Source organism: Dipodomys merriami, unplaced genomic scaffold (assembly GCF_024711535.1).
Source record: "Dipodomys merriami isolate MVZ:Mamm:240054 unplaced genomic scaffold, mDipMer1.0.p SCAF_328, whole genome shotgun sequence".
NCBI lineage: Eukaryota > Metazoa > Chordata > Mammalia > Rodentia > Heteromyidae > Dipodomys > Dipodomys merriami.
Genome location: NW_027204804.1, coordinates 1,063,120 through 1,185,476, shown reverse-complemented (window position 1 = coordinate 1,185,476; position 122,357 = coordinate 1,063,120). Strand labels below are relative to the sequence as shown.

General features: G+C 48.0%; 5 protein-coding genes and 1 non-coding gene across 21 annotated transcripts; 2 read left to right on the top strand and 4 right to left on the bottom strand.

Annotated features, from left to right (window-relative positions):
- Nucleotides 1-19,326: 19,326 nt before the first annotated feature.
- On the top strand, nt 19,327-30,931 carry LOC138841767 (zinc finger protein 629-like). 6 transcript variants are annotated; one of them, XR_011376492.1, is made up of 6 exons: nt 21,011-21,108; nt 22,076-22,182; nt 22,347-26,680; nt 28,534-28,632; nt 29,010-29,171; nt 30,032-30,931. XR_011376492.1 is itself a non-coding variant. In XM_070042652.1 (3 exons), the coding sequence occupies exons 1-3, from the start codon at nt 21,056-21,058 to the stop codon at nt 24,809-24,811; spliced, it is 2,625 nt and encodes an 874-aa protein (XP_069898753.1). In that variant the 5' UTR covers nt 21,011-21,055; the 3' UTR covers nt 24,812-28,065. The 6 variants fall into 6 exon arrangements, 1 of the variants encoding a protein (XP_069898753.1); XR_011376495.1 differs by lacking the exon at nt 21,011-21,108 and adding an exon at nt 19,327-19,488 and having other exon boundaries at nt 29,010-30,931; XR_011376494.1 differs by lacking the exon at nt 29,010-29,171 and having other exon boundaries at nt 30,080-30,931.
- On the bottom strand, nt 30,914-45,763 carry LOC138841766 (E3 ubiquitin-protein ligase BRE1B). 2 transcript variants are annotated; one of them, XM_070042650.1, is made up of 20 exons: nt 45,681-45,763; nt 45,403-45,606; nt 44,903-45,070; nt 44,651-44,792; nt 43,372-43,578; nt 42,433-42,554; nt 42,165-42,311; nt 41,987-42,061; nt 41,228-41,347; nt 40,946-41,125; nt 40,394-40,529; nt 38,966-39,087; nt 38,450-38,877; nt 38,247-38,364; nt 37,992-38,141; nt 37,605-37,817; nt 37,402-37,527; nt 35,223-35,363; nt 35,018-35,119; nt 30,914-32,078 (listed from the first exon to the last, which is right to left on the bottom strand). In XM_070042650.1, the coding sequence occupies exons 2-20, from the start codon at nt 45,532-45,534 to the stop codon at nt 31,902-31,904; spliced, it is 3,006 nt and encodes a 1,001-aa protein (XP_069898751.1). In that variant the 5' UTR covers nt 45,535-45,606; nt 45,681-45,763; the 3' UTR covers nt 30,914-31,901. The 2 variants fall into 2 exon arrangements, with proteins under 2 accessions (XP_069898751.1, XP_069898752.1); XM_070042651.1 differs by having other exon boundaries at nt 45,718-45,757.
- Nucleotides 45,764-45,897: 134 nt separating this feature from the next.
- LOC138841765 (cilia- and flagella-associated protein 119-like) lies at nt 45,898-50,715 on the top strand. 2 transcript variants are annotated; one of them, XM_070042648.1, is made up of 10 exons: nt 45,898-46,016; nt 46,191-46,503; nt 47,157-47,188; nt 48,134-48,199; nt 48,300-48,469; nt 48,991-49,061; nt 49,232-49,348; nt 49,674-49,734; nt 49,814-49,909; nt 50,487-50,715. In XM_070042648.1, exons 2-10 carry the CDS (start codon nt 46,297-46,299, stop codon nt 50,663-50,665), a joined length of 999 nt encoding a protein of 332 aa, XP_069898749.1. In that variant the 5' UTR covers nt 45,898-46,016; nt 46,191-46,296; the 3' UTR covers nt 50,666-50,715. The 2 variants fall into 2 exon arrangements, with proteins under 2 accessions (XP_069898749.1, XP_069898748.1); XM_070042647.1 differs by having other exon boundaries at nt 46,118-46,503.
- Nucleotides 50,716-50,786: 71 nt separating this feature from the next.
- Nucleotides 50,787-62,491, bottom strand: LOC138841764 (phosphorylase b kinase gamma catalytic chain, liver/testis isoform). 3 transcript variants are annotated; one of them, XM_070042644.1, is made up of 10 exons: nt 62,411-62,491; nt 61,963-62,075; nt 57,146-57,321; nt 56,832-56,886; nt 55,112-55,177; nt 54,863-55,026; nt 51,868-51,958; nt 51,625-51,778; nt 51,427-51,552; nt 50,787-51,332 (listed from the first exon to the last, which is right to left on the bottom strand). In XM_070042644.1, the coding sequence occupies exons 2-10, from the start codon at nt 62,055-62,057 to the stop codon at nt 51,039-51,041; spliced, it is 1,221 nt and encodes a 406-aa protein (XP_069898745.1). In that variant the 5' UTR covers nt 62,058-62,075; nt 62,411-62,491; the 3' UTR covers nt 50,787-51,038. The 3 variants fall into 3 exon arrangements, with proteins under 3 accessions (XP_069898745.1, XP_069898746.1, XP_069898747.1); XM_070042645.1 differs by lacking the exon at nt 62,411-62,491 and having other exon boundaries at nt 61,963-62,299; XM_070042646.1 differs by lacking the exons at nt 61,963-62,075; nt 62,411-62,491 and adding an exon at nt 61,872-61,954.
- Nucleotides 62,492-64,914: 2,423 nt separating this feature from the next.
- LOC138841763 (transmembrane protein 265) lies at nt 64,915-119,950 on the bottom strand. 7 transcript variants are annotated; one of them, XM_070042642.1, is made up of 35 exons: nt 119,613-119,950; nt 117,859-117,932; nt 115,313-115,575; nt 114,829-115,080; nt 111,629-111,814; nt 110,807-110,947; nt 105,674-105,896; nt 105,281-105,558; nt 101,436-101,526; nt 101,242-101,331; nt 100,261-100,467; nt 99,854-100,182; nt 99,567-99,744; nt 98,933-99,069; nt 98,593-98,762; nt 98,281-98,473; nt 95,537-95,673; nt 95,263-95,449; nt 92,732-92,901; nt 92,135-92,400; nt 91,139-91,426; nt 90,270-90,434; nt 89,786-89,971; nt 89,307-89,573; nt 87,483-88,951; nt 80,099-80,364; nt 79,755-79,957; nt 74,945-75,114; nt 74,603-74,799; nt 74,407-74,521; nt 74,100-74,219; nt 73,320-73,514; nt 73,081-73,164; nt 68,262-68,432; nt 65,012-65,829 (listed from the first exon to the last, which is right to left on the bottom strand). In XM_070042642.1, the coding sequence occupies exons 3-35, from the start codon at nt 115,364-115,366 to the stop codon at nt 65,668-65,670; spliced, it is 7,347 nt and encodes a 2,448-aa protein (XP_069898743.1). In that variant the 5' UTR covers nt 115,367-115,575; nt 117,859-117,932; nt 119,613-119,950; the 3' UTR covers nt 65,012-65,667. The 7 variants fall into 7 exon arrangements, with proteins under 7 accessions (XP_069898744.1, XP_069898743.1, XP_069898737.1 ...); XM_070042636.1 differs by lacking the exons at nt 65,012-65,829; nt 68,262-68,432 and adding an exon at nt 69,939-72,975; XM_070042637.1 differs by lacking the exons at nt 65,012-65,829; nt 68,262-68,432 and adding an exon at nt 69,939-72,975 and having other exon boundaries at nt 105,290-105,558.
- Nucleotides 101,596-101,727, bottom strand: LOC138841773 (small nucleolar RNA SNORA30/SNORA37 family). Its single transcript, XR_011376497.1, has one exon. It is a non-coding gene; the product is annotated as a small nucleolar RNA SNORA30/SNORA37 family (small nucleolar RNA).
- Nucleotides 119,951-122,357: the final 2,407 nt, after the last annotated feature.

The window sequence follows — 122,357 nt, the reverse complement described above, 5'->3', positions numbered from 1 at the left end:
GAATGAAAAAAATGGAATTGTTGAAAATTCCTGAAATTATGTTATCCTGTATTTTTCATAAGTTTCTGAGCTTAACACACACATATACCCCAGGTGCCCTTGGGTCACGCCTGTAATCCTAGCTACTCAAGAGGCTGCGCTGCGATCTAAGGATCCGGGTTCAAAGGGAGCCCAAGCAGGAAAATGGGTTAAGACTCATCTCCAATTAACCAAGAGAAAATTGGAAATGGAGCTGTGGCTCAAAGTGCTAGCCTTGAGCAGAAAAACTCAGGGACACCATCTAGTCCCTCTGAGTTCAAGCCCCATGACCAATAGGAAAAAAACAAAACACAAACACACAACTAGTCTGTAGCAAATATTTTTAAACTAGGGCTATAATAAGTAGCTTACACTTGTAATCATAGCTACTTGGGAGTCTGAGATCTGAAGATTGAGGTTTGAAGCCAATGTGGGCAGAAAAATCTCAAGACTCTTATCTCCAGTTAACCAGAAAAATGCTGGTTAGAGCACCAGTTATGAGTGAAAAAGCTGAATGAGAGCTTGAGGTCTTCCTTAAGTACTGAAACACACACACCACCACCACCACCAACAACAACAACAATAACTGGAAAATGGCAGCAAATATTACTGGGTAGTATTTAGATAACAAAATGTTTAAATATCCAGTTAGATTAATGGCACTACACATAAGTTGAAATTGCCAATATAGTGACTTACCAATGTGGGATTTTTTTTTTGTTTCTCTCGTTTTGGGTGTTTTTGATGGTCCTAGAGTTTGAACTCAGGGCTTTGTCCTTTCTAGGCAGACAGTCTACCACTTGAGCCATTCCACCAGCCCAAACTTGACTTGTTTTCAAAACATGTTATTTCCCAGAAAATCAATCGAATTATATAGAAGTTAACAGTGTAACCATATTTATATTTATCTCTTTTGTGAATGTGACTGTTCACAGCAGAGGGCCACAGATACAATTTTAACATGTCAAGAACAATTTTAACATGTCAGGAGCTACAGAAGGACTGATTAGGTAACAACATCTCTCCTGGGCTCCTGTCCCAAGTTCCAGAAATGTCTACCTTAACTTCACATTCTGTGTCAGCCTTTTCTTGTCTTTCTTGTGACTTGACAGTGGATGTCTTCAAACTGAGAATTCCTATATACTAGTGAGCCAGTGCCAGTCCAGGGGCTTGAATTCAGGGCCTCATATTCCTACTCAGCTTCTCTTGCTCAAGGCTGGTACTGTACCACTTAAGTTACACCTCTACTTCCAGCTTTTTGCTGACTAATTGGAGATAAGAGTCTTGTAGACTTTTCTACTCAGGCTGTCTTTGAACTGTAATCTTCAGCTCTTGGCCTCTTGAGTAAGTAGGATTACAGGTGTGAACCACCAGTACTTGACCTTCACTGATTGTTTTTTGACATTCAAGAAAAACACCTATTTCCCAACAAAGGAAGAAAAAGCTACATTAGGAATATTACCGTGGGCTCAGGGGATTGGAGAGGCATGTGCTGCCCCAACAACACCCTCTAGTGTGTGCTCAGTCACGAAAGCTGCACAGTGTCACAGGCCTCGAAGCCAGACAGTTCAAGGATGGAACCCAGGCTTTGCCAGTTTCTGGTGGAGAGACCTTGGGACCCTCCATTTACCTCTCTGAGCTTTGATTAAATGGGTAGAATAATATCAGAAAATAATACGCTTGCTTTGCGAAGTGATACTGTGTGGCTTTGGAGTCAGTCCAAGGCTCAACTCCTAGCTTCATTACGTACTACCTCTAACTTGGAACCAGTTCCAACCAGTCCATTTTCCTCTTCAGTAAAATGAGTCGTCATTTTGGTTGTGGTGAGTTTAAATGGGACCAAAATGAAAATGCTGGACACAGACAGAGCATGGTATGTTGTAAATGCTTGATGAATGTGGGCCAGTATGCTCACGACCTGCTGTATCTACCTCACAGGGCAGGTGTGAGGATGACAAGGGGGGAGGGATGCTGGGAAAGTGCTTTCTAAATGCTATCTCTTCAGAGATGGAGTGGTCAGAAATTGTGGGCAGACATTAATAGTATCCTCCAATAGGGTGCCTGAGAATACTTCCATTCATAGAGGTCACTGAGGAGATGACACTGAGGTGGCATCCGGGAAAAGGCATACAAAGTGCTCTTAGCTGATGATCAATTCCAACCAAGTGGGTAAACTCCAATGTGGTATGACTCACTCTCTTTAGAAACAGAGACAGCTGATTTTCAAAAGGAAGTTTTGGAAAAATGGTGTTAAGTGGAAACCTGCCCACTATGTCTGTGGGGGGGTTTATTTTTGTTCATTTTTGGTGCTGGTTCTGGGGCTTGAGCTCAGGGCCTGGGTGCTGTCCCTGAGCTTTTGTGCTCAAAGCTAGCCCTCTACCGCTTGAGCCACAGCTCTCCTTCCAGCTTTTTTGGTATTTAAATGGAGATAAGAGTCTCATCATCTTTCCTGCCTGGGCTGGCTTTGACCCACGATCCTCAGATCTCAGCCTCCTCTTGAGTAGCTAGGATTACAGGTAGAGCCACCAGTGCCCAGCTGTATAAGTGTTATAAGTACCGCACACTAACCGATTGCGCTACTGGAGCTCCTGTATATGTTATCTTTAATAGGAATCAAATCATAGAAAGGGGACATGACAAAAGGTGGTGAGGGACTCTGATTCTTATCCGAAATGGTTGCTACTGTGCAAGCTGAGCTGAGGAATGTTCCATGCGCTGGGAACATGTTCTGTTGTGATGTGGCTGTACTTCGTGCACAAGATGTGCACCAGGCCTGGCTCAACAAGCCTCCCAGAGATGACTTCACATGTCCCTGACGACAGCCTGCTGAAGTCAATCCTGGCACTGCTCCCAGTGTGCGGAAGAGGGCTTGACGTCTGGGAAAGTTAAAGCCAGTGTCCAAAGTCACAAGTCTTCTATAATGTCAACTTCAAATTAGACAGTCTAAGCCCTCCAGCTACACAGCCGCCTCAACCCACCACCATCAGACTACTGATCTCATCCAAGGACAAAGAAAATCCAAAAGTATAGGTTTGAATACCCAAGTGTCTGCCTCCTTTTTGCCTTCAACAAATTCTCTCTCCTGACATTACCCATTTCTCTGCCTGCCACCTTTTTGCTGTTTTTTTTTTTTTTTTTTTTTTCTGGTTAGTCCTTGAGTCAGGGTCTTCAGGACCCATCCCTGCATATCTCTGTCTCTGTCTCTCTCTGTCTCTCTTGGGGGACAGGGCCTGGGCGCTGTTTTACTTGAGCTCTCTTGCTTAAGGTTGGAGCTCCACTTCCAATTTCACTTCCAGCCCTTTTGCTGGTTACTTGAAGATCAGAAGCTCACAGCTTTCCAGGCAGCTTTGAACTGCAATCCTCAGATTTCAGCCTCCTGAGTAGCTAGGTATGAGCTATAAACTATTGGTTCACAGCTTTTGTCTCTGTCTCTCTGTCCCTGTCTCTCCTCAGGACTCACTGAATAAACTACCAGCCTCCTTGACTTCTCCTCTCAAAGCTTCTAGGTTTGCAATTCAGCATCTCTCCTTCAATTTACTTCTCCTGAGTCTCCCTTTCTCCTTATCATGACCTCTCAGTTTCAAATACTTCTGTGGTATTGGGCAGTCCAAAAAACATTCCATGATGAAGCCTCTAGAATTCATTCTTGGGGCTACAGATGGACTGCACGGTATGTTCTCTGAGAATTGGAGGTGAACTTAAAAGAATGGAATTCATCCTTTATTCAGACAGCTGTCTACTGAGTGCCCACAGATGAGTCTGCCCGAGCAGCAGGTGTGGAAGAAGCATTCATAAGCAAGCCCTGGCTTTGGGGAGCCCCCAAGGCTATAGGAAAGAAAAATTCAGTGATCCTTCCTCAAATGCACACTTTACAAAACTGTGGTCTGTGTTGTGAAGAAAAAGTTCAAAGGCTCCAGAAAGTCTAAATTGGAGAGGTGGGCGGGGAGGGCCATTTTGAGAAAGTGGGAGTCTTATTCCTGAGACCTGCTTAGAGACAAGAGAATTCTGTAGAAAGGCAGCAATAGGGACAGAAAGGCCCACAAGTGGAAAGAGCTTGGTTCATTGGGAAAATGACAGTGGTAGTCTGTGCCACAGACGCTGAGCATTCTGGGAGCTACTTGATAACAGTGGCCTTGTGAGCCATGGTAAGGAATTTAGGGTGGTTTTTTTTTTTTTCTGTTTTAACTTTTTATTTAGAAATTTCAAAATTACAGAAAGGTTGAGAGAATGGTACAAAAGGGCATCCATTTTTCTTTTGCTCCATATTCTCTATTGTTAGTGTGCAACCCCTCCCCCTCCCTCCCTCTCTTTCTCTCTCCCCCTTTAACATATATACCTTTTATTCTAAACTATTTGAGAATATGTTGCATACATCATGTTCCTGTATCCCTAACTACAGTGTATATTTCCTCCCATAATACCTTGTCCATTACATTAAGGTTAACCTTGATACAAAATGGCAGCTAATTGTTGATTGTCTCTGTAATGTCTTTCCTGTAGCATTTTCTGCTTTAGTACAGGGTCAAGCCTAGGAATGATGTATTGCATCATGTTATTTCTCTTCCGTGCTTTTTTTCTCTGGAGTAGTTAGCTTTTCTCTGTCTTTTATGATGCTGACATTATTGAAGAGTGCAGTCTTCCCCTTTATTTTAATAGAATGATTCTCCTACCCTGCTGGTCTGTTGTTGTTTTCTTTTGTCCATTAATGTATTATATAGGGATTATGAATTCAGGACTGGATGATTATGTAAGTGACATTGTGTCTTTCTCTGTGTAGCAACTACAGGCAGCAATGTCTGACCCTCTGGTGATTGAAAGTTAAGTAAAGAGATTTCTATCTACTAATGGTTTGTACCTAAGTAAGTGATGTATCATAATGTGTATAAAATACAAATTCATGCCAGGCACCGGTGGCTCATGCCTGTAATCCTAGGTACTCAAGAGGTTGAGATCTGAGATCTGGTTAAAGCTAGCCCCCTGGGGAGGAAAGCCCATGAAATTCTTATCTCCAATTAACCACCAGAAAACCAGAAGTGGGGCTGTGGTTCATGTGGTAGAGCACTTGCCTTGAGCTGAAGAGATCAAAGATAGTGCCCCAGCCCAGAGTTTAAACCCCATGACTGGAAAAAAAAAAAAAAAAAAAAAAAGGCAAATTCAGCCTGTACCTGTAAACCTAGCTACCCAAGAGGCTGAGATGTGAGGATCCTGGTTCAAAGCCAGCCCAGACAAACACATCTGAGAAACTCTTTTCTCCAATTAATCAGCAAAAAGCCAGAAGTAGAAGTGTGACTCAAGTGGTAGAGCACCAGTCTTGAATGAAAAAGCCAAGCAATAGCTGAAGGCTTTGAGTTCAAGACCTATACCAGCACACACACACACATTTTCACTCTAGCACTCCCTCCACAATTGCTGATCAACATTTTGACACTCTCCTGTTCATATATTTATATATCTATTGTCAATAGAACCTTTGGATTTATATATGTTCTGGTAATGTTATTATGAATTATTAACTTCACTTATTTCTGTGTTCAAATTGTCCCAAATTTAGTCAATGGAAACCCCTTAAGACTAGAAACTGGCTGGGTGCCAGTGACTCATGCCTATAATCCTGGCTACTCAGGAGGCTGAGATCTGAGGATCACGGTTCAAAGCCAGCCCAGGCAGGAAAGTCTGTGAGACTCTTATCTCCAGTAAACCACTAGAAAACCGGAAATGGCACTGTGGCTCAAGAGGTAGAGCGCTTGCCTTGAGCTTAAGAACAGTGCCCAGGACCAGAGTTCAAGCCCCATAACTAACAAAACAAAAACTAGAAACTGGAAACCATGGTTCAAGTGGTGGAATAGCTATCTGTTTAGTGCAATGCCTTGAGTTCAAACCCCAGCAATGAAAGAAAAAAAGAAAGCAAAAATTAGAAGGCTGGATTTCATCCCAATTTCAATGGAGCAGCATAATTCAATTTGCATGGAAGACTCCACCCCCACTGTTGTGTGAGGATGCACTGTATTTGAGTGAGGAGCAGAAGGTCAGACTGGGACTCCCTGGATATGCACTGTGAGGATGTATGTCAGGAGACAGCAAGAGATCTGTGCTGACCAGATCACCTGGAGCCTGGAATGTCAGGCCAAGTTCTGAGCACCATGAGGAAACCACTGATGAGCTCCAATCTCAGTGAATAGCTGGATGCAGTAGAACACATACCATTCTAGTAAATAGGTGGATTGCAATCCAGGCTGAAGAATACACTTAAGACACTACTTGAGGGCTGGAAAGGTGGCTTAGTGGTAGGGTGCCACATACACAGAAAACGCCAGAAGTGTCACTGTGACACAAGTGGTAGCCTGGACTGGAAAGAAAGAAAGAAAGGGGAGGGAGGAGAAGGAAGGAAGGAAGGAAGAAAGAAAGGAAGGAGCGAGAGAGACACCACTCGAAAAACTCCATTAGTTAAAAAAAAAAAAAATCTTGTCTCTTCTTGTGAGAAAATAGATTCCAAGAAGGCAGGAATTTGTTTTGTTCACTGAATTCCATTCCTTAGCACTCCTCAGTCTGGCATAGTAGGCATTTCATAAATATTACCATAGGAATCCTCCTCCTCCAGCTTTGTGCTCGGCAACTTGAAACTGTATCTTCCACTTCCAGCCTGGCAGATCCCCATCAACCCCTCTCCCCTTTTTCTTGGTGGTAGTACTGGGGCTTGAAATCAGGGCTTGGGCACCCATCCCTGAGCTTTTTTTTTTGGCTCAAGGCTGGCTAGTACTCTACCACTTGCACCACAGCTCCACTTCCTGCTTTTTAGTGGTTAATGGGACATAAAATAGCTTCTGGGCCAGGAAGGTGGCTCAGTGGTAGAGCGCTCGCCTTGCATGCCTGAGGCCCTGGGTTCGATTCCTCAGCACCACATAAGCAAAAAGTCAGAAGTGGCGCTGTGGCTCAAATGGTAGAGCACTAGCCTTGAGCTGAAGAGCTGAGGGACAGCGCCCAGGCCCAGAGTTCAGGCCCCACGACCGACAATTTAAAAAAGTCTAATTTCCTGCCCCAGGCTGGCTTCGAACCACCACCACCCTCAGGCCTCAGCTTCCTGTGGAAGGTTACGGGCATGAGCTACGGGCGCTTCTCTCTCACATTTTTTTTCCCCTGAGAATCTCAATATGTCGCCCGACCCGGTGTCCAACTCATAGTCCTCCTGCCTGCCTCCGTCCCCCAAGTGCTGAGATTACCCGCACGCGTCCCATGCTTCATGCACCCCCAAGGAAACATGGCTTCCCGCACGCTGCGTCCATGGTTGCCCAGGTCACCGCACCGCTGCCCGCCGCAGAGATAAAGACAAGGGGTGGCAACTCTTTTGTCCCGCCTCCAGCAGAGGATGGCCTGTGGTTGCTCAATGCCGTGAGGCCACGCCCCTAGGCCGTTAATGATTGGTTGCGAGGTTCCCGGGAGCCAGGCCTGGAGATGGACGTGAGGCGTGGGCATCCTAGCGACCATTCCGGACGGAGAGGGGAGCGCCGTGCCCCCAGCTATCAGGGCGGCCTCGCGCAGGGAGAGGCTCCTTTGCCTCCGTGGGCCCAAGAGACCATTCAGGCAGCACTAGGAGCCCAGAGGGCTGGATCTGGATCCAGCAAATTCCTAGAAACCACGACCTCTCATTTAAGGATGTTAAGCAGCATTCAACTCTCCAGATGATTTATGTCCTAGGAGCTTGCTCGAGGTGACAGGGGATTCTTCCTGCAAGTGCCTGGGCTTGGCTTCAAGTGTGAATGAATAGGTTTGGGGAAGCCCAGATCTACCTCTGGCTCTGGCCCTCACTGGCCGGATGGCTTTGGGCCATCCTGTATTCTGAGCTTGTTTTTTTTTTTTTTTTTTTAATCTTACTGAGAATGGATTGCACTAGATGTTCTCTTTCCTTCTAGCTATGAAACAGTTTTGATAAGGTGTGTAGTTTCTTTGTGAACATTTGTCATTATATAAATTGTCAGTAATTCACACTGATATCTTTCTCAGCCACCGTACTTTCAGTACCCGAAGTTCTTAGGGAAGGAAGATAAAGCTTAAGCTGGCAACTAAATTCAAGAGCGTCAACAGATACCTGAAAGATTGTGCCTGCTGCAACTCAGAGATGTTGCTGAGAAGATAATGAGTGGCCTCTGTTCTTGACACTTATTTCCAGTTAACTACCAAAAAGTTGGAAATGGAATTGTGGCTCAACTGGTAGAGTGCCAGTCTTGAGCTGAGAAAGCTAAAGGGCAGTGCCCAGGTTCTTAGTTCAAGCAAAATAATAAATTAATAAATGAAAAAGAAATAGTCTATGGGAATGCAAGCAAATATTCTAACTTTCCACTTTCATATACTTAGATTTTTTTATATTTAAAAAAAATTTTTTTTTGTCCATTGTGGGCACTCAACACTAGTACCCTACCACTTTGAGCCATAGCACCACTTCTGGTTTTCTGGTAGCTAATTGGAGATCAGAGCCTCATGTACTTTCTTGCCTGGGCTAATTTCAGTCTCCTAGGATTGTAGTCATGAGCCATCAGCTCCCAGCTTACTTATTATACTGTTTATGTTCAGGGTGACTTACAAAATAAAATAGAGCAATTAAAAAAAAAAAAAAAAAGGGCTGGGAAGGTGGCTCAGTGGTAGAGTGCTTGCCTTGCATGCATGAGGCCCTTGGTTTGATTCCCCAGCACCATAATAGCAGAAAAAAGCTGGAAGTGGTGTTGTGGCTCAAGTGGTAGCCTTGAGCTGAAGAGCTGAGGGACAGTGCCCAGGCCCACAATTTAGTCTCCACAACCGAAAAAAAAAAAAAAAAAACAGGGCTGGGGATGTGGCTTAGTGGTAGAGTGCTTGCCAAGCATGCATGAAGCTCTGGGTTCAAGTCCTCAATGCCACATAAGCAGAAAAAGCTGGAAGTGGCGCTGTGGCTCAACTGGTAGAGCACTAGCTAGCCTTGAGCACAGAAAGGCTCAGAGGCAGTGCTCGGGCCCTGCGTCCAAGCCCCAGGACTAGCAAAAAATGAAAACAAAAAATAACAAACTATCTCCTTCATTTGCTTTTCCTTTCTGTCACTCTTGTCCCTTTAAGAAGGGGCATCCCCCCCCCCCCTTGGGTATATTGGGGCTTGAATTCAGTGTCTCATACTTGGTTAGTTTGCTTGCTTCACTAGTCCTCTACTACTTAAGCCACAACTCCAGCTTTTTGCTGGTTAGTTTGGAGATGGTATCAGTGAATATTTTTGGCCTTGAACCTCTAGCCTCTGGAACCCAGTCTACTGAGAAGCTAGGATTTCAGGTGTGAGCCACCAATGTTTGGCAAGAACATCTGAATTTCTGTGTGTGTGTGTGTGTGTGTGTGTGTGTGTGTGTGTGTGTGTGTGTGTGTGTGTGTGTGTGTGTGTGTGTGTGTGTGTGTGTGTGTGTGTGTGTGTGTGTGTGTGTGTGTGTGTGTGTTGGTTGTCTGGGCTTGGACACTGTCCCCTCAGCTCTTCAGCTCAAGGCGAGTGCTCTACCACTTGAGCCACAGCACCTCTTCTGGTTTTCAGGTGTTTTATTGGAGATAAGAGTTTCATGGTCTTTTCTGCCCAGGCTGGCTTTGAACTGAGATCCTCAGATCTCAGCCTCCTAAATATCTAGGATTACATGTGTGAGCCACCGGTGCCCAGCTTGAGGGGGGGGGCATTGTTTAAGTCATGCCTGCCTAGAATGCTTGAAGCCTTAAGTTCAATATCAAACCCCAATATCAAACCTCCCCCACAAAAAAAGGAAAAAAAACAACTATAGCCCCAAACAACACATCATATATTCCAATTTCCAAACCAGGGAAACATACATTGAAAGTATATTAGTGGCTGCCTAGGGCTGGGGTAGGAACAAAAAGGAAACAACTAATAAAACTTTTATTTTGGGGTTGAAGAAAATGTTCTAAGCTAGATTGGGTGATGATGAATTTATTAAAAATTGAGAATTCAGTGAATGCTTTAAGCAGATGATACGTATAGTATATGGGTTAAATCTCAAGTGTTATATTGAATGTGTTGTCGCAGCTGGATGCTGGAATTACACGTAGAAGCCTTTGGCACCTGGTCAGATCTTGGTGTCAGATTCACGTTTGCAAAATTACACCACATTTTTAGGATCCACTTCCCTCTTCTGTACATAGGATCATGAAACCTTGATATCTGAAAGGATTTTGTGAGAGAAAATATGAAAGTAAGGGCTAAGGGTATGGCTCAGGTGATAGACCTCTTCCCTAGCTAGCTCAAGGTCTGAGAGCATTCAGTCTCCAGCACTGCCAAAGGGGAAAAAAGTACTGATCAAAGCCCAGGTGCCAGTGGCTCATGCCTGTAATCTTAGCTACTCAGGAGGCTGAGATCTGAGGATCGTGGTTCAAAACCAGCCTAAGCAGGGAAGTCCATTCAAAAACTGGAAGTGATGCTATGGCTCAAAATGGTAGAGCGTTACAGTTGAGCGAAAGAGCACCAGGATAGAACCAGAGGAGAGGAGAGAAGACAAGAGGAGAGGAGAAAAAACTGGTCAATAGGAGCTCAATAAAGACATTTTCAGATCTTAGTTTCCTGATTACAAAGATCCTGTTAGCCTCCAATGTTTTAAAAGGAGCAGAGTGCTAAACACAGGGGCCCTGGGCCCAGCCTGTGTGGATTTGAACCTGCCACTGCCTGTTTCTCTGTGGCCTGGGATGGGCTGCCGAGGCCCATGGCAGTAGTGAAGAAGAGGAGGGAGGCGGCAGGTGGGAGGCCCCCTCTGGCACGAGCTTGATCAGGCCTCAGAGCCTCTTAACCATTGCTGTTCCAGAGTCCAGAATTCAGAATCAGGATCAGGTTTTTTACACAAATTGTCACACAAATTCAGTTGAGTCCTAGATGAACCTTCAACTGAATCCTCAACAGAACCTCTCCGTTGAGAGATCTGTGAAGTGCTCCCAGCTTTCAGGACTCAGTAAGGCCTCTGCTCTGCGTTCTGATACTAGTTAGGCTTTGAGGGGAGAGCTGCTACCAATGATGGGACCTGGAGCTGGGTACTAGTGACTTGTCTGAGAAACTGCATAATAGCAGGTGTCTTCTGATGTTACCTAATATCTGCTATGTACCAGGCACTATGTCCTACCACTGATGGGGCAGATAGATACAAAGACTTTACTTACAACCTAAGTGGGGTATAAGACACACTATGGTTTACCCAGATGATAGTTACGTACTGATCACTTGCCATCTCCAAGGCATTTTATGTATTATATTGTATTAACTATCTGCAAGACTGATTTAGGCACAGGCATAGATATCCAGAGGTGGAGTGAGGCACGGTGGTTCATGCCTCTGATCCCAGCACTGGCAAGGATCAAGAGTTCCACGCTGGCTGGGCATTGGTGGCCCTGGGTTTGATTTCTCAGTACCACATACACAGAAAAAGCCGAAAGCGGCGCTGTGGCTCAAGAGCTAGAATGCTACCTTTGAGCAAAAGAAGCTCAGGGACAGTGCCCAGGCCCTGAATTCAAACCTTAGGACTTGGGGGGGGGGGGTGGGGGGAGGTTGGGAGGCTGAGATGAGAGGATTGCAGTTGGAAGCTAGTCTGGGCTGGAAAGTCCATGAGATTGTTATCTCCAATTAACCACCTGAAGACTCTTCAAGCCTCCAAAACATAGAAAGTAGAGCTATGGCTCAATTGGTAGCACACCAACTTTGAGCTGAAAAAGCTAAGGGACAGCACCCAGCCCTGAGCTCAAGCTCATATGCCAGCACAATAAAAAGAAAAAGAGAAGGAGAGGGCTGGGAAGGTGGCTTAGTGGTAGAGCGCTTGCCTTGCATGCTTGAGGCCCTGGGTTCGATTCCTCAGCACCACATAAGCAGAAAAAAAAAGCCGGAAGTGGTGCTGTGGTTCAAGTGGTAGAGCGCTAGCCTTGAGCTGAAGAGCTGAGGGACAGCGCCCAGGCCCAGAGTTCAGGCCCCACAACAGGACCCAAAAAAAAAAAAAAAAAAAAGAAAAAAAAAGAAAGAAAGAAGAGAAGGAGAGAAAGAAAAGAAAAGGAAGGATGGAATGAAAGAGATAAAAAAGAAATAATGAGAAAGGAAGAAAGAAAGAAAAAGAAAGAAAGAAAGAAAGAAAGAAAGAAAGAAAAGAAAAGAAAAGAAAGACAGACAGACTTCTGTAGTGGAGTTTGAAGCAGAACATGAAGCAGAGGGATGGCAAGCTAGTACAATGACAGAGATGTGTGTGGTGAAGTTGCTATGGTGGCAGTAGGACCGGAAAGACAGGTTGGATTAAAAATAGGAAGATTAAAAGGAGGACTAGGGGCAGGCGTGGCTCCAGTGCCAGAGGGCCCAGTTCAAACTCCAGTACCCCCCCCCCACACACACACACTACTACTCAGTAGGGCTTGAGATAGAAGGAGCCCAGGTGTGAAGCTAGCCTGGGCAGATAAGTCTGAGAGACTCATTTCCAACTAACAAGCATAACACACACACACACACACACACACACACACACGTATATGACAGAAGCTCCAGTCTGACCGACGTTCCATCCCTCGGTCGGCCATGGAGTCTCGGGCTGTGATCCCAGCAGAAGCTGGGGTCCCAGTTGCCCAGCGTGGGTCACTGGTCTCAAAACCTAAATACAAACCCCCTGACTTCCTGGTTTCGGGCTGGCTGCGGATCTGTTCACTTGCACGCGCTGGAGGGAAGGGGATGGGACCTGGAGTCAAAATACCTGGGCACAGGTGCGCGACCTCGGCCACGCCCACTTCTCAGGCCGAACTCCGGAACGCGGGCGTGCGGATCGGGCGGGCGATCGCGGCCTGGGATCCGACCCCAGCGGCCTGTCGGTCGCCCGGAGTGGGAGGGGTGGGCAGGGGGACCTCACCCCTCTGCCCGGGCCCCCAGCCCGCACTTTGCCACCGGCCCCGGCCCCGCCCCGCAGGGAGCGCGCGCTCCGCCCGCCCGCCCGGACGCTCTAGGAAGCCGGGCGTCTCAGTGGGAGTAACCCCTTCTGCTCCGCGGGCCGTCGTCCTCTTCGGTGCCCGCTCCCAGGCGTCCCCCATGATCTCTCCTGCGTGTAGCTACAGACAGGCCCGGCTTCCTGCTTTCACGGCTCAGATCGACCTCGGTGCAGCGCTCCTTGAACTAGTTATTTAACCTCTCTGAGCCCCTCTGCTTTGCCATCTGTAAAGTAAAAGTCAGGTACCGCGGGAATGCAAGGAATGGCTACAGAGGAAGCATTTGCAGGAGTATCTGGATGTAAGAGGTGTTCAAAAATACCAGAGCAGGCATGGTGGTGGATGCCTGTAATCCCAGCATTCCGGAGGTTGAGGCAGTAAAACATCCCAGGCCAGCCTGGGCCTATTTGGCCATTTCTGTCTCCACTACTCAGGAGTCCTGTTGGCGGCTTCCATTCAGCTACAGCGTCGAAGAATAATAAGGTCGTCAGAATAGACGGACTGGAGCTGGGAAGGTGGCTCAGTGGTAGAGCGCTTGCCTCCCATGTATGAGGCCCTGGGTTCAATTCCTCAGCACCACATACACAGAAAAAGCCAGAAGTGGTGTTGTGGCTCAAATGGTAGAGCGCTAGCCTTGAGCTGAAGAACTGAGGGACAGTGCCCAGGGCCCAGAGTTCAAGATCCACAGCCGACAAAAAAAAAAAAACAACAACTCATAGACCTTCTTACTCAGGCTGGCTGAGAACTACCATCCTCAGATCTCAACCTCCTGAGTATCTAGGATTATAGGCGAGAGCCACCAGCAAGCAGTTAGCTAGGCTTTTGTTGTTTTGTTTTTGTCAGATACATCAGTTGGGTAGATCTATCCGGTATCTCTGTCTAGGAGCACCTTGTCCTTGTTTTATTCTTAGTGGATGTCACCTCTGGAGCAGCCAGAGAAGCATCTATGTCCTCAGAACCCCTGAGGACATAGATGCATGCTGTATCTAGTTTTTTCTTAGAGTTCCTTTTCTTGGGGTGGAGGGGTCCTGTCATTGGGCTTGAACTTAGGGCCTGGGCGCTGTCCTTCAGCTTTTTCACTCCAGGCTAGTGCTCTACCACTTTCAGCCATGGTGCCACTTCCAGTTTTCTGGAAGTGATTAATTGAAAATAAGAGTCTCACAAACTTTCCTGCCTAGCTTGGCTTTTCACTGTGAAACTCAGAGCTCAGTCTCCTGAGTAGCTAGGAGGACAGGAGGACAGGTGTGAGCCACCGGCACCCAGCAGTACACCACTTCTTAAAATGTGCCATTCTGCACTAGGGATATAGCACTTGCCTAACACAAGCACGGTCCAATCTCCAGGACCCCCCCCCCCATACACAAACACACACATACGCATAAAAAGTGGCACTCTGTGATGTGTGATTTGTAAGAGGAGCTTTAAAAGTATGACTGCAAGCCAGGTGCTTGAGGCTCACAACTATAATCAATCCTAACTACTCAGGAAACTGAAATGTGAGGATCATGGTTTGAAACCAGTGCAGGCAGAAACATCCTTGAGACTTAAATTCTCTACTTAACCAGCAACAAGCCAGAAGTGGAGGTGTGGCTCAAGTAGCAGAGTGCCAGCCTTGAGCTGTCACAGGACAGCCGGAGCCCTTGAGTTCAATCCCCAGTACCAGCACAAAAGAAATGAATGAAGGGGCTGGGAAGGCGGCTCAGTGGTAGAGCGCTTGCCTTGCATGCCTGAGGCCCTGGGTTCGATTCCTCAGCACCACATAAGCAAAAAGAAAAAAGCCGGAAGTGGCGCTGTGGCTCAAGTGGTAGAGTGCTAGCCTTGAGCTAAAGAGCTGAGGGACAGCGCCCAGGCCCAGAGTTCAGGCCCCACGACCGGACCCCCCCCAAAAAAAGGAATGAATGAAGAAAATAAACGATGACTGTAACCTCATGGCAACCATACTTGGTCGCCTACATGTCTAGGGCTTTACTTACTGGCTGTCTCAGATGCTTTGGGTCCAGAACTAAGGGACAGGGTGGAAGGTGTACTTTGCATCACAAAATACCATTGAGGTAAGGACTCAAAGAAGAACCTACCCTGAAGTCTCCTATGGTTATGTACCACTATTTCCCTAGGCCTCTAGAGACTCTACTAAACTGCAAGCTATTTTTAGCAGTTTTAGACAGAACTTTGTTTTGTGGACAAGCTCTAGCAAGCTTCATGCTATCACTCATTATTCACCCCAAACCCAATTTTCCTTTGCTGTTTTCTCTTTTATGATACTGATCCCTGCTACAGACCCCTGCTCTGCAATATTTGGCCCAGCTGCTGTCCCTTAGATATTTTCCTGAAGACTGGCCCTCCAGCCAGGAGTGGTGGCTCACACCTGTAATCCTAGCTACTCAGGAGGCCGAGGTCTGAGGATTATGGTTCAAAGCCAGCCCGGGCAGGAAAGACCATGAGACTCTTTTTTTGTTGTTGTTGTTGGTTGTGGGTTGTGGGACTTGAACTCTGGGCCTAGGCTCTGTCCCTGGGTTCTTCAGTTCAAGCCTGGTGCTCTACCACTTGAGCCACCTTCCCAGCCTGCCATGAGACTCTTATCTCCAATACACCACTGAGAAAACTAGAAGTATCTTTGTAGCTCAAGTGGTAGAGTGCTAGCCTTGAGCTGAAGAGGTGGGGGACAGCAGCCAGGCCCAGAGTTCAAGCCCCACGACCCACCAAAAAAAAAAAAAAAAAAGACTCCCTCCACCACTTGTCACACCTCGACTTTTTTTTTTTGGCAATGGTGTGTGTGTGTGTGTGTGTTGGTTGGAGATAAGAGTCTCAAGGACTTCCTGCCTAGGCTGGTTTTGACCCTCAATCTTCACATCTCAGTGTCCTGAGTAGCTAGGATTACAGTTACAAGTTGTGGGCACCTGTTTTAGACTGTCACTATTAACCACCCTCGTAGGTTTGAGGTGATTGTGGTTTTGATTTGCATCTCCCTAATGATTAATTATGATGAGTTCTTTTCATGTGCTCATTGGCCATTTGTGCTGGTGTGTGCACGTGTGTGTGTGTGTGTGTGTGTGTGTGTGTGTGTGTGTGTGTGTGTGTGTGTGTGTGTGTGAACTCAGGGCCAGGGCTCTGACCCTTGGCTTTTGTGTTCAAGGCTGGTGCCCTACTATTTTAGCCACACCTCCACTTCTGACTTTTTGGTGGCTCATTGGACACATAAGAGTCTCATGCACTTTCCTGCCTGGCTGGCTTCACATCAGGATCCTCAGATCTCAGCCTCCGGAGAAGCTAGGATACGTTTTTCTTTTGATGCTTGTGCTTTTGTATCAGTACCTAAGAAACCATTGCCAAATCCAAGCTTAGGAAGATTTCCATATTTTTTCCTAACAGTTATATAGTTTAAAAATCTTAAACTTCTTGTCTTTGGTCCATTTTGGGTTATTCTGCATTATTTTTAAAATTTGTAAATAAGCCATTTTTCTATTTAGCATATTGATGATTTCTCTTTTTCTTTTTTTTGTCAGTCATGGGGCTTGAACTCTGGGCCTGGGCTGTCCCAGAGCTCTTCAGCTCAAGACAAGTGCTCTACCACTTGAGCCACAGTGTCACTTCCGGCTTTTTCTGTTTATGTGGTGCTGAGGAATCGAACCCAGGGCCTCATGCATGCAAGGCAAGCGCTCTTCCCAGCCCAGATACATTTCTTTTACTTGAGAAAAGTAAAGCCATTCACAGGTGGCTCCCACCTGTAATCCTAGCTACTCAGGAGGCTGAGATCTGACAATCAGGGTTCTAAGCCAGCCCAGGGAGGAAAGTCCATGAGACTCTTTTTTTGTTGTTGTTGGTCGTGGGGCTTGAACTCTGGTCCTGAGCACTGTCCCTCAGCTTTTCAGCTCAAGGCTAGCACTCTACCACTTGAGCTACAGCCCCACTTCCAGTTTTCTGGTGGTTTATTGGAGATAAGAATCTTACAGAGTTTCCAGCCCAAGCTGGCTTTGAACCGTGATCCTCAGATCTGAGCCTCCTGAGTAGCCAGGATTACAGGCGTGAGCCACTGGCACTCAGCTAGGAGACTTTTTTTTTTTTTGGGTCCAGTCATGGGGCCTGAACTCTGGGCCTGGGCGCTGTCCCTCAGCTCTTCAGCTCAAGGCTAGCGCTCTACCACTTGAGCCACAGCACCACTTCCGGCTTTTTTCTTTTTTCTTATGCAGTGCTGAGGAATTGAACCCAGGGCCTCAGGCATGCAAGGCAAGCGCTCTACCACTGAGCCACCTTCCCAGCCCCTCAGCTAGGAGACTCTTATCTCCAATAAACCACTTAGAAAACTGGAAGTTGCATCATGGCTCAAGTGGTAGAACGCTAGTGTCAAGCTGAAGAGCAGAGGGACAGCGCCCAGGCCGAGTTCAAGCTCCCCCCCCCCCCAAAAAAAGCAAAAAAGCCCCAGATTTGCAGTCAGAATATCCAAGACCTCCAGATCTCATGATCTGAAACCAGAACTGGTAGCTCATGCCTTTAAGGAGACTGAGATTTAAGGATTATGATTCACAGCCAGCCCAGGCAAGAAAGTCCTTGGGATTCTTATCTTCGATTAACCACAAAGAGCTGGAAGTGGAACTGTGGCTGAAATGGTAGAGCACCAGCCTTGAGTGAAAAAGCTAAGGGACAGTGTCCAGACCCTGAGTTCAAGCCCCAGGACTGCTGCTGCACGTGCATACATGCATGCACAAATGCACACATACACACTCTCACACACACACACACACACTGAATAACTATTTGGGTTATGTAGTCATGTCATCATAGCTTTGGAGTTTCTCAAGAAGCAGGACAATCCTTATTTTTATGTGAAGAAACTTTTCTTGGAGATAGGATCTTACTCTGCTTCCCAGAGTAGCCTTGAATTCCTGGGCTCAGGTGATCTTTTGCCTCAAGCTGGGGCAAGGTGCAGGTGCACCATTGTGCCTGGCTTTTATGTACTGATGTGTAAGTGCCGCAATTAATTCAGTTTAAACAGCAAGCAAACAAACAAAAACTGTGTAGGCCTAATTACCCTCTTCTATGAGCCTCCAGGGTGCGGCTTTCCGCCTTCTCCCAGCTCTAGGTTTCTCTGGTTTGTTCTACCCCTTCTCCCTTTCCTGGTTGGGGAAACTTTTTCCACATTTTGTAATTCCTTTGTGTCTGCCACACATACAACATACACACAATCACACTTCTTATCTTCAGACGGGGTCTTTTGATGCCCAAGCTGGCTTGTCTCCATCCTCTTGCCTCTGCCTCCTACAGGCTTGTACCCCAACTTCTGACTTCCTATCAAACTTGTGTCAACTGGGGCTTGAACTCAGGGCCTGGGCATATAGTCCTTTAGTTTTCTTTTGCTAAAGACAGGTACTCTGTCACTTGAGCTACAACTCCACTGGTGGCTAATGACTTGGAGATAAGAGTTTCAAGGACTTTCCTGTCTGTGCTTAGCTTTGAACCTTGATCCCTAGAGCTCAGCCTCCTGTGAAGCTAGGGTTACCTGTGTGAGCCGCCGGTGCCCAGCTCCTTATCAGACTTCTTGAGGTTGGAAAGCTCAATTTTGTTGTTGTTGTTCATTTCTGAGGGCTCCTCATCCCTTAAGCGTGGTCTTAAGCCTGTGTCTTCATTTCTCATGCCTTGATTTCCTCATCTATAAATAGGCATGATGGACAATCCTGCCTCCTGGGATTGTGGGAAGGAGGAAATGGGGTTCAGGACTGCATAACCCTGGCCTTGTTCCTGAGTTTCTGGAGGTTCCTCCATGTGGCGAGCTGCCCTCCCCCGCCAGCTGCGGGCCCCACGCACACCCTCCTTTATCAGAGAATCCCTCCCCACTGGTTTCTTGGCTGCCACCCTGGGCCTCAGTTTCCTCTTCTAAGGGCATCTGATGAGGAAGAGGGGCAAATCCTTGCTGGCCCGGCCCCCGGCTCGCAATCGTTTTGCCATGACTTATTTCAGTCCTTTCTAGACTGTAGCGAGTTACCCCGGGGTCCGCGGCGCCCGCCCGGGCGGGACCCCAGCACTCGGGCGTCCCCGCCCCACGGCAGGGTGAGTGGGGACAAAGGCCCGCCCCGGGGGGACCACCGGCAGCCAGCGGATCTGCGACCCACCGGGGCGTCGGGGCCGGCGGGGAACCCCTGCAGGATGGCCAGCGGCCCCCACCCCGGAGACCCTCGCTGGCCTGTGGGTGCCGGGAGCCCTTCCCGCGGGGTCGGGTCGGGGGCGCCGTCGCCGCCCCCCGCGCTCCTCCGGCCCACTCTTTTTTTTTCCCAGGCTGCGGGCAGCAAAGGGTTAAATCCCATAGAGCTGATGCTCTGACTCCAGGCTAGAGGGGCCCGGGAAGCTGGGGTCACTTCCTGCTCCGTCCCAGTCACCCTGAACTGGTCCCCGGGTCCTCAGCCTGGAATCACCCCGCGCGCCGGACCCCAGCGCTCGGGGCGTCCGGTCGCCCTCCCCCCCCCGGGACAGGGCGCTCGGGGGTTACGTCCCCCGGGGCCCGATCCGCCCTCGGGCTGCTTCCCAGACCCCAGAGCCGTGAGTTGGGGACGCCTGGGTCGGGGGGGGGGGGAAGGCGGGGGGGGGGGCTGGCCCCGAGGGCCCGGGGCGGCCGCGGGGAACAATGGGCGGGAGGGGGCGCCCCCCGCTCCCCCGCCGCCGGGCAGGGTGGGGGCCCCCGGGCCGGCGGAGGATTGTGGGAGCGGGGGTCCGTGGGGGAGGGGCGCGGGCGTTCCGGGCAGAGCCGCGGGGCGGCGGGCGGCCGGCCGGGAACCGGGGCTCCGGGCGCCGAGCCCGGCAGGAGGCCCGGGGTCCGCACCCGCGGGCCGGGAGCGCGCTCCTCACCCGGCGGACTCGCGCGTCGGGGTCCAGCCGGCTGCGGGAAGGGGGCCCGCCGCCGCCCGCCCGGGTCACCCTGGGCCGCTCCCGCTCCTCTCCCCGCCGCGGGGCCGCCGCGACGTCCCCCGGCCCGCCCGCACCCCCCTTCCCACCTGCCTGGTCCATGTGGCCTGCCATTAACCCTTCGCCTTCCCACTCGGGACCAACGGGTTGTGGATCTGGCAGTGGAGCCCGCGGGAGCCCTCGCCCGTCCCGTCCACCCTTCCCGGCCTCCTCAGAGCGTCCTGCCTCCACCTCCCCAAAGTCCCTGGCAGGTCGGGGAGGGGAGGTGTCTCCGAGGTCAAGCTGCTACCCCTATGAAGAAATGGATTGACTTCCTCAGAGCTAACTGCTGTCTCGCCTGCTGCTCCTCGGCAGGGGCCCGCCGGCCCCTCCACCTGCCTCCTTGGGTCCCCCTGTGCACCATTGTCTGTCTGCCCGCGCTGCCCATCCGTCCACCTAGGTGCCCCCTGCCCTGCCCTTCCCTGCCTACGTGGTGGATGTAGGTCACTCCTGAGGCATCCCTCGAGGGTCTAAGTGTTGGGAGAAGTCTTCCTCCAGGCATTCTGCTATTGGGCCTCGGTCTCTCATCCTGGAATCTTCTCACGGCTTTCAGGCAGTGACAGCTGGCTGTGTTTTCCCCAGGGAGCGGGCTGGTCACTGCGAACTTGGGTTTCTTTGCTGACAATCCTTTGGCAATTATTCCTTAAAGGAATTGAACCTAACAGCGGGTTTTCCAGGAGTAAGGGTGCATGGAGCTCATTCATTTCATCTCGTGCAAATGTTTACTGAGCATTTATGATGGGTTCGGTGCTGTCCTAGGCATTAAAATGGAAAGAGAGAAAGAGAGAGAGAGAGAGAGAGAGGAAGGAAGGTTCCCAGGGTGTTGGTAATGGTGGCTTCAATGGCTTCAGTCTGATCTCCATTATCACAGACACAGATTATCAGGCCTTTGTCACTGAGTCCAGCTCCTCCTTTTCTAGCCAAGGGAACTCTCCTCCCAGGAATTTCTCCAACCCATTCTCAGGGCCAGAGTTTTGCTCGTCCCCATTCTCTGGCTCCTGCCAGCAGCCCTATGAGTCTGAGTCTCACATGACTCCCAAGGTCACCTCGTGTTCTCAGAGATGGGGGCAGACGACGCCATACAGAGCCCTGCATTTGTGGTCCTAGCACTGTGGCCTCCCAGCCTGGAACCTTGGAGAAGTCCTTCCGTTTACTAATCTGTACAATGGACAGCCTGGGTCCTGAGTCTCCTCACGGGGTTGCTCCTGGGAAGCCTGGGTGAGAGAAATGGGGGCTTTTCAGCAGGCGCCCTGTGCCCTGCAAGTGCCCTCCACAATTGTCCACCTCTCCTTCCTTTCTGCTTCCCTCCCCAGAGGCTCCTGAAGAGGCCCCTCACTTTCAACCTCCCTGCCCCAACCTCTAGCCTGACTCTTTCTGCACTTAGATAATGGGTGAATGCCCAGGCCCAGTCATTTTGATGCGCTCCTGTCCCCTCTGGGAAATTGGGGGTGGGGAGGTGGGAGAGGATAGTTTCTTTAACCCTTTAGTTTCAGCCTCAGTTCTCTCTGGGGCTTGTAAGGGGAAAGTTTATTGGTCTCAATTAGCAGCCCTATTAAGGAGGAAAATTGGTGCCTTAATGAGCTTCCTCTAATTCGCAAAATAACAGGTTTCTTAGCCTCTGGGCATTAGAGGTATAGGGTGAGAACCTCTCTTCATTGTAAGTGCTAGATTTTCTCTAAGCCCCCAGTCCGGGTTCAAAGGGTTATGACTGATGAGTTTTTAATTGCACTCTTAAATTCACTGACTTGCTTAGTTGTGATCTTAAGATCTGGAGAAGCAATCAGGCCTACAGGGTGAAAGAGGTCACAGTGAAAAACCAGTGCTCCTCTTCCCCCCCCCCCCACCTCCTCTCCCCTCTCCTCTTGGGCTTGAGCAGAGGATTTTGGGCTCTCAGTTTTCCACTCAAAGCTAGTACGCTTACCACTTGAGCCACGACACTACTTCTGGTTTTTTTACTGGTTACCTGGAGATAAGAGATTCACAGACTTTTCTGCCCTGGCTGGCTTGGTACCTCCATCCTCAGATCTCAGCCTCTTGAGTAGCCAGGATTACAGGTGTGAGCCACCGACCTCTGGCTTCGCTCATTTTTTTCTGTTCTGTCGAAGAAGGCATAACGGATACAGTGAGGCTCCGAGGAATAAATAGAATCATCTCCCACCCTGTGCCCACCTCTCTCTTCCCCTAGGGTCCCTGAAGCCTTCGCAGTCCTGAGCTGTGGGATGGAGCCCGAGACAGTGCTGTGGGGCCCGGATCTGGAGGCTCCTGAAGAGAGTCCAGATGAGGCTCACAGAGGTGAGGGCCAAGAGCAGGGACTGCTAGTCCTGAGAGACACCGCCGGATCCCCGTTCAGGGAGGGGCCCAGACTCGGGGGGAAAAAAGTGGCCGGGGAGGGAAGAGAGGCCAGAGCCCGGGTTCTGAAAGAAGCCGGGGGCTGGAGACTCCCTTTCTGTCTGTAGGTGCCGAGAGTGGGAATGAAGAGGACAGCCCTCGGCGGGGAAGTGCTGGGGAGGAGATCATCCTGGGAGATCCAGCTCAGAGTCCAGAACCCAAGGACGCACCAGCCCCCCGGGACTCCCCCACCCCCTTAGACCACCAGACCCCGGGCGACCCCCCAGCCCCGGAAGCAGTGCCTTCCCCATCCGAGTGGACCAAGGCCTGCGAGGCCAGTTGGCAGTGGGGGACGCTCACCACGTGGAACAGCCCCGCCGTGGTCCCCGCCAGCGAGCCCAGTCTGCGGGAGCTGGTGCAGGGCCGGCCGGCCGGGGCGGAGAAGCCGTACATCTGTAACGAGTGCGGGAAGAGCTTCAGCCAGTGGTCCAAGCTGCTGCGGCACCAGCGCATCCACACGGGCGAGAGGCCCAACACGTGCTCCGAGTGCGGCAAGAGCTTCACGCAGAGCTCGCACCTGGTGCAGCACCAGCGCACGCACACGGGCGAGAAGCCCTACAAGTGCCCCGACTGCGGCAAGTGCTTCAGCTGGAGCTCGAACCTGGTGCAGCACCAGCGCACGCACACGGGCGAGAAGCCCTACAAGTGCACCGAGTGCGAGAAGGCGTTCACGCAGAGCACCAACCTCATCAAGCACCAGCGCTCGCACACGGGCGAGAAGCCCTACAAGTGCGGCGAGTGCCGGCGCGCCTTCTACCGCAGCTCCGACCTCATCCAGCACCAGGCCACGCACACGGGCGAGAAGCCCTACAAGTGCCCCGAGTGCGGCAAACGCTTCGGCCAGAACCACAACCTGCTCAAGCACCAGAAGATCCACGCCGGCGAGAAGCCGTACCGCTGCACCGAGTGCGGCAAGAGCTTCATCCAGAGCTCGGAGCTCACGCAGCACCAGCGCACGCACACCGGCGAGAAGCCCTACGAGTGCCTCGAGTGCGGCAAGAGCTTCGGCCACAGCTCCACGCTCATCAAGCACCAGCGCACGCACCTGCGCGAGGACCCCTTCAAGTGCCCCGTGTGCGGCAAGACCTTCACGCTGAGCGCCACGCTGCTGCGCCACCAGCGCACGCACACGGGCGAGCGGCCCTACAAGTGCCCCGAGTGCGGCAAGAGCTTCAGCGTCAGCTCCAACCTCATCAACCACCAGCGCATCCACCGCGGCGAGCGGCCCTACATCTGCGCCGACTGCGGCAAGAGCTTCATCATGAGCTCCACGCTCATCCGCCACCAGCGCATCCACACCGGCGAGAAGCCCTACAAGTGCTCCGACTGCGGCAAGAGCTTCATCCGCAGCTCGCACCTCATCCAGCACCGGCGCACGCACACCGGCGAGAAGCCCTACAAGTGCCCCGAGTGCGGCAAGAGCTTCAGCCAGAGCTCCAACCTCATCACGCACGTGCGCACGCACATGGACGAGAACCTCTTCGTGTGCTCCGACTGCGGCAAGGCCTTCCTGGAGGCCCACGAGCTCGAGCAGCACCGGGTGATCCACGAGCGGGGCAAGGCCCCCGCGCGGAGAGCCCAGGGCGACGCCCTGCTGGGCCTCGGGGACCCCGCCCTGCTCACCCCGCCGCCCGGAGCCAAACCGCACAAGTGTCTGGTGTGTGGCAAGGGCTTCAACGACGAGGGCATCTTCATGCAGCACCAGCGGATCCACATCGGCGAGAACCCCTACAAGAACGCCGACGGCCTCCCCGCGCCCCCCGCCCCCAAGCCCCCCCAGCTCCGCCCCCCGAGGCTCCCTTTCGGAGGCAACTCCCACCCCGGGGCGGCAGAGGGCAGAGCGGACCCCCCGGGACCGCCCTTGAAAGCGTCCGAGGCTCAGGAAGGCCTGGGCCACAGGCTGGGGGGGCTGCTGGCCTCCAAATCCTACATCTGTTCCCACTGTGGCGAAAGCTTCCCGGATCGCGCGGCCTTCCTCCAGCACCAGCTCACGCACGGCGGCGGCGTGGGGAGGACCGGCCCCGGGGAAGGGTCCGCGCCCAGCCCCTTCCTCGGCAGAAAGCCCTTTAAATGCCCTGAGTGCAAAAAGAGCTTTGGCCTCAGCTCAGAGCTGCTCCAGCACCAGAAAGTCCACGCGGGCCGGAAGTCCCAGAAGAACCCCGAGGTGGGGAAGAGCTCCTCCGTCCTCCTGGAGCACCTCAGGAGCCCTCTCGGGGCCCGACCCTACAGCTGCTCCGACTGCGGGGCCTCCTTCCTCGATCGCCTGGCCCTCCTCCGCCACCAGGAAACCCACACCCAGGAAAAGCCCCCCAGGCCCGAGGACCCCCTGCCCGAGCCAGCCAGCCTATCCACAAGCCAGGCAGCGGAGGGAGGGGCCCCCGCCCCCGCCCCGAGCAGCAGCCACGGGGAAGGGGAGAGCCCCAAAGCCCCCTTGGAAGAGAAGCCCTATTTGTGCCCGGAGTGTGGAGACGGCTTCACAGAAGTGGCCGCCCTCCTCCTCCACGGGAGCTGTCACCCGGGTGTCTCCCTGTGAGATGGATTTGGAGACCAGGGGCCTCTCTCTAGAGAGAGGAGCACTGGATTTCCCCCACTCTCCCCACCCCACACACCACCCCCCACACAGACATAACAAGTGGGGGGAAGGAGGACAACCCAATCTTCCTGTAGAGAAGCGGGAGGGAAAGAACCCTGGGGAAAATAGTGCTTTTACACCAGTGATGAGAAATCCTTATAAAATTGTCCGTGGGAATCACTTGTAAGGCAGTAGAGAAAAACTGTTGGGTTAGAAACCCTATACCTATGTAGGAAAATAAAGTCCTTTAAGTCTGTAGCAGAAAAACCCTATAAACCATAGTGGACAAAAGCCCTATTAATTGTAGGAAGAGGTCCTAATATGTCTCTAGACGAACCCCATAAAACCGTATCCAGATCCTATAGGGCCAGGGTGGTACAGCGTGGCATTGACTTGAGAGGGTAACTCCCAGAATGCATAGGATTACGCCCTCCCTACACCTGCTCCACTTCTCCCAGCCACCTTGGACACTTACACTGAAGACAAAGCTCAGCTGGGGGGATAGTGGAGGAATGGGTGGAACTGGAAGATGACAAATGAGGAGCTTTCAAGCCCACAGAGGAGCTAAACCACAGCAACCAGAAAAGGGCTAATTCATCCCGTTACACTGAGGGTTCTTTGGGATACAAGAGGTTAATCTTAGGTGAACTGTGTGTGGGGAAGAGACCCATGGAATCTGGGAATCCACAAGAGCCCAAAAATGGGGAAGGCAGGCAATGATCTCAAGCCTTTTTAAGGGCTGAAGTTTGGAATGCAGTAAAAAGAAACAGTGTAGGAATAGTGGAAAACCACCACCACCAAAAATAAATAAAATAAAAATAGGAGGAATTTCCGTTAGTGTTTGGAGGGACACAGAGCAAGGTGGAGAAACAGTTCAGTTGGAACCCAGCGAACTCCAGGCCAGTTTCTTCCCTTCCTTGGGAGCTTGTTAAACTTCAAGTGCAAGCAGATCCCGCCCCAGACTCTCACGAGCTGGGTGGAATCACCTTTTCCCCAGCACAGCTGGAAATGTCTACTCTGAGAGGCCTCCACCCTGGAGGGGGCCTCCCTCACAATCTCAGGTCTCACGATCAGGTTTTTGGTTTTGGGGTTTTTTTTTGTTTTATTTTTCCTCCCTGCGATCTAACTGCCACCATACTTGCTTCAGTGGCAGCAAATTTCCTCCAATTGCTGTCCTCAATAGAGAGGGAGAATCGCTGCTAGTCGACCTCCAAAGAATAAATTCCTTCAGAGACTCAAGGCTTGTTGCAGGCTTGTCCTCCCTGACTTCTCTGTGGCCAACAAGGGACAAGATGGCAGAACAGAAAGTTTTGATTGACCAGCAACCTGATTTCCCACCTCAGCCTTTCATATGGCAAGGATGAGCCAACTCTCCGACTGGACCAGAGTCCCTCAAGAGTCCAGCGGAAGCCTAGCCACCTTCCCCATCCAGTACTTGAGCCTGTCGGAGACAGGAATGACCCAGCTCCATCTTGGCCTTGGGAAGGGACAAATTCCATCCCCTTAGCTCCTCTCTTAGCCTGAAACCTTCAGAGGGAAATGGATGAGGAGAAACGCGGTCCTGCCGGCCTCATCTCTCTTCACACCACTCAGTGTGACACACTTCAGAAATTCAGCCAAGCCTGCTCACGTGACTGCAGCTTATGACCAAGGAGAGATGATCACCAGGTGGAATGGATGAAATTTTTGGCAAGAAACATCTGCAGCAAGAAGCCCATCCCACCCCCAGCCCTGGAGTCCCTTCAAGATGGGGCAGAGGGGAAGTGCTGCTCCCCGACTCCGTGTTGACACCAGTGACACTGTCCTGGAATAATAGGATCAAGATGCCAGGTGAGGGGCCCTTCAGGAGATGGGTACCCAGAAAAGGGATGCCCTAACATTCCTGCAAAGTTGTGGAGGAGAAACCTCTAATTCCATTACGTAAAGGTTCTAAAGGTGAAAAACCCGGCATCCTTTCATCTATCCTGCCCCCCAAAGGACTGAATCTAGAACATTGTGGGAGAACCACCCCCTCCCCACCCAGCCTGCTGGGGAGGTGAGGCAGGCCTTCTATGGCTGTGGGGAGAGGGGAGCCTTGATCGCAGTCACAAAAAGCCCCCACTTACCCAAGTGCCAGGTAAAAGCCCACCACCGCGGGAGGGAGCCCTGCCTGCGCGTCTCCAGATTGACAAAGGTCAACAAATGGGGGACAGTCCCTAAGACAAAGAGGAGAAAGTCCTCTGAGTCTAAGCCTATAACCCCTCTAAGATGGTAACAGAAGTCAAGTTGTAGAGACAAATTTAAAGCTAGAAGCAGATTCCCTCAGATAGAAGTCTGAGAATCTGTTCCCAAAAGCGTGCTGGGGAACAGCTTTTGGGGTTCAGAGGCCAGTCTGGGGGAAGGTGATCAGTGTAGTCGAGGAGACTGTAGCCTGTTGAGAACTAGAGTGTAGCGTACTTAGTAGGATGCTCGCATGTTGTGGGGACAGGTGACAGCTGGTCGACCCCGGTGCCAAATGAACCATGTAGACAAGGCTGGTGGGATCTGGGGCTTCCTACTAGGAAACAGAATGGGGGACCCTGAGTGAAGCCTGCCCTCTTGGCCACCTCCTTCCCAGATCCAGCTCTTATCTTAGGAGGCTCCTCACTGAGGAGGTTGTGGCGCCCAGCATCTGTCCGTCCGACCAATTCAGGCACAGAACCAAGAGAACTGAGTCTGCAAGGTGTAATGAATGTAGTCAAACCCTCTTCCCCACCTCTGGGCTGGGCCCCAAGTGCTGGGGGGTAGGGGTACAGGCGGGAGGATCCCCACAGCCAGCAGCAGAGCCATTGGTGAAAGCAGAGGGAAGGAGGGACAAAGTGATCTCAGTTTAGGGTGCAACTTGAAGCTGCTGTGGATGAGGTCAGATGGGAACTGGGTGTGAATCCTGAATGGGGGAAACTTGAAACCATCATAACCGTGAGATGGGGGTTCCCATGGCACTCCCCCTGAAGTGAGCAGTTCCCAGACTCCTTGGCTCTTATAACAAGGGAACCCCTGCTCACCTGACTTGTCCCCCAGGGAAGTGGAGAGGCCCCACTTTTGAGTGTTATGTGTCGATAAGTGTCGTGTCACCGGTGGTCATGTTGATTAGTTGAAGAGAATAAAGGGAATAAGATTTCCCAGGTGTTCTTTGTCTTCTCCGTCCAGCCTCTAACAAGCCCAGCTTGTCCTCCCAGAGCCAGTTCATGAGTGACCGCTAAGCTAGATGCAGTTCCAGGCCCATCCTTTAACCTGTGGCCTCTAGGGTCCCTGTCCAGTGCTTGTGCAAGTTCAGTAGCTTTATAGAGTTTACTAAAATCCACATTTTTGGGGTTGGAGGAGTGACTCAGTTGGTAGAGCACTTGCCAATGAGCAAAAGTGACAGGTACTGAGTTCTAGTTCCAGTCTCAGACCTACACACGCGCACACACACACCCTTGCAGGACAGGGAGAAATCTCATGACCTGGTGACAGAACGGAACCACTCTCACTGGTACCTAGTTCCAACACTAGTGTATGGGGACAAATTTCTGGCAACTCAGGCTCAGCTGTTTGGCCCAGGGTGGCCTCACTGGCTCGTCACCCCACCCCCACCCCCTTGGTGCCACCTCTTCTGGTGTCCTGGGTCCAGACTCAGCTCCTTCTCTGGACTGAGACTTGTCTTGTCCTTTCCCTGTCCATAGATCCTGTGGAGAGGCTGAGTTTGGGGAAGGGCTGCCACTTGCCCAAGATACAAGCAAGCCAGTGAGGAAAGCCAGACCAGCTAGGCATTCTGCAAACAGGTATTGCACCAGACAAACCTTTCTTCCTCAGGGCTGGGCCTGCCTGGGCCTAGCCTGGGCTCCACATTGTCTGGGCTCTTTGGGGCTGCTCCAAGCAGTCTTCAATGCCAAGCCTGCTTCAGAGCTGTCTCCAGAGCCTGACTGTGGCCCCCGAGTGGCTGCCTGGCTCTAGCCTATCACTTGACTCCACCTCTCTCTTGGGGACTCTTTCTCTAAGCAGGAAAGTGTGTTCTGAGCCTCTCTGCCCTTGATCCCATTGCAAGCTGTCTCCTTTTTCTTTCCCCACCTAGAAAGGGAGGTGGGAAGGTGCAGCAGGCGAGAGGCGGGACCTGCTTCTTATGGAAAGATGAGTAATGAAGGCTTCTCCACACCCCTAGGACTCCACCTTTGAGGACACTGAGCTACATCAGAGCTGGAGTCTTCCTCAGGAAAGAGGGGGAACTCCAGGGAGACTGCAGGCACCAGGGCACAGGGGTTGGTTCAGTCTTAGCGGAAGAGGTTGTGGACCCAGTGATGATGTTGCCACAGCAGAGGGCCAGGTATAACTCAGGAGGAAGTGACTCAAGTGTGTATTTGTGGGGTTGTCTCAGGAGACACAGTCCTGTGGAAAGGTCAGAAGTGAGGCCGGGATAAATGGGGCACACAGTCAGGTGTGAGCTTAGAGGAGATTAAAGAAATCAGGGAGGGAGCAGAGGGCAGAGAATGGGCGTCTTGTTTTGAGGAGCTTAGGGAAAAGATGTTACTGAAGGATTGAGAATGCCATGTTCCTTTCCACCTGTAAACAGTGGTAGACTGGGCTGGAGGAATAGGGGTATAGGGATAGAGGAAGGTAGAAAGGAGAGATCTAGTTAAGTGGTGGGGGAATAGGACCAGCAGAAGGCAAGGAACACAAGAAAAACCAGATTAGTGTAGCACCACGGGACCCAGTGGAAGTTTTGGAAGTGATCCCAGTCAAATGTTCCACTGGTCAATTTCTGGCCGAGACAGGCACTAGGCACATCCAAATCAGGGATGCCATCTGTTCCCTCAAGAAGAGTTCTGGCCTCCTTATCCTTGTGACCCCGGGACACCACTGAGATCACTAGGGCTACTAAGAGCTCAAACCTCCTGACAACCATCAAAGGTGAGTCCCTCCAGCGCCTGGAGGCTCACCTTAACGGAAACTTATTGTTTCTGCTGTTGTGGCATCAGACACTGAGATTCTGGGAATTTCCCCCCATTCCCTTGGGCTTGACCTTGAGAAGGGTTGATACCTATCTTAGTATTAGATGTGGAGGCGCACAGATTTTGGGGGCACCCGATGTGCAGCTACTACTTGCATTAGTTCAGGGCTACAGGAAAGGGGGCTGGTTGCGCCCGGCCCGTTCCCGCGCCAGTCCCGGACACCGATCCTCTGCAGGGTGCCGGTGCCCACGTCTCTGTGATGCAACGCCCTGCGTTTTCCCAGCCCTGGCCGGCGCGGCGCTCCGGACGCTCGGACGCTCCAGCCTCCAGCCGCGGACATTGGCTCAGGGGCCCCATGTCATCCCCCACCGCGGCCCGGGCTTCCACGAGCGTCCCCGCCACCGCCACCTCCTCGTCCGAAGCCACCGCAGCCCGCATCTCCGTCTCCAGTCCCATCTGGACCAGCAGCTGCGGCCCCGCCAAAACTCCGGGAGCCTGGCGGACTTCCACAGCGGACAAAGCGGCAAGTCCGCACGAAAGCGTCACGGCCAAACCTACGTTGCCCTGCGAAGGTGCGATGGCCGCCACCAAGGCCGTGAGCACGGGCCCGGCCCCCACACCAGCCCCGCCCGCGGCGGATCCCGGTGCCAGTCCCAGGGCCGCAGGGGCTCGGCCTGCTGAGCCCACGACGCGCTGATCCGCGGGCGCGCTGCAGGCCGCGCAGGCTCAATGAAGCAAGTCTCCTGACGAAGGCGTCCTGCCCCGTGCGTCTCTAGGTTAGGGCGAGCGAAGCCGCTGGGGAACGCCGAGGGGTTCTGACCACCCGAACCCCAACCCCCGCCTCCGGAGACGTCGTCCACAGAACACACAGGGCGGGGGGCGGGGTAGGGGAAGAGGACCACACTTCCCAGGATGCTGTGCGAGACGGTAGCATCCTGACAGCCAATAACCGCCGGGGGCGTGGCCAGCTGCAGCTTTTTGGCTGCACCTCAGGCTCATTTGGGAACTTGAGTGCTGCTTGGTCCTAGTATTCTGGTGGGGAGGGAGGGAACGCTGATGCATGCGTAGACCCTCACCCCCTAGGTCAGACATAGCAATGAAAACCTGGGATATCTGGTTATTCTGCAGGTTGAAGGCTGGATGTTTATTTGTAACAATTAACTGCCTGTGTAAGACATCTCGAGCACAAGCAGTGTCCAAATGGGTCCCTGCATCTGTCAGCTTCTGTCAGCAGCCTCTCCCAGGCACCCCCTGGTGCTGCTTTCATAGACCACGGAGCCAGCCTGGGAAGGTGCACAGGATCCCTAGTACAGGTTCAGTCACACGGTGTTGTAAAGCTCTTCTACTTGGAATGATCAGAAGTTGGCCCAGTGGCTGCGGCTAGTCTTCCCCTCCCCCTCCTGGGAAGTTTCACCTACACTGCAGTTAAGGCCACCAGGATGAAAGCAAGGTGAGGGTCCAGTGGGATGCATGGGGTAGAGCTAGGTGGGCCTGGGAGAGCAGCAGAGATTGGGAGTTGGTTAGGAGAAACGTGATCACAGTTCAGCACTCCAAGAGGATGGTGACCACAGCAACTGCAGAGCTTCCCAGAAATAAGGATAGTGCTCTCAGGGGATAGCTCCTTTAGCTCTTGGCACAAGAGCCACACCAGTGTCCAAAGCCCTGTCCAGGATTGGTGGGTAAGTGGGTTTAGAAAGTCCCAGGAACCCAGGGCCTGTCTTAGGCAAGAAGCTGAGCCCTTGGCCCATTCCTGCTCCTTACTGTGTGTAGGCAAGTAGAGAGCCTCCTCCTGGGTGGGGAATCCCTCCTTAGGGGTTGGATGGGTCTGTGGAAAACAGGAGCAAGATTAGGGCCCGATTCTAGCTCAGCTGAGTGTTCTGGGTCCCAGGGAGAGCCCCATGAGCTGCGGCTCTGCCCTTCAGCAAAGGATGGAACTGAGCCTGGCTCATCCCGCTCCCGTTAGCATGCACCAGTGCCACCAAACCAACTAGACAGCCAGGGGTTTGGGGCTAAAGGGTATGGAATGGAGGGGCCACTGAACCTGGGGTGGGGAGGAGCAGCCCCTTAGGTCCATGAGTCTTCCAAAAGTTCCCCAAGTTTCAGGTTCAGCTGATGTAGACACGGTGGAAATCATGGGCGCCAAAGGCTGCATTGCACTTGGGGCACTTCCTCTGGCGGGCCTCATATCGGCCCCGCACACACTCGAAGCAGAACACGTGGAAACACTTGGTAAGGACCGCATCCTTCTTGCGGGTATTACAGCAAGGGCAGGTCAACCGCGCCTGGATAGGTAAAGGCATGAACCTTGGAATAATTGTGCGTGGGCTTGCGTGAGTCAGCTCTGGGGTTTGAACTCTGGACATTGTGCTCTCAGCTTTCTTGCTCACAGTTGGTGCTCTACTTGTATGGCTCTATGTGAGCCATACATCCAGTTCAGCATTTTTGCAGGTTAACTGGAGATAAGAATGTCATGGCGGGACTGGGAAGGTGGCTCAGTGGTAGAGCGCTTGCCTTGCATGCCTGAGGCCCTGGGTTCGACTCCTCAGCACCACATAAGCAAAAAAGAAAAAAGCCGGAAGTGGCGCTGTGGCTCAAGTGGTAGAGCGCTAGCCTTGAGCTGAAGAGCTGAGGGATAGTGCCCAGGCCCAGAGTTCAGGCCCCACGACCGGACTCAAAAAACAAACAAAAAGAATGTCATGGACTTTTCTGCCTGGGCTAACTCTGAGATCCTCAAGGTCTTAGCCTCCTGAGTAGTTAGGATGACAGGTGTGAGCCACCAGCACCCAGCATGGAATAACTTCCCAGTGCCCAGACTGTAAACTGACAGTTGGAGGCAGTTCAGGCAAAACCCACCAAATAGTAGATGTAGCAGTCTTCACTATAGCCTCATAGGTGGGAATCAACATTCTACAGAGTAGGGCACTGACACTTAAACACCAAGGTCTCAAAACCAGAAAGAAGTAGGTATCCTTTGAGACTATGAAACTGGAGTTTCATTTCCTGCCCCACTGGCTTTCTGTGGCAAAATTCCAATCCTGTCTACCTGTGAGGTCACAGCTGGGTATCACAGTGCCACCAGAAATGTGCTTTCTACCCTCAACCAGGCTGACCTTTGCTGGGACTGGAAACTGCTGTGGCTATACACTTAGCCCAACACCTCCCACCTGCCATGAGGTCAGACCAAGAAGGGCTTGTCTTTTAACTCCAAACAGATATTACCTAGCAACAAGCATAGCTCAACACTCCTTTGGCCTGCTTGGAATGCCAGCTGTGTCCAGCCTTCCCAGCATTTTTCTTCCTGATTCCTCAAGACTTTGCCACCAGCATCTCTGTCCCTCCAAGGCCCAACTGCCATAAGAGTCAACTGACCTCCTTCCTCACTCCAGTGGCTTAGAGCACAGCTCTGACCTCTTCCCTCTCCCAGCCCAGGGGCCATTTCCACCAAGACTACCAAGTCACAAGGGCTTCGGGCTTCTCTCATGGCATAGTTCATTTGCTGCCTTGTATATCACTATCCTTCCAATCTCTAGGCTTTTCTTCCTCTGCCTGTCACTTAAGCTTTGAGGTTCCTAAAGGGAGAGAAGGATCTCTTTTTATGCCACAAACTCTCCCTGGGTGACCAGTCATGTGTGCCTTTTACCTCTGCCTCTAATTCTCCCTTTCTTTTTTTTTTTTTTTTTTTTTTTTGTTGGTTGTGGGTCTTGAACTCCGGGCCTGGGCGCTGTCCCTCAGCTCTTCAGCTCAAGGCTAGCGCTCTACCACTTGAGCTACAGCGCCACTTCCAGTTTTCTGGTGTTTTTTTGGAGATCAGAGTTTCATGGAGTTTCCTGCCAGGGCTGGCTTTGAACCGTGATCCTCAGATCTCAGCCTCCTGAGTAGCTAGAATTACAGGTGTGAGCCACCAGCGCCTGGCTCCTCCATTCTCTTAAGGCCTCCAGGTACCTCAATCTCAGCATCCTTATACACTGCCTGCCATGGGCTGCTCTTGCAGTCTTCCTAACTCACAAGGGGGTACTTACCATTCACTTCATTTCTTTTTCTTTTTTACTTCATTTAACTGAATCTAAGAGCCAAGAGTCTCCCCAGCACTGCCCTTCCCTCATTAAGTTGCCAATCTATGCCTAAGTCCAAGCAATTTTGTCTCCTATGTACCTCCTAAGCCCATCTATTATCTCCAATACCTTCAACTAGTTAAATACTAGTTTTCACTACAGTGACTTATGTAATAGCCTAAAAATTTCCATCCCTTTCTGGGCGCCAGTGGCTCATACCTTAAATCCTAGGCTACTCAGAAGGTTGAGATCTGAGGACTGTAATTCAAAGTCCATGAGACTCTAACCTCAACCACCAAAAAGCTGGAAATGGAGCTGTGGCTCGAGTGACAGATTGCAAGGCTTCAGGCAAGAGCTCAGGGACAGTGCCCTGATCCCAAGTTCAAGCCCCAGGACCAGCACACACACACACACACACAAATTTTCCTTGCCTCTAGCCTCCAGACCAAACCCAGCAACACATATGTCATTCCTGTTTAAGTCTTTGATGAGCCTGGAGTCTGGTTAGGGTAGAGCCTGTGCTTATTAGCATGTATATGGCCCTTGGTTCTACCCCCAACCCCAAAAGAAAACCAAGACAGAAATATGCTTCAAAATCTCCAAACTCCCCACAGGGAAAGACAAGCTGGTCAACCTAGCTGCTGACACTCTCCTGGGATCTGCCATTGTCCAATCCCTCCATTCCCTCCTCCAACCCAGTGGCCAGCTCTGACCAGCACTCTCATTATTTTATACGTATTTTCTCTTTCCTTTTTCCTAAATGCATTCATCCCCATTTTCCCTGGACAGCCCTTTCTTCAGATCGATCTAGAGTGACATTTCTGGCAGGAATCCTTCCACCTCCAGGTATTTAAGGGATTCCCTAGTGTTCCCATGACCCATGTGGTCTCTGATATCATATCACTCATCATTGGAATGGGAGAATTAGTTGACTACCTTTCCCACCTCTCCTTGCTTGGTCTCAGGGTCTCAGTCTTCCCACTTCATAGCTGGGTACACACAGTACCTGGTACATGGCATGTAACCAACAAGCCTTTGGCCAACTGACTCCAGTGTTTTCTGCTGTCCTACCTTACCTCCAGAGTCTCCAAAATACCCATGACAACTCCTCCCAACTTCCTCACTATAATCCCTGGGTTGAAGTGACACTACTCAACCAGAAGCCCCACCTTATACTCCTTGATCTCCTCCTGCAGGATTTCATCAGCATCTGCATAAACTTCTACCTTCCTCTGCTTCTCCAGTTTGCGTCGCAGCCTAGAGATGTCCTCCTGGAGCAGAGAGAGGAAAGGCTCAGTGCAAGGGACTTCATCTTGGAGCTCTGTGCCTGCCAGGTACCAACACTAGCTCACTTGCTCTCTCTGGGGCACACACCTGAGCCCTCTTGAGGTTGAAGCTCTCTTTCTCTCGGGCAGCCCGGCTCTCTGCCAGGCAGGGCTGGATCTCCCTTAGCCGGGTCTGCACGTGCTCCAGCTGCACCTTTAGATCCTCAGCCAGCTGGGCCGCCTCCACAGCCTGAGGAGGGTGGAAGGAAGGAGAAGTGCATTTGTCTGAGTTAGCAGAGGCATGAAACACTAATGCATCAAAACATTCAGGTGACATCTGCACTCTGTGACCCTGTTGTACCTCCTCCTGCTCCATCCTCCCAACTGTTATTCACTTCATGGTGTGCTCCTATTCTGTGCACTTTTTGCTCAAAGCTGCTGTTCTACCACTTGAGCTATGCCTCCATTTCTGGCTTTCTGCTGCTTAGTTGGAGAGATTGTCTAATGGACGTTGTTGCTTAGGCTGACTTTGAACTGACTTTCAGATCTCAGCCTTATAAGGAGTTAGTATTACAGGCATGAGCAACTGGCCTTTGCTTTGCCTAGTCTCTGAGCTCCCAGTGGGCCATTATCTGTTTTCCCTTTAATTCCTCAGGCACCACCTCAGTTTCCTTACATGACGGTCTGTGATCTGTAACACCATTATTTGTGGAGTTACTAGCTTGCTATCTACCCCTCAAGACAAGATGTCCCAGCCTTTAAAGAGAGGAACTCCTTCGTGAAATCTAGTATATATCAGGGACATAGAAAATGCTAAATGAATGAATTAGATAAAATAGTCACACAGTAAGATGAAAATCAAAGTTAATCTGAATACTATACCATAAACTAGATTGTTTTCTATGGTTTTCTTTTCTTTTTTCAAATGCCCATCCTGAACTTAGGACCTGGGTGCTATCCCTGAGCTTTTGTGCTGAAGGCTAGCACTTTATCATTTGAGCCACAACTCCATTTCTGGCCTTCTGATTGTTAGTTGGAGATAACAGGTTCATAAGACTTTCCTTTACTGGATAACTTCAAACAGTTATCATCAGCCTACTAGGTAGCTATGATTATAGGCGTGGGCCACTGGTACCTGGATAGAGGTTTCTGTTTGTATGGCTTTTTTGTTGTTACTGTTGCTGGTAGCAGGATTTCAACCTTAGAGCCTCTATTGTGCTTGGTATGCTTGCTCACAGCTGGTACTCTGCCATGCATATAGCCCAGCTTTTTGCTTATTTTGGGATAAGAGTCTTATGGACTTTCCTACTAAGGTTAGCTTCAAACTAAAATTCTTTGAATTTCAGCCTCTTTAGTAGCTAGGATTACAGGAGTGAGTCACCAACATGCAACTTCTGAATACTTAATACAATTATGCGGCAGGTACCACCACTGCCAATTAAGTCATTCGTCACTTGGTGGATGAATGGATATGACATGCATCTAGGAGTGAGAATGGCATGGACTCAACTCCTACCTCTGCTCTTTCTTCAGCAAGTCCCTGAGCCACAGTTTCTCCCATTAAAAGTGGAAGTGCGGGCTGGGAAGGTGGCTCAGTGGTAGAGCGCTTGCCTTGCATCATGAGGCCCTGGGTTCGATTCCTCAGCACCACATAAGCAAAAAGAAAAAGCCGGAAGTGGCGCTGTGGCTCAAGTGGTAGAGCGCTAGCCTTGAGCTGAAGAGCTGAGGGACAGCGCCCAGGCCCAGAGTTCAGGCCCCATGACTGGACCCCTCCCCTCCCCCCCCCAAAAAAAAAGTGGAAGTGAGAGCCAGGTGCTGTGTCTCATGCCTATAATTCTAGCTAATGAGGAGGCTTAAGACCTGAGGATCAAGGTTCGAAGCCAACTCAGGCAGGAAAGTCTGTGAGATTTGTCTCCAATTAATCGCCAAAGAGAGAGGAGGGATGGGGGGAGCCAGAAATAGAGCTGTGGCTCAAGTGTAAAGCACAAGCCCTGAGCAAAAAAAAAAAAAAGGTCAGGGATAATGCACAGGCCTTGAGTTTAAGCCCCAGTCCTAGCACAACACACACACAGTCACAATTAAAAAATAAAATAAATAAAACGAGAGTGATAACAAACACCATCATGGTAGAATTACTTTGAACCTAAAATATAACTGAGCATGTCAAGTACTAGGCACAGGATCTAGCACATTCCTATGTGATTGAAGATGCATTGCAGGCTTCCAGCCCATATCAGATTTGGCTGGGAGCTACGAGCCAGACCACTTTCCCCACAGGCCAACCTCACCTTCCTTTTGTTGAGCTCCAGGGCCTGGCTACGCAGCGTCAGTTCCTTCTCCACACCACCAAGACTGCCCTGCAAGGCCCGCTCCTTTTCCTCCAGCTTCTGTACGGTCAACAGCTGAGCATCCACCTGAGGACAAGGGCCTCAGTGCTGGGAGCCCTACCTCTCCAGCTCCACCCTCAAGCTCTTCCCTGAGATGGCTATACCTGGGACTTGAGGCCAAGAACTTGCTCGCCCAACTCATCCTTCTCCTCTCGAAGCAACTTGTGAATCTGGTTGGCCTTGATCCGCTCTGACATCAGCTTAAAGTTGGCATCGTCCTTTTCACGCAACTGCTGTAGCAGCCGCCCATTTTGTTCCTGCATGTCCTCAAAGGCCTGACCTGTCACATCCATCTCTGACAGCAGAGCTTCCTCCTCCTGCAAGCAGACAAGAGCAAAGTGCTGGTGGACAAGATGCTGGTGGAGAACCACAGGGAAATGTGACAAAGATAGAGAGTGGATGAAGCTACTTAAGTGTCACCACAGCTGGAAGCACCTATTAGAAGCTAGGAAAGCCAATATTAGAAGCAAGGAGACTACAGGGGAATGCACCTGCTTGGTGGCACCCAACTTGCGCTGCAGGTGTTCGATCTGCTCCTCAGCCTGACGGATGCGCCTCAGGGCATCCTCGTCGGCAATCTTCTTGCTCTCCCTTCGATCCCTCTCTTCCAGTTCTCGGATACGGCTCCTTAGCTCATCAACCTGTAACGGAAGGACCTCTGTTACTGCTTCCTGACCTAGGCCTGCTCTGGTGAGAAGGCTGCAGCATGCCCCTCAGCATATCACATCAACCCTGGTTGCCCTCACCTCGGCCTTGGCCTTGCGTTCAGCCGCCATGAGCTGCACCTTGTCCCGCTGCTCCTTGGGGGCTGATTTATACATATCGAGCAGCAGCTTCATTTCCTTTTGGCTCTCCTGGGCCTTCCTAGGAAGGGTATAGGAGGCAGGTTCAGTATGCTGGGTGACAGGTCCCTTGTCAGAGTTAGGAAGGGACAGCAATAGGGCCTCACTTGAGCTCTGCTCGGAGACCTTTGAGTAGTTCTGATTCTTTTCTCTTGGCTTCTTCTAATTTGGCCTTCTCTCGATCCACCCTTGAGAGAGCTGAGGCTACAGGTGGGGTTCCCACACCTGGCCCCTCTCGTTCCCGAAGTTCTCTTTTGGGCCTGGCCTCAGGTTCTCGACCCCTGGAAGAGGGGCCTTGGGCTCCAGGAGTTAAGGCCTGGGCATCCTCTTCTGAGGGGACCTGCTCCTCTTTCTTCACTGAGGAAGTAGTGGTGGTGGCACCAGGCACTAAAGCCATCTCCTTTCTGCTGTCAGGGGTACCCACAGGGCCTGGACCACACTCTTCTTTCCCTGGAGCTGGGGCACTAAGGCCAGGATCGTCTGGGTGACCCAGGTTGGGGATGGGGTGGGTAGAGCCACTGGCTTGGGCCCGGAGCTGCAGAGAGAAAGGAACAGGGATGAAATAAGCCAGTGTTCCCCGGAGTCTAGCCAGGGCCTTTCATGGGCATTCCCCCCCTCCTCACTTTGCCAATCTCAGCCTGAACTTCTCGAAGCTTCCGTTTATATCGCTGGGCATCCCCTTTTAGCTGGTGGTTATGGTTCTGGAGACTACTAATCAGGTGGCGCATCTCCCGGTTGATGGGCCCTGGGGAAGGGAGGGAAATAAGGTTATCACACTGGTCTCCCATTAGGGCCCCAACATTTCATCAGGGGAAGAGGCTGAACCAATCATTATCATTACTGTGCAGGAGGGTGGAGACCTGAGGCTTTAAAGGTTTCACCTTTGCTTAATAATGTAGACTTGAAGAAAACTCATCCAAAAGTGAAAGTGACACTGCCTGTTTGTTATTTTTGCTAAGGTAGATTTTTCAATATTTCCCAATCTCCTCCAATGGAATAGTTAACTAACATTCACAGATGCTCATGAATTTCTTTCAGAAGCTTAGACAAATGTCACCATCTCCTTTACATATGCCTGTATTCAATCCCAAACTGCAACACCCTCTCTCTGGATACTGTATTTACCTTTCCTGATTCATATTTTTGGATACCTTTATCACTAATATACACATTTCATTTCTCTTCTATTAGCTGTCTTCCTTCTACTAGAACTGCCCCACAATGGCAGGGATTCTCCTTGTTCTATCCACTGGCACAACCTGAAAGCCTAGATGACTGATGGTACTCAATCAATCTTGTGGCTGGGTGCCGGTAGCTCATGCCTGTAACCCTAGCTACTCAAGAGGCTGAGATATGAGAAATATATCATGGTCCAAAGCCAGACCAGGCAGGAAAGGTGGGGAGACTCATCTCCAATTAAACACCAGCAAACTGGAAGTGGCACTGTGGCTCAAAGTGGTGCAGCATTAGAGCAAAAGAGCTCAGAGACAGCCCAGGCTCCAAATTCAACAAGCCCCATGTCCAACAATAACAAAAAAGAAATCTTGTGAAACAAGTATCTCAGAGAGACACCAGAAGCCAGAGAAGCCCAGAAACAACAACTCAGGAGCTCCTGAGTTGTAAGGAGTTATGCTGGGTCTACTTCCTTTTAGCCTGTAATCCTAAATCTGGGTGCCCTCTAGGGTATTCATTTGCCCCAGGTTGCTAAGGCTCTGTGAAAGGAAGGGGCTTCTTTTTTTTTTTGGGGGGGGAGTCCTCTCATGAGGCGGCTCTGGGCCTGGGCGCTGCCCCTCAGCTCTTCAGCTCAAGACTAGCGCTCTACCACTTGAGCCACAGCACCACTTCCAACTTTTTTTCTTTTTGCTTATGTGGTGCTGAGGAATCGAATCCAGGGCTTCATGCATGCAAGGCAAGCGCTCTACCACTGAGCCACCTTCCTAGCCCAAGGGGCTTAACTTCTTGCGTGTGCACAAGCAACACCTGTCCCCCACCCCTAGCATGGTCCAATACCCCCAAATAAGTGCCCAGCTCTATTAAGTCTCACCACATACCTGCCTGCTCGTTGGCAGCTAGGTTCTGTTCAAACTCAATGCGCAGCATCTCATACTCCTTGCGCACCTGGGCCAGCGTGTCTTCCAATTGTATGACCTCCGTGCGCAGCTTCTTCTGCAGCCCCAGCTCATCACTCTATAGGGCGTGGTGTTAAGAGATCCTCGTAACTCTCAGCCCCACCCCAGGCCTTAGGAAGAAATCTATGCCCATGGGACTCTGGGCAAGCATGCAGGGCCTACAAATACAAGAATAAAAGCCAGGTGCCGGTGGCTCACGCCTGTAATCCTAGCTACTCAGGAGGCTGAGATCTGAGGATCACGGTTCAAAGCCAGCCCTGGCAGGAAAACTCCGTAAGACTCTTTATCTCCAATAAACCACTAGAAAACTGGAAGTGGCGCTGTGGCTCAAGCGGTAGAGTGCTGGCCTTGAGCTGAACAGCTTAGGGACAGCGCCCAGGCCTAGAATTCAAGCCCTACGACAAAAAACAACAACAAAAAACCAGGAATGACCCACCTTAAGGGTCTGGCTCTCAACGAATTCCAGGGCCATACCTCCATGTGTTCAATGTGTCTCAAGTGGGAGTTCTTGGTGGCCAGCAGCAGTCCCCGAGCCTCATCCAGCTGGGTCTTCACTTGTAGAGACTCGTTGTAGAGCAGGGAGAACTGGGCCTGCAGCATTCGGTACTCCCCTGTCTCACGAACCACCTCCTCAGGAAGGCTCCGCAAGGCCACCTAGAAGTGAAGATGCCACAAATGATTCAATGAGGCCAGAGGATTCAAGACTAAGTCCCTACCTTGTATCCCCATATCCTCTCACCCACAACCACAGCCTACCTTGAGGCGTTCATTCGTCCGCACAGCCCCCTGAAGCTCTGTCTGCAACTTCTCCAACTCTGCCATACGACTGTTGGCCAATTCCTGGTTTTCCTCCAACTCTGCATTCAACATCTCAAACTAAGGAGGGGGAGGGGAGGGAGGCTGTGATAGTAGAGCCACGAGGGTGACATGTTCTTCTCATCTCCCACAACCCAAGTGTAGAACATTGGTAAATTCTGAAGCCCCAAGCAAACGGCTTTCTTAAGGGGCCCCAGACAAGTGGGAGAAAAATTCTGTATGTGAGTGCTAAATACTAAGGACTAAGGTTCTTTTTTAATTGTAAAGATGCTGTACAGAGGGGTTACAGTTACATGAGTAAGGACTAAGGTTCTTAAGACTGAAGAAAACTCAGGGGCACAATACAAGTGGCAAAGCCTGGCAAGACTTGAGTTCAAACTTTAGTAACCACCTTCCCCCAAAAAACAAACCCAGATGTAATAGCTGAAGTAAAGGGGAAACAGTGTGGGGGCCACAGAATGCCAATAGACTTCTACTATGCTCCTCATTTCTTCTCTGTGTTTTCTCTTTGTGCTGTTATGGAAGTTTTAACCTATCATGTCCTCTCCAATATGCCTAGAGCCTAGCACTTACGTGTTTAGGAATTATTTAATAAGGGAATTAAAGAGCTGCAGGAGTGACGGGGACAGGGCTCAGAGATAGATGTCAGTTGAGAAAAAGATGATGCTATGACATGGCAAAAAGCATGCTGCTGCTCACCTTTTGCATGTTGAGTGTGATCTGACCCCCCTGGAAGCCTGAGGAGCTCCCAGAGACATAGTACCCAGAGTTGAGCTGTGGAAGGAAGAGACATGGATATGAAGATGGATATGAAAAGCAGAAGCTAGGGCCCAAAGCCACCAGGCCTGGCATCATCTGCCTAGCCCTGCAGCCTTACCTGCTCCAAGGCTTCTGCTAGGTGCTTATTGAGCTTTTGTTCTCGCTTGCGCAGCTTCTCAATGTCCCACTTCAGGTCCTCCACTGTTGTCTCCATCTCAAGCACCTTAGTCTCTGATGATGTTACTTTATCCTGGAGTTCAGAATACTAGATACAATGGAGAAACAGATACTTAGATAAAGGACTTAGTTTCTTGAGATCCACAAGTACCCATTTAACCCAAACCCTGCCCCAGTTCTAATTCCATCCCCTCAAAACCAAGTCCCACCTCCAATGAGATGCGATGATGCTTCTCCTGGAGCTGAGTGGCCAAGTCCTGCAGCCGCCGGTTCTCACGGCCCAGCTCCCGGGTGTGTGCCCGTGCCACTTCACTGGGGGGTTCATTATCCCCTGAGAAGGCAAGGCCCAGGTAAGAGCCAAGCCCTTGGCAATGGGGCAAGAACTAACTCATCCTGGAATCTGCTATGTATAGTGTGATCCACCAGCTATCTTGCCAATTTTTCATGACAAAGCCAGGAGTCTTTATCCCCACTGCACAGAGAAGGAAAGCAGCTCAGAAAATGGAACTATTTTCCCAGAAAGCACAGGCTAGGAAGGCAGTACTAAGGCTGGGAAAAGACTGTCACCTAGGCATTCGCTGCTCTGCTTATGGATCACTACTTGCCACTGAAGTTTACACTATGTTCTGCAGAGGCCTGTAGCTGGAAGCAGGGCACTTGTGGCTCATGCATATAATCTTAGCTACTGAGCAGACTGAGATTGGAGGATCATAGTTCAAAGCCAAACTGGGGAGGGAAGTCCATGAGACTCTTATTTCCACTTAACCAGGAAAAAGCTGGAAGTGGAGCTATGTCTTAGGCAAGCACTCTAGCACTCAAGTAATGAGCCACCTTCCCAGCCACAGAGCTATGTGTTAAATAGTAAAGTGCTAGCTAGCCTTGAGCACAAAAGCTCAAGGACAAAGCTGAGGCCTTGTTTCAGGAGCAGTGCATGTGTGCACACACACACACCCCTCCTCCACCCATTTCTCTGGAGTTCAATTCCATAAATGAAAGCTGGAATTCCCATCTCATAGACTAATTCTTTCCACCATGAAGATGGCTTACTGCCTGAACATGAGAAATTAGCGGAATCTAGAGGGGGAGGGATGGGCACAAAGATGCAAGTGGAGACAGACAACTCTAGCAGAGGGGTACTAAAAACTAACCTCGGCTGTATACTCGCTGACAGAGCTCCTCCACCCGGCGCTGCAGGCGGTCTGAGGCCTCTACTACTCGGGACACCGCTGCCTTGGAAAACTCCATCCGTCCCTGAAGTTGCAGTTCCACTTCTTCATTGCTGCTGGCACCCAGTGCTACCACAAAGGCCAAGGCTGGCTCACTAAGAGGAGGTCTCAGTTGCATTGGCAAGGCCTCTAGGAGAGAGAAACAGACACTGATGAAAATAACAGTAGCAATGACCACCAGACAGTACCAAGCTCCAGAACAAGCCCTTCAATACTCCATGGCTCATTTAACAAAATCTGTAGTGCAATTATCTGCACCTTGAAAGTGGCACCACTGTTTAGGGAAGTAATTTCCTCAAGGGTACAGAAATGATAAATCACTTCCTCTGTCTAAACTACAACCATACACTCATACCATATTGATTCCCATTGAGGGGCCCCAATGCCTTTATGATTTATAAAAATTTCCTCCAGGCCAGATGTTGGTGGTTCACACCTATAATCCTAGCTGCTCAGGAGGCTGAGATCTCAGGATCACAGGGGCAAGAAAGTCCATGAGACTCTTTATCTCCAATTAACCACCAGAAAACTGCAAGTGGTGCTGTGGTGGAAAGTGGGAGAATGCTAGCCTTGAGTGAAAAAGCTCAAGGATAACATCTAGGCCCTGAGTTCAAGCCCCACAACAGGAGAAAAAATCTTAACTAGCAATAAAATTATTTTTTAAAAAATTTCCTCCCGGGGCTGGGAAGGTGGCTCAGTGGTAGAGCGCTTGCCTTGCATGCCTGAGGCCCTGGGCTCGATTCCCCAGCACCACATAAGCAAAAAGAAAAAAAGCCGGAAGTGGCACTTTGGCTCAAGCGGTAGAGCGCTAGCTTTGAGCTCAAGAGCTGAGGGACAGCGCCCAGGCCCAGAGTTCAGGCCCCACGACCGGACCCCCCCCAAAAAAAATAAATAAAAATTTCCTCCCTGGTGACATGAACAGTATTTCTGCTTGACTCTCATCTGGCTAGGTTTAGAACAGTATCAAATACATTTATTCTTTTAGCACTATTCAAGTATTAATATGAATAACATTCTGAATCAAGTTAGACTCAAGTCCTTTTATTCTTACCTACTGTGCTTTGCTGATTCCCAAACATGAAATCAGTTTTTCAGAGATTGCAGGTAGAGTGGGGGATTTAGGAATTTGTCCTCAAAGGCCACCTCCTCCCCAAGACCTTTCCCAGAAAATAAACTCTCCAGTTCCTAAGATCTGCCCTACCCCTTAGATCCGAAGTCCCTGGCTCTGTGAGAGGGATCACATCGCGAGTAGGTCCCTCCTGAGCCCCAGGTGGCTCTGTCCCTGCAGACATGTCCCCCTGATTCTCGTGGCATCGGAGAAGGGCTTCCACAGTTTCATCCAGCTGAAGGGAGAAAGCATCAGAAAGGTTATGAATCTCTCATTCATTTCCAACGTGACATTCTTTGATCAGAAGGGCTGAGAATTTGCAGCTGATGGTGGAAAACAAGCCACCTGGGCCCAGTAGCGATTGACAATTAGGAGAGTGGCATCATCTGTGGCCTGCCGCTTTTCCAATTTTTCAATTCGTTCTCGGAGTTCGTCTTCACAGGCTTGACGCTGTTCCAACCGCTCCGCCAGTTTCTTGTTCTTGAACTGCAGAACCTTCAAGTCCATCTCCTCCTACGACAGAAAACAAGAAGGGCCCAGGGCATTTTCAAGCAAGATTCAGAAACCTAGAGACAGAGAAGAGCAACTGGAAGGGTTAGAAGAGAGGATTAAAAGAGGCTCAGACACGAGAAGGCTAGTCTTCTGTTTCCGCCTCTCTGCCTTTGCAACTCTGAAGTTTTTTTGTTTTGTTTTTACAAAAGTCACACGCTCTCTGGGGTCCTGTTTGTCAACCTCTTGTTATGTGCTGTAAAGCGGACCTTGCTAAGCTTGGAAAACTGGCAGCAAGATTCTGGACAATTTGGGTGGAGACCAGAAATATGGCATTTTAGCAAGAGCCCACGAACCGTGGAAGAGATGCCCCCAAGCCGAATGGGCTCAATTAGAGTGGTTGTAGTCTTCTCCTCGCGACTCAGCTTCTTCTCAGGGGGCCCTGAGCCCCCGTCGCCGGCGGCGCGTTTGTTGCCGGGCCCAGACATAATTGCGATGGCGAGGAGCGGCGCAAGGTCCCTCGCGGGGCGTCAGGAGGACGGGGGCGACACTTCTGTCACCTGGAAGAGACAGAGAACAGAGACGTGGAAGTGGCCGGTGTTCTGAACCCCCGAACCGCCTCCGCTGCGCACACCTGCGGAGTTCAGCCTCCGTGGGCCCCGGGGCCTCACCGACAGCACACTCAACCGAGCGCCGCCATCTTGGATTTCACCGGACGTCGCCGGCCTCCCAGGACTACGGCGCAGGCGCCAGAGGCGGTACCGGATGTGGCGAGACGCCTCCATTTCCTGTTTTTATTGGTCGCGCTGGGTTCCTCTTGTCGAGTCGTGTGATTTCATCCTGAACGCTTCTACTTTCTCTCAGTGATTGGCCAGAGGGTGGTTTCCATAGTAACTGTCACCACACTCCGCTTTCCCTCCCTGAGCACTGAACCAGCCCTGCTAACAGCACCTTTCAAGGGGGCATCTAGGTGGGCACTTGCATCTTATTACGAATACGCGTATCTTCTCCGTGGTTGGAGGGTGTCTGAAATTGTTACCTTCCTTCTTCCTGTCCTTTTTCCTTCCAAAGCCCCCCTAGCAACGGTCACCACGGAGGAGGGCGAAAGACGCCCTCACCGCGGATTGGCTGCGTCCACCCCCAGGGCCGCATTGATTGGCTGAGAATCGCGGGCGCGCCAGGACTTAGCAGTCGTTGCGGGAGATCTGTACTCCAAACCTGGCCCTGGGAGTCTCTGCACCGAGGACAAGATGATTAGCTCTAAGTCCAACCACGTCCTAGGAATGAGGGTGCCGTCGGAGTCTGAACACCTCTCTGAACTGCAGCGGGAATTAGAGAAGGGTCGCAGCTCAGTGAGTGGATTAACCATGAGGAGCAGAACGGGGACACGGAGCGATTCGGTCACCGCGGCCTCCGCCTCTGTGGGGATGGACGACCCTACAGCCAACTTATTCCCGGTGAGAGCAGGACGCAGCGATCCGTTCGTGAATGGTTATAATAGCCTCACCCTTGGCCGGGTGCCCAGGGGCTCACGTCTGTTATCCAAGCTACTCAGTAGGCTAAGATCTGAGGACCGCTGTTCGAAGCCAGCCCGGGGCAAGAAAGTCCGATTGACCGGGAAAATGATAGAAATGAAGCTGTGGCCAAAATGGTAGATCGCTAGCCTTGAGCAAAAACGCCCAGGGACAGCGTGCAGGGCCCTTGGTTTTGTTTTTGATTTTTTTTTTTTTTGGTCGGTCGTGGGGCTTGAACTCTGGGCTTGGGCCCTGTCCTTGCACTCTTCAGCTCAAGGCGAACGCTCTGCCGCTTGAGCCACAGCGCCACTTCCAACGGCCCTTGGTTTTTATGCCCAAACAAAAACCCGCCAGGTTTCATTACATTTAGTAACTTAATTCGGGAGCTTTCTCCAATCACTCTGGTAAAATGAGGTAAGGGTGTGTGTGATCAGATTGTTAAAATGCTATAAATAATACTTAGGGCTTGTGAAACCCAGCGCTGCCCTCTTTGTCCTGTAGTTCCAGAAATGAGAAAGCACGCAGTGCTTAGCTCCACTGGAACTTCACAACCCATAGGGGCCAAGTACCTCAATCAACTCGCCTTCTTTCCACAGCCACCGTTGCCCCAGCCTGCAATCTGCATGTGGTGAGTGTGAAGAACTTTGGGGAAAAGTTACACTTCATACATGCATTATTCCTTTAGTGACCCTCCCCCCCCCCAACCAGTCCTGTCCAGGGGCAGTCCCAGTTTACAGATGAGACTGAGGCTATAGTTGCAATTCTACATTTTCCCAGACTCCTCAGTCTCAAGTAGTAATGAGAGCAAACAGACAAGGACTGAGGGTGTAAATGAGTCAACAGTAGAGATTTCACCAGGATCATACAGCAAAATAGTTGTACAGGGCTGGGAAGGTGGCTCAGTGGTAGAGCACTTGCCTCGCATGCATGAGGCCCTGAGTTCAATTCCTCAACGCCACATAAGCAGAAAAAGCTGGAAGTGGCACTGTGGCTCAAGTGGTAGAGTGCTAGCCTTGAGCTGAAGAGCTCAGGGACAGCACCCAGGCCCGGAGTTCAGGCCCCACAACCGGCAAAAAAAAAAAAAAAAGTTGTACAGACAGTAACTCACTTCCTAGCTATACACTTTTTTTTTTTTTTGGGGGGGGGGGTGTCAGGCCGTGGGGCCTGAACTCTGGGCCTGGGCGCTGTCCCTCAGCTCTTCAGCTCAAGGCTAGCGCTCTACCACTTGAGCCACAGTACCACTTCCGGCTTTTTTCTTTTTGCTTATGTGGTGCTGAGGAATCAAACCCAGGACCTCATGTGCTCTACCACTGAGCCACCTTCCCAGCCTGTAGCTATACACTTTATAAATGGAGAAAATTCTTAGGTATCATCTAGGCCACATCCCTCATTTACTCTAATGAAGCCCACAGAGCTAAGTGACTTGCCAAAAGTTAAACAGTGTTACCAAAAAGCTCAACCTTAAAACTTAGATCCTCCTGATTTCCAGTCTGATGGTGTAGTAACCAGATAGTCCTGTTATGAAACATTTGTATACTAGCCATCGATTCTGTTTCTCCTTTTCATCTGACAGGAAATATCTGGATATTCACTCCATGCAAAGGCTGGAGAAGACAACCACCCTAGAGGAGATGAGGGAGTATGGGACTATACAGGGAGGGGGCGGGGAAAGCTTTCAGGGAGGGAAGATGTGATGAATGTAGGGTAATGACTTGTCACTCCTTCCTTTCCCTCCCAAGGGTACTGGCTGAGCTCTTGGAGCTTGGCAGTCCTCAACAGAGCCTGCGGGATGCCATCACCCTGGACCTCTTCTCCTACGCACTCATCTTCTGCCGCCAGCAGGGCTTCTCACTAGAGCAGATGTCAGCGGCTTGTGCCATGCTCCAAGATCTTCACAAGGCCTGTGTTGGTGAGAGGGAGGTGGCTACCAGAAAGTTTTGAGTTCAAAGTTGGGCTGTCACAAATGACCATGGGCAGAAGTAGGGAGATTACCACCTTGAATCTTTGTTCTGCCATAACTAGTACTGTTATTGCATGCCAGTTATTGCCTTTGAAATCCTGTTTTCTTATCAATAAGTTACACAGCACTAACTTTGTGGGACTGTGCTGAGGAATATGTAAATGTCTACCATTCTGCTCAATAAAATAGTTTTTATATTTTCCCTCTTGAGGATGTTTGATAATAGCTGAAATATTATTCCCTGGTTTACTTATCATTCCATTAGAGTATAAGCTTCCTAAAGGTAGGACTTTGTCTTATTGAGACCTCAAACAGTATGTAGCAAGGGTCAGTTAAGTCAGTTGGAGGGAACAAGCCAGACTTTAAGCTTAGCTCTGTCCACCATTGAAGCTCACATTGAAGTTTAAGAAATGAAGGGATTAAAAAAAGAGGGAGAAGAACTCATGGCTGCACCTTGCTTTCCCTACCAGCAACCCCTTTGGGCAACGTGGAGGAATGCTACCGCTACTTTACCAGTGTTCTTTTTTGCCATGGAGTCAGGGTCAGTACCCTGGAGTACCCATCACCCTTTCCCAGACAGGGTCTAACCTAATTTCCTGCTCATCATGCTTCTTTGAAGGCCATCACCCTGCTCCTAGATAGCTGGGCTCTTAGAAAAGGGCCAGGCTTCAGGAAGCTATTGACACTCTAACTCCTAGTCCTTAACCACAGCGTCCCCCCTTCAGCATTGACCTCTTTAAGGAGGAACAGCTGCTGGCACTAGCCGACTATGTGGTCAACACCTACTTCCGCCACTTCAAGCTCTACAAATACGTCTTCACACCCCAGGTACTGGCAATGGGCTTGCAAGAGGCTGTCTCTATCTTTCCTTTTTTTTTTTTTTTTTTTTGAGTCCAGTCATGGGGCCTGAACTCTGGGCCTGGGCACTGTCCCTCAGCTCTTCAGCTCAAGGCTAGCGCTTTACCACTTGAGCCACAGCACCACTTCCAGCTTTTTTCTTTTTGCTTATGTGGTGCTGAGGAATCGAACCCAGGGCCTCATGCATGCAAGGCAAGTGCTCTACCACTGAGCCACCTTCCCAGCCCCTCTATCTTTCCTTTTCCCTCAGGGCAGGTGCCTTTCTCTTAGCCTCCTCTTTCCTGTCTCTTCCCAGGTGCGGCTGGATCTCTCTTTGGCTTACGTAGGGCTAGAGCCGGTTAAGCCTTGGCTAGAGGGTAAGATATGTACCAGAGTAGAAGGGCAGAGGCTAGGCCATGGCTGGGGCCAATGCCTCTTCCCGCTTCTGGTTTATAGCGAAAGAAGGCAGTGGTGAAGAGGAGGTGGAGGAAGAGCCAGTTATCCCAGAGGCAGAAGAACCAGAGGAAGAAGTGGAGCTAGAGCAAAAGACAAGTGAGTACTAGGGGTGTCAGGGAACCCTGTAACTCAGAGCCATTGTGAAAGAACGGATTTGCACCATTTCAGTGTTCTCTCTGATTCCTAATGCAGAAGTCCACAGTGACAAATAAGAGCACCTGCTTCTGGGAGGGGGTAGGGCAAAAGAGGTGGCTCCAGGAAGAGGATGATTAGAAAACCATCAACAACAATACCAACAGAGATCTGGCAACACTGTGTACCAAGTCCTACATGCTAGATCTCAAGACTATTCACCACATTTTACCTGGAGTGGAGAAGATCACTAACCTGCCTAAGGCCAAACAGCTAGTCAGGTAGCTATTAAGCTACCAGGACCAGCAGCTGGTCATCCCAGAAGAGGTTGATGCTGCAGGGAGTGGTGCTGTGATAATGCCTTCTAGAATCTGATTCCAAAAGTCCAACATAGCCATTGTGCCCAACTGTGGCTCACAGAAGGGCCTGGCTGACATTTCCTAAGTCACAGCAATATTTCTTCCTATGTAGCCTGTGGGATTGTTTTTCCATAGCTAGGGACAAGTATCCCCTACTTGTTACTTCTCCTTCACCCCTGCAGACAAGGTCTGTACCCTCCAAACCTACATCAAGACTCAGCTGAATAAGGAGTTGGGACAGCTCCAGCAGGTGATGGAGGAACAACTTAAGGCCAGTGAGGACAGGCTTAACAGCAAATTGAATGCACTGGAGCGACCCAACCAGCCACCACCCAGCAAAGGCAAGAACAAGACCAAGTGATCTTCAGAATTCTCACCAATAAAAACCTGGGCCAGAGCGCCCCACACTCAGCCTTTCTCCTAAGCAACCTTCTAGGCTTCACTGTGGAAGACAGGAAAGATAGCAGACCTGGGACACTTGCTTTCCCTGGCGTGTAGCAGATTTTATTTCAGACGCAGTACTGACAAGGCTGAGCATGGTATTCTGAGTGGCTTCTTTCCACTCCAGCTCTGATCTGCAAGTATTGGCCTGAGGGGGTAGGTATACTGGGGGGTTCTCTACAGTAGCCTGATCAGTGAGGGGCCTAGCTAGACAAGGGGGGTCCTGAGGCCAGACCTTGACAGACCCTCCTTTTGGAGAGTTGTGCTTCCTGAGACTTCTCATGGCTGAGGTTCTAGCCCAATGCCAGTGCAGCCTCATCTTCTGCAACAGCAGTGGAGTCCGCTTCCTCTTCAGTCCCCACGAGGGGAAAGGGCCCAGGGGGCCGGTGCTGGAAGAGGGCTGCCCGATTCTGCTGCTCACCCTTCTTCACCCAGTGCCCATAGAGCCGGAAGGCACAGTTGTCAATGAGGCGCCGCACTGGCCGCAGCGCATAGGGGTCCCTCAGCAGTGCATTCTTGGTCAGCGGTCGTATACGGTGGGTACTTAAGGCTACTCGTCCAGCAGCTAGCACTGTCCACACTGCCACCTGAGAAGGAAGGCAGTGTGAGCTCCAGTGGAACATCCAGCCCAGAGATGTTTACAGCATAGGCTGATGTAGACCCTGCCACTCTATGTCTTACCCGGAAACGCTGGCGAGGTGTGAGGTTCCAGATTTGACTGCCTTCACAGCGCTCAAAGAAAGGGTGCTGTAGGGCCTGCTCAGCTGTCAGGCGCTCCTCAGGATCCACCTGTAGTAGCCTTGAGATCTAGGGGAAACCCCAGAGCATGAGGGGCAGATCTTGGGCCTTCCCCATGGACCTCTTATGGTCCCAGCTCACCAGGTCTTTGACGGTGTTTGAGCGATCATCCCATTCAGGTGAACTAAACTGGTATTGGCCCTCCATGATCATGCGTAACATCAGGATCTGGCGCCGGTGCCAGAATGGTGGTGAGCCAGCCAAGAGAGTGAACAAGATCACCCCACAGGCCCAGCTGAGAAAGAGACCATGATTAGGATTAGGTAACAGGCAAATATAAAGGACAGTACACACAGAGGAGGGAGAGGGATGCCAGAAACTCACAGGTCAACTTCCTTGCCATAGCCTGGGTGGGTTTCATCCATGGAGCATTTAAGGATCTCTGGAGCTAGATACCCTGGGGTTCCACACAATTCTGGGGAGAGAGAGCAGAGACTGAAGGGGTTCAACAAACCTTCTCCAGGACTCTTAGCACCAGATCTCTGCTGGAGCCTCCTCAACACTGCTGTCCTGTGTTATGATTCTGTTCCTGCTTGTGTCCTGCAAGCCTCTGAACTAGCCACTACTCCTGTTAAAACAACCCAAATACTGCCTAGGGCCCCTCGTGGACTTCCTAGCAATGCCTGGTCCTACCCAACCATATCATTTGCCTCCTTTAACTTCCCAGTCAAGCCAGCTCTACCACTCATAAGGAGAGTCTACCAAAAGAGTCTCTCAAGGTCTGCCCTTATTACCCCCTTGCCTAGCTAGGCCCCTCACTGATCAGACTACTGTAGAGAACCTCTCAGTACACCTACCCTCTCATTGTGGGACTTTTTAAAGAACATACTGGGTAAGGCCTTGTTTAAAATCCTCCCTTAGCTGGGTACTGATGGCTCACACCTGAAATCCTAGCTACTCAGGAGGCTGAGATTGGAGGATCATGGTTCAAAGCCACCTGGGCAGGAAAGTTAATCTCCAATTAACAGAAAACTGGAAGTGATGCTGTGGCTGAAAGCATTAGAGCACTATCCTTGAGCAAAAGGACCTCAGGGCAGTATAGACCCTGAGTTCAAGCCCCATGACTGACAAAAATAAACCAAAATCAAACCCTCCCCTGATTCAGATTCAGATTTCCCATCTTGGTGTCAGTATGAAGTGTAGGCTCATAAAGCCCTGAGCTTTCTATGACTTGATCAAATACTGTATGTTTTAGTTTCTTCTACCACTTCAAAGCACCAATTCTGCTGGGCGCTGGTGGCCACGCCTATAATCCTAGCTACTCAGGAGGCTGAGATCTGAGGATCACGGTTCAAAGCCAGCTCGGGCAGAAAAACTCCGTGAGACTCTAATCTCCAATAAACCACTCGAAAACCAGAAGTGGCAGTGTGGCTGAAGTGGTAGAGCACTCGCCTTGAGCTGAAGAGCGCAGGGACAGCACCCAAGCCCAGAGTTCAAGCCCCATGACCACCACTACCAACAACAAAAAAAGCACCAATTCTTCCATTCTAGTAATTTCCAAACTGTCCCATGACACACTCCCGGGAAATGTTAACAGGCCTAAATTAAGAATGCCTTTCTTGCCGGGCGCCAGTTGCTCACGCCTGTAATCCTAGGTACTTAGGAGGCTGAGATCTTAGGATCGAGGTTCAAAGCCAGCATGGGCAGGAAAGTCTGTGAGACTCATCTCCAATAAACCACCAGAAAACTAGAAGGGGGTCAAGCAGTAGAATGCTTGTCTTGAGCTGAAGAGTTGAGGGACAGCACCCAGGCCCAGAGTTCAAGCACCACAACAACAAAAAAAGGCTTTCTTGGGAAAGCCATTACATTCTTGGGAATTTTATTCCTACACCAAGTATTTATTGAATGTAGCATGAACTCTATTAAAGACTCAGTAGTGAATATGCTCTTACTGAGCTCACTGTCTTCCAAAAAGCTAACAATAATAGAGTAAGATGTAGGTCATAAAGGAAGACTATATATAAGAACATAAAGCAGAGGAGGACTATATCACTTACGCCAAGGAAGGCAGTGGAGGAGGCAAAGTAGAGATGATTCTACAAGGAGGAAAATGTATGTGGAGCCCAGAGAGAAATAAAAAAAACATAGCATTCATGAGTCCATAGATGAATAGTATGAGCTTCGTTCAGACTGCCTAAGTTCAAATTCTGACAGAATGACCTTGGACAAGTCATCTGATAGCTTTAAAACAAGATACGTCTAGAAAGATACAAATTTTATCTCCAAGTGTTATTGAGAAGACTTACAGAAGCAGAATGTAAAAGGCTTGGTGTGGTTGTCTACATCAGTGTCTTGTATAGCTAAACTACTAATAGATCCAATAAAGCCACTGAGGGACAGATAGAATACCAAAAGCTCTGAGAAGCTGGGTGATGGTGATGCATGCCTGCAATCCTAGCTACTGTACTGAGGAAGCTAAACCTGAGATCCTCAGGGAATCTCAGTTCAAAGCCAGCCAAGGCAGAATAGTTCAAAAGGCTATCTATCTACAGCTGGGTGCCAGTGGCTCACACCTGTAATCCTAGGTACTCAGAAGGCTGAGATCTGAGGATCACAGTTCAAAGCCAGCCCGGGCAGGAAAGTCCATGAGACTCTTATCTCCAATAAACTACTAGAAAACCAGAAGTGGTGCTGTGGTTCAAGTGGTAGAGCACTTGCCTTGAGCTGAGGGACAGCACCCAGGCCCAGAGTTCAAGCCCCACAACTGACAAAAAAATAAAATAAAATAAAAGGCTATCTCCAATTAACTAGCAAAACAAATCTGAACTGGTGGTATAATTCAAGCCATGAATAAAAAAAGGAGAACACATTGCCCTGAGTTCAAGCCCTGTTAGCAGCACAAATAAAAGCTCAAAAGATTCTCACAGTTGAGTTTTGCTCAAGATTTCCCATTTGCATTGGAACTACTTCTTGCCATAACCTTGGGTGAGGCTGTCTTCAGCTCCCTGGTAAGAGGTGACATCAGGTTATCTAGACTTGATCCGGGTCTTCACAATACTGAAAAGGCACACTGTGGTCTTATATAGACCCCAAACATGCTGCTGAGCCCTCCCTCTTGGGACAAGCCCAGCCACAGAGGTCCCTCCTCTGTATATCTCTCAGGTTCAATCAGTGAGCTTTTTCCTTCTAGCTTCCCTTTGCCAGCTGAGTACCCATCTGACTCCATCCTCCCAGATCAGGCAGCGCACTGAGTTGCACAAAAGGCTTTGAATCCAGAAGATACTTTGCGGTGTTTGGGACTCAGTGCTCAGATCCAGCCAAACAACTTCAGGCTGAGTCTTGATCCCTCCCCAGCTTCTTAGGGACCTGGATCCCTCACCTCGAAGCTTCTCGCCAGGTTCCAAGTGGCAGGAGAACCCAAAGTCTGAAACCCGGATCTGCATATTGTCATCTAGGAGAATATTCTCAGGCTTCAAGTCTCGGTGCACAATGTTGTTGTCATGGAGAAAGTTCACTGCTTCCAGCAGAGACCTCATGATGGACCTGGGGGAGGTGCAATCTCTTCTGCTTCTCCTCACCCCAACTGTTACCCCCAACTCATCCCAGGGGCTGCAGGCTCTGCCCTTACCTTGTTTCCTTTTCTGAGAGAGCCACCTTCTCCGTGAGATAGTCAAACAGCTCTCCCTTCCGCATCCTAAGGAATAGGAGGGGCACAGGAGGAGAATATACACCCCCACAGAGGTGCTGAGAAAGTAAGCCAGTGCTCACATAAAATATCACAGAAAGGCCAGTGCCAAGAGATTCCCCTGAGGAACACTCACAGACAGAGCACTCTGGCTGGGCACTACTGGCTCATGCCTTTAATTCTAGCTTCTCTGGAGTCTGAGATCTGAGGACTGAAGTTAAAAGCCAGCCACGGTAGAAAAGTCTATGAGGCTATCTCCAATTAACCACCAGAAAGCCAGAAGTGGAGCTATGGCTCAAGTGGTAGAGCACCAGCACCAAACTTGAGTGAAAAAAAGCTAAAGGAGGGCTGGGAAGGTGGCTCAGTGGTAGAGCGCTTCCCTTGCATGCATGAGGCCCTGGGTTCGATTCCTCAGCACCACATAAGCAAAAAGCAAAAAAAAAAAAAAAAAAAAAAAAGCTAAAGGATAGTGCTGAAACCCTGAATTCAAGCCCCAGGACCAGCATCAAAAACAAAACAAAAAAGCACTCTAGTAAAATGGATGACAGGGGCAATTTGGCTATTGAGTTGGCCAGAGTATGGATGATGTGGTGGAGGCTACTCTAGCAAGAAATGATTCGTGACAGTAATTCACAGCAGGTTTTTTTTTTTTTTCATTTTTCTCCTGATTTTATTTGGATTAATTCATTTAAAGTCAATTAGGAAAGAGTGGGAAATTAGGGAAGTAAAAACATTGTTTCTTTTAGGTCACAGCAGGTTCTTATTATCTGAGAATAGCTGTACCTAAAAAGTATCTTAAAGTGGCTCTTTTGGTGATACAGGCCAAGATTTCAGTTGCTACCAAAACAAAATACAGCTTTATTTTGAAACTGTGCTTAGTTTTTGTATCTTTAAAATTGAAGTTATAGTTGGGCACTGGTAGCTACTTGGGAGGCTGAGATCTGAGGATCACAGTTTGAAGCCAGCCTGGGCAGGAAAGTCTTTGAGACTCTTATCTCCAATTAACAGAAAAAGCCCAAAGTGGTGCTGTGGCTCAAGGGGTAGAGTACTAGCCTTAAGCGAAAGGAGCTCAGGGAAAGTGCCCTGGCCCAAAATTCAAGCCTTAAAACCAGAAAAAAAAATGAAGTCATTATTACAACTTGGAGCTGAGCACTAGTGGCTAACACCTGTAATCCTAGCCACTCAGGAAGCTGAGATCTGAGGATCACATTTTGAAGCCAGCCCAGGGAGGAAAGCCCATGAGATTCTAATCTCCAATTAACTACCAGAAAAACCAGAAGTGGTGCTGTGGCTCAAAGTGGTAAAGTTCTAGCCTTGAGTGTAAAAGTTCAGGTATAGTGCCCAAGCCCCCTGAGTTCAAGACCCAGGACAGACAAAAAATAAAAATAATAACACCTGCAACTCTGATTCAATCCTCAAAAGGGTCATTGTCTTGCAAAATTCTTAAGGTGGTATAATGGGACTACTTCTGAGAGTTGGCAGAAAATCATTTCTATAAACTAACTGAAGGCACCTTCAGAAAGGGCCACGCACTGGCAGGGAGGCAGGTCTCTGCCTAGAACAGATACGGGGGTTTGAGCACAGTGGTCCATTAAGCTATAAGGCTGGAGCCATATATAGAGGTGGGGAAGAGGCTTCTCAGACAGGGCAGGGTGATACTCACAAGTCAAACACCAGGAACATGAAGCTAGAAGACTCGTAGGAATCGATGAGAGTGACTGGGGAAAAAGGCAGAAAGGCAGAGACAGATGGAAGGAGAGATACATATTCCAGGAGGATTTCCACCCTGAAGCAACAGTGGGCTATTACTGGGAAGGAAGGTGGCAGTAGGGACCCAAAGTCTGGCCACACTCCTGGGAGGTGGCAGAAAGCCAGGAGGAAGAGAAGGAAAGGCCTAGAGGCAACATTGGGGTGTGGGCTGGGGGCAGGGCCAGTAAACAGTGGGGCTGTCAGCAAGAACAGGGGATGCAGCCTCACTGATGTGGGGGTGGCCAGCGACCTGGCGAAGAATGTGTGTCTCTCGCCGTGTGGCTTCCCGCACCTCCTCCAGTTGCTCAGGACTCAGCCGCTCAGCGGTCACCTCCATGATCTTCACTGCAAACTCATTACCAGTAGCTCGATGAACACAACGACGGACCACAGAGCTCACTCCTCTGCCAGAATCAGACCACAGCACAAGTCAGGGTCTCATACAGATTAAAGCTTCAGCAGCCTCATACTCTCTGCACCAGATTCTTAAGACTCTGGACAAGGAACCACCAGAAAAACTCACCCTCACCTATAATAGCTTCATAGTCAGGCACTTTGCTAACCAAACAGAAGATCTGGGTTTAATCTAGGTTCCTCCACTCCCTTCATGGGTAAACCTAGGCAAGGCCTTTCTACACTGAGCCTCAGAACCTTTCCATTACAGGAAGGGGAAAGAAATCACCTGCTACTCATATTTCTCTGATCACCCCATCCAAATCCCAGAGTTCCCCTACAATAACTTCAAATATAGAAGGAATCACAGAGACATGGAGTCTTTGGTAGCTGGAAGACCAAAGTTGAGAATTAGATCTTAGTTCAGCCCCAATTTACCACCAATTGACACAATGACATACAGTCTCTAGGCTTCAGTTCTGTAACTCTGAAATGTGAACGTGATCATCTTGAAAAGCATCTATAAGAAAGCCCATTGGAGGTTCGAATTTATAATCCTAGCTAGTCAGGAGGCTGAGATCTAAGGCTCAAGGTACAAAGCTACCTAGCTTGGAAAGCCCAAGAGACTATAATCTCCAATTAACTAATAAAAAGCCAGAAGTGGTAGAGCAGCAGCCTTGAGTGAAAAAGCTAAGGGACAGTGCCAGGCCCTAAAATCAAGCCCCATATCAATACCAACACACAAACATACATACACACTCACAGTCCATGGCTTTCTTTCTAAAGAGGAACAAAAATTTCCTTGCTCAGACCACATCATCAACTCCATATGGCCCTACAAGTACCTCAGGTTCAGGTGTAAATTGCTACACATTTCTTTTTTTTAATCCGTCTGTCCTGGGGCTTGAACTCTGGGCTTGGACGATGTCCCTCAGCTCTTAGCTCAAGGCAAGCACTCTACCGCTTGAGCCATAGTGCCACTTCCGGTTTTCTAATGGTTTATTGGAGATAAGAGCCTCACTGAGTTTTCTGTCCGGGCTGACTTTGAACTGTGATCCTCAGATCTCAGCCTCCTGAGTAACTAGGATTACAGGCATGAACCACCAGCGTCCGGATTGCTCCACATTTCTTAGGTTGGTTCCTCGGCTGCCTTTTACATGGCCTTACTGCTGTGTGTTTTCTTGGACTCCCATGGATTTGCTCACCTACTAATTTGTTTAGAATGCTGTCATCCATATCTAATTAAATCAGGGAATGAGAACTATTGCTTTTCAGACCAAACGCAGCAGCTCATAGGTATGTTCAGTTTTGGCTCTATCAAGTAGGACAGAACCTTTTAGCTTCTAGAATAGCCCCCCTTCCTCCCTCTCTTCTTCCCTTCATCTTTCCCTCTTTTCCCCCTCTACTTTCTTTTCTTTTTTTCCAGCCAGTCCTGGGACTGGAACTCAGGGCCTGGGCACTGTCTCTAAGCTTTGTTTGCTCAACACTAGTGCTCTACCACTTGAGCCACAGCATCACTTCTGGCTTTTTTTTCTTCTGTTTATGTGGTACTGAGGAATTGAACCCAAGGCTTCACGCATGCTAGGCAAGCAATCTACCACTAAGCCACATTCCCTGTCTCCCTCTACTTTCTTGATTCCCACTTCAGTAATAGATTTAGTAATAGATTACTCAACTTTTCCTTTTTTTTTTTTTTTTTTTTTTGTCGGTTGTGGGGCTTGAACTCTGGGCTTGAACACTGTTCCTCAGCTCTTCAGCTCAAGGCAAGCATTCTACCACTTGAGCCACAGCGCCACTTCTGGTTTTCTGGAGGTTTATTGGAGATAAGAGTCTACAGTCTTTCCTGCCCAGGCTGGCTTTGAACCATGATCCTCAGATCTCAGCCTCCTGTGAAGCTAGGATTATAGGTGTGAGTCATAGGAGTCCAGCTTAGATTACTCATCTTTAAGGAGGTTTAAAGACACCTGAAATCATCCAATTAAGAATCCCTGCTTTAAGGCCTGAACTAAATGCTACCTCTACAGATTCTATGTTTATTTTTCAATAGGAAGAGACTACTTCCTCCTCTGGTATAATAAACTTTTTACCTTAAGAGCATTTGTTCTTGTAACCCCCCTGTACAGTATTTTCACAATAAAAAACTCATTTTTTTTTGAAAAGAGCATTTGCTCTTTAGTAATTATACCTTCCTACTATGTTTCATGATTATCCAGATCTTTGTTTTCAAAGCCCAAATTGTTTCTCAGTGCCTTGCTCATGTCCTTAACTGTCAGACCTGGGATGTGGGTACAGTTCAATGATAGTATGCTTGCATAGCATGTACCAACATTGTATAATATAAACAAATAGCTGCACTAATCCTAGCTTACTCAAGAGCTGAGATCTGAGGATAGCAGTTTGCAGCCAGCCTAGGCTGAAAAGCCCTTGAGAAGTGGGGCTGTGGCTCAAGTAGTTAGAGTGCTAGCTTTGAGCAAAAAAGCTCAGAATTAGTGCCTGCACCCTAATTTCAAGCCCAGGACCAGCACAATAAAATGAAATAAAATAAAATAAACAAAGCTAGTATTGTGAAGCACAACTGTAATTCCAATACTAAGGAGGGTGAGGCAGGAGAATTTTGAGTTCCATCCAGGCTGAGCTACACAGTGGGTCTCTTGACTCACTCACTCACTCACTCAATCAATCAAATCAATACTTCCAGACTAATTTCTTTATCATAGTATGTGTATTCTTACTTCTTAGCAAGATGTTTAAGGTTACTATCCTTTTGGTGTGTGTATGTATGAACCTAGAGATGGAATTTAGAGCCTCAGGCTAAGCAATTATCCTACACTGATCTCTTTCCTTGGAGTATATATACTGCGAACTGAACTAAAAGCCTGGGTACTGTCCCTGAGTTTGCTGAGGGCTAGGACTCTACAAATTGCATCACAGTTCCACTTCTACCTTTTTGGTGGTTAATTGGAGATAAGTCTCTCAGACTTTTGTGCCCAGGTGGGACTTCAAACTTTGGTCCTTAGATCTCAGCCTCCTGGGTGTCCAGGATTACAGTCATGAGCCATGGTTCCCTGACCCTTCTACTCTTACCATATTCTAGCCATTGGTGTAAGCCTTCATATTTACTGTTCCCTCTGCTAGGAATATCTCCTGTCTCAGTTTATGGTCAACCTGTTCTCATCCTTCAGTCTCACAACTCATTTCTCTGGCCATGTGGCTGTGTGTCAATGGTAAAGTGCTTGCCTACCATGTGCAAGAACCTGGGTTTGAGCCCAGAAACACACAACATATACACACAACATATACATATATTCCCATTTCATTTCCTTAAGGAAAATTTCCCAGATCTTCTTATCCATAGTAGACTTCAGTAATCATTCTACTTCCCTAATAATTTTCTCTCTAGCACTTACACTGTCCACTTTTTCTTTCTATTTATTCTGTCTCTCCTGTTAAAAAGTGCAAACTCTAGAAAGACAGAAACCCTATTTCTTGCCAGCTGCCACTACAGGTGAGGCCTTCTACATATATGATTCCTATTTCTACATATTGGACTTCTATTCTTACTTCAAAACCCAGAGCATGGGGCTGGGAAGGTGGCTCAGTGATAGAGTATCTGCCTTGCATGCAAGCATAAGGTCCTGGGTTCAATTCCTCAGCACCACATACGCAGAAAATGCTCAAGTGGTGCTGTGGCTCAAGTGGTAGAACACTAGCCTTGAGCTGAAGAGCTGAGGGACAGTGCCCAGGCCCAGAGTTCAGGCCCCACAACCGACGAAAAATAGAAAACAAAACAACAACAAAAAAAAACAGAGCAAAGATCACAACTCCTGGCAGGTATGGTTTTTTGGAACTTCACAGCATTTGGCACGGACCCCTACCTATCTTGATACCGTGTGTATGTGTGTGTGTGTGTGTGTGTGTGTGTGTGTGCGCGCGCACGCGTGCCCACGGACCCCTGCCTATCTTGATACCGTGTGTGTGTGTGCGCGCGCATGCCCACGGACCCCTACCTATCTTGATACCGTGTGTGTGTGTGTGTGTGTGTGTGTGTGTGTGTGTGTGTGTGCACGCGTGCCCGCGGACCCCTACCTATCTTGATACCGTGTGTGTGTGTGTGTGTGTGTGTGTGTGTGCCCGCGGCTGTACTCAAGGGTCTGGGTGCTATCGCTGAGCTTTTTTGTTAAAGGTAGCACTCTACCACTTGATCCACAACTCCACTTCCAGCATTTTTTTGGTGGTCAATTAGAGATGAGTCTCACATGACATTTTTGCCTGGACTGCCTATGAATCCTGATCCTCAGATCTCAGCCTTCTGAGTAGCTAGGATTACAGGCGTGAGTCATCCAGGTGCCCAGGCATCTTGATACCCTCTTTCAGCTACTTCTCTTAGAGAATTGAACATGTATTCTACTCCAATTCCAGTGCTTAGCTTCAGTATGGTCCACAGTGGGGTGCTTTAATCACATTTGCTGAATACATAAATAAGTGAATTCGTGGAGTGGAGGGGAGAGGGTTAACTTAGAATACCAGTCTAGTTACTAAAGGTTCTCCACCGACCACTGACCTTTCCCATCTATCCAGCCCTCGGATGGAACTGTGTGCATCCTGGCTTGGACCCGACCTCTGAGGACCTTCGTTTTCCTGCTGCGGCTCACCTGCCAATGACGTCCTTCGGATCGTACTTTTGGTAAAACTCCTTGGCCGCAGCCCAGTCAGGCAGCTCATCCTCCGGACCCACGTCCAGCGTCATTCTGAAGGAGGAGGGGGTCTGCGTGGAGGAAACCGAGGGCAGTGAGGGGAGGGAGGCCCACAGGTTCTGAGAGGACGCACATCGCGGCTCCCTGAGGCGCAGTCCCTGCGGCTGGGGCGCCAGGGTCCTGGGGGAATAGGGGCGGGGCAGGGGGAGGATGGGGCTGGGGAGACTCCACTGGAGGGTCTGAGGGCCGGGAGAGGTGACAGGAGAGGGAGGGGGCGGGGGAGGGAGGGGAGAAGGCGGCCAGGAAGAAGGGGGAAAAGGCTCAAGGGCGAGTGGCTGTTGCCGCGCAGGCGCACTTAAAGATCGCTGAGGGGGGGCGGGGGGCACAGGGTCTCGCGCAGACTCACCCGCAGGGGCGGCGACAAGATCGGGGTCTAGTTGAAGCCCCTCGGCTTCCGGGCCGCGTTTTAATCCTTGGCTTTCCCCGCAGTAGTACCCGGGACGACCTAAGGTTCCGCCCTCACCGTAACAGCCAATGGCCAGCGCTGCCGGAAGACTAAGGTTCAGCGATCCTTTGGATTGGAAACTAGCAGTCCAATTGGGAGCTGGAAGTCCTCGGGCTGGAGTGAGCATTGGAGTTCAAAGTTCCCTAAGGCCGCCACCACAGGGAAAAATCTCTGATCTAGCCAACCATCTACCGCAGAGGGCGGGGCTTGCCATCAAATGTCGTCAGCGGCCAGGAATGGGACCCGGAAGTTAGGTTTACCCGGAAGTGCCCACGTCTGGGTCGTCTGGAGGCTGCACTCCGCCTGGCCGCCAGTTCCCGAATTTGAGCAGGCCCCTGACCCATCTCTACCCAGCTTTCTTATCTGAATCTGAAGTAACAGGTTAGTTCCAAGTGCTCTCTTGGTGGGGACGCTAGCTGTTGAAACGCCCATTTGCAGCTCAGACCCCTTTGTTCGTTTGGCGCGGAATTAAGATGGGCGAGCGAGCTGCCTGGTTCCGTGGCGGCAGCGGACGGGGATTACGCTTGCACCCTTCCCTAAAGCGCTCGGACTGTGTGAAACTGTTCTACGCACACGAGATTCTTCCCGGAATGACTTCCGAAGCCAGCTCACTCCTGATATTCACTAAATACTCAACAAATAGTTGTGACTATCACCTAGGCACAGGCTAACAGCAATGAAAAAGGACTACTTGTGGGGGAACAGAATAAATTTCGTCTTTCAACGTTTCCAACACTTTGGAATCAACCACATAAAGGGACAAGAAGTTTAAGTTTCCTCATTGGTGATTTCACATGCTGGCTTTGTGTTAACTGTATATTGTGTTGTTTTGTGTTTGGTTTCCATCTGGGGCTTGAACTCAGGGCCTGAATACTGTTCCTTAGATTTTTTGCTCAAGGTTGGTGTTCTACCATTGAGCCATAGCCCTGGCTTTTTGGTGGTTAACTGGAGCTAAGAATCTTACTGGCTTTCCTATCTAGGCTGGCTTGCAACCTTGATCCTCAGATTTCATCTTCTTGAGAAGCTAGGATTACAGGCATAAACCACCACCACTGTTTTATGTTCTTGAAGTGCTAGGAATCAACTTGAGCATGTTAGACAGATGCTCTACCAAAGCTACATCCCCAGCACTATTAAACTTTAAAAAAACTCTACAAAAAAGCACATAAATAAATATACAGGTCAAGGGCTGAGGTGGCAGCTCATCTTAATCAAATCCCTACCACCATTAAAAGAAAACAAAAACAAGCCAGGGGCAGGGCGCCGGTGGCTCACGCCTGTAATCCTAGCTACTCAGGAGGTTGAGATCTGAGGATCTTGGTTCAAAGCCAGCCCAGGCAGAAAAGATCGTGAGACTCCTATCTCCAATAAACCACTAGAAAACCGGAAGTGGTGCTGTAGCTCAAGTGTTAGAGCGCTTGCCTGTAGCTGAAGAGCTGAGGGACAGCACCCAAGCCCAGAGTTCAAGCCCCATGACCGACAAAAAAAAAAAACAAAAAACAAAAACCAGGTGCTAGTGGTTCACACCTGTAATCCTAGCTCCTCAGGAGGCTGAGATCTGAAGATCTCGGTTCAAAGCCAGCCCAGGCAGGAAAGTCTGTGAGACTCTGATCTCCAATTAACTACCAGAGAACTGGAAGTGGTGGTGCAGTCACTCAAGTGGTAGAGTGCTAACCTTGAGCTGAAGAGTTCAGGGAAAGCACCCAAGCCCAGAGTTCAAGCACCATGACCAACAACAACAAAAAGAATGAACACACTATAAAAGCCAGTTTGGCTAGGCTTCTAACATGTCAGCTCTCTGGCCAAATGATACCTATACTGTCTTTGGATACCATATGGAGCCCCTCAACTGTGTCCAGAACCATGATCTGAATCAGAGGCTCAAGAGAAAGTGTGCTTGTTAACTGTTTTCCAGATCTGGAACCCTCTCAGATCTGGAACCAAACTGTCTTGGTTCAATCTTGTTCTGCCTTTTTTTTTTTTTGTCCTGGGGCTTGAGCTTAGGGCCTGGCCTCAGTCCAGTTTTTTTTTTGGGGGGTGGGGGTCTGGTCGTGGGCCTGAACTCTGGGCCTGGGCGCTGTCCCTCAGCTCTTCAGCTCAAGGCTAGCGCTCTACCACTTGAGCCACAGTGCCACTTCTGGCTTTTTTTTTCTGCTTATATGGTGCTGAGGAATCGAACCCAGGGCCTCATGCATGCAAGGCAAGCACTGTACCACTGAGCCACTTTCCCAGCCCAGTCCAGCTATTTTTACTCAAGGCTAGCACCCCACCACTTTGAACCACAGTGTCACTTCCAGTTTTGGGGGACTAATTGGAAATAAAGAGTCTCAGGGATTTTCCTGCCTGGACTGGCTTTGAACCATAATCCTCAGGATCCTCAGATCTCAGTCTCCAGAGTAGCTAGGATTACAGGAGTGAGCCACTGACACCAGTTTGTATCAGCCTTTTATTAGCTGAATGATCTCGATGAATCTGCGCCTATAGTCTCAACTATAAAGAATAATAGAAACTACTACTGAATCGTTACTAGGAGGGAAGAAACAAAGTACTTTATTAGAACACAGCCTGACAGTACTCTGAATAGTAGTTACTGCTACTGTTTTTCCTTTCTGGCCTCAAAGTCTGTTTATGTATAAAGAAGCTAGGGTTTTCACAATAAGGGAAATTTGCCAAAGAAACAAAACCCTTCCTTTCTTTCTCTTGGAGCTCCTAGGCAGGTGAGGCTTAGAGGCCAGGTGCAGGCTTAAGCTATCAGTCAGATGTTCAGTCTGACTCTCACCAAAAACCCAGGGAAAAGAAAAAAGCAATTAGACTGGAACATTTTACCAACAAAAAAGGTTTTTTTTTTTTTTTATTATAAAACATCTAATAAAATCAGGCCTGGTCTTCAATCATTTCTGGGTGGAGGCCCCTAGGATGTAGTGGGGCAAGGGAGACAGAAGGTAAGGGCACTGGAAGAACAGAGTAAGTGGACCTCTCCTCAGTCTCAGCTGCTGCCCTTCTTTTATAAAGGGCTAGATGAGCTCTTTCAAGGGCCTTTGAGACAGGTACCATCCTTCCAGCCAGAAAGGACCACAGCTGTCACCAGAACTGAGCAGTGCTGCACTATCCAACTGGATTCAGGAGGTCTCAGCTGACACAACAGAGGCCACCCCGGGTCACTCAGCCTGAGCGATGGTGTAGGAGAGCAGCCACAGCAGCAGGGGACCCAGAACAAGGACAGCAAGCCAGACAGCAAAGCTAGCCAGGATGAGCCTCCGGGACTTGGCCCCCCAGTGCACTGCTTCCTCGGACCGGCCTGTCTTATGCCGCTCTTCTGCCTGTGGGGGCAGGTTCTTGGTTAGGTTCTTCCCCTGCTTCTGCCCCAAAGTACCCACAGTCCCGCTCCACTCCACCATCCACCACAGCTTATAACCTCACACTCTAACATATTATCTTCCTTTCTAGTATGTCTCTCATACCTCATCTGTAAAGGTATATATCTCTACCCTGCCTACTTTCCAAGGTGGCCCTGGTTAGGTTACAAGGTCTCATATTGTGTGTGTGCCTGTGTGCATTGCTAGGGATTAAACCTAGGACCTCCTATATTCCCAGCAAGCATTCTACTACTTAACTACATCTCCAGCCTGAAAAGTACCTCCCTTTCCTTGGTACTGGGGACTGAACTTAGGGCCTTGCATCTACCATTTGAGCTATCCTCTAGCCCTTTTTGTGTTGTTTTTGAGACAGAATCTCAGTATCTTAATCCAGATTAGTTTATTTTTGTGCCAGTTCTAGGGCTTGAACTCAGGATCTGGGCACTGTTCCTTAAGCTTTTTTTGCTCAAAGATAGCACTTTACCACTTGAGTTACAGCTCTACTTCTAGTCTTTTTTTCGTTGGTCATGGGGCTTCAACTTTGGGCTTAGGCACTGTCCCTGTGCTCTTCAGCTCAAGGTGAGCACTACCACTTGAGCTACAGCGCCACTTCCAGCTTTCTAGTGGTTTATTGGAGATAAGAGTCTCATGGAGTTTCCTCCCTGAGTTGGCTTTGAACTGAGATCCTCAGATCTCAGCCTCCTGAGTAGCTAGGATTACAGGCGTGAGCCACCGGCGCCCAACTTACTTCAACGTTTGGGTGGTTAATTAGAGCTAAGAGTCTCAGAATTTCTTGCCTGGACTGGCTTTGAACTGGGATCCTTTAAAAATCTCAGCCTCGCTGGGCGCTGGTGGCTCACACCTGTAATCCTAGCTACTCAGGAGGCTGAGATCTGAGGATCGAGGTTCAAAGCCAGCCCGGGCAGGAGAGAACGTGAGACTCCTATCTCCAATAACCGGAAGTGGCGCTGTAGCTCAAGTGGTAGAGTGCTCGCCTTGAGCTGAAGAGCTGAGGGACAGCGCCCAGGCCCAGAGTTCAAGCCCCACGACTGACAAAAAAATAAAAAATAACAAAATCTCAGCCTCCCTAGAATTAGATATGAGCCATGGCTCCCAGACCACACTGGCTTTAAACTTGAAATCTTCCTGCCCCTGCTTCCCAAGTAGTGAAGATTACCTTGGAAAAACTTTTAATTTTTTTAATTCCCCATTCAAGTCCCAGGACTGGCATTTAAAAAAAAAATTATGTGCAGGTGGAATATGCTAGTGTTAATTTCCTAGAACATGTGAGGATGAGAGTTTAAACACACACACATACACACACACACACATACACACACACACACACACACACACTGGCATTTAAAAAAAATTATGTGCAGGTGGAATATGCTAGTGTTAATTTCCTAGAACATGTGAGGATGAGTTTAAACACACACACACACACACACACACACACACACACTCTAACTAAAAACAAAAGCTACCTATCCAGATGATGCCTTCTCATCAATGCTTCATTACTCCTTGAAATTGCTGCCAATGTGACATATTGCCTCCAGTCTTGACCCCTAGCAATTCTCCAGTGTTGTCCCCTACCAGTTCACCCTGAGGGAGGCCTTGAGAACAGACCTTTCCTTTTTGATATCAGCAAGGGGGCTTGAACTCAGGGACTTGGCTTTTCCACTTGAGGCTGACATTCTAGCCTCAGATCTACTTCTAAGCTTTTTGCTGGTTGACTGGTTAAGTCTCAAAAATGTATCTGCCCATGCTGGCCTTGAACTTTGATCCTCAGCCTCCTGAATAGCTAGAATTGCAAGTGTAAACCACCAACACTTAACTCAAGAGTAGACCCTTCTGAAACAAATTTGACCATGCCCCTCTCCCCTTGCAAAACTCCTAACATGACTCTTAAGTACTGAAGGTAAAGGTTCCTAAGCATAAAATTGGCTCTCAGAAATCTGGATCCTGATTTCATCTTTTACTCTCACTGGACCAGCCATACTGAACTAATGGTCAAGGTCTTACCACTTACTTTACTGGGAATGACCTTTCACTTCATTCATTCATCTTTTAAGGTTATTTTTTGTTACCTCCCCTAAAATGCCTCGTTAGCTAGCAGCTCTACTACGTATGCATACACACACAAACCCTCCTGGCTCCCAAGATACTCTATGCTTCCTGCTACTGATGAACTATTAATATTACCCATTTTCATAGCTACCTATTTTATTAGGCTATGCATGGTCCTTTGATGACAGTAATCACACCTTATTCTGGCTTGAGGCCCAGAGCCAAGCACTGATAGCTATTTACCTACTGTCTGACCAACAGACAGGTCAGATAAAACCACTGCCTTATTCCCACCCCTGCTCCCACAGAACTGTATTCCTCACCTTGATGGCAAACACAAGAGCCATGACTCCCAGGCAAGAGCAGCCACAGATAATGCTAGTGGCTGCCAAACAGCGAAGGCGGAGCCAGCAGCAACGGATGGGGGATGGAGAATGAGCAGCTTCTGTGTTGCTCACCAAGCTCTCCACTGCCTTCTCCTCGTCCTCCATCACCTGTGGGCGATAGTCAAGGCACTTGTAAGCCCAACAATAAGCCCTTGAACTGGCTTGCTGTAACTCCACCCCTCTTAAAGCATGCTGTCTTGAAAGCTTGGCCCAAGTCTTCGGAATGCTGCCTCACTGGGAAATTCCTCTAGTGAGTGACTCAGACCAGAAAAGAAGCTCAAAGCTGAAGACATTTAAGGCAGCATCTTACATAGTCCAGGCTGGCCCTTAAAATTCCGATCTTCCTAGCTTAGCTTGGGATTGCTGGAATTACAGCATACATGGCTCATGAACAAGTGATTTTAAACTGTATTTCAAAGGCCCCTTAAGTTCCCCAGAGACCACTCCCAAGTACTGAGGACCTAGCAAGATCCTAGGTCTTGCAACCTTCTTCAAAGCAGCCATTTCACATATAAGCAATCCCAAGGATAGAAGTGTGTGTGTGGGGAAGACATGTAACCCAGGGGAGAGGCCTACGATATAAGCCCCTCCTCCTTTTTAAACAGTTAAAGAACCTGAACATCAAAAAGACCTTAGTTCCCCCAAGCTGGTACCTTATTTTCTAGACTGCCTCCTTGCCACCTCTTCTCCCCCATTTTAACCTACATAATCAGATTAACAAGAGTCCAAATGACCTCATCTCCACATAGAAACTTGCATAATGATGCCCTACTCATTTCACATCTTCTCAGGCCTTCCTCATAAAACCCTCTTCAATCTTATGTCCAACCATTCCCTTAAAGCCTAAACAAAACGGAACCATCTATGATTCCTCAAATACAACAGACAGACTCGGGGAAAGAGGCCAGACAAGCAGAAAGTGAAGGTGTATGCCACAAAACTGCAGGGGAATAGGTATAAGTAACTCAGCTGAAGTAAACATAAAGCACCCATAGAGGGGTAACGGGGTTGAGGTTAGAAAATGTAAACAGGGGCTCTTACCTGGCTATAGGCCTGGAGGGATTGAGAGTTTCAGCTCCAGCCTCAGGTTTGATTTGACTTGGGTGGAGGAGCAGACTCGGGGCTCCAAGCCCCACCCAGGGCTAGGGTTGGGTGGCCAGCCACCTTCTGAAGAGCCCCAGGAGCTGGGAAAGGGGTGTGGCTGACTCAAACCAGTTTGGCTAGATGGAACGCTGTGTAGGGCCCTGGGATGAAGCAAGAAGAGGTAGGCTGCTTGCCTTCTGGAGAAAGGAGTGAAAGGAAGCATCTGAGCCAAAGGGTTAAAAGAAGGGCAGACTGAGGCATCAAAGAGCTTCACATAACGAAGGGATTAGGAGAGAGGATAAATACGTTCTCCTAATTTAGAACTAAAACTTTTTGGGAAACACTCTACCAGGAGGTCAGCTTTGCCAATCTTCCCTCTTCTTGAGGTGAAATTTCAGCCTCAGTGGTATACAATCCTGGATTGCAGATCAGTATTATGGCCTTTGCAAGAGGGAAAGGAGGGAAAAATGATGCCGAAGTTCCCACCCAGCCCTCCACCAGACCAGAAAATCAGAAGCCTCCTTACGCGGATGCTTGTACAGAAACTAAGTTTATTATTTTTTTTCTTCTTAAAAAAAAAAGAAAAGAAAAAAAAAACTCATTGTAGAGAAGCCCCTCCCCGTCCCCCTAAGGGCATGGGGCTGTGAAAGATAGCTGGGGAATCAAGTACAAGGGGGTGGGGACAGAGACTATCTTGCCACCCTTAACACTGCCCAGCCATAAGGGGTGGGAGGGAGGGGGATTGTGATCAGCCCATTCCATGACAACCAGTTGCCTACTCCCTACTTTGGTGAAAGGGAGAAGGCCTCTTTGTCTCCCTGGAGGCTTTCCCCCTCAAAAGACTTCAAGTAGTGGTTAAGAGTCAGGCCTGGTCATGGAGGGAGAACGGCTGTGGTGGAAAGCCTGGGAGAAGGCAGTCCACTCACGTCTTGGCCTTTCGGCCTCTGTGACTAATGGTAGGGCCAGACAGGTGGGGAGGAGCATTGCTGCGTAGGATGCGCTGGTCCCCTTGGTTGGTGGTCCCAGCAAGCCTGCGGGGGCCGGGCCTGCGGCGTGAGGTCTCATCCCCGTCTTCTTCCTCACCTGAGGCTTCAGCCTCAGACTCCTCTACTGAACCCTCAGGCCCCAGGGGACTTGGGGGCTGCAGACGACCCCGCTTTGTTAGCCCAGGACTCCCACCAAGGGGAGCTCCTGACCGTTTGCGAGGCACCTTTTCAGTCTCTAGTGGGGGGACTAGAGACCCTGGACGCAGCCGGGTCGAACGCAATTTGGGGGTTAATGAGACCACAGGAGGTGCCAGTTCTAACCCGCCTGGCCCGCTATCTGCTAGATCCAGGTCATCCTGAATTACAGCCACCACCATGGACCCTTCACTCTTTCGTCCTCGCACCCCTTCTGCTTCAAGCCGCAGGCGGGCCAGGCGAGTGAGGGGACGGCTTCCATCCTCATCAGAGGAACTACCCTCACTCTCTCCCTGGCCCAGGGGTTGCTGCCGCCTTCCCAATCCACAACTCTCAAGGACAGAAGAGCTGTCACGGTCCAAGACAGGGAGCTGGCTGGGCCGAGGTGATGATGGATTCTTAGGAGGCCGGCCTCGCTTCCGTTTGGGTGGGGATGTTGAAATGGTAACAGTGGTGACAGTGTTGGTGACAGTAGCAGTGGGATAGGCTAGCAGTGGTGGGAGTGGTGGCAGGGATGATGGTAGTGGGAGTGGCTGTGTCCGGCTCTCTAAATTGACATCTCCTGGAGAGGAAATGGTCCCAGGGATGGGCAATTCCCTTGCTTTAGGGGGACGCCCCCGCCTTCTTTTCTCCACAGGTGACAGAATGATGGGCTCTGGTTTGTGAAAGGGATCGGGCCCTAGGACAGGCTCGGCTACAATGAGCGTTTCAGCTCCAGGGCCTGGATCAGCCCCGTTGGTTTTTCCCTTTGATGTAGATGAAGATGAAGGAGCCTCATCCACCCCTCTGCCAGCATCTGCTGGCGACCTGTTCTTCTTTGGGGGCCTCCCCCTCCGACGTTTCACAGCAGGGGGAGTGATGGTGAGCAGTGCCCTTTCTCCATTCTCTGGGCTGCCCCCACCAGTCACCCCCAGCTCAATTCGACGACGAGCTATGAAGGGTGGTTGGGTTGGGGTGGGCAGTGAGGATGTGGGAGCAGTTTCACAGAGCCCGCCAGCGGGAGGTGAGGATTCTGGCCCTGACATGCTGCGGGTTGATGGGCTTCCTGGGCTGGTGCTTGTCTCAGAGACCCCAGGTACTAGAGTGCTGACAGCTGCCCGGTGTCGCCGTCGCCTCACAAGTTCTTTCTCCTCTACTACTGTTACAAGCCGTCCTGGCAGCTTGCGAAGCACTTTGGGGCCTGGAGGTTGCCCTGGCTGGCCAGTCCCCTGACCCCTAATTTCCACATCAGCACTGGTGCGACGCCGAGGGGGCCGGGCAGGTGAAGGATCCTCGGGAGAGGAGGTGACTGAAGAAGAGGTGGATGGAGCTGTGACTTCAGCTGTAACAAGTTCCTGTGGCTTCTCTGGGCTGGAGGTTAGGGTCCGAACTTCTACCAGCTCTTCCAAGTTCCTGTCAGGTTCCAGTGGCTCCTGAAGTGGCTCATCAGATGCTGCTGAAGGTGGGAGCTCCAGCCCATTGCTCTCACTCCGACTGGTGGGCAATTCCTCCCTGCCAGGCAGTACTGTGAGGATGGGTCCCTCAGCAGGATCTGAGACTTCCTGCTCTTGACCATTGGGGATGCTGCCAGCCTCCAGGGTTGGACTCGGTGCAGAAGGAATGACAGGAAGGTTCTTCTCTGACACAGGTAGGATCTCAACAGCAACTGGCAGCAGATCCTTCGGGGGTACAAGAGTAAGCGGGGAACTCCCAGAATTGGTCACACCAGCCATCTCCAAGGTCTCCACAGATGCCAAAGCTTGTGTACCCAGTTCTGGCTCAGGCCTCAAGCTCAAAGGGGGATTCGTGACTGGGGGAGAGTCAGGAAGAGAAGGCAAATCGAGCTGGACAAGAGAGGAAGGACTTAGGAGAGAGGTTTGGACTGGTGGTGGGGTATGAGGTGGTGGAGGGGTACAGGTAGGAGGAGGGGTACAGGCAGGAGAAGAACAAGAGGGAGGAATCTTTGGAGGAGGTGGGGAAGAAGGTGAGCTATGGATAGGAACAGTGACTGGATTTGGGGCTGAAATGGGAATTGGGGCAGGGACTGGGGCAGGAATTGTAGCAGGAACTAAAGTTGGAGTAGGTCGTGATTTAGGCACTGGCCTGGGAGCTCGCTCCCTGGCAGGGCTGCAACGAGAGGGTGTGGAGGTACTACGGGTATGATGGGTAGACGTGACAGGAGTGTGGTTTGCCCCTTGATTCTCAGCCCGGGCTCCACGAAGACGCTCACTGACACGAGTCCCCGGCCTCTCAGGAGCCTTGACTTTCTTACTGCGCCGGTGGCTGCCTCCACCAATCCCACAGGACATCTCATCCCCAGCCCCTGGCCCTTCCTCCTGTTCTTGAGGTAGGCGGAACACCTCTTCCTTGGCTTGATCAAGGTCTTTGCGGGCAGCTTCCACTTGTTCCTACCAACAGCAGAACCCAAGGAGGTCAGCAGGAGGCAAGAAAAGTGAAAAGGTGTAGCAATTAACAGCTTCCCACTCAAAGTCTCATTCCCCAGAAATACTCACTTCCGCTTGCTTGAGCTCCTCTCGGCTCACTTCCTCCAATGAGGCTTCCAGGAATTTCATGGCATAGCGCTCAATGGGAGTCAGCTACAGGAAAATACAGAGGTGATCAACAAAGGGGTTTGGTGCCCAAGGCCCAATCACCTTGTTTATTATCACTCACATATGACAGAAAAAGGCACCATAAGTGTAGGGGAAAAAAAAGAAGGATGAAGGCAAGTACTAGTAGATCCAACACTGACCTGTTCTACAAGGGCAGCAATCTCCTGCTCAGCACGGGACATCTCCTCATCCTCCACTCCAGGGCGACTGGCCTCTTCTCCCTCACCAGCAGGAAACCCATCATTCTCATTGAATTCTGCAAGTTCAGCCACTTGTTCAGCCTTGGCCTGGGTAGCCGCACGAATATCCTCTTCATCCTCTGCCCGGCACAAGGCCTTCCAGAATATACAGAAGACAAAGAAAACACTTAAAAAACATTTTATCTAGCCGGGCGCTGGTGGCTCACGCCTATAATCCTAGCTACTCAGGAGGCTGAGATCTGAGGATCGCGGTTCAAAGCCAGCCCGGGCAGGAGAGACCGTGAGACTCCTATCTCCAATAAACCACCAGAAAACCGGAAGTGGCGCTGTAGCTCAAGTGGTAGAGCGCTCGCCTTGAGCTGAAGAGCTGAGGGACAGCGCCCAGGCCCAGAGTTCAAGCCCCACGACCGACAAAAAAAAAAAAAAAAAAAAAAAAAAAAAAAAAAAAAAAAAAAAAAAAAAAAAAACATTTTATCTATGATTTCATTATGGCAAAAATCCAAGGCCAAGTTTAGATAAAACCAGATATGCAACACAAAAGGATGAGGCACAGAGTTCAAGTTCCAGTAAACACACACACACACACACACACACACACACACACACTAGCGAAGGCTGACTATAATCTGGAAAAGAGCAGAAACTGTTCTTTCCTCCATGGATGAACAAAAAGAGAAGAAACATAGAAACATGTTAAGCAGCAACTCTATGCGTACCCACCTGCTCTAGAATATGGGTCTGTTTGCTAGCCATAGTCTCCTCCTCTTCCTCAAGGGCCGAGGGTACAGATGAGCCGGATGATTCCTCCAGAGGCATATCAAACAGCTCTCGGATGGTCTGCTATTGGATACAACAGAAGAGATCTTTAAGACGTTAACCAACAGAGTGCTACTCTTACGTCTATACCTATGAGGCTTAGAAGTATGAAAAGTTCCTCTTGTTGAAAGATCTGTGGGGGCCAAAGCAGCAGCTCTTTAGCAAGCAGGAAGCATTTCTATAAACACAGCAATTCTCTTCTGCCATGTACCTGTTTAAAATAGGCTGTGGTGAAGTTGCCTCCCTCAATGGCCATGTCTCCTAACATTCTCTTCTGATTTGCCTTTTTTAGGATGTTCTCCTCCACTGTCCGCTCACTAATAAGCCTAGGAGGAGATGGAGGAAAGGTGTAAACAGACAAATATCAATGCCTTCCTAACAAAAAGTAAGGAAGACCAATCAATTACCTATAGATGTGTACATCTCTAGTCTGACCAATTCGGTGACAACGATCTTGGGCCTGAGCATCCATTGTGGGATTCCAGTCACTGTCATAAAAAACAACAGTGTCTGCTCCTGTCAGGTTCACGCCTACACCCCCACTTCGAGTTGAAAGGATGAAGCAGAATATTCGTTTGTCTGCATTGAACCGTTCCATCAAGGCCTAGAAGGGGGAAGAAAAAAAAATGCTATTTAGAGATCTACTTCAAAAATGGTCCAAGTAACCTTGGAGGGCCCTTTCCGAAAATCCAAGGATTAAGAAAAAGAGCCAAAGCTAAGCTGTAAAGAGTTGAAAATGTCCTGGTTACCTGTCTCTGTTCAACCCTAGTAGACCCATCCAGACGTAAGTAGAGGTGACCATGGTAAGTGAGAAACTGCTCTAATACATCCAGCATTCGGGTCATCTGTGTGAAGATGAGCACCCGGTGGCCCTCTGCCTTGAGCTGTCTCAACAGCACTGCCAATGTCTGCAACTTTCCTGAAGAGATACGAAGAGGTAGAAGGAACTAATTCTCCATTTTGGAAAGGGGGAGAATACGTAGTACTGGAAAGCTATACGTGAAAAGTAATTAAGGCTTTAACCAAGGCTTTAATCAGCCTACTGAACAAAAATACTTACTTTACACATATTTTCCCCTTATAGATTCCCCTTTTTAGAGAGTACTCTTATCAGGGATCTAAGTTCTGAGTTTCACTAGGGATACAGGTATCAACAGATCACCACCAAAAGAAACCCTGATCTCTTAGTTTATTAGCAAGACATTTTTTGGAGGGATATAGGGGGAGGTCAGTCATGGGGCCTGAACTCTGGGTCTGGCCTGAGTGTTGTCCTTGAGCTCTTCAACTCAAGGATATTCTACTGCTTGAGCCACAGCGCCACTTCCAGTTTTCTGGTAGTTAATTGGAGATAACTTTCCTGCTCTGGCTGGCTTTGAACCGTGATCCTCAGATCTTAGGCTCCTGAGTAGCTAGAATTACAGGTGTGAGCCACCAGAGACTGGGCAGCAAGATACCTTTAAGTACTACAAAAGTCATACTAGCTGAAGCCGGACACCAGTAGCTCACGCCTGTAATCCTAGCTACTCAGGAGGCTGAGATCTGAGGATCATGGTTCAAGGAACAGCCAGCCCGGATAGGAAAGTCTGTGAGACATTTTTTTTGGGAGTCCGGTCGTGGGGCCTGAACTCTGGGCCTGGGTGCTGTCCCTCAGCTCTTCAGCTCAAGGATAGTGCTCTACCACTTGAGCCACAGCGCCACTTCTGGCTTTTTTTCTTTTTGCTTATGTGGTGCTGAGGAATCGAACCCAGGGCCTCAGGCATGCAAGGCAAGCACTCTACCACTGAGCCACCTTCCCAGCCCCAAAGAGACTCTTATCTCCAATAAACCACTAGAAAACCCGGAAGTGGTGCTGTAGCTCAAGTGGTAGAGCACTATCCTTGAACTGAAGAGCTGAGGGACAGCGCCCAGGCCCAGAGTTCAAGCTCCACGACTGACAAAAAAAAAAAAAAAAAAAGTCATACCAGCTGAAACCAAAACAGACTCATAGAATAGACACCTATGGTTGTAGCTTATACACAGGGATTTGAAAATCACACATCAGAACCATAAAAGAGGGGATTCTTTTTTTTTTTTTTGGGTCCAGTCGTGGGGCCTGAACTCTGGGTCTGGGCCCTGTCCCTCAGGTCTTCAGCTCAAGGCTAGCGCTCTACCACTTGAGCCATAGCACCACTTCCGGCTTTTTTCTTTTTGCTTATGTGGTGCTGAGGAATCAAACAGGGCCTCAGTCATGCAAGGCAAGCGCTCTACCACTGAGCCACTTTCCCAGCCCAAGAGGGGATTCTTATCTAGTCAACCCTCCATCAAACACAAATAACTTCTCTATGTTTTATTTTTTGCCAGTCCTGGGGCTTAAACTCTGGGCCTGGATGCCGTCTCTGGACTCCTTTGTTCTCTACCATCTGAGCCACAGCACCACTTCTGGCTTCGCTTTTTCTGTGATTAACTGGAGGTAAGAGTCAGTCAGGCTGGGTGCCAGTGGCTCATGCCTGTAATCCTATCTACTCAGGAGACTGAGATCTGAGGATCGTGATTTGTAGCGTTCTGGGCAGAAAAGTTCCCAATTAACCACTTAAAAACCAGAAGTGGCACTGTGGTTCAAGTGGTCAAGCACTAGCCTTGAGCACGAAGAAGCTCAGGGACAGTACCCAGGCCCTGAGTTCAAGCCCACAACTGACCAAAAAAAAAAAAAAAAAGTCTCATGGACTTTCCTGCCCAGGCTGGCTTCAAACTGTGATCCTCAGATCTCAGCCTCCTGAGTAGCTAGGATTATAGGCATGAACCACCAGTGCCCAACACAAAAAACTTGAATATTTTTCTTTTTCTTTTTGTCCATCATGGGGCTTGAACTCTGGGCCTGGGTGCTGTCCTTTAGCTCTTCAGCTCAAGGCTACCTTCTACCACTTAAGCCACAGCACCCACTTCAGCTTTTTCTGTTTATGTGGTGCTGAGGTTGAATCAAACCCAGGGCCTCATGCAAGCACTTGCTACCACTGAGCCACGTTCCCAGCCCACTTCTATATTTTTTAAAAGCCAGTTTGAGTATTAATTTCTTTTCTTTTTTTTTTTCCTGGTGGTGATATGGGGCTTGAACTCTGGGCCTGAGGGCTCAAGGTGAGTGCTCCAGCAGTGACACTTCTGGTTTTCTGTGTGGTTTATTGGAGATAAGAGTCTCACTGACTTTCCTGCCTGGGCTGGCCTTGAACTGTGATCCTCAGATCTCAGCCTCCTAAGTAGCTAGGATTACAAGCATGAGCCACCAGTTCCCAGCTTGAGTATTTTTTAATGGGGTCTCCCTATTTTGTCTAGCCTGGTCTCAAACTTCTGAGATTATCACCAAGTTTCGCTAGTAGTTAGACTACTGGTATATAACATCATGCCCAGGCCCCCCTTTTTTTTGGGGGGGGGGGAGTGGGAGTAGTGGAGTGAGGTAAGTGTTGGAGATAGAACACAGCGACTCTATCACCAGATTGAACACTTTTACCAAAGACTCAAGTATTACAAAGAATTATTTATTATGACAGAAACTAATCATTAGTATCCCAACAGCCACTTTTGGGCAAAAGAAACTGATAGAACACTGTGGACACCAGCCAGAGATCCTTTGCTCCTAGGGGAGTGAGGCCTCATCCAACCCCAGGAAATAAATCATGATTGATCTAAATAAACCATATTTCTTCTGCCCTTCCCCTTTTTCAGTGATTACCCTAGGGATGTGAATGTGGTTCAGTTCTAGTCAATGGACTGTGAAAACTTTCTTTCTTTTTTTTTTTTTGGTCCATCATGGGGCCTGAACTCTGGGTCTGGGCACTGTCCCTCAGCTTTTTCAGCTCAAGGCTAGTGCTCTACCACTTGAGCCATAGCACCACTTCCAGCTTTTTCTGTTTATGTGGTGCTGAGGAATCGAACTCAGGGCTTCGTGCATGCAAGGCAAGCACTCTACCACTGAGCCACCTTCCCAGTCCCTGTGAAAACTTTCTTTCCCAGAAATACATCTCAGCAAGCACTGGTGGCTCATGCTTATTTATAATCCCAGCTATTTAGGCTGAAATCTAAGGATTATCGTTTGAAGCTAGCCTAGGCAGGAAAATGCAATAGACTCTTATCTCCAATTAACTACAGAAAAAGCAGGAATTGGAGTTGTGGCTCAAGTGGTAGAGCACTAACCTTCAGCACAAAAGCTCAAGAACAGTGCCGAAGACCTGAGTTCAAGCCCCACCCCACAAAAAAGAACAATTAAACATTGTTCTAAGAATGAATGCTTTTATTTCAACCACTTACTTCCTGCTTAGAGGAAGTCCATTGGCTTCCTGGAGCTACTTTACCGTGAAGAAGCAAGCAAGAGAACAAACAGGAAGGAACTAGTTGGTGGTTCACACCTGTAACCCTAGCTAGGGTTGAAATCTGAGAATCATGGGTTAAAGCCAGCACAGGCAGGAAACTCCACGAGACTCCAATTAACCACCAGAAAACCAGAAGTAGAGCTATGGCTCAAGTGGTAGAATGCTACCCTTCACAAAAGAACTCAGGGACAGCACCAGCTCCTGAGTTTATTTAAAAAATAAAACTAGGTAACAGTGGGACTGGGAAGGTGGCTCAGTGGTAGAGTGCTTGCCTTGCATGCCTGAGGCCCTGGGTTCGATTCCTCAGTACCACATCAGCAAAAAGAAAAAAAAAGCCAGAAGTGGCGTTGTGGCTCAAGTGGTAGAGCGCTAGCCCTGAGCTGAAGAGCTGAGGGACAGCGCCCAGGCCCAGAGTGCAGGCCCCACGACTGGACCCAAAAAACAAAAACAAAAACAAAAAACTAAGTAACAGCTAAGAGTGACAGGCAGGGGGAGGGGGGGGGAAATAAAAACAAAAACTAAAAAGGTCCTGGGGTCTATGAAAATATAAATTTGATAAAACAGCTATATGCTACTCCTCAGAATTTTTCATGAACAACAGATGTTCTTCTAGTGGTTTAAGCCATTGTTAGTCAGTTTGTTATTTACCAGGCAAATGCATTTTATCTGAGAGTCTTTATATTCTGTGTGTGCATACAGCAGTACTGGGTGACTTGAAGTCGAGACCTGGGAGCTATCCCTTAGTTTTTTGCTCAAGGCTGGCACTCTGTCACTTGAGCCACAGCACCTACTTCTGCTTTTCAGTTGTTACCTGGAGACTAAGAGTTTCTCCAATTTTTCTGCTCCTAAGGCTTTGAACCAGGGTCCTCAGATCTCAGACTCTTGAATAGCTAGGATTACAGGCATGACCCATCAGTGTCCAGTCTTTGTTCTCTTTCAGTCAAAAATTTACTATTAACTCGAAGTCCTACACTACCACAAATTGTCCTATAAATGTAAAATCTCTGTGCAATGCTGTCTTAGTTGTTACTATATCCCAAATGTTCATAAAACAATGGTTCATCAATCCCTGTACATTTCTCCATTGTGTCCATAATAATAATTTAAAAAATTGAATGCTTTACACAAATCCCTAGAGACCTGATGCATGCATCCAAAATAAGTCTTGCTATAAGGTACAAAAAGAGGTCAAAAGTCTTGAACTAGCCAATGAACTCACCGCAGTCATACTGGATGAGTCTCAAGTCAGGGAACTGGGTGCGCATGTTACACACAATACGGTGCAAAGGACGAGCCCGGGGCCAAAGCTCACAGGCCAATTGCTCCTGGAAGGCTGCCTGGCGGGGGGCCAGCCAAGGAGGTGGGTGGCAGGCATGCAGGGAAGGGGGAGGTGCCTCCACAGGAGGCATGACAAAGATGAACCTGTGAAAGGAAAAAGGCAAGAGTGTAAAAGATGGGACTCTGAAATAACCCCAAAGGTTAGTACCGTCACCAATCCTGAGCACTATCATCTACTCTTGAGACCCCAAGACCCACTCCCCATTAGCACTTAGCTATGCCAACCTCTCAATGATTTCTGATAGCTGGTCTAGTCGCTGCTGGGGAAACAGAACAGCCTGGTGGGCAGCCTCAGTATAAGTCCAAAAGGTGGGGTGGCTGGGGCCAGGAGAACGAGGGCCGATGGGGCTGGCAACAGGTTGGGGCAGGGTACAAAAATCCAGGACTTCAGTCCCATATATAGGAGCCAGGGCCCCATGAGCCTCACTAAGTCGGAAAATCCGTTCCAGGCGTTCGGACCGTTGTCGCTTCCGCTTTTCCTCCAGAGAATCCTACAGACAACAGAAAGAAAACAAAACAAAAACAGTGTACTCAAAAGTTCACATCAGAATTCTATAGAAAACCTAAATTCTTATATGCTAATTCAGAAATGAAATTTATGGAGATGTGGCTTAAGTGGTAGAGCACCTGCTAATCAAGCATGAGGCCTTGAGGGTGAATATAGTAGACATACTTTATATGCATGTATGAAAAGAGAATTAAACCTGTTGAAATTGTCTTAAGAAGGGTACAGGGAGGATAAAGGAGTGTGATAGAGGTGATAAGGTTATAAGCAAAATATGGAAATGTTACAATGAAATCCCTCTTGTACACTAATGCCTCTTGTACAAGTAATGCATACTTATAAAAAAAATCTTTTTTTTTTTTTTTTTGGGTCGGTTGTGGGGCTTGAACTCTGGGTTTGGGCGCTGTCCCTGCGCTCTTCAGCTCAAGGTGAGCACTCTACCACTTGAGCCACAGCGCCACAGCACCACTTCCGGTTTTCTAGTGGTTTATTGGAGATAAGAGTCTCTCGGACTTTCTTGCCCAGGCTGGCTTTGAACCATGATCCTCAGATCTCAGCCTCCAGAGTAGCTAGGATTACAGGTGTGAGCCACTGGTGCCCGGCAAAAAAAAAAAAAAAAAAAAAATCTTAAAAACACTTAAGTCTTTCCTAGAAGGAAATCACCAGCATAATCTCTAAAAACCAAAAACCCGGGGCTAGGCAGGTAGCTCAGTGGTAGAGTGCTTGCCTTGCATGCAATGAGGCCCTGGGTTTGATTCCTCAGCACCACAGGAGCGCTAGCCTTGAGCTGAAGAGCTCAGGGACAGTGCCCAGGCCCAGAATTCAGGCCTATGACCATCAAAACAAAAAACAAAAGGGGCTGGGAAGGTGGCTCAGTGGTAGAGCGCTTGCCTTGCATGCCTGAGGCCCTGAGTTCGATTCCTCAGCACCACATAAGCAAAAAGAAAAAAGCCGGAAGTGGCACTGTGGCTCAAGTGGTAGAGCACTAGCCTTGAGCTGAAGAGCTGAGGGACAGCGCCCAGGCCCAGAGTTCAGGCCCCACGACTGGACCCCAAAAAAAACCCAAAAAACAAAACAAAAAACCCAAACCCTGATTTTTCTTGTTTTCTAAACTGTCATTAAGAACTTTTTCTTTCACAATGCTAAATCTGTCTACAAAACAAAAGTATCTTCTCTTGTATATTAACAGAGTAGAATGCTTGCAATATCCAAAGTTAAGATTTACGTATCCAACAGTTTATAAGATTTGTGGGAATTACAGTATGCAGCATTTAACTCTAGAACACCTTATTTTCTTTTTGTGGGTCCAAAACAATTATTAGAAGTTTTCCTCAAATCACTGACCAAAGCACAGAATGGCTACTCATACAGCCAAAACAAAAAACAAAACAAAAGTGAACAAAAAAACTGTACCTTATGAATTGATCCTGAAAAGGAAAAAAAAAAAAAAAAAAAGAGTGTCCCTTATATTCATTTTTCAACTACGTAGCTAAAGCTTCACCTCTTGGCATGGGATGTTGTATAAATGAGGAAGGAGTTGGCTAAGAATAGGGAAAACAAATTCATACATTTGAAAAAAGTTGTTGGAGCCAAAATACATTCAAAAATTTTAAAACTTAAAATAGCCACATGCAATAATCCTAGCTACTCAGGAAGCTGAGATCTGAGAACCACAGATCAAAGCCAATCCTGGCAAGAAAATCCATGAGACTCCAATTAATCAGCAAAAAGCTGGAAGTGAAGCTGTGGCTCAAGTGATAGAGCACTAGCCTGAGGCAAAAAGCAGCTCAGAGACAGCACCCAGGCTCTGACTTCAAGTCCCAAGACTAAAGTGGAGTGGGAGGAAATGGTTCAAATCTGTAATTCCTGCTTTCTGGGAAATGGAGATTGGGCAGAATGTGGTTTCAGACTAACACAGGCCTAAATTAGTGGGACATTATCTCAACTAAAAAGTTGGGTGTGATGGTACCATGGTAGTCATCCAAGCTTGGAAGAATCATGCCAGCCCAGGAAAAAAATATAAGACTCAATCTGAAAAATAATGTAAGCAGGGTTATAGGCATGGCTCAAATAGTAGAGCCTTTACCTATCAAGTCTAACAGGGCCCTGAGTTCAAATTCCAGTACTAATAAAATTCAAAAGGACAAAGCCCAGAGCTGGTAGTTCATGCCTACAATCTTAGTCAGCAGGCTAAGATCTGTGGATAACAGTTCAAAGCTAGCCTTGGCAGGAAAGTTGGTGCGACTCAGATTCTAATTAACCAACAAAAAGGTTAAAGTGGAACTATGCTTCAAGTGGTGGCCTTAAACAGACAAGAAGTAAAATAAAAATAAAAATAAAAAAGGATGACTGGCTTATGCCTCCTAGTTTAGGAGGCTGAGATCTAAGGATCAAGGTTCAAAGGCAGCCTGGACAGAAAAGTCCATGAAATATCTCCAATTAACTACCAAAAAGTTAAGACACGGAGGGTGGCTCAAATGAACAAAAAAGGGACAGTGTACGGGCTCTGAGATTAGGCACCATTATGAGTACATTAAACAATTATTTTAAAAAGGGCAAAGGACAGGAATGGGTATTTCCTCACAGAAGATATACACAAATGGCCTAAAAACACACAAAAAGATGCTCTACACTAGCCAACCTAGAAATCCAAGTTAAAACCAAAATGATTGTTTGTTTTGTTTTGTTGGTCACGGGGCTTGAACTCTGGGCTTGGGCACTGTCCCTGCGCTCTTCAGCTCAAGGCAAGCACTCTACCACTTGAGCCACTGCATCACTTCCTAAAACCAAAATGATACTCCGTATCAAACTCATTAAGATAGTTACAATTAGAGACAAAGTTAGCCAGGTGCTAATGGCTTACACCTGCAAACCTAGCTACTGAGGAAGCTGAGATCTAAGCAGTGCAATTCAAAGCCAGTCTACATAGAAAAGTCTATAAAGCTCTCTCTCAATTAACAAGTGGAGGTGTGCCTGCCAGCTTTGAGGAGAAAAATAAGCAAGAGCACATGAGGGCCTGAGTACTAGTACAAACTAAAAAAAAAGAAAGAAGGAAGGAAAAGCAAGCAAGCAAGCAAGCGAAAAAAAGAAAGAAAGAAAGAAAGAAAGAGGAAGGAAGGAAGGAAGGAAGGAAGGAAGGAAGGAAGGAAGGAAGGAAGGAAGGAAGGAAGGAAGGAAGGAAGGAAGAGAAAGCAAGCAAGCAAGCAAGCTGGAAAACTAGAAGGAGGGGGGCAGGGAGGACAAATTTGGGCATGGTAGGACAGGCTTGTATTCCCAACACTAGAGAAACTGTGGCAAGAGTCTGTACTGTTGAAGTAAGCTGTAAAGGAAAATGAAACAAACAAACAAACAAAAACCAGGATGAACAAACTAGGCATGATGGCACATGCAGGTAGTTCCAGCTTCTTGGGAGGCTGACAAGAGGGTTTCATGAAATCAGGAATTCAAGACTAGCCTGGCTAGGCTGAAACCCTCACAGACTGCAAGAATATTAAATGCTGTTGCTACTTTGGAAAAGGGTGGCAGTTCCTCCAATAGTTTGGCAGTTCCTCCATACATCTCAGCAACTTTTCTCCCAGTTCTATCGAAGAAAAATCAAAACATATGTCCATAGAAAAACACGTATTAAAAAAAGAAAAAGAAAAAGAAAAATATGTATATATCTGGGCAAAGGTATCTCACACCCATAATCCTAGCTACTCAGGAGGCTGAAAACTGAGGATTGCAGTTCAAAGGCACCCCAGGCATGAAAGGCCATAGCTAACCACCAGAAAACCAGAGTGGTGCTGTGGGCTCAAAATGATAAGAGTGTCTTGAGCAAAAAGAGCTAAGGGACAGCGTCCGGGCCCTGATTTCAAGCCCCATGACTGATATAAAAAAGTAAAGAATGTATTACCCTAAATAATCTCTTATATAATGAATTATTACTCAAAATTTTTAAAAAACAGACAAATCAAAACCACACTAACCTGGCCAGGAGCCAATGTTTCTCACCTATAATCCAAGTTACTTAGGAGAGTAAGATCTAAGGATCAAAGTTTGAACCCAGACCAGGCAGAAAAGTCTGGGGTATTCTACAACTAACCCGAAAAAAAAAAAAAAGAAAAAAAAAAGAACTAGAGGCATGTCTCAGTGGTAGAACACTAGCCATGAGCAACAAAGCCCAGCAAGAGTTGCAAGGCCCAAAGCTCAAGCACCATTACAGCATTAAAAAGAAAAAAAGACATTCAAGCTGGGAGACAGTGGCTCAGGACTGTATTCCTAGCTTAAAAAACTGAACTCTAAGGATTACAGTTTAAAGCCAGCATGAACAGGAAGTCTGTAAGGCTTATTTCCATTTACCTGCCCCCCTCCCCCCAAAAAAGCCAGAAATGGAGCTGTGGTTCAAGTGGTAAGAGTGCTAAGCTTGAACAAAAAGACTCAGGGAAAGTACCCATGCCGAGTGTAAACCCCAAGATCACACACACAAAAGACACGCAAAGAAGCTGGTGAGGAAAGAATGATTCCATAAGCAGATATACATACAAATAGTTATGCAGGATACGAGTAATGGAGGGGATGAGAGGCTTAAGGAATACAATAAACTCTCTCTAGACCCATGAAAAAGCTCTAAAATGCTAATAGTTTTGGTTGCACAATGCACTCAATAAGCTAAAACATCAAACAGCATATACTTTTGTTTTTGGTCGTGGTCCTAGGGCTTGAACTCAGGACCTAGGGCCATCCCTGAGCTCTTTTGCTCAAGGCTAGCACTTGCTCTGTACCACTGAGCCACAGCTGCACTTCTGGCTTGCGCTGGCTTTGAACTGTGATCCTTAGATCTCAGCCTCCTGAGTAGCTAGGATTGTAGGCGTGAGCCACCAGTACCAAGACAGTATATACTTTTTTTGGTGGAAGCAGTGCTGGTGGGGTCAAACCCAAGACCTTCTGCATGTTAAAGCATTTACAACCTCAGCCTTGAACTATATATATATATATATATATATATATATATTTATATATATATATATATATATATATTTTTTTTTTTTTTTTTTTTGCAATGCTGGAACTTGAATGCACAGCCTCAAACATACTAGCTAGACAAGTACTGTCACTAAGCCAGACATCCAGCCCTGAAGTACAGTTTAAATAAAAATCTTGAAGCCCAGGGTTCAATTCTTCCATACCACATAAACAGAAATAGCTGGAAGTAGCACTGTGGCTCAAGCGGTAGAGCGCTAGCCTTGAGCAAAAGAAGCTCAAGGACAGTGCCCAGGCCCTGAGTGCAAGCCCCAGGACTGGCAAAAAAAAAAAAAAAAAAAAAAGTCAAGAGCTACTATCTACCTATCCACTTGCCAAACAATGGAAATATGGAAATTCAGTACTTTATTTTCAACAAGGCAGGGCCAAACCTGGTGGTATTAGGAAAATACCAAAAGTGGAATGTGGGGGGCTTAATGGAAAATAACCAGCAAGTTTCATAAAGACATAAGGTCTAGAAGGCTTCACTATACCTTTCTTATTAGTTTCTGGGTTATCACTCTAAGATGGTCTGTAAGTTTAACATACATACAGAACTAAAGCGAAAAAATGACTGAGAAATCTCATGAACAAACAAGATAAAAGTTCCCTTTATTGCCTGTTTGTCACTATGGAGGTAAAAGTCAGTTGGCTGTCAAAATCCAAGACACAGGAACTATAGGGAGTTATATTCCATCATAACATCCATCTATCAATTCTACATACTTGATCATCAGATCCAGATCATTTTAGCAACTGAAAACAGTCTTGCTGTCTTGGAAGATTGCCTCTTAAGGGGAAGAGGAAAAAGCAATAGAATCAGCATGAGTTTCCTCATTTGTAAAATAAAGCAATTACATTCCAACAATTAACTCCTTGTGAGCAAGAAGCAAAGAGATCATTGGTAACAAAAAGGGCTTGAATACATCAGTGAGAATTATTTTTTAAATCACATTTGAGTAGCTAGGTAAAGTAATGTACATATCTGTAGTGTTAGCCACTCCAAAGGCCAAGGCAGAACAATCACTTGTTGCCATCCTAAGCAACAGTGATCAAGAAGTACATACACAAAATCACGTTCAATGTATGTATGAAAATGTCATGATGAAACCTCATACAATAAACAATGTAAAATTTACATTTGTACAGTTGTACAATTGTACATACAATGTACAATTTAATATACACCAATAGAACCCATGAAACTGAAAAAAAATTAAAAATAAAGTACATTTGTGTTGAGTGTTGGTGGCTCACGCCTATAATCCTAGCTACTCAGGAAGCTAAAATCTGAGGATCTCCGTTCACTAACCCAGGCAAGCAAATTCATGAGACTCTCTTATTCCAATTAATAAGCAAAAGGACAGAAATTTCTGTGGCAGATAATGGTAGGTTGAGAGAAAAAAGCCAAAGTGAGAGGCTCTGAATTAAAGCTGTAGTACTCAAAGAAAAAAAAGGACGTTTGTTAGGTATGATAGATCTCACCTAAACTAAGTGTTTATTTGGCATGGGTGAGGCCCCTGGGTTCAACCTCCTCCACCAAGAAGAAAGCAAACATTTAAGCTGGGTGCCAGTGGCTCACATCTGCAATCCTAGCTACTCAGGAGGCTGAAATCTGATGATCAAGATTTGAAACCAGCATGGGTAGAAAAGTACATGACTCTTACCTCCAATTAACCAGCAAAGAGCCAGAAGGGGGAGCTATGACTAAGTAGTAAGAACACCAAACACTAAGCTGGACTGAGAGGCTCTATCAAGCCCCAGTATTAGTGCAAAACAAACAACCATATTTAGTCTTGGGGTATGTGGACCAAATGGAGGCACAAGGTGGTTGGTTCAATCCTCATCATAGAGTAGGGAGAGGCACACTCGGAGAGGAAAATCACATTTGATCTTTTATGTATCTTGAGAAATGCAGGAGATAAAGTTGTTAGAGAGGATGGGATTAACCCACAAATGGGAAGGAACTTGTCCAAACATCACTGGAGTACATGGTCCCACTAAGTTTTGTAATTTGCCAAGTTAAAACAGACATCATTTTGTTCTATCCATTCTACCAATATTCCAAAGAGACACAACTTCCTTTGAGGAAGTAAAACTTACCAGATAGAAAGGGGAACGAGGTGGTGGTGGGGGCTGCCGTCGAGGCCGGGGGCCACTGAACGAGGTAGCAGTGGAGGGAGGGCTGGGGGGACCAGAGCGAAACATCAGTGTCTCAGGCTCATCCTTGGCAACAGGCAGCCGGTTTGCCATGGTGACAGGCAAAGAAGCTGCACCCACAAGGGAAGATGCCTGGGAAGCTGGGGCCAGTGCCAGGGTCTGAGCTGCAGCTGTTCCCAGGGTGGGCACAGGAACAGAGGTGGGGCTCAAGGTCAGTGTTTGCACTGAAGCTGGGGCCAGGAGTGAAGCAGATGACGATGCTGGAGCCAAAGTCAGTGTGTGAGCTGGGGCCAGTCCCATAGGAGAAGCTGGAGCCAGAGGAGGTGCTGGAGTCAGAGACAGTGTCTGTGTTGGACCCAGTGGTGCTCCTGGTGCCAAAGACAGTGTCTGGGCTGCAGGTGGTACCAGGGATGAAACTGGAGTCAATGACAATGTCTGAGCTGGAAAGGGGCCCTGAGGGTTCCCTGTCCCCAAAGAGTGTGTCTGAGATGGAGACGAGCCGCTGAAAGTGGATGCTAAGGTTGGGGCTAGGGCCAGTGTCTGCTGCGTAGAAGCCAGGCTTGAGAGAGGCGATGGAACTGGATTTGGTACCATAGTCTGAGTTGATGCTGGAGCCAACACAGGAGTTGGAGCTGACACCAGTGAAGATGAGGCTAAAGGGGTTCCTGGCACTGATGACGGAGCCATAACTGGAAGTGGAGTCTGCGGTGAAGCCAGGACAGGAGCAGAGCCTGGCGATGGAGCCAGGACTGGAAGAGGAGTCAGAGGAGCTGGAGAAGGACCCAGGACTGCTGTCTGTGAAGCCATCATAGGAGCCATAGAGTTGGCTAAAGTCTGAGATGCAGAAGGTGCCGGAGCCAGAAGGGGAGCTGGAGCTGGATTTGGCGCTGATGGGAAAGTACTGGCTAGAGCAGAAGCTGGCACCAGTACAGGTGAGCATGCTGGGGCCACAGGTGAGTTCAACCCTGAAACATGTGAAGAAGTGGGAGCCAACAAGAGAGGATGACCAGCTGTCTGTGGTGGGGACAGGGCTGGAGCTGCAGCCAAACCTAGAGTCAAGGCTGACATTGATGGAGAAGGCCCAGCTGATGCCAATGGAGGTGGCCCAGAAGCCGCTGAGACAATGGGTGCCAGTGCTGGAGTTGCACTGGTCAACAGAGCTGAGCCTGATGCTGAAACAGGCAAGGAGGTTGAAATGGGGATGGTCAGGGGAACAGAAGTAGGGGCAGGAAGTGTGGTAGGGACAGGAATGGGAAGGGAAGATGATACGGGGACTGACACTGTAGACGACACAGGACTAGGAAGGGGAGAGGAATTAGGCATTGGTATTGGTGACGAGGCTGGCCCGGGAAGTGAGGATGGCACATGAAGAGAAGAGGATATAGTCATGGGAGCAGCTCCGGGTGCTGAAGCTGTGGAGACAGAAGTTGAGTTAGCTTCAGAAATTTTCTTTCCTATACATTCTACTTCCTAGTCCTATCTTTCCTCTTACTCCCAAGCTAAATTATTTCCCGGAAAGCCTTCATTCCCACCACATAGGGTCAAAACTTCAGAACAGGACTGCTTAACATTTCTTTCTCCTTCAAGATTCCAACAAGTATATTTTAGGATTAAGTCAGAACTTGGGTACCCTATTTCTGAGGCCAACTGAAAGTTAGGAGAGCATGCCTATGAGGAAGAGATCTGCTGTGACTAAGCAATCTTCAGGACTATCCATTTCATCTGCATTCCTAGAAAAAACTTCTGGCCTCAGCCATATGGACTCACCAGTGATTTCAGGTGAAGGATTGTGGACCAGCTTGAGAAGGGGCCTCACCAGAGTGGGTGTAGGTACGGGGGCCCGAGCAGTACCCAGAGTAGGTGTGGGTAACCTGCCAGGGCTTAATGTGGGGCGTGGAGTCAACATAGCTGGAAGCCCAGAACCCGGAGGTCGAGGTGCTGGTGCCAACGGTGGAACAGGAGTCAGTCCATCCCGAGGGGCCTGTCTCACTACAATCTTCACCACGCCTGTACTATTCACCATGGATGATGGCACTGCAAGAGGAAGCTACATTGAGAGGAAGGTAGAAAAGAAACAGGAGACCCAAAGAATGGAAGAAGTCCAGGGGAAAGAAAGGGTGGCAACAGATATTAGAGATTTTGACATGGGAAAACAATACCAAGGCAAGGCTAGATGATAGCAGACCAAGGCATGCCTGGAAGGATCAAGGCCAGCAAGGGCTAAGTAGGAAGGCCAGGAGCCTCACCCTGGTTAGCAGCAAGCGGAAGGCTGAGGCCAGTAGGGGCAGGGGTGGTGCTGGGGGTCGAAGAAGGCAGCACAGAGACAGGGGTGGGGCCAGGGGTCGGGGCGACGGCCTGGATGAGGGCCACATGGGCAGGCTGGCTGATGAGGTGGTGCTGCCCCCCTGCTGACACCAGGTGCACCACATTCCCTGGGTGAAAGGAAGAGAGAAGAGAGAGAGAAGCACCTATCAGCCAGAGGAGAGCAGAGGCAGAGTAAGAGAAATAACAGAGAGTAAATTCTGAGTATGACCTTTTCCTATTTTTATCAAAAGACCCCTTCCAACCATTCTATTCCCCTTTGGCCTGCCCATTAAAAGCCAGGAAAAGAAACACAAAGTCAGGTGATTTAAAAGTGCCATGAAAAAATTTTAAAATAAAAGTAAATTTTAAAAAACAAGGACAGAGAAAAAGAAGAAATAAGCAGGACAGGGGGTGGGTTTTACCTACTTTGCAGCGGGCGGGGCTGCCCCACAGCAAGCTGGCGCACCTGGGCACCAGTCAAAGTCAGTTTGTTGCCCTGGATTTGGAAGGTGAGAGGTTTGCTTCCCCCGGCACTAGCCACTGGACGTTGTGCCAAAGAGGCCAACTGCCCAATGCTGACCACTTCACCGGCTAAAACAGAGAAGGCTTTACTGTACACAGGGCTCATCCTGGTCATACTCCTCAGATCCCCATGCACCACACACCTCTCCCTTAGTCTCCAGTTCCTCTAAACCTTTCCCATAATTTGCCATGCTCATTAAACTAAGACTGCACCCAGTATTTGTGTTTTTGATATGTTACTCTGCACATTTTCCAATCCCCCCTTGTTTCCAATAAAATATCCTTTACATTCTCTAATAGTCATATACCAGACTAAGTAAATAACCACCTCTTGCTCTACTCTACCCTTTTACCACAATTTTTCCCCCTAATTGTTTTTGCAGATTAGAGAGCAGCCCAAAGCCCCAGACTGAACCCAGGGCTCACAATACTAGGTAAGTATTCTACCACTGCACTACCTAACCAGTCCTCCAAATACTTTTCTTTTTCTCAGCTTACCACTATTTACTCATCTTTGAATTTCTCCCACTAGACTGAATTCACTGATGGTTATTACAAAGTACTTTTAAACCATATATTATATACACATACATATTATATATATATATATATATATATATATATATATATATATATATATATATATACACATACATATTATACATATTACACACACATTTGTTGGCTAGAACTTCATGTTTCTTTTCTTCTTTAGCTCCTAGTTGTTAAGTCATCCATATCAAGTCCCTTCCCAAAGAGCCCTGGGAACTTACATGGCAGGCGAGCCTGCATTTCAGGAGACAGGATGAGACGCTGTGGTGCAGGAGTTGGAGCTGGCACTGCTGTGGTGGTAGTGGTCGCTGTGGTGATAGAGGTGGTAGTAGCAGCAACAGGAGAGAAGGTATAGCCTGGAGGTACTGTGAGGGGTTTCAGTAGGCTAGAGGAGCCTGGGGGTGGGGCTGGACTCAAACGAACTGGGGCAGGTGGAGTTGGCTTCAGGGACAGGGTTGGTGTGGGAGGCTGTGAAGTGCCACTCGAAACCCCCAGGGGAGATGGCAACACTGTAGACACAAACCAAAAACTCATCACATACATCCTCATGTCATAGCCTGGTCCCAGAAACCTCCATAATAGCCTTTACAGCCTACTGAACACTATATCATTACCCACAAATCAGCTTTGTAAACCTTTTAATTTCATTACTTTCCTTTTTGCCTTTTGTGTCAGTACTAGAGCTTGAACTCTATGGGCGCTGTCTCATAGCTTTTTCACTCAAGGCCAGTGCTCTACCACGTGAGCCACAACTCTACTTCTGGCATTCTATAGTAGTTAGTTAGATGTAAGAATCTCATGGACTTTCTTGCCCAGGCTGGCTTTGAATGGCAATCCTCAGATCTCAGATCTGAGTAGCTAGGATTACAGGTGTAAATCACCTCAGCCAGGCATTTCTTTTTTTTTTTTTTTTTTTTTTGCGGTTGTGGGGCTTGAACTCTGGGCCTGGGCACTTGTCCCTCAGCTCTTCAGCTCAAGGCGAGCACTCTACCACTTGAGCTACAGCGCCACTTCCGGTTTTCTAGTGGTTTATTGGAGATAGGAATCTCACAGTCTCTCCTGCCCGGGCTGGCTTTGAACCTCGATCCTCAGATCTCAGCCTCCTGAGTAGCTAGGATTACAGGCATGAGCCACCGGCGCCCGGCTAGCCAGGCATTTTACTTCTTTTCTAGTCTGAATAATTTATGACCATTAACCTTGGCCCTTTTTCAACTCACCCTGGGGGAGAGAACCACTGTTAGGCTGCAGAGGAGGCAAAAGAACAGGTCCAGGGGGCCGGGATGCAGGAACAAGTGAGGATGCAGCAGGTGAGGCAGACACCATCAATGGCGCTGGCAACACTGGAGGCGTTAGGCTAGGAGTATTTTGGGTTGAGAGCTCAGGGACTGGAGGAGGTCGGAGTGGGACAGGGCCAAGGGGCGTCCGTGGGCTGTTCACTACCACCACTGTGCGACCTTCTTGCTTAGGCACTGGCTGTAGCATCCTATGAGGAAAACAAGGGGTGGGTGGAAAGAAAGAGAGAATAAGGAACATAAAGTAGAAAGATTGCAAAGTCAGAGGGGATAAAAAGATCCAAAGGAGAAAGGGAGGAAAAAAAAGCACCCAGCCAATAGGGGAAGCAAATAAAACAAAAACTGGGGACAAACACAGGAACCCCTCCTAAAATTCTCTTCCAATTATTCTCTCCCCCAGTCTCTCCACAGTACTTTGTAATCATACCATAAACATCCTAATCTAGTCTTCAATTCTTTCCTCCTATTCCTAACCCCTCTACTTTTTCTAAGAACCCATCCCTTAATCCTTAGTACCGGTACCTGTTGACTTTCATCTTGACTGGCTTGGGCCGAGGTGGGGGGTCAGGAGCAGTAGCTACCTCTAGCAGTACCCGGCGGGAGAGGCGGTGCCGAGGCAGAAACGTATCAGACTCATACCGGGAGACACGACCCTCCAGGCCAATAAGGTCAAACCGGTCCATGTCTATCCGCTGCCCAAGGGGAAACACAAAGCACAATTGCAATGATTTCTCAGATAATGACACCAAAAGCACAGGTAGTAACAGTAACAACAACAAAACTGACAAAATGATCATCAAAACTCAAAACTTCTATGTATCAGTGGGTATTATCAAGACTAAAAATACAACCCACACAATGGGACAAGGTTATTTGCAAATCATACAATTGACTTGGTGTTAACTACCAAAGTCTGACACAAAGAACTGTAACTCATCTGTAAAAAAACAAAACAGTTTAAAAAATATAACAAAGGGCTGGGGATATGGCTTAGAGGTAGAGTGCTTGCCTAGCATGCATGAAGCCTTGAGTTCAATTCCTCAGTACCACATAAACTGAAAAAGCTTGAAGTGGCGCTGCGGCTCAAGAAGTGGTAGAGTGCTACCCTGAGCAAAAGCAGCACAGGGACAGTGCCCAGGCCCTGAGATCAAGCCCCATAACTGGCAAACAAAACAAAACAAAACAAAACAATAGAAGTCTTAGACATGTTTCTAAACAAAGATGTAATAATTCCAATAACCACATGAAAAAGATGCTAAATACTAATATTTAGGGAAATGCAAACCAAATTGAAATAAGGCATTTTACAAATATTAATATGCTACTAAAAAAAATTCCTAGCAAAATGCAGTGGTATACATCTTTAATGCCAGAGACTCAAGTAGTAAAGATCAGGAAGATGAAAGCTCTGGACCCACACAGGCAAAAAAGTCAGACCTCATCTCAACAACTAAGACAGATATGACAGCATGCACCTTACGGTCTCAATTATATATAGGAAGCTGTAGGTAGATCTCATTTCAGAACAGCCACAGAATACAATGCCTAAGCAAAAACCAACCTAAACCAAACAATGCTGGAAGCATAGCTAACATGGCAGAACACTTGACTAGCCAAGCATAATGCTAAATTCAAATACAAGCTAAAAAAAAAAATCCTTCGAAAGATTTAGAAAAATTAAAACTCCTGTAACACTGTAGCTGGAATTTAAAATATGAAGCTGCTATAAAAAATAAACACTAAAGTACTTCCTCCAGAGTGAAAAACAGCAAGGTGCTGTTGGCTCACAATTGTAATCTTAACTAGTCAGGAGGCTCAGATCTGAGGATCATGGTTTGAAACAAGCCCAGGCAGGGAAGCCTGTGAGATGCTTAACCACCAAAAAGACAAGTGGAAGAATGCTAGCCTTGAACAAAGAAACTCAGGGACTGCCTCAAGCTCTTAGTTCAAGTTCTAGGACTAGCACCAAAAAAAAGAAGTGAAAAATAGCTATTATATGATAATTACGTTTTGGCGGGACACCAGTGGCTCATGCCTGTAACCCTAGCTACTCAGAAGGCTGAGATCTGAGGATCACAGTTCAAAGCTAGCCAGGCAGAAAAGTCCACGAGACTCTTATCTCCAATAAACCACTAGAAACCGGAAGTGGCTCTGTGGCTCAAGCAGTAGAGCGCTCGCCTTGAGCTGAAGGATAGTGCCCAAGCCCAGAGTTCAAGCCCCATGATCAACCAAAAAAAAAAAAAAAAAATTACATTTTGGAGCATATACTCAAAGAACAGCAGGAGCCAATAAACATAGTTGTTTATGTTCATAGCATCATTAATTGTAACCATCATTACAGTATAGTCATGCATGTCTGTAACCTTAGCACTAAGAAAGCTAAGGCAGGAAGATGTCATTTCTGTCCAGCCTAGCTACCTAATGGTAGCCAGCTGCCAGGATCGAGGTTCAAAGCCAGCCTAGTCAATAAAGTCTATGAGACTCTTATCTCCATACACCCCCCAGAAAATCGGAAGTGGCACTGTGGCTCGAGTGGTAGAGCGCTAGCTTTGAGCTGAAGAGCTGAAGGACAGTGCGCAGGCCCAGAGTTCAAGACCCAAGACTGACCAAAACAACAACAACAACAAAATCCGAGCACTGGTAGCTCAGACCTGAATATAATCTTGGCTACTCAGGAGCTTAATCTACAATTAGCCATCAATAAAGCCAGAAGTAGAGTTCTGGCTCAAGTGGTAGAGTGGTAGACTATTAGCCCTAAGCAAAAAAGCTCAAGGACAGCACCTATGCCCTGAGTGGAAGCCCTACAACTTGCACACCCCCCCCAAAAAAAAAGTTAATTTAATTCTCAAACACACTGCAGGATTTATCTTATAATCTCCATTTTGATGGGGAAGGAAACGTAGGTTAAAAAATTTGCTAAAAGTCATCTCGGAACAAAATGATGAAACTAGGAACAGCATTGAGGATGAACGTAAGGGAAGAGTATGGCTGTAGAATATTAAACTATCTAAAAGTTGGGGTAAGAACTACTAAGCTTGAAAACAACTACTTACCTCGAGTGGATGGACATCAGTGGCCCTTAGCACCAAAGAGGCGGTGCTGAAACAGATGCCTGGGGTAATGAAGGGAGAGGTAACAGGTCGAGGATCAAAAAGATTTGGATGGTTGCAGACTTTTCGCAGCTGCATCAAAATGTTGATAACGCTCATGAAATGGCCTGTGGCTAGTGTCTCCTTAGTTCTGGGGAAACAAAAATTAATCAGACATCATGACAGCCACCTGCACTCCTATTCATGGTCCTAGAGCCCATCCTCTGTTCTCCCTTACGTGGTCTGTGCCATGAAGTCATCATAGAGACATCGTTGGCGCTTGGAGAGTCGGCAGCGGATAACATGTTCATACTTTTTGGGCATCTGTTTCTCAACGTCCACTTTAACGCGGCGCAGCAAAAAAGGCCTCAAAACCTAAAAGCAAATATGAAGGAGGCTGACGGAAGGGCGGACACTAAGCCATAGCTGAGCCCTTCTAGGTGAGTCTTGGCCTGGTGATTGGTCAAGAACTGGCTTAATTCATCTGCAATCACGAAGTTATGAGGCTTATTAGTTATGAGCCACACAAAGGTAAGTAAAATGCAATCCCTTTTCAAAAGGAACTTACTGTCTGCTGAAGACTTACACAAAGATAACAGTACCATAACATACAAAAATGATACAAAGTACTGAAAGCAAACCACAAACTACACAGGAAAGATTATTTAAACTGTATTTTGAGGAGTGACTTAAGTTCCTAAGATTATGAAACGAAGCCAAGCATTGTGAACTATATGACTATAGTCTCAGATATTCAGAAAGCTGAAGCACAAGAATCACCTGAACCTAGAAGGTCAAGGACAATCTGAGCAACACAGCAAGACACAATTTCAAAAAATAAACAAGAAAGTATAAAAACAGGTGAGAACCTGAGAATAAAATTTATGCCTTGAGATGCATGTATAGCTCAGTGGTATGGGGGTTGGGGAGTTAATATGCTCATAGGGCCCATAGTGTAATCCAGAGCACCCAAACAACCAAAAGAAGTGGCCCTGATAGTGGCCTTGTACAGTTTTCAATATATACAACATAAAGGAAATGAGGGAAAAAAGGCAAATGGAGTTTAGTAATTTAGGAAGATTTCCTGGTTTCTAGCTTTTTTTTGTGTTGTTTTTAACCAAATGGTGGTACAACTAAGATGGGAGTTATAACCAGAAATATCTGAGTAAAAAATTAATAGGTTCTAAGAATAACAGATATGTGGTTGATGACAGAATGAATTCAAGAGGAATTTTCCAATTAAAGATAGTGACTCAGCTGGGCACCAGTGCCACATGTCTATCATCCTAGCAGCCACTTAGGAGGCTGAGATCTGAGGATCAAGTTCAATGCTAGCCAGGGCAGGAAAGTCTGGGACCCTTATCTCCAATTAATCACCAGAAAACCAGAAGTGGCATTGTAAGCAAAAAAGCTCAGGGACAACACCCAGGTCTTGAATTCAAACCCCAAGACCAAAGGAAAAAAAAAAAGACACCAACTCAAGAGTTTGATGTGGTACATACACATATAACCCCTGGTATACCAGAGGCAGAACTTTAAGTTCAAGGCCAATCTAATGAAGTTAGCAGGACCTAGTTTAAAAAAAATAATAAAAGCAATAGAACTAAGTAAACATACAGCTCAAAGAGTACAATGTTTGTTTGCTTAACAAGTCCAAAGCCCTGGATTCAATCCCTCATATAAAAGAGGGAAGAAAGAAAAAAGAGAAAGAATAAATTGATTAAAATTCAGCTCCAGGAATCTAGAAATTCAAGTGATTACAAATAAACTAAAAAGGCATTACCACACAGGCAACAATCAACAAGTATGCCTGAAACACATATATATTAAGAAAAAAACCACAGGCTGGGAATGTGTCCTAGTGGTAGAGTGCTTGCCTAGCATGCATGAAGCCATGGGTTCCATTCCTCACTACCACATAAAAAAATTTAAAAAGCCAGAAGTTGTGCTACGACTTAAGTGTTAAGAGTACTAGTCTTGAGCAAAAAAAGCTCAGAGACGGTGCCCAGGCCCTGAGTTCAAGCCCCAGGACTGGCAAAAGAAAGAAAGAAAGAAAGAGAGAAAGTGAGAAAGAAAGGAAGGAAGGAAGGAAGGAAGGAAGGAAGGAAGGAAGGAAGGAAGGAAGGAAAAGAAGAGAAAAATTTTTAAAAAGGAAAAAAAGAAAAAAACAGGGACCAGAATGCTGAAAGATACTGTTCTTTAAAAGCTTAAGAAGCTAGGGCTGGGAAGTTGGCTCAGTGGTAAAGTGCTTGCCTTGCATGCATAAGGCCCTGGGTTCGATTCCTTAGCACCACATAAGCAGAAAAAAGCCAGAAGTGGTGCTTGTGGCTCAAGTGGTAGGGTGCTAGCCTTGAGCTGAAGAGCTGAGAGGCAGTGCCCAGGCCCAGAGCTCAAGTCACACAACTAAAAAAAAAATTTTATTAAAAAGCTGAAGAAGGGGGCTGGGGAGGTGGCTCAGTGGTAGAGCGCTCGCCTTGCATGCCTGAGGCCCTGGGCTCGATTCCTCAGCACCACGTAAGCAAAAAGAAAAAAAAACGGAAATGGCGCTGTGGCTCAAGTGGTAGAGTGCTAGCCTTTGGGGAAAGTTTTTCTCTCCAAAAATTTAATACACATTCTTTTTTTCTCTCTAAAGATTTAATAGACATTTTTTTTCTCCAAAGAGTTAACAGACATTATTCTTTTTTTTTTCCTCCAAAGATTTAATAGACATTATTCTTTTTATTTTTGGTTGGTTATGGGGCCTCAACTCTGGGCCTAGGCACTGTCCCTCAGTTCTTAAGCTCAAGGCTAACATTCTACCACTGAGCCACAGCACTACCTCCAGCTTTTTCCTGGTTATGTGGTGCTGAGGAATCGAACCCAGGGCCTCATGTGTGTAAGGCAAGCACTCTACTACCACTGAGCCACCTTTCCAGCCCTAGACATTATTCTTAACTCCTTATATATATTGTCAATATCTCAAAGAACTATTGCTAGCCCTACCTTATGCAAGCGTTTGACTAGACCTTCATTATACTCTTGGCTGCCTTCAATCATGCCAGTTAGAGGGTTAGAGAACCATTCCTTGAACTCTCGATGAGACTGGAAGACATGGGGCATCAAAAAGTGCATCAAAGACCACAGTTCCATGAGGCTATTCTGCAAGGGAGTTCCTGTCAGAAGTAGACGTCTCTGGCTGAAAGAGATAAAGAGAATCAAAGGATGATCAGGAAGGTCCCAGCTTTAATATCTTTAATAAATTCCTCGACCCAGGAGTTGACCCTGAATTCAGGCCAGACCAAGCTTCCCACAAACCTGTTGAAGTTGAGCAGAGACTGCCAACGCTGGGACTTGAAGTTCTTTATGTTCTGAGCTTCATCCAGAATGAGATATCGCCAGTTCTTGCGGCGGAAGGCCTGGTGGTCCTGCAGCACCAGCTTGTAAGATGTAATACACACATGGAAGGCATTGGGCTTGGTCCAGCCCTGAAGTGGGGGGGGGGGGGGGGGGGAGGGCAGGGTGTCAAAGAAAGCAACAAACAATGGAATTAGAAAAAAATGACAAGGTTTCAACAAAAAATGTAAAGAAGCCTATCTAAAGGCCTAAAAACAAATTAGGCATCAATGTGGGGAAGTGATTACATAAAGGATCAAACCTGCCGCTTGAGCTTCCTCTCTTTTTGGGCTCCATAGTAAGTGAGGATTTTAAAGCTGGGGCACCAACGTTTCAGCTCCATCTCCCAGTTCAACATCACACTGGTGGGAACAATTATTAAATGGGGACCCCAGTTACCTGTTTAACAAAAGGAGAAGACACAATAAGGCTAAACCTTGCAATCCTGGTTCCTTAAGTATAACCCTGATGAATACCTCCTTTACTGGCCTCTGAAGAGTACTAGCACTTGCACAGTTCTTCCTGTGGAATTACTGGCCAGAGTCAATGAAGCTACAATAGATCAGTAAGGGAGAAAATATTTCACCTTTACTTTAGAATAGTCTTGGGCCTTGAATTCAGAGCCTGGATGCTGTCTGAGCTCTTTTGTGCTCAAGAATAGTGCTCTATTATTTGAGCCCAGCTCCACTTCCGGCTTTTTGGTGTTTAATTCAAGAGTCTCAAAGACTTTTCTGCCAGCTTGGCTTTGATCTTCAGATCTTAGCCTCCTCAACAGCTAGGATTACAGGCATGAGCCACTGGATCCACCTATTTCACCTTCTTGCAGCTGAATCACCACTAAACAAGTTTGCCAGGGAATTGGCCAAGAGGCCCCAAGAAGGGCCCTGCCTATTCACCTTTCTCATAGGCCAAGTGCGCAAGCAAGGAGATGGTCTGGATTGTCTTCCCCAGCCCCATCTCATCAGCAAGAATGCCATTGAGTTTCTTCTCATACATAGTAACTAGCCAGTCGAGTCCAATGTGTTGGTATTCCCGGAGCTGGCCCCGTAGTAATAGGGGGATGGGAGTTTTCACCTGACGAGGAAAAAAAAAAAGAGGTTATTACCACATTGAACTGAGGCATCTGTCACTAGAAACAGTAAAGTCAAGATACGAAAAAGCAGACATTGAAGCATTGGGATACCTGGGTAGTGGCCAAGGTGTAACCCTTGGGCTGGAGACTTTCAGCTGCTGCAGCGATGTCAGTAATTTCTTTCTTAGGGCCTAGAGTAGTGGTAGGCCCTGGAGTGGGAGGCCCACTACCTCCATCTGCCTCACTTTGTTCTTCATCCCGGGCAAGCAAGTACTCCACCCCAAAATCATCATCTTCCTCCTCCTCTTCATCTACTTGGCTCTGTGACTGTGCATCTTCAGACTCATCAGACTCAGATTCTTCTGATTCGGAACTTCTGCTCGTTTCTTCCTCCTCTGAATGCTCATCTTCTTCATCCTCACTCTGCTCCTCATCAGAGTCTAAATCACAAGATCAAAGTTCAGAACTTGTTCCTCAAACACCTGTCCTCCCCACTTCTCTCAGAACTACACATTCACCTGATTGACTGCTACTATCCTCTTGATCCTCTTGAGCTGCCTCTTCAGTTTCTGTCGCCTCCTCTGGTTCACAGTCAGAACTGTTAGTGTCAACCTCTTCATCTTCATCTTCCTCATCCTCATCGCTACTCCCAGAGCCTGGAGCAGAGGCATCAGAGGCATAGGCTCCTGCATACTGTTGTAGTAGCTCTTCCATAGATAGCTCACCTGGTGGGGAAATGAATGGTAAGCTTTTGGTGGCTATAAGGAATTTTAGGTGGTATCAGTTCATATTACTAGCTATTTGTTAGATATTACCAGGTGAAAGTTTAATGAAAAACTGTAGTTTACTTTCAGTACCCATTACCAAATCCAAGCCAAAAAAACCTAGGCTACAACCGTGGGAGGAGCTGCCTTCTTCCTGGAAGGACATTACCTGGTAGACTCTTTTAAGATTTAGGTCAAGGGCTGGGAATGTGGCTTAGCGGTAGAGTGCTTGCCTAGCATGCATCAAGCCCTGGGTTCCATTTCTCATTACCAGATAAACAGGAAAAGCCAGAAGTGGCGCTGTGGCTCAAGTTAGAGTGCTAGCCTTGAGCAAAAGCAGCTCAGGGACAGTACCCAGGCCCCGAGTTCAAGCCCCAGCACTGGCAAAAAAAAAAAAAAGAGAGAGAGATAAAGAGAGAGAGAAAGAGAGAGATTGATTTAGGTTAAATACTGTCAGGGTCTTATTAGAGATTCCTTGTATAAATATCCATATAACTTTGTTCAAATTTCCATCATCCACTCTCATCATTTTGTACTTAGAAGTTCCTAAGAAACTTATTCCTTATAAGTCTATCACTGTCAGCTTTATCTTTGTCATTGGAGCTAAAGTTGTACAAGGAAGATACAGAGTACCCAGTCAAGCTGGAGGACTAGACAGTATTATCTCTTTATCCCCAATGTTTTCCACAGTGGAATTCTAAGTAGATGCTCAGCAAAACATCCGGTGAATATCACCTTCTCGAGCCAATTCGCTCAGTTCCATGGCATGATCCACCTCCCCTTCCAACTGCTCCTCAGCTGCTATGGTATCCTCTTCATCTTCCGCTAGAAAGAGAATGAAGTAATATAAATGGAGAGTGAGATATAAGACATAATCTAATACAAATAGGTGAAAAAGCTCTAAACAGGATAAAGAGAACAAGCCTAACCTTCATCCTCATTGGCAGTAAACTCTTCATCATCTTCCTCTGGATGCCAAGGCTGTTTGTTGCACTGTGTGACTGAAGGTGAGGGCTTTACCTGTGAACAAGGTATGAAAAGTTAGAGCAACAGAAGGAAGACATATGCTAAAGAAGACATGAGAAAATTCTCTGTCCCGTTGAGTGACAGCTGCCACTGGCACAATACCAGGGCAAGGATGCAATCAAGGATGATTTTCTTTCAGCACCAGCTACCAAATCCTAACCCCACTTCCTAGAGGAGGATCTGTGAAAGTGCTATGTAATTAAAGCGCCCCCGCCCCGCCCCAACCCAGACACATGGACCAAAGGTCTAGAAGAGATTTTGAAGTAATCATCCCAGATCCCTAATTATAATCCAATAAAATATTAAGGATATTTTACAGAACAGGAAAATAAGACCAAGAGAAACTCACATAGCAGCGTCAGGCACCGTGGCTTACACATACAATCCTAGCTACTCAGAAGGCTGAGATCTGAGGATCGTGGTTCAAAGCCAGCCCAGGCAGGTAAGTCCGTGAGACTCTTATCTCCAATAAACCACTCAGAAAACCAGAAGTAGCACTGTGGCTCAAGTGGTAGAGCACTAGCCTTGAACTGAAGAGCTGAGGGACAGTGCTCAGGCCCACAGTTCAAGCCCCAAAACCGATCTCCCCCCAAAAAGAAGAACAAAAAAAAAGCACATAACAAACTAAAAAGTAAACTCTTGGGCTGGGAATGTGGCCGAGGGGTAGAGTACTTGTGTAGCATGCATAGAAGTTTCAGGTTCAACTCCTCAGTACCACATAAACGGATAAAGCTGGAAATATTGCTATGGCTCAAGTTGTAGAGTGCTAGTTTTGAGCAAAAGCTCAGGGACAGTGCCCAGGCCCTGAGTTTAAGCCCCAGCACTGGCATGTAGATATGTATATATATCTATAACTAAGTATTTATATGGTTAAACATAGAACATGAGGCTGGGAAGGTAGTTCGGAAGGTAGCTGGGAAGGTAGAGTGCTTGCCTCGCAGGCATGAGGCCCTGGGTTCAATTCCTCAGCACCACATAAACAGAAAAAGCTGGAAATGGTGCTGTAGCTCAAGTAGTAGAGTGTTAGCCTTGAGCTGAAGAGCTCAGGGACAGTGCCCAGGCCCAGAGTTCAAGCCCCATGACCAACCTCCCCCCCAAAAAACAAAAAAACATAGAACATGAATCAAACTAAGGGACTACTCAGAGGGAGGGGAGAAAGGAAAAGAAACAAGGTGAGTAATACATGACAAGTATGAGGGCAACATAAACTCAGTAAAAGCTTTTGATTAGTAGGGGGATAGGAGGTGTGAAAAGAAAAGTTGACTGTCAGTAGGTACTAGAAAGTTGGGCTCTGAGAATGATGAAAGTGGTTAAATACTGCCAAAATAGATTTGTAACTATGAAAATTGAACAATGAATTCATTTGAAGACTTAGGGTGGGGGAGAAGCATGGAGAATAAAAGTTGAGAGTAAGATTGATGGGAATATAGTGTGAACATGTGTGGAAATGTAACAAAATCACCACCCTATGTAACTAATACAAAAGAAAAAAAAAATGCCAGGTGCTGGTGGCTCACACCTGTAATCCTAGTTATTCAGGAGGCTGAGATCTGAAGATCAGTTTGAAGACAGGATGAACAAAGACTATAAGACTCTGTATCCAATTAGCAAAATGCTGAACTGCAGCTGTGATTCAAGTGGTAGAGCATCAGACCTGAGCCAAAAAACCACATAAGAGCTAGGTGCCAGTGGATCACACCTGTAATCCTAGCTACACGTGCATACATACACACACACAACCCTCTACCATAGCATCAGAAACCCTGCCAAATCAAAGGCTGGAACTTGCCACAAACCCATTTCTCCCAGCTATTATTCCAAAATGATAGAACAACTTTCCTTAACTATAAGAATTATAACAGGGGCTGGGAAGGTGGTTCAGTGGTAGAGCATTTGCCTTGCATGCATGAGGCCCTGGGTTCCATTCCTCAGCACCACATAAGCAAAAAGAAAAAAGCCAGAAGTGGCGCTGTGGCTCAAGTGGTAGAGCGCTAGCCTTGAGCTGAAGAGCTGAGGGACAGCACCCAGGCCCAGAGTTCAGGCCCCACAACTGGACCCAAAAAAAAAAAAAAAAAATTATCTGCTAAGAATTATAACAAGCAGGGCACCGGTGGCTCACACCTGTAATCCTAGCTACTCAGGAGGCTGAGATCTGAGGCTCTCAGTTCAAAGACAGCCTAGGCAGGAAGTCAATGAGACTCTTATCTCCAATAAACTACTCGAAAAATGAAAGTGGCGCTGTGGCTCAAGCGGTAAGGGCGCTTGCCTTGAGCGCCTAAGCCCAGAGTTCAAGCCCCACGACTTATTATTATAACAAAACTGGGCACTGGTGGCTCACACCTGTAAACCTAGCTACTCAGGAGGCTAAGATCTGAAGATGATGGTTCAAAGCTAGCCTGGGAAGGAAAGTCTGTAAGACTCTTTCCTTCAATTACCCACCAGGAACCAAAAGTGAAGCTGTGGCTCAAAGTGGTAGAGTACTAGCCTTGAGTGAAAAAACTCAGGGACAGTGCCTAGACCCTGAGTTCAAGCCCCATAACCAACCAAAAAAGAAGAACTATTTAACAACAAAAACAATCACCAATAAACAGCAAGAAACCTTCTCTTCTATTTTTACTTTAGTTCCTTCTAAAATATTACTGTACCTGGTGCCAATGGTTCATGCCTGTAATCCTAGCTACTCATGAGTATGAGATCTGAGGATCTCAGTTCAAAGACAGCCTAGGCAGGAAGTCAATGAGACTCTTATCTCCAATTAACCACCAAAAAGCTACAAGTAGAGGTGTAGTACAAGTGATAGAGTGCCTGCGTTGAGGAAAAAGCCAAGCAAGAGTGCAAGGAGCTGAGTTCCAATCTCATGAATGAATGAATGGGTTGGGCACCGATGGCTCATGCCCATTAGCTACTCAGGAGACTGAGATCTGAAGATTGTAGTTCAAAGCCAGCATAGGTAGGAAAATCCATGAAATTCTTATCTCCTTAATTAAGTACCAAAATAGCCCTAAGTGAAACCTATGGCTGAAGTGGTGCTACAGCCTTGTGCAAAAAAGGTCAGGGAAGGGCTGGGAATGTGCCTTAGTGGTAGAATGCTTGCCTAGCATGCATGAAGCCCTGGGTTCAATTCCTTAGTACCACATAAACAGAAAAAGCCAGAAGTGGGTCTGTGGTTCAAGTGGTAGAGTGCTAACCTTAAGCAAAAAGCAGCTCAGGGACAGTGCCCAAGCCCTGAGTTCAAGCCCCAGGTCAAGCAAAAAAAAAAAAAAAAGAAAAAATAAATAAATAAAATATACATCTCCATGTTTCTGAAATATGCTTCTTTACAAGTTAGAGATGCCTTTATTTCTACTTGTATTTTTTATCAGAGATAGGTACAGAATGTTATAAAAATCTTTTTCACTGTTTTTTGGAGTGTTGGTACTAGAGCTTGAACTCAAGGCCTCACGGTCTCACTTTGACTGGTGTTCTACCATTTGAGCCACACCTCCACTTCACAAAAAAATGTCTTTGAAGACATCCAACAAGGCAATAGGAAGATGATAATGTAGTTATTAATTTTAATCTAGTACAGTAGCTAAATATTAATATTTTAATGCATTAAAGTAGCTTAGTGAGTATTGAGCTCTTCTTACATTTCTGGAATAAACTGTAGGGAAAAAAAAAACCCACAGTAAGCCCAGGACTCAGACTAGTACCTCTCTCTCTATACTCCCACTCTGAGCCTTCCTCCCTCCATGTCTTCTACCTATACCTCCACCACCTGAGAGGGATCCTCTTCAGCACATTCTTCAGGTCCATCTCGGGTATCACTATCATGAGATGAGGGGGTTTGAGAGGGACTGGAAGGCTCTTCCAGAAGCTGAGGTGGGAGGGAACGAAGCAGCTCTTCCAATGGCAGTTCTCCCTCACGTCGAAGCAGCTCAATCTCACGTCTCTGTGTCTCTGCATCATTGCCTTCCTGCTGTTCTTCAACCTCAATAGTCTCCTCATCATCCTCTTCCTCCTCCTCTTGGGGTTGGAAGTCCCCATCTATAGCAGGAGAACAAGGTCACAAAGTCCACGGGCCCTGCAAGCCACAGGGTGGGTTTTTCAGCTCAGGAAAGGGTACATGGGGAAGAGTAACAGGACCAGAGATAACACACACCTTCATCATCCAGCCGGGAAGCAGGGGGCGGAGGACTAGAGGCAGCTGAGGAAGAACCAAGGCAAGGGGAGGAACCAGCTTTGCTGGAAGCTAGTGGCTGGTTGAGGCTCTGAGACAGTAGATCAGAGTACTTTTCAGTTTGTCCCACAATGAAGTCTAGGTGCAAGTCCAAAGCTTTTTTGCGCTTTTCTTCAAGCCGGGACTGCTGCTTGAATTGCACAACCTGCAATAACCATGAAACAGACCAGTCACCAACAAACCCCCTAATTTTTATACTTTTACCCAACACTGAAAGTGGCTCTAGCCAGGCCACAAACCATTTAGGAGAATTAAAAAAAAAAAATCTTAAGGTTGTTTTTAAGGAGCTCATCATTTTAGAATATGTCTGAGGAAAACAGAAAGGGAACAACACATCAAACAGCTATAGATGATTTGCAAATTATCTGAAGCAACAGATGTAGTCCACTAATAAAGCACTTGCCTTGCATGCTTAAGGCTGAGTTCAGTCCCTACTTAACACACACACACAAAAAGTGGGCTTATCTAGATCCTTTCAAGTTTGTTAGGTTAAGTAATTGGCAGTATTTTTACAGTAAATTCATGGAAGTTACTTGTTTTACTGTTTATAACACTACTACTCAATTTTGGCATACATAACTCCTAACATGCATATAAGGCTGACCAGATATGATATGAATGCTAGTTTATACAATTCTTTTCTTTTCTTTTTTGTTTGTCAGTACTGAAGCTTGAACTCTGGGGCTAGGCACTGTCCCTGCACTCTTCAGCTCAAAGCAAGCACTCTACTACCTGAGCCAGAGTGTCACTTCCAGTTTTCTGGTGGTTAAATGGAGATAAACAGTCCCATAGATTTTCCTGCTCAGGCTGGCTCTGAACCACGATTCTCAGATTTCAGCATCCTGAGTAGCTAGGATTACACTGGCACCCAGCCATACAATTATTTTCTCTAGTCTTATTTTTTTATTGAGTCTTTTTTTGTTTGTTTGCTTCAGATACTTTTATGAAGTCAAAATAAAAGCCTCAACAAAACATAAAATTCTTATTAAAAAGCTTAGAGCCAGCCAGGCGCCAGTGGCTCACGTCTGTAACCCTAGCTACTCAAGAGGCTGAGCTCTGAGGATCGTGGTTCAAAGCCAGCTGGGGCAGGAAAGTCCGTGAGACTCTTATCTCCAATTAACCACCAGAAAGTGGTGGTGTGGCTCAAGTGTTAAGAGTGCTCACCTTGAGCAGAAAAGCTTAGAGATAATACCCAGGCCCAGAATTCAAGCCCCATGACTAAAAAAAAAAAAGCTCAGGGGCTGGATCCTGATGGCTCACACCTGTAATCCTATTCAGGAGACTGAGATCTGAGGATCATGAAATTCTTTTTGTTTTTTTTTGGTCTGGTGGTGGGGCCTGAACTCTGGGCCTGGGCGCTGTCCTCAGCTCTTCAGCTCAAGGCTAGCGCTCTACCACTTGAGCCACAGCGCCACTTCCGGCTTTTTTCTTTTTGCTTATGTGGTGCTGAGGAATCGAACCCAGGGCCTCGAGCATGCAAGGCAAACGCTCTACCACTGAGCCACCTTCCCAGCCCCTGAGGATCATGAAATTCTTATGTCCAATTAACCACTTAAAAACTGAAAGTGGTTGCTGTGCCTCAAAGTGGTAGAGCATTAGTCTTGAGTAGAAAAGTTCAAGGACAGGGCCCTAAGTTCAAGCCCCACAATTAGATAACTTAGATAGAGAGAGAAAATGTCAATACTCCTAAAAGTAATCTACAGATTCAAGGAAATACTAATCAAAATCTCAATGTCAATTCTTCATAGAAATAGGAAAAATCCAAAAAATTATATAGAAGCATTAATAGCAAAAGCAATTCTGGGTAAAAAGAACAATGCTGGAAGCATCATAATGATCAAACTTCAAATTATACTATATGGCCATAGTAACATAAAAACAGACCTGGGAATGAAATTACACAACTGTATGATCTAATTTTCAACAAAAGAGCCAAAAACACACTGGAGGAAAGTCTCTAGTTATCACCTGCAGGAGACTGAAAATTGACCCTTATGTGTCACTCTGCACAAAAACCAACTCCAAAAAATCAAAATACTCAAAGTAAGACCAGAAACTTTATATCTAATACAAGAAAACAAGAAAAACCCTGGAAGTTATGGATTCAGGTAATTTTAACAGAACTCTAATTGCCCAGAAAATAAAAACAAGAATTGACAAATGACAGTGTGCTTGTGGCTCACACCAATAACCCTAGCTACTCAGGAGGCTAAAATCTGACGATCATGGTACAAAGCCAGGCTGAGCAAGGAAAGTTCAAGCCCCACAACTGACCACCCCCCCACACACAAAAAAAATAATAAAGAAAGAAAATACAGAATTAAATGTCAGTGATTCATGCTTGTTATCCTAGCTACTCTGGAGGCTGAGATTCGAGGATCATGATTTGAAGCCACTCTGGGCAGGTAAGTCTGAGAAACTATTTTATCTCCCATTTATCAGCAAAAATCAGAAGTAGAGGTGTGGCTCAAGTGGTAGAGAGCCAGGCTTAAAAGGAAAAGTATAGGGCTGGCAAAGTGGCTCAGTGGTAGAGTGCTTGCCTTGCATGCATGAGGCCCTGGGTTCAATTCCTCAGCACCACATAAGCAGAAAAAGCCAAAAGTGGCACTGTGGCTCAAGTGGTAGAGCATTAGCCTTGAGCTGAAGAGCTGAGGGACAGCACCTGGGCCCAGAGTTCAGGCCCCACAACCGACCAAAAAAAAAAAGAAAAAAAAAGGAAAAGTATAGTAAAATTCTATCTTACCTGTCAGAATGGCAATCATCAAGAAAACAAACAATAAGCATTGATGGCTCACTCCTGTAATCCTACCTATTCAGGAGGCTGAGATCTGAGGATTGTGGTTCAATGCCAGCCTGACCACGAAAGTCTAAGGGACTCATATCTCTGTTAGCCACCCAAAAACTTAGGAACAGCACCCAGACCCTGCTGAGTTCAAGCCCCAGGAGCAGCAAACACTGTGGGGGGGGGGGGGGGGAGGAGAAGAAAGAAAGAAAAAAGAAAAAAAAAGAAGCCGGGCATTGGTGGATCTCACCTATAATCCTATAATCCTAGCTACTCAGGAGGCTGAGATCTGAGAATCTTGGCTCAAAGCTAACCAGTTCAAAGCCAGCCTGGGTAGGAAAGTCCATGAGACTTATCTCTAATAAACCACTCAGAAAATGGGAAGTGACACTGTGGCAAAAATGGTAGAGTCCTAGCCTTGAGCTGAAGAGCTGAGACAGTACCCAGGCCCAGAGTTCAAGCCTCACCACCAAACAAAAAAGAGAGAGAGAGAGAGAGAGAGAGAGAGAGAGAGAGAGAGAAGAAAACAAACGCTAGTGAGGATTCAGAGGGAAAAAAAGGAATTGTCATACATTACTGATGGGAATGTAAACTAGAGCAACCACTGTAGAAATCCATGTGGAAGGGAAAGTGTGGCTCAGTGGTAGAGCGCTTGCCTTGCATGCTTGAGGCCCTGGCTTCGATTCCTCAGCACCACATAAGCAAAAAGAAAAAAGCAGGAAGTGGCTCTGTGGCTCTAGTGGTAGAGCGCTAGTCTTGAGCTGAAGAGCTGAGGGACAGCGCCCAGACCCAGAGTTCAGGCCCCACAACCAGACCCCCCCCTCAAAAAAAAAAGAAATCCATGTGGAAGTTCTTCAAATGATAAAATTAGACCTTGCCTATGACACTATGACACTATCATACAACCATGGGGCATATATTTGAAGGAGTACAAATCAATGTTCATGTTTATTGCAACACTGTTCACAATAAACAATAAAATCAACTAAGGTATCCAACAACAGATAAATAAAGAAGATATGGTACATATATACCATGAAATATTACACAGTCATCAAGAAAAATGAAATCATGTAATCTGGAGGAAAATGGATGGAATTGGTAAGCATATGGACAGGGAATATATGAATAGCCAATTATCATGTTTACACTCATGTGTGGAAGCTAGACCTAAAAGAAACATGTTCATGGACACGTAATATGTATAATCCTACATAATATATACACATACACACATATATAAAGGACATGATTATAGGAGTATGTAGGAATATGAAGCAGAGAGGGGAAAAAAAGATGGAGGGTAAACAGTAACAGTGCAAGTATCTATGTATTAAAACACCATAAAGGAACAGATTGCTTAAGCCAGGGGCCAGTGGATCACACCTGTACTCCTAGCTACTCAGGAGTAGCTGAGGATTGCTGTTCGAAATCAGCCTGGGCAGGAAAGCCTGTGAACCTATTATCTCCACTAAAGTATCCAAACAAAGCTCAAATGGTAGAATGCTAGCCTTTACCAACGTAAACTCTGATACCCAGGCCCTGAATACAAGCCCCAGGAGTGGCACCAAAAAAACTAGATTGCTTAGCTTAAAAAAAAAGAAAAAGAAAAAGAAAAAAATGCTGGGCGCCAGTGGCTCATGCCTATAATCCTAGCTACTCAGGAGGCTGAGATCTGAGGATGCCAGTTCAAAGCCAGCCCAGGCAGGTAAGTCCGTGAGACTCTTATCTCCAATTAACCACCAGAAAACCAGAAGTGCCGCTATGGCTCAAGTGGTAGAGTGCTCACCTTGAGCTGATGAGCTGAAGGACAGTGCCCAGGCCCAGAGTTCAAGGCCCAGGACAAAAAAAAAAGCAGGGCTGGGCCTGCCTTAGTAGTAGAGTGCTTGCCTAGCATGCATGACGCCCTGGGTTCAATTCTTCAGTACCACATAAACAGAAAAAGCCAGAAGTGTGGCTGAAGTGGTAGACTGCTAGTCTTGAGCAAAAAGCAGCTCAGGGACAGTGCCAAAGCCCTGAGTTCAAGCCCCAGGACTGGAAAAAAAAAAAAAAGGGAAAAGAGGTACTGGGCCCTTAGATTTTTAAATGTAAAGGTGGGAAAGATTTACCAAGTATTTCCTTCTTCCTCAGCACTCCATACTAGAAAAGTCCAAAACAATAATAGTTGCTTTAAGTTGCATATTCATACCTCAAAGAAAATTTTTGATCATTCCTACTAACATGCCAACCTACACTCCTAAGGCCACTTCCCTCTCTCAATTTCTACTATTTACCTTCTCAACATTGCTCCAGAACTGCCGGACATCCTTGGCCATGGTGGAAGCAATTCTTCGAAGCTTGGCCTGCTCCTCCCTCCGAGCCCGTTCTTCTTTCTGCCGCTGTTCCTCGTGGTGCCTGATCACCATGCGTACCACCTATGGCAATAAAGACCAAACATAAAAACACTCAAAGCCTCTGGACACTGGTGGCTTATTCCTGTAATCCCAGCTACTCAGTAGGCTGAAATCTGAGGATCACAGTTCAATTACCAAAAACAGCCAAAGGAAGTAGAACTGTGGCTCAAGTGGTAGAATGCTAGCCTTCTGCAAATTAAGCTCTTGGAACAATGTCCAAGACTGGCACAAAAGAAAAAGCAAAAAAAACAAACAACTGAAAAAGGCAAAGCTCCTTATCAACCACCCAACAAAAGGCAAAGAAATCAATCCAGGGAAGCCGGGTGCTGGTGGTTCATGCCTGTAATCCTAGCTTCTCAGGAGGCTGAGATCTAAGGATCATGGTTTGAAGCCACTCGTGGCAGTAAAGTCCCCCAGACTTTTAGCTCCAATAAACTAATCAGAAAAAGCCAAAGTGGTGCTGTGGCTGAAGTGGTTGAGGAGTAGCCTTGAGCACAAAGAGGCTCAGGGACAGCGTCCATGCCCTGAATACCGACAAAGAAAAAAAAAAACAATGAAGAGGAAAAAAATCAGGGATGTAGGAGCTTCCTCTTAGTGCTACAAGTAGCAAAAAGGACCACACTGTTCTGTTTGGTTTCTTTCCAAATAACCCAACTATCAAAGGAAAGCACACTTGAAAGGTTGACCCAGTTGAGTACATACCTTACGAGCCACACCCCGTTTCCATCGGCGCTCCTGAGCAAAGTCAGCAGAGAGCCACTGCATCTCCTCACACAGATAATCCCAGTGGCCTTTTGGCCGTGGAGGCTCTGGCACCTTCGGTAGCCTCTTCAGTGACCAGAATCCCTCCTTCCGAAGCTCAGCAATCCGAGTCTCAATTTCAGCTTCCTAAGAAGGGGCAGCTAGGTCAATCAACAGTTCCTGAAGCTGGGCACTGATGGCTCACACTTGTAATCTTAGCTACTTAGAGGCTGAGATCTATAGATTGCAGTTTGAAACCAGTCCAAAAATAAAGTCTGTGAGACTCTTATTACAATTAACCACCAGAAAACCAGAAGTGGCACTGTGGCTCAAAGTTAGACAGCTAGCCTTGAGTAAAAAAGCCCATGGACGGGCTGGGAAGGTGGCTCAGTGGTAGAACGCTTGCCTTGCATGCATGAGGCCCTGGGTTCGATTCCTCAGCACCACATAGGCAGAAAAAAAAGCCGGAAGTGGTGTTGTGGCTCAAGTGGTAGAGTGCTAGCCTTGAGCTGAAGAGCTGAGGGACAGTGTCCTGAGTTCAAGCCCCATGACCGGACCCAAAAAAAAAAGCCCATGGACAACACCCAGACCCTCAGTTCAAGACCCATAACTGATAGGGAAAAAAAAACAAAACAAAGTTCCTGGACATAAAAGCTGAATTCTTAAGCACTTAGAGGGCTGTTTCATGTTCTCCTCAGATGAAGGAAAAAGGACCAAAGAGATTAAAATCATTTCTCTGACAGAATGGAGCTAAGAACTGGGAATCAAAAACAGGTCTAAGAACTCCAGACACCAGATTTCATGCTTTTTCCATTATTCCACACAATATTTGTTTGTAACCCATGGACATGAGTGAGAAACATCTCCCAGAGAAGCAAAGAATACAAGTATCCTTTTTTTAAATTCTATATAAAAGGGCTCTTTAAAACAATAGAACTATATTTCCTCAGAGTAATGTTTAAGCTGTATTAGGCTTATAAATTTGTTATAGAGTCTAATTTATACAATCATTTTTGCTTTCAAATATACTTTTAAGGTTGCTAGCTTTGTAGCTTCATGTTAGAACATTTGCCCAACACATATAAGACCAGGTGTTCAATACCTACCACAGAACAGAAACAAAATAAACACCCTTACCCCTCCACCCCCACAAAAAAATGGTTGCCAACACTGCTTTTCATGCAAAAACTACTGAAAAGCTATATATGACAACAGTGGTTGGGTATAACAAAAAAATTACTAAATTTAAAAAAAGACTGGGGGCACAGCTAAAGAGAAAAAGCTCCCACCAGTTGCCAGTGGTTCATGATTATAATCCTAAACTACTGAGAAGCCTGAGATCTGAGAATGCCAGTTTACAAAGTCAGACAGCCCAGGCAAAAAAAAAACTGGACAAAGTTCCAATTAACTAGCAAAAGCTAGAAGCAGAGATGTGGCTCAAGTGGTAGAGCATCAGTCTTGAATGAAAATGCTAAGCCAGAGTGTCAGCCAGAGCTAAGACTTGAGTTCAAATCCCAGTACTGGCTCAAAAAAACAAACAAACAAAAAAAAAGAGGGGCTGGGAAGGTAGCTCAGTGGTAGAGTGCTTGCCTTGCATGCATGAGGCCCTGGGTTTGAGTCCTCAGCACCACATAAGCAGAAAAAGCTGGAAGTGGCGCTGTGGCTCAAGTGGTAGAGCGCTAGCCTTGAGCTGAAGAGCTGAAGGACAGCACCCAGGCCCAGAGTTCAAGCCCCATGATCGGCAAAAAAAAAAAAAGAGGCACAGCCCCAAATTCAAACCCAAGGACTACAAATAATAGCAAAAACCTCAGCACAGGGCCAAATTGCTGATATACAACTATAATCCCAGCACTAGGGAGGCTGGGATAGAAGCATTACAAGTTGTAATTTGGAAAGGGAAAATCCCTCAAGATAAATGTTAAATTGGGGAAAATGATAGAGATGAGGCAAAGAATTAGCCTGATGGTGGGAGGACAAAATAAAGGAAGTCATGGATAGCAGTGGATCTCGAATTTAAGCATGCATAAAATGACCTGAAGTTTTAAAATATTGCTAGGTATCATCCCAAAATTTTAAATGAATAGTACCAAGAATATGTATTTCTAATAAGCTTCCAGGTGATGCAGAAACCCAGGGACTACCACACTTACCACTGGATAAACTTAACAGGCAGCAGAATAGAAGTAAGTAGAAATTAGTAAGTCTTAAGAGCATCAAAGTTTACAAAGTACTTTCATGTCTAATTCTTCCTTGAATTTTAACTTCACTATAAAGCTGTAGATAAGCACTTGCCAAAAATGTGCTCTGTTTTCAATCCCCAGAAAATCCCAGGAAGAAAAAAACACAAGCATGGTAACAGATATGGTAACAGATTTTTTTTTTTTTTTTTTTTTTTAGTGTCAGTCCTGGGGCTTGAACTCAGGGCCTAGGTAGTGTCCCTTAGCTTCTTGCGCGCACACGTGTGTGCCTGCGTGTGTCTCTCTCCCGGGGTTTGAACTCTGGGCCTGAGCGCTGTCCCTGAGCTCTTCAGCTCAAGGTGAACACTCTACCACTTGGGCCACAGCGCTATTTCTGGTTTTCTGGTGGTTAATTGGAGATAAAAGTCTCATGGACTGGGCTGGGTTTAAACTGCAATCCTCAGATCTCAGCCTTCTGAGTAGCTAGGACTACAGGTGTGAGCCACCAGTGCCCAGCTTGTCCCTAAACTTTTGTGTTCAAGGCTAGTACTGTATTACGTGAGTCATAGTAGAGCCACTTCATTTTTGGTGCTTAATTGGAAATTAAGAGTATCACAGGCTTTCCTGCCTGGGCTGGCCTCAATCCAAGATCCACAAATCTCAGCCTCCAAAGTAGGTAGGATTACAGGTATGAGCCACTGTGCCTAGATCAGATATCTCTATCTTAAAAATATCTGGGCTGGGGATGTATCTCAGTAGCAAAGCACTTGCCTAACATTTATGAGGCCCTGGGTTTGACAGAACAAAATAAATAAAAGGGAAAATGAATCTTAGAATTTAAGCATACACTTAACAGGACATAAGCTAAGATAGAGCCTATCCCCTAAATCTACAAGAAACAGAGACATGTAAAATACCCATGGGACACGACTGAGTATTAAAAGATGACTCCCAAGAATCCTCACAGACTTTCCCAATACGTACATGCTTGGCTTGCTCTGCAATTTCTGCATGGCTCTTTTCCCACTTTGGGCCCTTATTAGCCAAGTCAGCAGCCTGGGGTAAGCTGAGCCCTTCCAGGGGCACTGTGGCACCATCTGAGGAGCCTGAAGGTCCATCCAAAGAAGAATCTTGAGCTATGTGCTGGGGGGAGATGCCACCTGCCCCACTAGAGGCTGGGGAACTAGATGAGGCAGGGGACACAGGATTGCTGCCTGTCATGCCGTCCGACACCATCTAGAAAAGAGGAAATGATGGAAAAAAGTATCAATTAGCACGTACTGTTTTATGTATATTATTCTATTCTAGTCCATTGAACAAGCCAAGATGTTTGACACACTACAGTTCTATCCATCTGAGTACCCAAGATTCTCTAGACAAAGAGGCTCAGTTAGGACCTGCAACTTCTGATTCAAAGCCAGCAACGCACAAAACAGAAATAGAAATGGAACCATTCCCACTTTCAAACCTGTGTCTGTAGAATTGGGAGCTGAGGATGAGCAGGGGAGGGGCTGCTCTGCATGGTCCCACTCCCAGGCTCCTTGTTGGATGCCTGAAGAATAGCTGGGTTGTTATTACCACTGCTGCAGGCCGAGGGGCTGGCGTCCGGCTGCAGGGCATACTGGGAGCTGGCCTCATTCTGGGCCACCAGCCACCGGGACCCGCCTTCCAGGGCCCGGGGCCCACCAGGGCCTCCCAGCCTCTGTTCAGGTCCACCAGTCTCTGGAGCACCTAAAAGTAGGATAGAAATGAATTAAAGGACATTGAAGTTGTTTGGCTTATTGTGGGTGCTTGTTTTTTGTTAATTTGTCAGTCTTGGGGCTTGAACTCTGGCCCTGGGCACTGTCCCTGAGCTCTTCAACTGAAGGCTAACACTCTACCACTTGAGCCACAAGCACCACTTCTGGTTTTCTGAGAGGTTTATTGGAGATAAGAGTCTCACGGAACTTTCCTGCCTGGGCTGGCTTTGAACCATAATCTTCAGATCTCAGCCTTCTGACTAGCTAGGATTACAGGCTTGAGCCACCAGCACCTGGTATGTGTGTTTTTTGGTGCCGGTCCTAGGGCTTAAACTCAGGACATGGGTGCTGTCCTTGAGCTGTTTTGCTCAAGACTAGTGCAAAAAGGGCTGAGTTCAAGCACCTGTAACAGTATTAACGTATGTGCATGCATACACGTATACAACCACATACAGAATTTAAAAAAAAAAAACACAGGAAAAGCTGGGCGCTGGTGGCTCACGCCTGTAATCCTAGCTACTCAGGAGGCTGAGATCTGAGGATCGCGGTTCAAAGCCAACCCGCGAGACTCCTATCTCCAATAAACCACCAGAAAACCGGAAGTGTCGCTGTAGCTCAAGTGGTAGAGCGCTCGCCTTGAGCTGAAGAGCTGAGGGACAGCACCCAGGCCCAGAGTTCAAGCCCCACGACCGACCAAAAAAAAAAAAAAAAACACAGGAAAACATTATGGTAAACACAGTAGTACTTGCACGCACATATAGCTATTAGGGAAGTTTCAGTGAAGGAACTGAGCCTAGGAGTTGATGACCAGCCTGGGAAACATAATGAAACCCCATTTAAAAACAATAACACACCAACAGCCAGGCACTGGTGGCTCACGGCTGTAATCATAGCTACTCAGGAGGCTGAGACCTGAGGATTGCAGTTCAAAACCAGCCAAAGCAGGAAAGTCTGTAAGACTCTTATCTCCAATTAACCAGAAAACTGGAAGTAGTGCTGTGGCTCAAGTGGTAGAGCGCTCACGTAGAGCTGAAGAGCTGAGGGACAGCGCCCAGGCCCAGAGTTCAAGCCCCATGACCGACCAAAAAAAAAAAAAAAAAGACATTTCTAAAGCAATAAGATCCTTTTTCCTAACTTGTGAACCAGGTACCTTTCAAAACATACAAAATGATTATATAGTTTCTCCCAAACACTGAAAATAAAAGTATGTAGAACAAATCATTGCTTGAAATGGGACTTAAACTCCAATATTATCTCTATAAGTTCAAAAATGAGATTCAAAGAAAACAAATAACTTAAGGGCTAGGTAGTCTCATGGTAGTTTCCGAGGCAATCAGGTTTTTCTCAACCCATCCACAGTCCCAGTTTGTTATCAGTATCAAAAATCCCTAATAGCTGGGCTTGAGTGGCTCAAGCATGTAATCCTACCTACTCTGGAGGCTGAGATATAAGGACTACAGTGCCAAGTCAGCCCAGGTAGGAAATCCCATGAGATTTGACAATGAACTACAAAAACAAAAAACTGGAAATGGAGCTGTAGCTCAAGTGATTGAGCACTAGGATTGAGCAAAAGAGCTCACGGAGCTGGGCACTGGTGGCTCACGCCTATAATCCTAGCTACTGAGGAGGCTGAGATCTGAGGATTGTGGTTCAAAGCCAGTCCAGGCAGGAAAGCCTGTGAGACTCTTACTTCTAATAAACCACCAGAAAACCGCAAATAATGCTGTGACTCAAGTGGTAGAGCGCTTATCTTGAGGTGAAGAGCTCAGGGACAGTGTCCAGGCCCAGAGTTCAAGCCCCATGACCAACAACAACAACAAAAAACAAACAGCTCATGGATGGAGCCCAGGCCCTCAGTTCAAGCCCCAGGGCTAGAAAACAAAGACAAAACAAAATAAAAAGCCTCCACAGAAATTCACATGCAAGGGGCTGGGAAGGTGGCTCAGTGGTAGAGCGCTTGCCTTGCATGCCAGAGGCCCTGGGTTCGATTCCTCAGCATCACATAAGCAAAAAGAAAAAAGCCGGAAGTGGCACTGTGGCTCAAATGGTAGAGTGTTAGCCTTGAGCTGAATGAAGAGCTGAGGGACAGCGCCCAGGCCCAGAGTTCAGGCCCCACGACCGGACCACCCCCCCCCAAAAAAAGAAATTCACATGCAAATACTTCCATAGTTCTTGAGAGCAAAAACCCAGAAATATAGAACTGTGATTCCACTCATTTCATACACTTTTTTTCCATTAGCATCAACATATAAAATGGTATCTAAACACTCCTCACCTGTGTGAGCTGAGACCACACCCCCTGTGAAAGTCTGCACTTCCACGGTGCCGCCGTAATGAGAAGGATCACACCTAAAACAAAATGGAAGAAAACCAGAATTGAGAAATAAACACACAGTAGTGCTCACCAGTATCTCATGCCTATAATCTTTGCTACTCAGGAGGAGGCTGAGACCCAGAGGATCATGGTTCAACATATACAAGACTATCTCCTTAACAATAAAATTCTGGGCTGGAAGTGTGGGTCAAGAGGTAGAGTATCAGCTCTGAGCAAGATGGAAGACTTGAGCTTAAGTTCAAGTACCAGTATTGAAAAAAAAAACCCTCATATTTGCCAATGTTCATCTAAGTTTATAATGTGCTCCAGATTCCTGAGATTTTTAAATATTTCCCAAATCAGCTGGCAAAGTAGTAGGGAAGGCTCATGCTTCAAAAAAATAAAAGCAAACTATATTTTGTGAACAGAGAATTTGCTATTCTTCCTGTAATAGGAACAGCGAAGAAATGATGCATACATACAAGATCAAGTGTAAAAAATGTTGCATACATACAAGATCAAGTGTAAAAACCTAAGTGTAATAGAGTCCAATTGCAGTGTGGACAAACTTAAACCAAAAATATGCCATGTCCAGCAGCTCAAAAAAGATGCTGGCTACCTGGTAGCTTGCTTTCCTCAACAATCAGGATACAAGAATGGAATTCCCAGGAGTGCTCCTGGTTACAGGAGAATCTACCCAGGATTCATCTCAGAACCCTTTTAATCCTCTACCGGCTCCACAAGATATTTCCTGAAACCCTAGCACTTCATCGAGAAATATTAAAGAGCTGGCAGATGTGAGGAAGGCCTCACAGCGAAGGACCATGCACCGGAAACAGGCAGGGTTAACCCACACAAGGCCCGGAAGCGTTTTCCCAGTGTTTAAGGAAATCCCTTAACCACGGTGCTGCCTTGATTCGCTCAACCTCCACAACAGATTCCTAGGCCCCAAGGGAACCAGACTCCCAAGAAGCCTGAACTCTTGACCCACCCTTCACCGCAGTCTCCCCAACCCTCCGACTCGATGACCCGACGTGACCTCTAACCTCGGCCCAAGGTGCCACCAATCCTAAGAGTCCCGCCCTCTCCAGGACTCCCACCCCACCCAACGTGCGCGCCAGCCTGGGGGAGGGGCCTGCGCGTGCGCGGCTGGAGGCGGAGCAAGCCGGCGGCGCGCACGACCTGGGGGCTCCCGCCAGCACCCAGACCCACGCGCCCAAGAACCGCCGGACCAGGCAACCCCTCGTCCACGCACGCCAGGACCCCACACACACACTGCCATACGGCCAAAGGCTACGAGGAGAGAGGGCTCGTGCCAGGTCCAGTTGCCCAGACTGGACACGATGGGCGTGCGCCCCGACTACGCGTCCCACGCCCCCCTTCCTCTTCCCGCGCGCCCCTGAAGGGGACTGAGGTGGGCGGGCAAGAGCGCACCTGGGTCCGTCCTCAGGACTCGCTCGCTCAGGCACGCGTGCGCAGAAGGGCGCGCGGGGAGTGGAGACGCGCTGCGGTTCAGCGCCTGCCGGCTAGGCCGCCCAGCCTGTCTCTATGGGCGCGCGCCGACAGCCTCGCGCACCGGCCCCGGGCCCCGGCAGGAGGTGCGCGCGCAGCACCCCGGGAAGGTGGGAGGGAGGCGGCAGCGGGGATGCGCGCGCAGTTGCCGGCCGGGGGAGGGGCACTGTGGGGCGTCCGCCATCTTGTCTCCCTCTTCTTACCTGCGTCCTCGGGGGCGTGCGCACCACCCCCCTCCCGCCGAGGAGGGGGGAGGGCCCCCTCTTGACCGACGCCTTCACGGCCTTTTAAATTCCCCGGGGAACCGCGGCTACGGCCGCCGCTTTGCCTCCACTGTCTCCTCTCGCGGCGCGGAGACGCAGGCAGTGTGCTGAAGAAAAGGGAGCCCCCTACTCCCAGCGAACTGCCGCCGCTGCTCCCGAGGCCTCACCAAAATGGCCGCCGCCGTCTCGGCCGCCACCACCACCAACCACAACCAGCACGGCTCGCTACCGCTACCGCCGGCGCGGCCGGTACTCTCGCGAGAGACAGTAACTGGAGGTTGGGGGCGGGGAGGCTCGCCTGTGAGCGTAGGGCGCTGTTCGGCGCGCAAGGCACGCTGGGAGGTGTAGTACGCCCCCAGGCTCGGCGCGGTCCCGCACCAGCCATCTCAACCCCTGCGACTGAAGCAGTCTCGAGCTGCATTGCGGGTGCCACCGCCGCTTCCCTTTCTATTTCTTTTTTGTAGATCAGCCAGTGAAATGAAGAAAATTAGCAGTGGAGATTGGCCCTTCCGACTCCGACGGCAGCCCGCTTTTGCAGCGTTGCTGCTTTTTATGAAGATGGTTTCTCGATAACTGCCAAATACCGGCTCTATCCCTTAGCAAACTTTCTAGGGTTAAGAACCCCTTTGAGGGGCTGGGAGGGTGGCTCAGTGGTAGAGCGCTTGCCTTGCATGCATGAGACCCTGAGTTCGATTCCTCAGCACCACATAAGCAGAAAAAGCCGGAAGTGGCGCTGTAGCTCAAGTGGTAGAGCGCTAGCTTTGAAGAGCTGAGGGACAGCGCCCAGGCCCAGAGTTCAGGCCCCACGACTGACAAAAAAAAAAAAAAAGAACCTTTGAGGTCAGGCGCCGATGTCACCTGCCTGTGATCTTAGCTACTCAGTAAGCTGAGAGCTGAGGATTGCAGTTCGAAACCAGCCCAGCCCAGGCAGGAAAGTCCACTACTAGTGAACTACCAGAAACGTAGAATAGGTGGCTAAAAGGTAGAGTGTCAGCCTTGAGAGAGGAAACTGTAAGGAATAGAGCCCAGGTTCTGAATTCAAGACCCAGGGCCCATGGGCACAAAAGACCCATGGGCACAAAAAATAAAAAAAAATAAGAAGAAGAAAAGCCGGGCAGGAGTGGCTGCCACCTGTAATGTTCCCTCCAGAGGCTCAGATCTGAGGAGCAACCACTGACAGAAGTCAGTCCAGGCAGAAAAGTTCAGATGAGACTTATCTCCAATTAACCACTCACAAACCAAAAGCAAGCTTTGAGCAAAAAGAGGCTCAGGGACAGTGCCAAGACCCTGAGTTCAAGCCCCACGACCGACCAAAAAAAAAAAAAAAGCCCAGGCCCAGAGTTCTTCAGCTCAAGGCTAACAGTGTACCACTTGAGCCACTTCCGGTTTTCTGGTGGTTAATTGGAGATGAGAGTCTCACGGACTTTACTGCCTGGGCTAGCTTTGAATCGCGATCCTCAGATCTCAGTCTCCTGAATAGTTAGGAGAATAGAAAAGTAAAGATAACTACCTTCAACTACACTATTTTGGTGCATTACTTCTTTTACCTTAGCAGTGTTACAGATAGTTGATTTTACCAGTGAACTAGGGGCTGGGAAGGTGGCTCAGTGGTAGAGTGCTTGCCTTGCATGCATGAGGCCTTTGGTTCGATTCCTTAGCACCACGTAAGCAGAAAAAGCTGGAAGTGGCACTGTGGCTCAAGTAGTAAGGTGCTAGCCTTGAGCTGAAGAGCTCAGGGACAGTGCTCAGGCCCAGAGTTAAAGCTGGGAGTGGAACTATAACTTTTTGTTGTTGGTGGTGGTCAAACTCAGAGCTGGGCACTGTCACTGAGCAGCTTTTGCTCAAGACTAGCACTCTACCACTTGAACCACAGCACCACTTACAGTTTTTTGTTTATAGGTACTGAGAAATCAAACCCAGGGCTTCATTAATGCTAGACAAGCACTTTACCACTAAGCCACATTTGTAGCCCTGGAACTGTGACTCTTTACCTTGAGCATTAAAACCCTCAGGGGGGGCTGGAAAGATAGCTCAGCGGTAGAGTGCATGCCTTGCAAGCATGAGGCCCTGGGTTCGATTCCTCAGCACCACATGAACAGAAAAAGCTGGAAGTGGCGCTGTGGCTCCAGTGGTAGAGCGCTAGCCTTGAGCTGAAGAGCTGAGGGACAGCGCCCAGACCCAGAGTTCAGGCCCCATGGCCGGCAAAAAATAAAAAAAATAAAACCCTCAGGGGCAGCAGCCCAGGCCCTAAGTTCAAGCCTTTGTACTGACACACTAAAAGTGAACCCATTTTCTGAAACAAAAACCTGATCCTCTTTCCTTCTGCTTTGAGGAAGTGAGCCACCATCCATCTAGTTGGTCAAACTAGAAATGAAGGCAATGCCTTCTTCAACTGGACAGCCAGCCACCAACTCTTGTCCACTATACTAGTTTATTTCTGCTGCCAGTCCTGTGGCTTGAACTCAGAGCCTTTGCACTGTCCCTGAGCTTTGTTGCTCTACCACTTGAGCCATAGTTCCATTTCCAACTTTTTGGTGGTTAGAGATAAGAGTTTTATGGACTTTCCTGCCAGGGATGACTTTTTGAACTCTGATCTGCAGATCTCAGCTTTCTGAGTAGCTAATATTACTGATGTGAACCCTAATCTTCAGATCCCAAATTTCTGAGTAGCTAGCATTACTTGTG

Bases quoted from the DNA above. Each gene is read 5' to 3' on its own strand.
- LOC138841767 (XM_070042652.1), top strand. From the start codon at position 21,056: ATGGACAGCCTGGGTCCTGAGTCTCCTCACGGGGTTGCTCCTGGGAAG. The intron at 21,109-22,075 runs GTGAGAGAAATG...CTCTTCCCCTAG, and splicing joins GTTGCTCCTGGGAAGCCTGG to GGTCCCTGAAGCCTTCGCAG. The intron at 22,183-22,346 runs GTGAGGGCCAAG...TTCTGTCTGTAG, and splicing joins TCCAGATGAGGCTCACAGAG to GTGCCGAGAGTGGGAATGAA.
- LOC138841766 (XM_070042650.1), bottom strand. From the start codon at position 45,534: ATGTCTGGGCCCGGCAACAAACGCGCCGCCGGCGACGGGGGCTCAGGG. The intron at 42,062-42,164 runs GTAAGGCTGCAG...TTCCTTCCACAG, and splicing joins TAGCAGAAGCCTTGGAGCAG to CTCAACTCTGGGTACTATGT. The intron at 32,079-35,017 runs GTGGGGCTTCTG...TTACCTATCCAG, and splicing joins AGGAGATCAAGGAGTATAAG to GCGCGGTTGACCTGCCCTTG.
- LOC138841765 (XM_070042648.1), top strand. From the start codon at position 46,297: ATGATTAGCTCTAAGTCCAACCACGTCCTAGGAATGAGGGTGCCGTCG. The intron at 49,062-49,231 runs GTCAGTACCCTG...CCTTAACCACAG, and splicing joins TTTTTTGCCATGGAGTCAGG to CGTCCCCCCTTCAGCATTGA. The intron at 49,349-49,673 runs GTACTGGCAATG...GTCTCTTCCCAG, and splicing joins AATACGTCTTCACACCCCAG to GTGCGGCTGGATCTCTCTTT.
- LOC138841764 (XM_070042644.1), bottom strand. From the start codon at position 62,057: ATGACGCTGGACGTGGGTCCGGAGGATGAGCTGCCTGACTGGGCTGCG. The intron at 57,322-61,962 runs GTGAGCCGCAGC...TGATTCTGGCAG, and splicing joins CCGAAGGACGTCATTGGCAG to AGGAGTGAGCTCTGTGGTCC. The intron at 51,959-54,862 runs GTGAGGGATCCA...CTCTCTCCCCAG, and splicing joins ACCTGGCGAGAAGCTTCGAG to AATTGTGTGGAACCCCAGGG.
- LOC138841763 (XM_070042636.1), bottom strand. From the start codon at position 115,366: ATGCAGAGCAGCCCCTCCCCTGCTCATCCTCAGCTCCCAATTCTACAG. The intron at 95,674-98,280 runs GTAGGGCTAGCA...ATTTGCTTTTAG, and splicing joins TAGTCAAACGCTTGCATAAG to GTTTTGAGGCCTTTTTTGCT. The intron at 73,515-74,099 runs GTGGGTACGCAT...ATATTCTGGAAG, and splicing joins AGACCCATATTCTAGAGCAG to GCCTTGTGCCGGGCAGAGGA.